Source organism: Bradysia coprophila, assembly GCF_014529535.1.
Source record: "Bradysia coprophila strain Holo2 chromosome X unlocalized genomic scaffold, BU_Bcop_v1 contig_128, whole genome shotgun sequence".
NCBI classification, from domain to species: Eukaryota; Metazoa; Arthropoda; class Insecta; order Diptera; family Sciaridae; genus Bradysia; species Bradysia coprophila.
The window spans coordinates 4,151,601-4,273,973 of NW_023503295.1; the positions used below are offsets into that span (position 1 = coordinate 4,151,601).

At 35.0% G+C, this 122,373-nt stretch overlaps 6 protein-coding genes across 7 annotated transcripts in view; 3 read left to right on the forward strand and 3 right to left on the reverse strand.

Moving 5' to 3' along the window:
* LOC119067770 (60S ribosomal protein L35) overlaps nt 1–127 on the forward strand; it is a 755-nt gene extending 628 nt beyond the window's left edge. The window contains exon 3 of the mRNA XM_037170914.1: nt 1–127. This exon is cut by the window's left edge and continues 164 nt beyond it. Within this exon, the coding sequence (XP_037026809.1) occupies nt 1–68 (68 nt within the window). The 3' untranslated portion in view covers nt 69–127.
* Nucleotides 128–4,145: 4,018 nt separating this feature from the next.
* Nucleotides 4,146–5,942, reverse strand: LOC119067763 (RNA-binding protein NOB1). The gene is made up of 5 exons (XM_037170895.1): nt 5,745–5,942; nt 5,038–5,680; nt 4,644–4,975; nt 4,393–4,573; nt 4,146–4,334 (listed from the first exon to the last, which is right to left on the reverse strand). The coding sequence occupies exons 1-5, from the start codon at nt 5,808–5,810 to the stop codon at nt 4,201–4,203; spliced, it is 1,356 nt and encodes a 451-aa protein (XP_037026790.1). The 5' UTR covers nt 5,811–5,942; the 3' UTR covers nt 4,146–4,200.
* Nucleotides 5,943–14,995: 9,053 nt separating this feature from the next.
* Nucleotides 14,996–17,744, forward strand: LOC119067759 (ADP-ribosylation factor-binding protein GGA3). The gene is made up of 8 exons (XM_037170892.1): nt 14,996–15,159; nt 15,286–15,446; nt 15,524–15,895; nt 15,971–16,187; nt 16,252–16,563; nt 16,624–16,744; nt 16,804–17,317; nt 17,391–17,744. Exons 1-8 carry the CDS (start codon nt 15,114–15,116, stop codon nt 17,598–17,600), a joined length of 1,953 nt encoding a protein of 650 aa, XP_037026787.1. The 5' UTR covers nt 14,996–15,113; the 3' UTR covers nt 17,601–17,744.
* Nucleotides 17,734–22,192, reverse strand: LOC119067767 (protein LST8 homolog). The gene is made up of 4 exons (XM_037170911.1): nt 21,931–22,192; nt 21,315–21,871; nt 21,101–21,249; nt 17,734–17,865 (listed from the first exon to the last, which is right to left on the reverse strand). Exons 1-4 carry the CDS (start codon nt 22,051–22,053, stop codon nt 17,759–17,761), a joined length of 936 nt encoding a protein of 311 aa, XP_037026806.1. The 5' UTR covers nt 22,054–22,192; the 3' UTR covers nt 17,734–17,758.
* Nucleotides 22,193–27,414: 5,222 nt separating this feature from the next.
* LOC119067764 (mucin-5AC-like) lies at nt 27,415–28,924 on the reverse strand. Its single transcript, XM_037170896.1, has 2 exons — nt 28,839–28,924; nt 27,415–28,780 (listed from the first exon to the last, which is right to left on the reverse strand). The coding sequence occupies exons 1-2, from the start codon at nt 28,872–28,874 to the stop codon at nt 27,704–27,706; spliced, it is 1,113 nt and encodes a 370-aa protein (XP_037026791.1). The 5' UTR covers nt 28,875–28,924; the 3' UTR covers nt 27,415–27,703.
* A 2,358-nt stretch (nt 28,925–31,282) lies between these two features.
* On the forward strand, nt 31,283–109,046 carry LOC119067757 (dorsal-ventral patterning protein Sog). Of its 2 annotated transcripts, none has more exons than XM_037170889.1 (8): nt 31,283–32,817; nt 83,345–83,448; nt 88,944–89,076; nt 102,856–102,921; nt 103,184–104,998; nt 105,058–105,311; nt 105,368–105,568; nt 107,287–109,046. In XM_037170889.1, exons 1-8 carry the CDS (start codon nt 32,676–32,678, stop codon nt 107,494–107,496), a joined length of 2,925 nt encoding a protein of 974 aa, XP_037026784.1. In that variant the 5' UTR covers nt 31,283–32,675; the 3' UTR covers nt 107,497–109,046. The 2 variants fall into 2 exon arrangements, with proteins under 2 accessions (XP_037026784.1, XP_037026785.1); XM_037170890.1 differs by lacking the exon at nt 31,283–32,817 and adding an exon at nt 47,343–47,877.
* The last annotated feature ends 13,327 nt before the right edge of the window (nt 109,047–122,373 follow it).

The window sequence follows — 122,373 nt, forward strand, 5'->3', positions numbered from 1 at the left end:
GAAAAACATTGAAAGAACTTCGTAAACGATCCATCTATCCAGTTCGAAAGTTCGCGTTGAAAGCCTAAGTTTGACCAAAATGGAAGTTTTCCTTGCGACAAAATAAAATTGGTAAAAACAATGAAAATATTGGGCGTTTCAACCAAAGTTAGTGCATTTAAGTTTTACCGTTCCGGAGTGTCCTTGTTGCCTGTTGTGCATTGCTGCAGAGCTAGTACTCGTGTGTTAAAATTTACTGAACAATTTCCCGGCCTAATATGTGGCCGCTGTTCAATGTGTTGACGTTTTATATGAATTGTCTCGGCTTATAAGTGAAATTGCAGTCCGCGGCATGTTTTGTCCTCAGATTGTATTCTTCAGGCTGGATATAATTGCCTTACTTTTGCTATCAAACAATGTGTCTGACTGTGAAAGCACAGCCAACCATACAACGGCTGTGTACAGGGAAGTACATGTTTAGTGTAATTTTCCATGAAACAAGAACCACAACAAAAATCCACGAAACTGTTCAAAAGAAAAGTCCATTGACTCGCCTTAATAGCGTGGATGGACACGTTCCATTAAAATTTTAATAAATCGAACAATTTCGCTGCGAAAGCATAAGAACTCGCGTCGTGTTACTGTCTACATAACTACTGTCTGCCGAATTGAATCAAACATAATTAAGTCCAAACGCATGGCGAATTATGGTTGTGGTTGTACACTATACACACAAAGTGACATTAGAAGCATAAGAAAGAAGATGTTCAAATTACATCCATCTGAACCGTCACACCTGCGTAATTTATGAAGGATTCCGCTCACATAACTAATGACCTAGCGGTAAAACTAATCCCATGAGTACAGAATAGAAGAATGAAGTAGGGAGATAAAATGTGGTTCAATGGTACATTGTATCGTTGGAGTTCGAACGTCCATGTTCTGATTGGTGCATGTACCAGTCGTTAGATATATCAAACCAAGGCAAGAGTAAGTATTGTAATAATCCGGTAACGGTAACTGAGTCAAAATTTCGCAGTAACCAAAGCCGTAAAACTGTCTTCCCGTTCTATACATCTCCCGGTAGTTCACAAAGTATTGATTTCCTGGTAACCAAATTTTTGTCAAAAATATTTGCGAGTTACCAGTAGTGAGTGGGTGAGGCCAGCTACAGCACCCCATACTCAGTTTCGTGGAACATCGAAGCTGCAGAGAAGGCGGACTCTCCGAATATTCACTACATTTTTAGTCGCAACTCTCGTGGATCTACTCGCACCAAGCGGTGCGTATACTCTACCTGTAGGTCTTTCCAAGGCCGACATTCGTACAACATTACAACAATTTAAAATCATTTTTTCTTGAGTTATTGTCGAAAAACTGTTTTCGGTACCCTCTGACATGTCTTCACTTTTGAGCGCTTTTCACAGAAAACAAATTTTTTTAAAGAAAAAGTGAAAGACACGTGTTTCCTAGAATTGAAAGACGAATCCAACGAGCTATCACTCATTTAAATCGAAGACCGCTTGTTTCCCAATCACCTGAAGATTTGGCGATATCACTCTTAAGAGTAAGTAAAGCTTGAAACGAATATCATCTGGACATCACTTTTAACATGAAACTTTCAAACTATAATTGATAAAACTTTTGATGCTGTCCATAAAAATCGGCAGCAACTTCACGAGGTATTTATCGCCATTCACACTAACTCTTAAATTCAACGAAAAGCATCACCTTCCATCAAGATAATATCTCCCGGTCGAAACACTCATTCAATTACCAACAATCAGAACATTCAAAATCATGTCCGGAGCGATAGCGGAGGACTTGACGCAGTCTAACTTCCAAAAAAAGAACGAAGAAATTTTTTTGAGACGCGGCAACTATATAGGCGAGAATTTAGGTTTCTTTCCTTTGGCCTGTATCACCACAAATCCTATTCTATCTTATTCGCGCTTCAAATACGAGCAAAACGAGCTATCACTCGACTATGTAACTTTAAAATTGCCGGAGATACATCGTTTTGAAGTTGGTCATTTTGATAGAAAATGCACCAAATTAACGTTTTCCAAACAATCAAAATCTTTCAACTTACTCTGTATGTTTCTATCTATCTGTCTATCTATCGACGGTCGATCTCGGAAACTAGTCAGCCAATCTCCATGAAATTTTGCAGGAGCCTCGGGGTGGGCATAAAAATGAAAATGTGATACGCCATTACCCCAGGAAAAACCAGAATTTTGTTTTATTGGCCTCGAAGTGGTTTCTGAGTGTGGTTTTCGAGGGTGGGGAACGCGTTTTCGGCTGTAGCTTAGCTGTATTGAAACCTACAGAGGCGTGCGACCCATCAAATGAAAGGTATTCGTAACACGATTCGAACAAAAAAATAATTAAAAAAATCGGGGCAGATTCGTTTGAGCTAGAGTGATTAGAGTGACCAAATTTTGAGCTACTCGAGCGTAGGATGAAAGGACTAATATTTTTTTGGGTTATGAGAGATAGAGAGTTACTTTCTTCGGCAAAGTCTCAGAGTTTTACGAGTAGAACAGAGAGGCATATGTGAAAAATGTCGAAAGTTGGAAATGGGTGGGTCAATTATGTTTTTAGAGGTATTTCTTGAATGGTGGCAAATAGAGAGTTACTTTCTTCGGCAAAGTCTCAGAGTTTTACGAGTAGAAAAGAAGGGCATTTGTGAAAAATGTCGAAAGTTGGAAATGGGTGGGTTTTAGAGATATTTCTTGAATGGTGGCAGATAGAGAATTACTTTCTTCGTCAAATTTTCGATTTTCGTCAAATTTTCGAATTTCGTCAAATTTTAGAATTTCGTCGAATTTCGTCAAATTTTCGATTTTCGTCAAATTTTCAATTTTCGTCAAATTTTTGATTTTCGTCAAATTTTCGAATTTCGTCAAATTTTTTATTTTCGTCAAATTTTTGATTTTCGTCAAATTTTCGAATTTCGTCAAATTTTCGAATTTCGTCAAATTTTCGATTTTCGTCAAATTTTTGATTTTCGTCAAATTTCGTCAAATTTTCAAATTTCGCCAAATTTCCTAATTTCTGTTATAAACTGTTATAAAAAGCAGTGTTCTAAAACTTCTAAAACGACTGAAATCCCAACAAAAATCTCTTCGAGAAAAGTGTGACGCAGCCTTTGAAGTACAATTTCTAAAATGAATGATATCGCTAGAGTTGACGCTTTCAGCTTCGTTACGCAAAAATTAAATTTTACACCCAATTTTAGTTCAAACAAGCTGGATTAGTTTTTCTCATCATCTGCCAAATAATTTTTACCAAAAAAATTGGCTGGAAACAACCAAAATTTTACCAAAAAAATCTGCGTCGCAAAGTGGCAAATGTTCAGGAACAGACCAGCAAGAAAATTTATCTGCCACATGCGACGCAGATTTTTTTTGGTAAAATTTTGGTTGTTTCCAGTCACATTTTTTTTGGTAAAAATTATTTGGCAGATGATGAGAAAAACTAAGCCAGCTTGTTTGAACTAAAATTGGGTGTAAAATTTAATTTTTGCGTAACGAAGCTGAAAGCGTCAACTCTAGCGATATCATTCATTTTAGAAATTGTACTTCAAAGACTGCGTCACACTTTTCTCGAAGAGATTTTTGTTGGGATATTGAATATTCGGAAGACCTGAGTCTGTCTTTGGTTAATTTAAATAATTGCCGATCTGATAGTAAAGCATCACGTTCAGTTTGCGTGAAGGCAGGATCGCTGATATATCTGATGCAGTGATTTGTTGAGCCACACACGTTCCAATTATTTTGGGAGATGATGGCCTCTAAACTTCAGAAATGTTTGTTGATTTCTTAACACGAATTGACAAAGGTATCGAGTTGTCTAGTTGGTATAAAAGGTAATTTGTTCTTCTGAATGTTATCGACATAGCTTCCTTACACCGTAGGTGTAGCCTAGATCAGACGTTTCTGATTTTAATCAGCTTCTGAACAGAACAGCAATGGATTTGGGTAGTCGGTTGAAACATAACGGTGCAGATTACAGATGAAGAAAGCCAGGGAAAATTTTTGGTACTGTTGAGAATGGGATGGCATGTTGAATACGATAAAATGGTATACTCGAATTCTGCGCTCAGAGCTCTCTATTTTGTTGTACAGGTTTGACTTCCCACTATCTCAAGATAAAAGCGACAAGAAAAATGTTCAAAAAAAGGTTTTATTTGGAAAATCTGCCAATCTGAACACGCAACTACTTCTTCTGCTTTCGCTTTGTGTTTTGGAAATCATAATTTCTCATCCACTGTCGCATACTACTTCCGCCAGCTTTAGCTCTCAGCAATGCTGACTTTGAATCAACGTCTCGTCGCACGAATGGTGAAAAACCTGAAAAGCATCCAACGTTAGTCCCGAAATTTCAAATTATCAAACAAGAAACCCTTACCGGCATCGTAGTCTTCATCCAATGCATTTGTTTTCGTACGAGCTACCCTCGACGGCATTTGCTTTGGAATCGGTTGATCTTCGAATAAAATTGGATTTGACGAATGTTTTCCACCTTGTGGACGCGGTATGCTCGTATTTTTCCCTTTACCTGTTAATGGCCGGCGAGTATTGATGTGAATCTGAAGAATGAATGATCGTTTTAAAGGGTCTCCTTTCCGACATAATGAGAAAATAATTGTTAAAACGTACCACTTGTTGACCGTTCTCATCCAGACTGACTGCAACTCGCTTTAACGTTTTGTTACCGCATTTCGGACAGAATATCTTTGTCATGATACTTGTCGTCTTGTAACATGCATAGCACCGTAAGATGTAGGTAAGCATCTGTTTAATGATCTTTCCGTCCAATGCAGCAATGTTAAGGTTGATTTGTTTCAAGACATTTTGGATGGCATAATCGGTGGACATGCATGCTACTCGAACTGATTCAGAGGTAGCCGATTCTTTGCCATATGAACTTTTCACTGCCAAGAGATTATTAGGAGTTATCCAGCTGTCGGGGTCATCGTCTTCAGAGGATTCTGAATGGGAAATTATGAAAATTAGCGTTTGCGGTAAGAGCTGAATGCATTTCTCGGCATACCTTCCGACTCGGAATCTTCACTCTCTTCCTCAGTTTCTTTTGCACTTTCAACCTGCACCAGTACATTGTTCACATCATCAGATTTTTCCGATTTCATGTCGATGTGAAGATTCTCAATTTGTTGTTTCAATTCCAGGTCAATGTCGCCGGAATTATCATCAACATTTTGTGGGCCTGTGTTGTCATCGACATTTTGTAGTTCCGTGTTGTCATCAACAATTTGTTCTTTATCCTTTCCCGCTTCTTTCAATTCTATGAGTTCTTCGTTCAGTTTCTCCTTCAAATCCAATTGCTGTTTATCGGGTGGCATATAGAAACCGGCCAGCGGTTTGCTATCAATCAATTCTGCCGGTTTGTCTCGGGATGCTATTAACTTGGCGACAACCGGTTCCGTTCTCAAGTGTGTCCCACCGACGAGTTCCTTTTCCAATTGGTATGTTAGCGCTATAACTTTGATATCCGCAGACGACAGACTCAAATAATCGCCAGTTTTCTTGGCAAATTCAATAACATGACGAACGCTTTCAGGTGATGGTTCGTCAATCACCAAATCGTACGGAAGAACGCAAAGCCGTTTCAATTGTCTTTTGTTCTTTATCTCGCTGACAACCTCTGGAACGGTTATCACATAGTCGGCATACTCCTGTTTTTTGATTACGTTGAGTCTCATTAAGACAATCAGATCGAAAAAAAATTGATATTCATACCTGAAGCGACACATTTTCAATGAACGCTGTTGTGTCCGCAATCAAACAGTGAAATTTCTTTTCCATTTTTCTTAGGCCGAGTTTTTAAATTAAATTAAATTTCGTGAATCTTTCTATATAGCGCACGTGTTTACCAAATACCAAAGGAAGGAAAAGAGACATTCGGAGACGTTCCAAAATTGGTTTTATGTCAACATTGTGCCGATGTAAAGAAATGAATAAGTTTGAGGGTGTTTCTTTGAGTGGGTTTATAATATTATAGGAATTTGGCGGCGTATGTTCTGAACTAGGTCCCACCTTTTGGGCGGGACAGGTCCCTTGACTAACACTTTTCTAAATGTATTTTTGACTATTCATGAAAACTTGTCACATTTAATACATAATATATTTACTATATTACTATATTACTACTTACCACGCAAATGACAGTAAAATTTGAAAAAAAAAAGGAAACCATCGAGGGTAAGGTGGAGTTATTTTTGACCACTTTTTGAGCTCTCAATTTTCTTAAAAATTTTCAACTTTCAAGATTTTCAATCAACCTCAAATCATAAATAAAATATGACTCATGTAGATTACGACCCTCGCTTCGCTCTGGCCGTAAACTCCCCACTCGTATGAGCTGTCTATTATTCTGTTTGATTCCATTTTTGTTACATCAGAGTAGATGCGAAGTTTGTTTTGTGAATGTGGAACGAGGACTTTTTCACAAAATAAAAAAGTGCGATAGATGTTCTTCTCTTACAATTTTGCGTAAAAAAAGGAAGTTCCCCGGTACTTAATATACCTTTACATGGTGACATGGTAATAAATGAACTTAATTAGTTTTTGGTTCATCGTTGAAAATAACTCAGTTTACCAATATTTTCGGTAAATTGGTACCAATTTCGACTCTATAATGGTAAATGGATTAAAAATATTTGTAAAAGGAGAAATTTATTGGTACACCGAGAAAAAATATTCCCTCGATTTCCCATTCACAAAACCTTCAATCATGAATAAAATGTCACGACTCGTGTGAATTACGGCCCTCGCTTCGCTCTGGCCGCAAACTTCACACTCATAAAATTTTTACAATATTCTCTTCGATTTAAAAAAAATCATCAAAAATTAGTTGAGATAATTCATCTCAAAAATTTAACTATTTTTTTAAATTTCTAACACTTTTTAATCAAAGTGTGCTAATTTGATAACAAGCATTTTGCTGGCGTAAGATGTGGTTGTAAAGGGAGTAAAAAACTACCTACTTGATAGTTGACTATCAAATTTGATAATCAACTATCAAATTTGATAGTCAACTATGAAATTTGATAGTCAACTATCAAGTTATTAGGAAGATATGTTTACACGTTAGAAGATGGGCATCGAATGATGAAATTATTCTTCCTACTAGTTCTCCTACACGTCGAAAACAAACTTATATGATTTACCCACACTACCAAACAAAATCAAATTTCATCAAAGTAATCTTTTATAATTGAGGCTGTGATCAACAGTGTAAAATCCCGTTTTTCTCGGATAGCTTCCAGATCCTTAGTCCTACATAGCCCATCTTCGAACTTAGCCTCGGGATTTTATTTCCACGTATTTAAAAGAAAGAATCATCCAAATTGGTTAAAAATTACTCAAGTTATCGTGCCCTCAACGATTTTTTGTTACCCACATTTAACGTTTTTCATAGCATTTCATACATTTGCAATCAAAGTGAACCTTTTTGTTACCCACATTTTTCGGTATTTTCTGGTGTAAGACCCTGACTTTCAGTCAAGGGAATTAAGTTTTGGACATAATGAACGGTTGTCAAAGTTGTAATTCTCAAGGTTCTGAAAGAACAGGTTAAGACACTTACGAAGGCGGGTGAAACACAATTCTTGACAATTCAGACATGTATATTGTTTGAAAAGTCAATTTTTTTTTTGTTACGTTGAAATCGTCACATAAAATTTTCCAAACATAGGAAAATTTTGATCACAACGCTTTCGTGACTCGAAAGTGTCTTAACCTGGTCTTTCAGAACGTTGGTAATTCTCAATGAATGTACATGGCAAGTATGGCCGATTCTTCAAAATCTGTCGATTTATCTTGAACGCACTCATTATTTTGTCAAAATAATACGAAAATGGGTTCGTTAGAAACCGTTTTTAAAATCGTAATTTCCTCTGTGGTGTGGTGCAATGAAAGTACAGAACAAGTATGGCCGATCAGCAAATTCACCTTAAACGCATTCATAAATTATGTCAAAATAATATGTAAATGAGTGCGTTTGAGTGTGTAAATCAAATTTTTATGTCCTCTGGGCGAACGATCGACCATACCTGCTCTACACTTTCATTGGTGTGGTGACATTAGACCATGTCTGCAAGTTTATAATTATTGGTAATTCCAATGAATGTACATACCAGGTACGGCCGATTCTTTAAAATCAATGAAAGTAGATAAGTAGGTATGGCCAGTCCATACAAGTCGGAGCACATACGGATTTGTATGGCGCCACCTCAAACGAACTCATTTCTAGTGGAAATTTGCACAAGAAATGAGTTCGTTTGAGGTGGCGCCATGCAAATCCGTATGTGCTCCGGCTAGAACAAATTTGAACGTTTGGCCATACCTATCGATTTACTTTCATTGTTTAAAATCGGTCAATTTATCTTAACCGCATGCATTACTGTTGTCGACGCAGTCTAACTTCCAAAAAAAGAACGAAGAAAATTTTTTGAGACGCGGCAACTATGTATAGGCGAGAATTCTATTTTCGCCAAAATGTCCAATATCGTAACCAATTTATTTTTGAAGTATTCTCACTTGAAATACAAAGAAAATGAGCTATCACACGCCTACCAAAGTGCTCTCGAACTGGAGATATTGCGTTTTCCAAGTCGTCATTTTCAGTACAAATCCATGAAAAATGGCATTCTCCAAACAATCAAAATCTTTCAACTTACCTTAGTTAGGCCATTAGAACTTAAGTTTCATTCTGCTGATTTTCGTCAAATTTTCGAATTTCGTCAAATTTTTTAATTTCGTCAAATTTTTTAATTTCGTCAAATTTTTTAATTTCGTCAAATTTTTTAATTTCGTCAAATTTTTTAATTAGAACAGTTCTAGAAAGCAGTGTTGACTTCACTTCTAAAACGACTGATATACCAACAAAAATCTCTTTGAGAAAAGTGTGACGCAGTTTTTGAGGTCCAATTTCTAAAATGAATGATATCGCTAGAGTCGACTGGAAACAACCAAAGCTAAATAAATACAAAAAATGTCACTTTGGAATCTGTTGACAATGAAAATATTATGAAAAGAAATTGACATATGTCATGTACCAAGGATGCGGATCACAAAACGGTCGAGGTACAGCCGATCGTCATTTTGGTAGACGTGTATTGGTTACACAACCTCTTATGATTAGTATTTTGTCTAATTTAAACTCAACAAATTTTAGATGACGAATAAGTTCTGAAAGAACAGTTTAAGACACTCATAAAAGCAGCTGGCATTAAAATATGATGAGTGCAGTCAGTGCTTCTATAGCTTCAATACAAACATTTTAGTAGACAAAAAATCTCTTCTAAATTGGTTTCGTGATCAAGTCAGATGTGAGCTAGCCTGTTTTTTAGAATTTTGATTGACGCTACCTAGTGCTTGGACACGCAAAGTAGTTAATGAGAACTTAAAATATGTACGTCAACGATGCCGATCGACAAAATAAAAAATGAAACTGAATCTGTATTTAGGTGAATTCTTCGCAGCGGTCACTTATTTTTTCGCGTTAATGCCACAGCGAAGAGTTCAACTAATTTGAAAAACAACAGCTACACAGTAGAAACCAGTTTATTTTTTATTTAATGCAACCACGAAAAAAGGCTGTTGTCCCAACCTCCTAATAATATACAACCTTGGCAACCACAGCGGATCATACTGATACAAAGTGTGAACTGTGTGGAATGTGTGGAATTCATTGAAAACGTGGAAATCATAAGATGTGAGACAATTGAGATGTCGTGGACTGTAAAATATGTCCTTATAGAGTGTTTAAGTGAGAGAGATGGCGAAATAACATCCTAGTGTTCCATCTCGGGTCTCGAAATTATTTTTATGATGCTGAAAAAGATTGTTCACAGTTGAGCGCACTTGGGAACTGCCAAATGATTGCTAACCCGAAAGAAATTCAAAATTAATGCGAACTATATACTACAACGTACACCGGCGGCAATGAGTGGTAAAACAAGACACATTCGCTACACATGTATGTGCTATGCAAATGGATCAAGTAAGGACACCTATCTTACCAGTGGAAAGTTCACATTAGATTCGAATTTCTTTGCAAAATTAGCTGATGGGTGACAATTTCCCTAACGTGATGTCCTATCTATATCTACCTTATTCATAACTAACTAAGCCCTACTAATACCCTACTCTACCCCTCTGCGTTTTCACGGGCTTGGGACCGTTAAATAGAATGTGAAGCTAGCTATTTAGCCGCATTAGTGGATATTGCCGTCATTTAAGCGACCGACATTAAAAACTTCAGCGCATTGTAAGTATGCACACAACCAAACATACCACACAGTTCAAAAATTCTTTTGTGTTAATATTCGTTTCAGAAACAACACCCCTATTATTATTATTAGCAAAAACTAATTATTAAAAAATTATTAACAAAAATAGTAGTACTTGATTTGCAGATATGTTTACTCTTTGACACCTGATTACAGATGCACTTGATTTTTCAGAGATGTTTACCCATCGACAGCTGAACTCCGACTAAGCTACACAGAGAAAAAAGTCGGATTAAATGTTTAATCTACGGAAAGATTACGAATATTTTAAATATTTTGAAAGATTTCGTTTCAATCTTTTTTCAAAGATTACAAAAATTAAATCTTTCGATAGATTGCGTTTCGGGTTAAAATGGCTAAAATTGATAGTAGCAATAATATTTTCCATACGCTTATGATACTTTTCAATAGTTTTGCCAGGCTCAACTTCCTTATCGTTGCTCATACAGATTTATGATAATAGTTAATTAAATAATTGGAAAAATGAAAAAAAAAATGTTGCTTTCGATTAGGATTTGAACTCGTTTACTATGATGGTTACCTCAGTTGGTACAAAGGTTTCGTTCAGAAGATTATTTTTTAATCTTTGAAGGAGTAAAATCTCCGCAACAACGGTTCGAAAATAATCTTGCTAAGATTAAGAACCCAATAGCTCAGTGGTACAGGACTGGAGATACGGAGATACCGAGGTGAACGAGTTCAAATCCTGATCATAGTAAGTAAAAAAAAACATTTAATTTCAATTAAACAAATAAAATTTCCAATTTCAGAATAAATAAAACAAATAAGTCTGACTCCAATATTCAAATAAATTTTGGAAAAAAATTTTTAATTTCAAAATAAAGAAAATTGAAATCCGAAAAAGATTTAAATCTAATCCAGGATTTTTGTCTGTGTACATATGTGTTTATTTTGGCAGAGATGTTTACTCTTTGACAGCCAATCATCGACTGAAATATACACTTCTTTTGGCAGAGATGTTTTTACTCTTTGATAGCCCATCACAGACTAAAGTATTTCCTTATTTTGGCAGAGATGTTTACTCTTTGACAGCCAATCGCCGACTAAAGTAGGTCCTTATTTTGGCAGAGATGTTTACTCTTTGACAGCCAATCATCGACGAAAGTATACATTTATTTCGGCAGAGATGTTTACTCTTTGACAGCCAATCGCCGACTGAAGTATACCCTTGTTTTGCAGAGATGTTTACTCTTTAACAGCCAATCATCGACTGAAGTATACCCTTGTTTTGCAGAGATGTTTACTTTTTGACAGCCAATAATCGACTGAAGTATACCCTTGTTTTGGCAGAGATGTTTACTCTTTGACAGCCAATAATCGACTGAAGTATACCCTTGTTTTGGCAGAGATGTTTACTATTTGACAGTCAATCATCGACTGAAGTATACCCTTATTTCGGCAGAGATGTTTACTCTTTGACAGCCAATCGCCGACTGAAATATACCCTTGTTTTGGCAGAGATGTTTATTCTTTGACAGCCAATCACCGACTAAAGTAGGTCCTTATTTTGTCATAGATGTTTACTTTTTGACAGCTAATCATCGACTGAAGTATACCCTTATTTCGGCAGAGATGTTTACTCTTTGACAGCCAATCGCCGACTAAAGTAGGTCCTTATTTTGTCATAGATGTTTACTTTTTGACAGCCAATAATCGACTGAAGTATACCCTTGTTTTGGCAGAGATGTTTACTCTTTGACAGCCAATAATCGACTGAAGTATACCCTTGTTTTGGCAGAGATGTTTACTATTTGACAGTCAATCATCGACTGAAGTATACCCTTGTTTTGGCAGAGATGTTTACTATTTGACAGTCAATCATCGACTGAAGTATACCCTTATTTCGGCAGAGATGTTTACTCTTTGACAGCCAATCGCCGACTGAAATATACCCTTGTTTTGGCAGAGATGTTTATTCTTTGACAGCCAATCACCGACTAAAGTAGGTCCTTATTTTGTCATAGATGTTTACTTTTTGACAGCTAATCATCGACTGAAGTATACCCTTATTTCGGCAGAGATGTTTACTCTTTGACAGCCAATCACCGACTAAAGTAGGTCCTTATTTTGTCATAGATGTTTACTTTTTGACAGCCAATCAACGACTGAAGTATACCCTTATTTCGGCAGAGATGTTTATTTTTTGACAGCCAATCGCCGACTGAAGTATACCCTTGTTTTGGCAGAGATGTTTACTCTTTGACAGCCAATCATCGACTGAAGTCAGTACCGGACTGGCTCGAAAAAGCCCATCGGGGGCTCCATGCAACTCAATTTAAAAAGGCCCACAAATTAAAAATTCTCATACAAAAATCCAAAAGGCCCATCGGGAATTACCCGAATTCACCATATGGCCAGTCCGGGCCTGACTGAAGTATACCCTTGTTTTGCAGAGATGTTTACTCTTTGACAGCCAATAATCGACTGAAGTATACCATTGTTTTGGCAGAGATGTTTACTCTTTGACAGCCAATCACCGACTAAAGCATACCCTTGTTTTGGCAGAGATGTTTACTCTTTGACATCCAATAATCGACTGAAGTATACCTTTGTTTTGGCAGAGATGTTTACTCTTTAACAGCCAATCATCGACTGAAAAATACACTTCTTTTGGCAGAGATGTTTTTACTCTTTGATAGCCCATCACAGACTAAAGTATTTCCTTATTTTGGCAAGGATTTTTACTCTTTGACAGCTCATCACCAACCGAAGTATGTCCTTTCTTTGGAAGAGATGCTTAGGTGTACTCTTCGACAGCTGAAGTTAGTTTAGCATATGAAAAAATAAATTAGAATAAGATGTAAGTTGGCACGTGCTATTGGCACTTGGGTGCGAATAGTCTATAAGAAGGCTATTGGCACTTGGGTGCGAATAGTCTATATGAATGCTATTGGCACTTGGGTGCCAATAGTTTATACGAAGGCTATTGGCACTTGGGTGCCAATAGTCTATACGAAGGCTGTTGGCACTGGAGTGGAATTAGTTTATACGAATGCTATTGGAAGATGATTTGTGTAATTCATGTCGAAATAAGATTTTGCGCCGCGCATCTTATGTCGACATGAATTACACAAATCATCTTCCAATAGCATTCGTATAAACTAATTCCACTCCAGTTCCAACAGTCTTCGTATAGACTATTGATAATTTTGTTACTAAATTAAAAATTAAATATTTTTTTAAAGTTTACGTTCTTATTCGTAGAAGAATAATTTCCCTAGGGTCGAACGAACACCCATACGTTCTTATTCGTAAAAGGATAAATTCACTAGGGTCGAACGAACATTCAGACGTTTTTATTCGTAAAAGGATAAATTTTATTAGGCTGCAGCAGAACACCTCTATGTTCCTCTTCGTAAAAGGATAAATTGTTTATTGAAGTAGGTCTATTATTTTTGATTTTTTGTTTCATTTTGTCAAATCATCTAATGTAATATAAAGAGAAAATCACATCGAATTTGTGATCATAGGAACTTTAGTCCAAATTGTGTGTTTGTCGTGTTCTGGTTCATTAAACTTTTCTTTACATAAATCGTTATTTCACTGGAACTTATGTCCCAGATTCCTGCCGATTCCAACATGAACAGAACATCTCTACGCTCCTATTAGTAAAAGGAGAAATTCTGTTAGCGTCGATCAAAACACATCTACCTTACTCTTCGTAAAATGATAAATTTCCTAGGGTCGAACGAACACCCATAAGCTCTTATTCGTAAAAGGATAATTTCTATTAGGGTAGAGCAGAACACATCTACGTTCCTCTTAGTAAAAAGATGAATTCACCAGGGTTGAACAGACCACCTTTCGTTCCTATTCGTAAAAGTAGAAATTCTGTAGTTTCTAGTAGATCACCTCTACGTCCCTTTTCGTAGAAGCATAAATTCGGAAAGATAAATCGAACACCCATACGTTCTTATTCGTAAAAGGATAAATTCACTAGGGTCGAACCAATACCCAGACGTTCTTAATCGTAACAGGATAAATTTTATTAGGCTACAGCAGAACACCTCTAGACGGAAAATATAAGAACGCCAGGCGACAGTTTCAATGTTTTTTTTTTTGAAAATTGAAGGCATACGGAATACAGAAAACAGTTTGGGGTTGTTACATGGCGCTTCTTAACTTCCTGCAGATTCGATTTCAGTTGACAAATTTCATAAAATGCCTCTCAATTTTAGAAATTGTTAATTATTTAGGCGTTCCTACGCTTCATAAAGACGAACTTCTGATTATGTCATTAACTGTCATTTAAACAATAACAAACATAAACAACATTTTATGTTAATAGCCTTCACCCAAGTGCCAATAGTCTTCATATAGACTAATCGCACTCAAGTGCCAATAGCATTCATATAGACTATTGGCACCCAAGTGCCAATAGTCTTCTTATACACTATTCGCACCCAAGTGCCAATAGTCACTTCGATGTAAATTTGTGTATCGGTGACAGTGATTTAAGATGTTTTGGAAGTTTAAGAATGAAAAATAGGCTGATCCAAAATTACAGAGGTTTTGTAAATACGAAATTTTTACTGAGCCGTTCCAGAACCTAGATTATCCCGCTCATCATTTCAAAAATAAACAAAAACAGGATTTAATGAAAGACGCACCATCGAAATTTTTGTGTCAGTGATTTGACAGTGCTACCGCTGTAAACCCAGTGTTGTCAGTTGTTTGTCATTACTTTTGCAAGTAGAGGTATAATATTGATATCGGATTGGATATTAGTATTTGCATGTCAACTCTTTTTTTTCTGTTTCTAATTAGCTAAAATTTAAATTAATTATAATCCATGGGCGATATGGCACAACAAATAAACGAACTGGAGCTGATGTTTGGTTAGTGACTGTTTAAGTTAATCTTTACCGCTTTTTCCTCAATATCATTAATATTACGTGTTCGCATTGCCAACAATGGAAAAATTACACAAATTTGCAAAGTAAATAGACGTTCGTTTCCCACAGAAAGAGCAACATCGCCGTCAAATTTAGAACCAGATCTGCTGGCCATAGATACGATCGTGAAAATAATTCAAACCGATAAGCATTTATCGTCGTTCGCCGCTCAGAAGATTAAAGACAAAGTCAATTCCACCAATCCGAAAGTGGTTCTACTGTCATTAGACGTAATGTCAACCCGTTCTTATGTTTCCCGAAAATCAAAATAATTTTTTGAATTTTTTTTTGTCTTTGTGGATTTTAGATTTTAGACGAATGCATGACCAAGTGCACCAATGTGCACGGCGAAGTTGGCAAATTTAAGTTTCTCAACGAACTGATCAAACTAGTGTCACCAAAGTATAAGGGCGATGAAACATCCAAGGACATTCAGTGTAAAATTTTGGACTTGCTGCTGATCTGGACGATTCAATATCCACAAGAGCATAAAATCAAAGAGGCCTACGATATGTTAATTAAACAAGGCGTTGTCCATGAACCGCCGAAGAGTACTCGAACTGAAAAAACAAAACCCCTTCCGTCGGACTTCGATTCCATTCCACAGAAACTACTGCTGAGCACGAATCCTCGGGATATACAGGTTGCGAATCTGATGATCAAGTCAATGATGGAAAATGTAAGTTTTACCGGTGCAGCGCGTGTGCTAATCCAGCGGCAATATCACATTTCCCTCTTTCCCTCGTCATGTTAGAAAAGCCGCAGTGCTGAAATCAAATTAAGGCGTGGCCTCGAATTGAAAAAAGCTATGGACAATGCTTCCCTGCTGAACGACATGCTGAACAACTTTAAACTTAATGAAACTACAGAGGACGAATTGGTCACAATTAGGGAGTTGTATACGTCGTGTAACAATTTACTTCCGACAATATCTAGGCTGGCCGAGGATGTTCATAATAACGAACTGTTAGGTAAGCTGATCAAATTGTTCGTCCTTTCGCGGCAAATTTATCCTTTAAATCGATTCACTCAAAGGTGAGGCGCTTAAAGTCAACGACTGCTTATTGGATATAACAAAACGTTACAACGATGTTGTCAACAATACAGGACCAAAGTGGCCAAAGTGGCTCGGTACCTCGACCACTCCACAAAGCTCAAATCCATCAAGCGCTGATCTGCTAACAAATAACAAATTCCCAAAAACATCGACGTCAACACAAGCAGCCACTACCCTAGATGAACTGAATGAAATTTTTTCTAGTCATTCCACACCAACACCGCTACCGTTCGACGTAACAGACGTGTTGAAACCAATTTCGGTTCAAGCTGGTGTTCCTGCGCAGTCAGGCAAGACATTGGGCACTTAGTTATGATTATCGTTTCGTGGAATTCGAATTTTATTTCCAGAATCAATTAGCAGCATCTTTGAACCGCTGAAACCGAAACCTCTGCAGCTGATAGATGACATCAGTGAAGATCTGTTCAAGGAAGTGTTGAGCACTGACGAACGACAAGGATCGTTTAACAAGTGAGGAACATTTCTGTGCGCCAGACCAATGCAATTTACACTTCTTTTCAACTCAACAGGGCAGCCGATAAGACGCCACTAAATGCACTAGTAAATGCGAAACAGTCACCAATAAGGAATTTTGCCGATCTGGATTCGATAGTAAGCAACCTAAAAACAAATTTAACATGTGGCAGTGAAAGCAATCACTCCAAGCCTTGTGATGACGACGAAATGATTGAAATTGCACCATCCGACGATAACCTACTGTTGACCGCTACTGTGTCCGATGTGATAGATGCACAACAGTTGTTAACTGCATCGAGAGATACCGACACTGCACTGCAACAAGACTTAAAAATCGGCGGCGAACTAGCGGATCGTCCATTATCCAATTTTAATATTGAAATTGATTCAATTACGCCGGGCGACAGTCCTCCCCGGGTCATAATGAAGGAAACAGCTGGACTAGAGATTACGTTATATTTTACTAAAGATCGTCCCCGCGATGATATTTCTGTGATAGTTATAACGACAACCAATCATAATTCGATTTCTGTGAAGGACTATCAATTCGATGCCAGTGTTTCGAAGGTTTGTTCAATGTTTTGCATTTCTCCACAAAAAAAAAAGGTTTCAATTTATTAACACAACAAAATACGTCTAGCCATGCAAGTTACGGCTCCAACCAGCGTCCGACACAAATCTTCCAGGAATTCTACCGTTTCGTCCGCCAACGAAAGAAATCACGCAGATAATGCTGCTATCAAACAAGACCGGTGTCTCGCCGAAAATTACTTGCATAGTTAGCTACTGTCTGGAAAACGATCCGGATCCAGTGAAAGAGTCTATCACCATCACCGATCTACCGAATTGAAATGAGAGAAAGTACTTGGAAACAATGGAAACTAAAATTCCGGGCATTTTAAGATGAAAGTATTGTAACTGTAGCATACATGTTGCGCATGTTGTCAAACAATTAACAAACAAACAAACAAAAACTAAGAAAATTTAAAACAAATCAATTGCTGCAATTTATTCACGAAAAGCTAAAGCAGTCACTGCTTTTTGATGACCATAATATTCCCGTTCCACCTTCTTTTCGGCTATTTTCCATAGTGTGGCTTTCCCGACTGATGATGCTGTGGAAGGGAATAGAAAAAGGCAATGAATTGATGGCACATGACGGAAAAAAAGAAGAAAGAAAACAGTAATGAGTGTGAAAGGGCTGTTCTCTCGCCCTTCAACAGTTAATGTGAACGTGTCCAATACGCATCACAAGCATCGGAAACTCTATTGGTAATTTACTGTGTGGTGAGTCAACATTTAATTTACTTTTGAACGTTAGTGAGTCGACGACTCGCCGTAGTTAGATTCTTAAGAGTCATATCGCCAAGACTTCAGGTGATTGGGGAACAAGCCGACTCCGATTTTAATGAGTGATAGCTCGTTGGATTCGTCTTTCAATTCTAGGAAACACGTATCTTTCACTTTTTCTAAAAAAAAATTGTTTTCTGTGAAAAGTGTTCAAAAGTGATCACATGTCAGAGAGTACCGAAAACAGTTTTTCGGCAATAACTCAAGAAAAAATTATTTTAAATTGTTGTAATGTGGTACGATTGTCGGCCTTGGAAAGACCTACAGATAGAGTATACGCACTGCTTGGTGCTAGTTGATCCACGAGAGCTATGACTTAAAATATAGTGAATGTTTGGAGAGTACTGCTTCTCTGCAGCTTCGTTGTTCCACGGAACTAAGTATGGGGTGTTGTAGCTGGCCTCACCCACTATCGTTCTACACATAAATGAGTCCAGTACTTTTGTGCTGCAAGCCTACAGAAGTCTTGAAAAAAAAGTTGGTGCCAAAATGCAGATTTTTTTCTTCTTTCTGAGGGCTCTACAGCTGGAACAGCATCTGGAACGGTACTATGGCAGTCATTCTTCATCGTCTTTATCGAAAAACGCTTCGATATGTCACGAATATATCAGATCCAATGTTAGTAATATCAAGAGAAAAATTATCAAATTTTTCTCGGAGGATTTTAGTCAAATAAAGTGTTTGCGTATAGCAAATGACCTCAGGACTCCGGAACAGTAGTTAGTTTTTCAATCGGACCAATATTTGCTACGTGACAGGAGTTTGGCAAACCGTTTGCTCCCACTTGATCATATCGTTTTTCCAAACTTCTGTCGCTTAGCAAATATTGGTCCAATTGAAAAACTAACTACTGTTCCGGAGTCCTGAGGTCATTTGCTATACGCTAACACTTTATTTGACTAAAATCCTCCGAGAAAAATTTGATAATTTTTCACAAGAATTACTAACGCTGGATATGTTGTAACGACCTATATTCGAGTCAAAGTGAAGCGTATACGGTAAGGGAATAGTAGACGATAAAGAATGACTGCCATAGTACCGTTCCAGATGCTGTTCCAGCTGTAGAGCCCTCAGAAAGAAGAAAGAAATCTGCATTTTGGCACCAACTTTTTTTCTAACACTTCTGTAGGCTTGCAGCACAAAAGTACTGGGCTCATTTATGTGTGGAACGATAGTGGGTGAGGCCAGCTACAACACCCCATACTTAGTTCCGTGGAACAACGAAGCTGCAGAGAAGCAGTACTCTCCGAACATTCACTATATTTTAAGTCATAGCTCTCGTGGATCAACTAGCACCAAGCAGTGCGTATACTCTATCTGTAGGTCTTTCCAAGGCCGACAATCGTACAACATTACAACAATTTAAAATAATTTTTTCTTGAGTTATTGCCGAAAAACTGTTTTCGGTACTCTCTGACATGTGATCACTTTTGAACACTTTTCACAGAAAACAAATTTTTTTAGAAAAAGTGAAAGATACGTGTTTTCTAGAATTGAAAGACGAATCCAACGAGCTATCACTCATTAAAATCGGAGTCGGCTTGTTCCCCAATCACCTGAAGTCTTGGCGATATGACTCTTAAGAACCACAATCTTTTGCTGACGATATACTTGATAAATTGACAATATCCTCCACACTTATACTAACGACGACCGTATGCGACATTACGTTTAAATAGGCGAAGAGCTCAAAGTCTTATGACATCTTTCTGGCACAGTGATACTCTTGGCTTATGAAGTAATTGTCTTTCCCTGAACCGTAATCGATTTGCAAGATCATTTTTATACTGGCTGCGCCATTGTGAACAGTCCTTTTTTCGCTTTCAATGATTAGCTCACATTTTGAATTAATTGATTTTCCCCCGATTACACCCACTGGAGTGAAGAACCGAAACGGAAATGACATGACATCAAAATGACGTAATCGGTATACGAGCGGTTCAGGTCAAATGTCGGCTGTTAGGCGGTTGGAACGAACAGAAAACAGGACAATAGAGGTCTCGTATTGGCAGTTTTACCATAATATGTTCTTGTCGAAACTTAGGACTACTTGGTAGGGCGTATCGAATTTTGAGAATTTTAAGGGTCGCGATAGCCTGTGTGCGGAAAACGTAGATCATTGAAAACTAAGTCCAGGCATATGGTTGATGGATCCGAAGGGGCCCGGGAAGAAGTCCCACCGGACGACTTTAACTTTCAAATGGTCATAACTCGGAAAGTTGAGAGTATTTCTGAAAACAATGTTCTAGCAGGATGTAGAGCGTTAAAAACTCTACAAAACTGCCAAAGAAACCGATGGTCCAAAAGGTGTGTCTGTCGAGGTTTTCTAACATCGAAAGTTCGACATTTTGGTTTTTGACTTTTATTTCCTGAGAGACAAATTATTGACTTTAGCTAGAGTTCAGCTACTGTTATGGAATATTATGTGCACTTACTGGCCAAGGTTACCTCGACTCAGCAACACCGGTTACAGTGTCTGCACTGGCTTCGTGGGCGACGTGGGTACACTTAAAAAGTTCATTCATTAATGTTGAAAAAGTGGTTTCGGATGGATCGCCGACCGGGACAATGCCTAGTGTACTGGTAGTACTCGACCTCCTCTACAACCTCATGCCAAAAGCTAAACTTAATAATTTGTCTCTCAGGAAATAAAAGTCAAAAACGAAAATGTCGAACTTTCGATGTTAGAAAACCTCGACAGACACACCTTTTGGACCATCGGTTTCTTTGGCAGTTTTGTAGAGTTTTTAACGCTCTACATCCTGCTAGAACATTGTTTTCAGAAATACTCTCAACTTTCCGAGTTATGACCATTTGAAAGTTAAAGTCGTCCGGGGGGACTTCTTCCCGGGCACCTTCGGATCCATCAACCATATGCCTGGACTTAGTTTTCAATGATCTACGTTTTCCGCACACAGGCTATCGCGGCCCTTAAAATTCTAAAAATTCGATACGCCCTACTACTTGGGAAACTTAGGACTAATTGTCTACTTTACGAACCTGTGAACAGATACTTTGAATCTGCACTGAACGCGGTATCCCAAATCCAATATCTCGCATTTTCAGCATCCTTTAATTCACATACCAACTTGAAGTCAGATGTCCTCCACACTTTGGCTGTAGAGTCTCCAGCTGTTGTCACCAAATATCTGCAACAAAATTTTTCTACTTGACAACCCCCCAATCTAACCAGCAAAGCATAACCGAAACTTACTGAGAGTCCGGACTAAATTTACATCGTAGCGCATATCGTTTGTGCGCTTCGATTTTCAATTTCGGTTGCAAATTACTCAGTCGTCCATCTTTCGTCGACGATAGGCTCCAAATGTAACAATTTCCCTTATTGTTGACCGACGCCAAGTACATTCCGTCCGGACTGATAGCAATATCTTGAATGGAAGCATCGTTTTCTGGAAACAATTGCTCGTGCAAGTCTGAATTGATGTCCCACAAATAAATGCAACCGTTCTGCGAACCGATAGCCATTTCCACTTCGTTGGGATGAAGTACAACGGCATTCACTGGCGTTTGGCAATCGAATACTCGTTTACAATTTTGTGAATTCATTTCCCATAAACGAACCCGACAATCTTCACCGCCCGTATACATCCACTTGCCGTCTTCTTGAAATCCTACTCGATTCACATTTTTTGACACTCGTTCGAAATTCACTAGCGGCATATTTGTTGTCAAATCGTACAGTCGAATATGTTGGTAGCCGCATGAAGCGAGTATCTTCTTATCGGATGTTATATCCAATGCGTTGATTTGCTAGAGAAGTGGTGAATGTTGAGTTAAATTGATTGGTTCGTTTTAGCACTTCAACTTACTGAATCCGAGTGAGAAATTGTTCGCACACATTTCCCGGTGTCTGCTAACCAGATTTTAATTGTATGGTCGTATCCTCCGGTTGCCAAAAGTAGTTGATCCTTTTCTTCATGTGGATAGGACATTATGCACTTTAAGAAAATTTGACGCTCCTTTTTTACAATTTTTCGTATTTCTTTGGTATTTTCGTCTAAAGTTTTATGTTTTGCAATCACTTTTTTACTGATCTGCAAATCTGTCTTTCAAAATATTTCAAACCATGACATTACATGTCAAATTTACTTTATTCTTCGTACTTTGTACTTTACGTACTTTTCTGTTGCTTCAGCTGCTTTTATTGTATGGCGGTTGGGGAACATTTTTTCAGTAAGGTCTGGTGAAAATCAGGTATTTTGAAGTAACATACATTCATTCAGGTATGATGTGATTTCATTTTCTTACGGTATTTCCTCGGCATTTGCTGCCAGGCGTGTAAGAATAGGCAAAGATTCACAATCACATAACCTTCACAGCAATTTGAATTTATTCAACCAGAATCAAATCATAAACCAACCAATCAACTCAGAGAATAACCAAAATTCAATCATGTATCAGTCCGAAACAGAAGAACAAGAAGATTTTTGGGTCTGTCATAACTATTCACTACACAAATTGGAAACAATTCACTTGGGGATGTTGTCCCCTGAACTTCTTGTTCAACCATCTTTTTATTAATCCTATCTTCTTCTTCTATCGTCTTACAACAGTCTCCTTAGATTCAATTCATTCTAAAAGCCTTCTTGATCATTGTCAGATTCCTAACATACTCCCACCTTGACCTTAAATAATGTCATCATTATTAAGGTCAACCAATAATGCCACCAGCGTGTGCGACTGAGCCAATATGATTTGCTTTTGCTTTAACAGTCTACACGTCACGTTGTACGTTCTTTAACTGGATGTCTTCGCCAGATGACCATTGACTAAACCAATCTTGATGAATCATTTTCCTGTCATCATTGGATGCTGTCAGATTGCCACTGACCAAATCAATCTTGATGAACCATTTTCTTGTCATCATTGGATGCTGTCAGATTGCTACTGACCAAACCAATCTTGATGAACTATTTTCTTGTCATCATTGGATGCTGCCAGATTGCCACTGACCAAACCAATCTTGATGAACCATTTTCACAGACATTTCTGCACTTGAACTATTTTCTTGTCATCATTGGATGCTGCCAGATTGCCACTGACCAAACCAATCTTGATGAACTATTTTCTTGTCATCATTGGATGCTGCCAGATTGCCACTGACCAAACCAATCTTGATGAACTATTTTCACAGACATTTCTGCACTTGAACTATTTTCTTGTCATCATTGGATGCTGCCAGATTACCACTGACCAACCCAATCTTGATGAACTATTTTCTTGTCATCATTGGATGCTGCCAGATTGCCACTGAGCAAACCAATCTTGATGAACCATTTTCACAGACATTTCTGCACTTTCTTCTTCTTCGAATGTTAGATCTTTTGATGAACTGTCTGGCTTCAGCGAAACACTGAATTGTGGGTGAATCTAATTTGTGTCTACTGCACAACCAACGGACCAACGATGTGTGACTACTGCACAACCAACGGAACAACGATTTGTGACTACTGCACAACCAACGGGACAACGATTTGAAAGTTTTCTTAGACCGAATCAATTTGACAAATTTCAAGGTTTCTTGAAAGATAAATACTGCCTGTGTCCAATCCACACTCGGGTGAGCTGACTCCGGACACATCCCCAGTAAATATCTTACCTCTACTCTTTATCTCCATCGAAAATGGATACTGATGGTTCTATATCCAACGGCCACATTTGTCAACTAACTGATGTCTTAACCAACCAATAATTATACTTCATTCACAGGAACTGAACGCTTTGGATTTTTACACAACAAACTAACTTTACTTTGTCAACAGACAAACCCTTTTCTTTATGAAGTAGTTGTAGCGTTTCCTCGTGTTGTTGAACCTTGCATTCGAATGTATCTTTCCAACCGATTGCATCATACCGTTTCCACAACCAACTTAAGTATACCTTGGTTCACCTCCAACTGAAGTTCACAACCGACTGGACCATAACCTTGTCCATGACAAACTGTACTACGTTTTGTTTTCCACGAATTTATGTTGATTCTTGTATGGCGGTGTGAAGTACCTGGGGCAACTATGAAGGCATTTGTCTTTTTTCTTATCCTTCAAGCAACTTCAGCATTTTTTTTTCTTTTTTCTCTCTTAGTAACTTCAGCAGTTCAATTTAGCCTTCAACTAATATAACTTCAGCTTCTTATTACGCCTAAAACAACTTTCGCCCTTCTTTTTTTCCTGTATTTAACTAACTTCAGCTCCTTTAACTAACTTCGTCCTCAAAAAGCTTCAGCTCTTACATTTTGCCTTCCGCTAACTTCCTCAACTTCGTCTAGAATCAAACGACCCCCAATATAACCCATAGCTACACCACTCCCGAATCATGTTTAAAATAAAATTATTCACGCCAATAAACCACAAGTTTACATAAGCTAATATAAACTTGTGAAAAATCGTAATGAAAAATTGTATTTGTGACAATTATCACTGCATTTATCACTAATCGCCATTTCGAACAAAAAACTAGTTAACCTAAATACCAGTCCCTAGCTTTCTTACCCAGACCTTCCCATCAACGACACCATTACTCACCACCCAATTCGTCTTGACTCGGACCACCTATGCTTTTGCTTGTCTGAACGTTCAACGTAGCATACAACGATTTTGACTTTCTCAGCGATTGTAACCCGCATTTCGTACTATTCGTACTGCAAACCATTGTCAAGCCAACCAAATGTCCATCTAGCCGACCACACGTATGTCGAGCCAACCAAATGTTTCGTTTATTTTGATCACTAAACCACTATATGAGACCAAGAACTGGAGCTACAATCTCTATTGAGATTGTTTTTACCAACTGCGCCACTTGTCACAACTATTCACTACACAAATTGGAAACAATTCACTTGGGGATGTTGTCCCCTGAACTTCTCGTTCAACCATCTTTTTATTAATCCTATCTTCTTCTTCTATCGTCTTACAACAGTCTCCTTAGATTCAATTCATTCTAAAAGCCTTCTTGATCATTGTCAGATTCCTAACAGGGTCCCTTTGCCATACCAAACATTTCTAACAAAGCAGGAGGTTTCCTAAGGAGCAGATTAAAATGGAAAGTCACATTCACACCAGGCGTTAAAGTTCAAAATATGTTGAATGGAGTGAAAGATAAAGAAAACAAAGAACCTGCGGGAATTTATAATGTTCCTTGCAATTCATGTGACGAAATATACATCGGCGAATCAAAAAGAGTATCAAACAGGATAGAAGCTCACAAAGACAATGTCCGACGTTACGAATACAATAAATCAGCCATAGCTAGACACAAAGAGTTGAAAATCTTGTCTGTAGCAGGTAACTTTGTCTACAAGTAATCTACAATAGCTGCCACTGGCTGGTCTCTGTACCGTCTGAATGGTATGCCAGTCGGAAGTATACCGTAGCCGTTTGGAAAATCCACAGTTCGAACATGAAACCCATTTGCTGAACTGCGACTCTCTTCCGGTCGATTTCTGCGTCTTGCATGTAGCCGTACCAGCTTTTCACCTCGTACACCACATTACCAACCTGTGCGTCCGGCAAATATCTTCGACTGGAACCTTCGTAGTCTTTATACTCGAACGATGGTACAGCCACTGTTTCGATATTCCCTTCCGCCATCGTTTCCAGCAACACATTGTAGAGTCAGTTCTCGTAGCCTTGGAACGTCGTTTTCTTTCCAGACGGCCACACAAACTGTTTGTGAGCGAAACTGGATCGAATACATTTGGCTCGAATTTCCGGATTTTGTATTGCGTTATAGTGTTTCATGCTTTTGGCCTCAAACAACTGTAGCTTTCTGCCGTCACATCAACAGTTACTCTACCATTGAAAAGTATTCGATCATTGAGTGTTTTCAGTGTAAATTGACAAACTTTGAGAGGGCGCCAAAAATCGAAATGGTACCGGATTTTCACGAAAGATGGCGCATTCGATAGCTTGATCCTTAATCTTTAAACGAAAAATATAAAAAATATGTTCACCAAATATGAAAATTTGGAGAATTTTCAATTTTCCCGGAAGGTCTGCATGGCCTGGTAACAACTTTGCAGAGCAGACCTTTGCAAAAATTAGGATCAGGTGCTTAATTGATATCTCGCCAAAATTTAGGCTAGATGCACTCAAATTCATCGTATTGGGGTACGTCATACAAATCATTCCAGTATTCTTATCGTTGCAGTCTTTAGGACTTTACCAATGCGATATTCTTCTTCTTCTTTTTCAGCCTGTTTGTATACACTGCTAGATGTAAGTCTCCCATTTTCTTTCCATTTCGAACGGTCCATTGCGTCTTGTTGCCGTTTAGAATGATGGTTTTGGTCCACTTTAAAGATGCGACTTTTGTCTGTTGTCGTATCCATTGGTTTGTCTTTCTGTCTCTGACCGTAAAGCCAAGCATACTTCTTTCCGTGGCTCTTTGTGCTACTCTCAGTTTATTTTCAGATGATTTTGTTAAAGTCAAAGTCTCCGCTCCATACGTTAGCACTGGAAGGACACACAAATTGAATACTTTCCGTTTTAGATTTTATTATTCATTTTGCTTTTGAAAATTAGTTTGAGTTTCCCGAAAACAGCCCATCCAAGGCCTATCCTACGCCTGATTTCAGCAGTCTGGTTTGCAAGACCTAATTTCAGTTTTATGACCAAGGTAGCTTGGCGAAAAATTTTCGAACGATAATATCGTTTTTTGAACTACATTATCGTCTAAAAATAGTATATTTCGTACCTCGCCTTCGGCTCTGTCTGGAAAGCTCTCACACGCTAAAAAAGACTTTTAGTCCGTAGTACGAATAATATTTTTCACATCCGACGGAGAAAAAACGTGACGAAGTCCTAGGTATGAAATAGTAAATTTTGTTACGAGTGATGAAAAGTTGAATTTTTCGGTACTAGTCGTAAGCTTGTCCTAACGAGGCGGAGCTTTCATCACGAGTCACAAACGACGATTTTTGTGCTTGAAAACTGAAATGATACGAAACCATAACACCATTAACATAGAAATCACTCTACAGCCATTTCAACAACAAAACATGCACACTTGATCGCGGCCGGAATAGTTATTTATGTAACGTGATGTATATGTGTGAGTGTTTTCTCGCACGCGATGTTCGTTTGTCTTACGAGCAACGCGAGTAAGACAAGAACATCAAAGTGCGAGAAAACACTCACACATATATACATCCAGTTACATACAACGTTTTATGCATGCGATGTTTCTCGTTTCAGTGCGAGAAAAGTTTTCTCGCACGCGATGAGAAACATCGTGTTGCATAAAAATATATATGAAAATTAATTTTTGGCAGGAGAGAGCGGTCGAGAAAGTACTTTTTGCAACTAAATGACGGAAATCAACTCTTTCTAGCGTAGTAGTCGATAGCATAAGAGTCCACTTTTTTTAACAATGCGACAGATGTGCGAGAAAAGAGTTTGTCGTCCGACAGGTGTGCGAGAAATTTTTTTTCTCGCACTGTTTTTGTGAACATTGATCAATGGAACAAGGCAATAAGAGTAGTCGACAAGTCAGTTTCAATATTCATTCATTTAATGAAATTCCAGTATTGCATTATAATATCTCGAATATTACAAAATTAACAGGCGAAAGTTAAGTAAATGATCCTTAAAAAGGCTTGCCGTGAAACGTACGATAAAAATTGAATGTACAATTGTTGAATTCAGATTTTGTAAAATTTGGAAGGACAGGCGTTTCAGGAGCATCCGAAGAATCTGCACCAGCAGATGCGCCCTCAATTATTGTAATTGATTGTGACATTGTACGGCTGGTATTGCCGGTCGTATCGGAATCGGATGCAGTTCCGATCATCCGAATTTGTTTTGAAGCGAAACTAGCACCATGTGCATCCTCTCGATCAATATTTTCGATGAGCGCAGCAGAAATACCGTCACTTAAACCGGTGATGTTGAGATTAATTTCTTTGGGAGCTGAATCACCCAAATTAGCGACAACGTCATGAGAAGTGGTACTTGTAGATGGAAAAACGGTGTTGCTTGCAGATGGAATAGCGGTGGTGCTTGTAGATGGAAAAACGGTGTTGCTTGCAGATGGAATAGCGGTGGTGCTTGTAGATGGAATAGCGGTGTTGCTTGTAGATGGAATAGCGGTGTTGCTTGTAGATGGAATAGCACTCATCGCATTGCTCGACGAAGAACGTTGAAAAGGTACACCTCCGAAAATTTGTGCAGAAATTTTGCGTTTGCTTGTTGCAGATGACTGCACATATCCGGCTGCAACTTTGCCCGATCGCCAACCAAACTGTCGTTTAATGACATAAAGATCCGCACCAGCATCAGCCAACAATGTAGCTGAACTCCGTCGAAAACAATGTCCTGTGTACAAAGCTGGTGCATCCAAACCGCAAAACGTAGCAATTCGTTTGGGTATCGCCCCAACGGTATTGATGCCAACTGCCTGAGTTGTACACTGCCCATTCCGGTAACACACAAAGAATCGATCATGAGGCGTATGTGACTTTCGTAACAACATGTATTTTCGCACGATGCCCAATAAATTGTATCTCAAACCGCCTTCTGTGATAGCGAAATCTCTTGGATCGTAGTTTTTTGTGTCCCCGATGTAAACATGCAAGTAGTCACCGCGATCAACAACATCTTTCACCGACATTTTTGCCAATTCAGCCCGACGACATCCTCCACCGATACCGATAATTAATGCCGCCTGTGATATAAACACCAATAAGCTGTCGTTCATTAATCGAAAAACATTAAAATTTTACCTTCATCATTAAAAATTTATTGTCATCTGCCTCCATGATGAACTTGTTGAAATCGTCGCCCGTCAAAATGCTCGAAATGCAATGAGTCCATGAAATTTGCTGATATCGACGCGTCGTTCCTTGTATATCATGCATTTCAGCTTCGAATACTCGCTCCAAACAGTTGAAGACTTCATAATCTTCGATTTTTTGTTGAAATAACACAACATCACGTTTTCTGAAATGACTTTCACTCTTTTTTCTTCACACCAACCACAAAACTTTTTGTACACCTTTTCATAATTCAATTTGGATTTTTTCGGCAAAGTTTTTTCAATAGCCTCTGCGGCCGACCGCTCAATATCTGAGCATTCCGATTCATCGCTGAATGCAATATCTGCATCAATTATTATTTGATTATTTTCGCTGTTGCTGTCCGCCATGACTCACACCTCGCGTCGTTTGATTTACACTGAAATAAAACGACGTTGTCGCAGCTACAACGCCGTCAGCATAAAATAAAGGATTGCTGCGATCGGAATAGTGTAAAATGATTATATCACATTATGGTCGAGTTGTGGTTCAAGTGAAAATTATTATAAAACGACAAAATGTTCCAAATAAATTAATCATTTCGCTTAGAAAGAGTTGATTTCCGTCATCTGTTGCAAAAAACGTTGTTCCTAACACGGTAGATATGCCGGTATTTTCTCGCACACGATGTCTTCTCGACCTCGGCTTCGCCTCGGGTCGAGAATCAACATCTAGTGCGAGAAAATACCTTCATATCTACCTTGTTAGGAAAATAACTATTCTTGGCCGCAAATACCTCTCTCTGAGAAGTACAGAAAAATTGAACTTTTCGATCGTAGAATGCGTGTCGAAATCCGTCTAATTTCAGTCTTCAAGCAGAAAAACTATATTATTGGTCACAAAATGAAATTATTCGTCATAAATAGTTATTTATGTATCTGTTTTGGACGATTGTTTTTAGGCAATTTCGCTTGTTGTAGCCCGAACGAAGTGAGGGCTACATGCGAAAGTGCCTAAAATCAAGCGTCCAAAACAGATACTCAAAAAATTTTTCATGTAAGGGGTCGAAAACCTGAGAAAAATATCGAAACTCCCTCATTTTCGGCCCCGACACATGAAAACGATATTATCGTTCCTGACGATATCGACCGTGTTGTAAAAGTACTTCCTAGTGTAGTTCTCAAAAGCCTAAACTGAAAGATCATTCTTTTCGTTCCCACACGTAAAATCTGTGAAAGGTCGAAATTGTATTCTTTAATTGTTACGTTAATAAGAAATAAGATTAACACGAAATTCGAATCGTCTTTTGAGTTCTAATCGAATTGTGACGATGAAACGATCAAATTGCTCAATTCCAATTTAGTTACATAACAAAAGCTCTGTTCGCTGCATGAATTATCTAAGTGGACTTCATCCCACTAACGAAAACCAAATGCATTTAACTGTCATATACCATAAGCTTTACACTTTATGTTCCAGGTTATTCGACCAAATTGTTTTCAAATTAAAATACGAATGAAGACAAAAAAATCTCTTCTTTTTTTGCCATATTATACCGATTTCACTATTATATTTTCTCCATCAAATTTAACAAGATACAGTAGGTGTAAAGGTGTTAAAGTAACATTTAATGGTAATAAACAATGTGAAATATCTAAAGAAAAACGTACACCAACGTATCCAGGCGTTTTTAATGCTGCACTTTATTAATGCATTTTCTACTACTCTAATACCCTCACTCATAATAATCTTTGTGTATATTATATATTCACACATATTTAAATATATTAATATATTTATGTACGTTGATCAAGCGAAGTTAATGAAATGAAATGAAAAAAAAAAACAGTTTCCTCTTCTAAAAGCGCGCAACAAAATTATCAAATATAATCAAACTGCAATGTAATTACTCTTGTCCATCTTCACGTAAATATAATGAGCGTATAACATTTCATATATATACACACGTTATTGCTTATATATATACTAGGTGGTGATACTATCCATTCTTATAAATTTGTTTAAAAATGTATTCACAATTATTTTGTGGATTTATCATACAATTATAATAATTCGCATCATATACCCCTTGTACACAAGGTATCAATAACTATGTTACACATTTTTTTTAAACATACGAAAAAAAATACCGACTTACTCTCTGCAAATGCAATATATTCATTAATGTAATAAATAAAATTTTTGATTTCAAGTCATTTCTCGATATATACGAAAAAGAAAAAAAACAACACCACACTGAATCCTACATATACACAAATATGTCATAATAAAAACGTACCGACATATACATTTAAATGTTATTTAACACATGGGGTATAGTACACTTCGTTGAAATAAAATATAATCTTTTTTGTGTAAGAGTATGGTGAATGAGATCTGCTTTTGTGATGTGATATTTCAGTTCAGACTTGTATTCAGTTTAGACTTGTATTCAGTCAAATAAGGACTGTTAAACGAACATAAGGTGTTAGTATCTCGCAAAATATAAAAAAATTATAGAAAAAAAAAGTTTTTTTTAACTTTAAACGGCAACTGTTTTATTTAAATTTTTTTAAGAAAAGAAAAGAATTTTAAAATAAAATTTATTTGTTCTTTCAACAACAACAACAAAAAATTGTATCTCAAAAAAAAAAAAATTGGTGGCTTTCTAAATGGAATCGATTGGTCAAGATTAATAAATAATTGTTTTTCGTATACGTGATTTATATGTTGTCATTTTGGTATAAATGACTTATTTTGCTAAACGAATAAAAGTCGTTCTATTTTCAACTGCGCTGCTAGATCGCTAATTTTATATTTTAGCAGCGCACGCGCCTTCGGTGTTAGTCATAAAAATTATTACTTAACAATAATTTATTCATTTTATATTTGATGTCAAAGAAAATAGTGTTGAAAATTTTAATTTAAAATAAAATTTCAGAAAAAAAAACGAGAATATCTACAGAGAAGTAATATTATAGATAATTTGAAAATATTTAAATAAATAAACAAGCAGCAGCAGCAGCCAGCACACATACTCAATATAATATCATTTAATACACAAGTAAATAATCAAGTTTAATTGACCAAATTATTATATAAACTTTGTAATTGTGCTTCGATTCTAATGTGCAACTTTTAAAATACATGAATGACTTTTACTGTTTAAAATAAAAAGGAAAAGAATCAAAATAAATAAATAAAATTTCAACTATTTTATATATCTAGATAGATAGACGTACATTATATACAATTAAAGTGTCATCATCTTTAAAATAAATTTATTTGAAAGAAACGAAACGAAAATTATAAAATGAAAAAAATAAAAGCGAACAGTATGTCACAAAATGTTAAAAGATTTGATATAATAATTATTAAATAAGTGAAAATGATAAAAAATCTAAGTTGAGAACTCGAAAAATTTTCGGAAAATATTCGAATTTCTGTGGAAAAATCATCTTGTCAATTTGAAAATTCAACCAGTATTAGGGCAGGTCACGTCATATTTTAAAAGAAATCTTTATAAAATACAATTTAATTGAAATACAAAAAAACGACTCTCATACCAGTACATGTTTGTCATCATCATACTACCTTCATAATAAACAGTAAAAAAAGATTTAAATTGAAAAACGTGATTTATAAAATTATTCTCATAAGAAAATATTGTTTTTTCTTTACTTATAAAGACTGTTGTGTGTTCCTGTTTTGCTATACTATTGTTTTGTTGGTTGCACAAATTTTTTTATTTAATTTGTGTCAAAGTGTTCTGATTTTATTATTTAAATAAAAAAAAGAGTACCGAAGAAGAAGAAATAAAAAAAAATGGCAAATTTCAATGAATTCAGCCGTAATATAATGCAGTTTTTAATATTATTATTTGTATTGTCGTGTGTGCGTGCCAACCAAAGAAGATTCTCACCATTATTGGTGGAAGATGATGGATCCAGAAATAATCGACCAGCTGGTATGTTTTATTTAAAAACAAAAAAAAAACAATTATACTTTAAGACATTAAAAAAACATAGCTAACGCCGACCCGTACGAAACACCTATTCGTATCAAAAGCCTTTAATGTTGAACTCTTTATTTCTCTTACTTCATTCTCTACTGAAAAGCTATTCGCCCTTTAGAATCACTTACATTATCTTTCTTTGCCTTGTTAGCATATACAAGTAAATTGCCGGAGGCAATATAGACAGCCCCGTACGAAGTCAACTTTCTTAAATTCCTATTTAAACAGCTATATACCGCTATATTTACCTATATTTCACTATAAATAAACATTTCATAGATGAATATGATATTATACAGCTCTATATGCCTGTATATAGCTCAATATAGGTGAATATAGATATATATAGATGTCCATATATGAAATGCCTGAAACATCCCACACACTTAACCAATTACTTATATGTTAACAAAAACTTTATAAGTACCATTTTTCACAATTAATAAAATCCAATATGGCCGCCGGCAGCTATTTTGTTAGGAGACCGGAAATAGTGCCGACGCTTTACATTCGTTAATAGATCTCTTCGTTTGGTGAAACTGATGACGGAAACGTGAGGAATGGTGGGGAAAATTGTGCAAACTAATCGAAACCAACTTCACAATTTCACATAGTAGTGAATAAGTGAGTGCGTCCAATTCTTTGAAATGAATGCAAATGAACTAAATACGGGGAATTCCCTTAGAAGCAAAGTTGGTTGTCATTAGTCTGCACACAAAACCGAACCGTCGATCGTCACGCCAGCGGTCATTTTAGTGATCTTTACATTTCAAACAAAAAAAAAAATCATGAAATTCGGTCGAGATATTGACAAAATACTCCACATTCACTATACGCCCGAGTAGCCAGATAAGAGCTCACTCCAAGAGACCCAGCTCACGCTCCGGTGAACATAATTTCATAAATTTTTTTCCCTGATTGGTACGGTCAATACCTAACTAATAAAGTGAAAACAGACGAAATATGTTCAAATTTGGCCGACCTACAAGCAGAAACTGCTTGCCGCCCTGTGCCTGGTTCACAACAAGGGGTCTAACTCACGAGTCGGTCATCCGATTTCCATAAACTTTTTTTTTTGTCGATCGGTATTGTAAATACCTTTTGTGCCACCGAGAATTGAAATACGACTCTTTTCAGCACTCATTTTAGTGTTGTAAAGTGACTTATTTCAGCACCCGTTTGATGTGATATTACAACACTCAAAGCAGTGTTGATATGGAATTTGTATGAGTTGTTACAGCATTCGTTTGCGAAAATGCAAAGCAATGTGATCGATCAAATTTGAAGAGTGATTGTTTACAATGAAAATTATGATTTTTTGTGCTCTTGTCTATTTCAATTCTCGGTTGGCACAAAGCATGATGTGTTACACGTATTGTAATATGATTTTTTCAGCACACGACCCAATTTTCCTTACTCGCTCCGCTCGTAAGGAAAACTTGGGTCTAGTGCTGAAAAAATCAACATTACAATACTTGTAACACAACATACTATTTCGCAATTCCGGTCCATAATCATCACCTTTCCATGCATCCATTTAATGTCGTTTTGAAGGTATTTATTTCAAAGTGCGTTTTTGATTATTTTTTCGCACTTGGGCTTTTTCACATTTTTTTCGCACGCTACATAGCTCAGTACCTTTAAGAAAGACTAAATTTTATAAATAAAAACTTTGCACAGACCAGGATTTGAACATCCAACACCAAAATTCTTCCAAAAACCAAGCAACGACCATAGCCATTCGGCTACAGAGTCACACAATTATACAGAACGTATTGTTGAAGCGTACATACTAAGCATTGACTACTCGATTTCATTCAACGCGTCTCTTTACATCACATTGCAATGTGTATTATAATGCAGCCTTCTTGATCGTTCAAATGAATTCATGTTTGCATGTGAATGTTTGGTAGGAATTTTGGTAATATTTTGCATTGGAAAGGTGATTATGGCCCGAAATTGCGAAAAACGTTGTATCTACCACGGTAGGTATGCCGGTATTTTTTCGCACACGACGTCTTGTCGACCTCGGATCGACAATCGACATCTAGTGCGAAAAAATACCTTCATACCTACCTTGGTAGATAAATAACTATTTTTGGCAAGTGTAGTGCTTAAATGTTTGGAGATATCGTCGAAAAACACTAAGGCACTTATTGGGCCCCAGCTCCGGAGAGGTCGATCCGAAATCACCCATCTTCGAACATAGCCTGTCTTTTGACATTACCAAAATAATTTCAAAATCGTATGCGTTTTACTCAAGTTTGAGAACCCACAGACAGACAGACGGAGGGACATTTTTTTTTCTCGCGGATTTGGCATCTCTATACAACCACAATTGGTTTCCTCTTACTCAGGGTATCCAATTCGACGTGTTACAAACGTATGCGTAAACCTATAAGACCCCAGTACTTCGTACGGGTCTAAAAATCAGTTTTTATTTGGGCCAATACCATCTAAGAAGAGATTATTTTACACGTTCGACATTCATTTTTATTTTTGCGTGCTTAATTCGGAAAACATGCAAACTTCAATATACACATCTCTTGTACCAGTATATAACAATAATAAGAATGCATGTTTTATTGCGGCAAAAAATTATGAACTCATCATCCCCTCCGTTTAGAGAGATTTTTTGCTGTTGTTGTTGTTGGTTTAAGAAGAATTTCAATCGTTACTCAATTTAATTGTTTTCATTTGTTTCGTTAAGAACATCAAAAGCACTTTGTTTAATTGTCTCTGTTGTGGCCTTTTATTTTTTTATTTTCTTTTTAAACAAAACAGATAGATGAAACGAAATTTAGTTCAGCACTGTGTACGGAGTTACTTTGGTACACGCAGTAGTGAAGTAATATCATAATTTAAGAGAACAAAAAAAAAATAATAATGAAGAACACACATTTTTCCACTCTGTTAGCATTCTTATACAAACAATGCATAAAACAAAATTCGTTCTTGTAAGACACAGGGAGCCTACAATTGAATATGGAAAAAATTTGACAACATTTTTCACTGCTATCAAATAACATTTGAATTAATTTACATCTAGCTATAAACTGATATGGGAACATTCACGTAAAACGTTTGCCTTCCAATCCAATTGGAACGTTTAGGGAACACTCATGTAAGATGTTTGCCTTCTAATCCAATTGGAAAGTTTAGGGACCATTCATGTAAGACTTCTGCCTTCTAATCCAATTGGAACGTTCATGTCGAACCGTTGTCATCGGTACTTTACTTACATTAACAAGCACAGTGTTTCCGCCAATCTTTCACAGACGACAAGCAAATGACCAAGTCGTCGGTGCAAAGATATTTAGGATTTTAGAGAATTTTTCATGATCATTTTGATGAGTGTTACTTCAAACACTTAAAATCCTTCAAAACGAGCCGTCAGAACAGTCGGAGCGTTTGCTGCGACTGAGCCCCGTACAAACCCGTACATCTATTGCGTACGTGACCCTAGTTCGTCCGTCGCCCTACTCTTACCGTAAGCCTACTGCGCCCGTAAACGTCGGTAAAGTAAAATTCTTATGAAATGTGTACGTTTTAAAAATTGCGCATAGCGCAATTACGAAGCCCCGTACGACGTTCCTTTCAAATGTAACACAAATTTCGAATTGACCTAAAATTAAGTAAGTATCATTTTCACCGATTTACATTGATTTTACAAAAATCCAAAATGGCGGCCGACGGCCATTTTGTTAGGAGGTGGAAAGTAGTACGGCTGCTTTACATTCGTTAGTACCTTTCAAACAAAAAAAAATTGAAATTCGGTCAAAATTTACTCGAGATCTTAACAAAAAAACACCACCTTCACTGTACGGCCGAGTAGCCACATATAAGCTCACTCCAAGAGACCTAGCTCACGCTCCGGTGAATCGAATTTCATAAACTTTTTTTCCCTGATTGGTACGGTCAATACCTATCTAATAAAGCAAAATCCATCTAAATACGTTCAAATTTGGCCAACCTACAAGCCTTTCATTTGACGTATCACTTACAAGTGTAGTGCTTAAATGTCTGAAGATATCTTCGGAAAACGTTAAATCACTTATTGGGCCCCAGCTCCGGAAGGGTCGACCCAAAATCGCCCATCTTCGAACTTAGCCTCACTATTCTGACTATCTTTCAGGGAAAAAAAAATTTTTTGAAATCGGATTTGATTTACTCAAGATATCGACGTGACAGACGGACGGACAGACGGATATCTATGAACATAGGCAAACACTTTGCCCTTACCGTCTGCTTCGAATTCCATCAATTACACACGGCATCGTAGTCCTATAAGCCCCTTCGTACTTCGTACGGGGCTAAAAATATCTAAAAATCCGAAAAATTCCTTGATTTATTCAGGATACTGCATCATTACATTATCACAATTACTAAAAACATACCGCACTTCACCAACGAAAGTTTAACTATGAAACAAATAGGAGGCGATGATTCCCAAGGCATTTGGGCGGAGGTAATGGCATTCAGACGCCCGACATAGCACGTTAGTTCGATGCTAACTACGACTTACTTGTGTTTCACAAAATGTTTTGTCTATCACCCAGGTTTCAATGCATTTCTGTGCTTTTAATGAAGTAAAGAGATGGCGTTTGCACCGAACTTTCGTGCCACCGCATTTCCGATTCGGTTATATATGACGCCCCTAACGATTCCATTAATGATCTCATATTTGCAAAGACGAAAAACGACTTCGGTCAAAAGGTTGTGAAATTCAATTCGAGTGTAGCCCGAACGAAATGAGGGCGACAAGCGAAAGTGCCTAAAATAAACCGTCTACAACAGATACGCATACAACTTTTCATGCCGAGGTCCTAAGTTACTAGATTTTTTTTTAAATGAATGCCCAATTGGCGAAACAATCTGATGGCACTGTGTTACTTTTTAGAATAAAACTTTCTTGTCATCCTTCTCTATTCATAATCTGCTATTCCCTTAACTTAGGAGCTCGTTCAGAAACGATTTTTTCTTCACTGAGTTTCGTTCAGTTAACGATGACAGGTGTAACTGTGAGGTTAGATTTCTCACAATGTATTTTGGTCGTGAAATGTTACCCAAATGTCATGAAACTTCGGTGAATGGATGTGTTATGGTCTGCGGATATAAATCATTTCGATTTCTGTGGACCATTTGATGAATCGATATGCCAGCGTCGACAGTTCAAGAACAGAGAGTTTCCGATGTCAAATCGATCTGACACCGACCTAACAGAACATTTTCTGACTTTTCATTGCGTCGAATGAATTCTGAATAATGGATGAGTGATGTTCGTCATGGTCAAATAAATTTCTAAGAAACAAAATAGTTCTGTTGTCAGTTGTTTGTGGCACCTCCTTCCTCTTCATTTCGTATATAAGTTCCGTTCCCCTCCACTTTCGGTCTAGTAAGTTTGTCCGTTAAGGTAAGTTAAGGACGCAAGTGAGTATCACTGTAAAGTTGAGGTCCTCCACATTCATAATAAATAATAATTTAATCAAATAATTGCATTAGTGAGTTGGAGGTCACAGCCCTCGTCAAAGTTCTCCTATGTTCCATCGATTCGGAGAAACTTTTGTCGATTACCACCAGCCAGGTATGGAAGATCAAAAAAATGTTAGACTTATTTTGGGGCCTAGGCACCAAGGCCTAACTAGGCATATATAAAGAAGTCCCGAAAAAAAATAGCGCCGATTTCGGTCAGTCGAAATTCAAAAGAATCCCTCTGTGGGAATGTAAACATAAACAGAAAATTAACTCGTAACTTTCACTAACGTATCTGAACGGCAAACGTCAGACAACTGTTAGTGTAAAATTAAACGAATCGTCAAATCTTCACTGAGTGAAGAAAAAATCGTTCCTGAACGAGCTCTAGATATTACTATGAATGATGGCAACTGCTAGAAATGTCCAATTGTTTATTACACGCGACAATTTACGTTGTGAAGTCTAGCTGTAGTAGATACAGTGACACAATGAGAAGCTGCCATTGTTTGTTCCATAGTGTATTTAATTCAAAAGTAATTTAATCTCCATCATTCATCTCTTTTTCTGGCATAAAATGTTCGTATCGCTGAAATTTGCCTCAAGTAATTATATGGAACGTATCAAATCAACACATTAATAACATTAACAAACAAACGGATAATCTACTATATTTCTAATGTCTGTTGCTTAACAGGAAAGCTTTATAACCTTCTCATTTGCAACAAGGAACGTGTACAGAGATCATGCTCGTTGGCACGTAAGAGCTCTCAAATGTAATTAATGAGGAAAAGCTTAGAATGACAGAACTTTCTCAATTGCATTATGCCATATATTCGCTAAATAGAACCATTTCCATGAAATTTTCGTACATTCCATTAAAATTAGCACTGTGTACAGGATAAAACTCAGAAGAATTGGTTGAACTTTTTGATGCAATGAGCTTGATTTTAAATTGATTGAGATTTTCAATACAAAAAAGTTTTAATTTACAGCTGAGCTTATACTTAACGCTTATTCAGTTTATCCTGGCCACAACGTGAAAATCAACTCATTCAAAAGTATTATGAATGTGGTTGAAAAAGCTGCTTATATAAGCTTTATATTTGTGCATATTTGTTCACGTAAAAGTTCATATTTTCAATTCATTTCCTGAAATTTGGATTTAAAGTTCAACGAATTAATCTTTGGATTTGACAATAATCCAAAGCAATATTCCTTTACAGTGATAAACTCTCTAAATGACCGTCTTTTTCTAAATTTCTTACTTCTCTCATTTCTCTACATATTCGTTATGGAGAAATGAGAGAGTTTATCGAGAAATTGAATTGTAAAACGGAACAATTTAAAACGATCATTCTGAAATGAGAAATTACCGCAGGAGAGGGATTACGGCGTCAGTTCTCTTTTCTCTATTCAATCAAAACTCTACTGATAGAGAACGATTCACTCTTTCACTGAAAGATGTCGCTGCGACAAAACCATTGTCAAAAGAAAAATAATTAATTTTTTACTCGACGGATTTCAGTCAAATAAAATGCCATCGTATTGCACAATGCACATGATCTCAGGTCTCCGGAACAGTAATCAGTTTTTCAATCGACCCTATATCGGCTTGGCGATAAGGATTTGAAAAAAAGTTTTCTGTCATTGCATCATATTCTTTGTTTAAACTTTAATCGCTAAGCCGGTATAGAGCCGATTGAAAAACTGATTGCTGTTCCGGAGTCCTAAGATCATGTGCTGTACGATGGCATTTTATTTGACTGAAATCCGTCGAGTAAAAAATTAATTATTTTTCTGTTGACAATGGTTTTGTTGCAGCGACATCTTTCAGTGAAAGAGTGAATCGTTCTCTATCAGAAGAGTTTTGATTGAATAGACAAAAAAGAACTGACGCCGTAATTCCTCTCCAGAAAATGAACAATTGATCGCTAGAATATACAAGAAGTGATCGCAATTTTTCCTTTAACAAAATCACGGTGGGGCTGAACCACATTATTTTGAGACTTCCGTGAACATGGGGATATTGGCTTGGAAATGATTGGAGAATGTTTTTCGAGTGATTTGACCGCAAAGTCAAAATCGTTTGGGTGGGAATGCTCGCAAAAGCTATATTTGTTGCTCAAAATGTAATCGATGGAATCGATGGGTATCGTTAGAAAGGTATGACCTCTGACTATAAGATACAAATTAACTTCGATCAAAATATGTAAACTCAGTGCACTTTTGTGACAAAATGGTTTCGAAGGGGTGCATGAAATTTCATGAAATGAAAAATTTTGTATAGGGAAGGAGCTGGTCCGATTTTACTGAATGCTGTTCTGAGCTCCCAAAAGGTCCCTGAATCGATGTGCGTTTTTAGTTTTTGGGTACATTTCGGAAAAACTTCTTTCTTGTTGAGGAGGGGCGTGGGGGACACTAAATATCTTAAAATTAAGTTTTTATCGTCTAATTACCTGTGAAATGGGTTTCAGTTGAATGGTAGAGACTTATTTGAGTCATACAAATCATTTTACAACCTTAAAACTTTATTCTAAAACATTCTGATTCGCGGCTTAATCAGGAGTGTTCCATCGATTACATTTTGAGCAACAAATATAGCTTTTGCGAGCATTCCCACCCAAACGATTTTGATTTTGCGGTCAAATCACTCAAAAAACATTCTCCAATCATTTCCAAACCAATATCCCCATGTTCACGGAAGTCTCAAAATAATGTGGTTCAGCCCCACCGTGAAATGTTTCATTACATGTCATTGTAAAATAGCGATGTGGCGATTCACGCCAAGTGTGACGAGCCATATTGTAGGTATTGAAAAAGTCGGTGGGCCACAATTAAATTTCTCAATCGTATGAACGTCATTTCTGGATGGCGCGTCAGCCAATTAGGTTTATAGAAGCCAGAACCTTAAGGATTCTGAGTTTGTAGCATCGATGTCATGACGACTGATTTCGAAAATACATTTTTTTTTTGTTCTAAGCAGATTTTTATGAGATTCTTGCGGTAGTTAGGCATGGGCGATAATGAAAATGATTATCGATAATTATCAATTATCGATAATCGATAATTATCGACTTTTTTATCGAAAATTATCAAAAAAATATCGATAATCGATAATTATTGATATTTTGATAATTATCAAGACATCGATAATTCGATATATCGATATTTCGGTCCGAAAATCCGATATTTATCGATATATTCCGATATATCGGTATATTATCATAAATTTTCAGATAAATATCAAAATATCGACATTTTGATAATTATCGAATTTCGATATTTTGATAATTATCGATAATTATTAAATTATCGATAACGATATGATTAATCGATTATCGATAATTTCTTTCGATTGATATTATCGATAATTTTGAACGCCTCCCATCCCTAGCGGTAGTGCCATGGCTGAAATAAAATATTTCTCCCTACATTAAATAAAAATGCAAAAAGATGCAAAATTTCACGCAAATCGAGTTTTCAACACTTGTAATATGCAATCTATAATTACTACCGGCAAAAATGTGATGTTGATCTACCTTAACTACTACATCTACCGTCTTTATCTATTAATCTTTCTGTTTTCATTTTTCCACAATATAATTGTTCATTAAAGCCATTCCTTACTCTCCTTTCATTTCATTGTGACATCCGTATAACATAAATGTCTTAAACTCAGACGTCCACAGTCTACAGAGGCAGAAACAGAGCCGGATTAACCCATGGGCAAAGTGGGCCCGGTCCAGGGCGCTGGGAAAATAGGGGCGCTTAGAAATTAAATTTTCTCGACAGTGTAATCATTTCACGTTCAACATAAGTCATGCACAAATCAACGTCGATTAAAAAAAATTCGCGCTCGCTTCGCTTGCGTCTGTACATTACATTCTTGGGGTAAATGTGAGCTACAAGAAATGCATATATACATCTAACTTGATATTTTTGAATAATACACGCACATCGACTAACCCAAGGCTGTTCGTATTTGGTTATTTAAAGCGTTTTTATGATGGTCCTGCTTTAGAAAAGTTGAACTTTGAGGCTTCTGGCTGAAGACACTATAAATAATTTTCAATAACCATTCCATTGCTTCATTTTCGTCAGCCGCCGGTGACAGTCGGATAATGGAAAGCTTTTAGCTCATGAGGAATTTTCGAAAATTTTGTAAATTCCTCATGAGCTGAAACCTGCTCATGATCGCCGGACAACGGGAGTTTGGAACAAATAAAGCAGCTGGAAAAGCTGCAGAACAAATCCGTTTCCGCCCATTGAAAATTGTTCATGGCATATATTCGCGATTTTTTTTGTCGAAATCCAAGGCCAATTACCTAAATTTCAAGATCTAACACTTTCAGGGTGAAGACAAGGGATCATTCTAGAGTGCCCTAAACTTCAATACTTTTGGGATCCCGAGTCCTAGATCCTTGAAATTGCTTCAACGCAAGTCGTTTTTTCCGAATCATGACCTTACCCAACGTACTGCTCCTAGCATGAACATAAGAAATATTTGGAGGCTGATGAAGTCACAGTAGGCACTGCGTTTCTTTCGTGAAGATAGGTGACTTGTTTTAGTTGTGTGAGTTCAAACACACAATACAATCAATCTTAAGCGGTAGCTCTCATCACAAAAGTCTCCAAATTCGACGTTTGTCAAAGTAGTGTTCATGCTAGGAGCAGTATCACAAATATTGTGTCAAAAATTCACGTTTTTTTCTTGGTTTTTCCTCACAACGCGTTCATGTTCTAACGATCTTCCAAGGGAAGTGAAAAGTGAGAATAATGAGAGGACATTCGAGTGTAAATTGAAAGAACACCTGAATGAAACTATAGAATTGTGATGTAAATTTGAATTGTAGTGTTCATTTTTCAATGTCTGTGATTATGGAACTTTGTATTTGAAAATAGTTATTTGCTAAATAAATTTGTTTGATTTGATTTGTTCTTCAAGACGAATTTCAAGAAAAAATTGTTTCGGATTCATTCTACAAACTTCAAACTTAAAATCCCGAAAAATACGAGCGAAACCTTTTTATAACTTTACTTGATTTTTGTTTGTGGGAAAGTTTTGCGAATTAATCACGAAAACTCTGGTTATATCATATATCTCTCATTCATATATGGTAATATGTTATCATAAGCTTGCCACCTCGCCTCGCTCGCCGTTTCTAACTACACATTACTTAGAAAATAATATTCTTGAGGAAATGTTGAAAACATTTTATTTGATTTGGTTGACAATGTAGGAAACAATTTCTTTAATAAATTTTTCATGCGGTGCTGCAAGGCTCGTTGCCCAGGGCGCTGTAAATGCTAATCCGGCCCTGGGCAGAAAACAGTTCGTCGTTTCGATTCCAAATATTTCACAAAATAATTTATGATTTTATGCACCTCGACTAAATGGATAAAACATTTCCGAAAAGTTTTCCCATGATTGCAGCAGGTCTTACCAATTATAAAGTTTGTGTACTTCTACTATTCCATTATGGAATTTCCATATTCACACGTCATACCTAAATATATTCTCTTTTTTTTCTTTGTAGTTCGGTCTATACATTTCATAAGCATTTATGCAGATCTAAGATTTGATATTATCAAAATAAGCGAACTATAGTTGGATGAATGACGTCAGCTTGTATTTGTATATCAAATCCACTGTTATCGAGACTGTTATACATATCTTAAGAGTTTAATCCTTTCTCATGCTGCCATTCTCATTTAGTTTGTACTCACGTTGCAATGTGTTTAATCTAAATGTCAACATAAATAACTATATTACGATGGCGATAGTTGAATAGTGGTTTATAGTGTAAGAAACATTTGTGCGGTTATTCAAAACTTATATTATGGAATGGAAATGTTATGTTCGTTCGAGTTTTTCCCTTAATTAGACGAATAAACGAACCATTTTATTGTGAAATTAATTCGATAAAAGTTGGTTCAATGGCTAACAGTTTTTGTGTTTTCCTAATTTATATCGGAAAGTTAGATTATTGAAGAAATCTGTTTTTCGTCCAAATTTAATACAATAGCATGGTTCAGTATGATTGTTCGAATTATTGGAATATTGCGCGACTATATCTAAATTAAGACCAGGTTAAAGCGGTTGACTATCGCAATGTTTACAGGCGATGTAAGACACTTTAACCTGGCCTTAATTCTATGCCGTTCAATAAAAACGAGTTCAATCTTAAACTTCTACATTCATTTGTGTTTATTAAAGTTTGAAGTATTTACCAAATTCGGATTTTTTAGACCCACCACATTCACCTAAATCTTGTAGATACTTCGAGAGTAAATTATTAGTAGAACAGTATTTGTGGGTTAAGTTAAAGAATCATCGAATCAGAAAAGTTTTGTAAATTTTTCAAGCAACAATTATGTTGTGTCACTATTTTAATGAGTGATATCGCCAAGACTTCAGGCGATTGGGGAACAAGCGGTCTACTATTTTAATGAGTGATAGCTCGTTGGATTCGTCTTTCAATTCTAGGAAACACGTATCTTTCACCTTTTCTTTAAAAAATTTACTTTCTGTGAAAAGTGTTCAAAAGTGAAGACATGTCAGAGGGTACCGAAAACAGTTTTTCGACAATAACTCAAGAAAAAATTATTTTAAATTGTTGTAATGTTTTACAAATGTCGGCCTTGGAAAGACCTACAGGTAGAGTATACGCACCGCTTGGTGCGAGTAGATCCACGAGAGTTATGACTAAAAATGTAGTGAATGTTCGGAGAGTCCGCCTTCTCTGCAGCTTCGATGTTCCACGAAATTGAGTATGAGGTGTTGTAGCTGGCCTCACCCACTATCGTTCCACATATAAATGAACCTTGTACGAACGTCGGCCTTGGAAAAACCTACAGGTAGAGTATACGCACCGCTTGGTGCGAGTAGATCCACGAGAGTTATGACTAAAAATGTAGTGAATGTTCGGAGAGTCCGCCTTCTCTGCAGCTTCGATGTTCCACGAAATTGAGTATGAGGTGTTGTAGCTGGCCTCACCCACTATCGTTCCACATATAAATGAACCCAGTACTTTTGTGCTGCAAGCCCACATAAGTCTTAGAAAAAAAGTTGGTGCCAAAATGCAAATTTTTCCCTACTTTCTGAGGGCCTAACTGCTGGAACAGAGTCTGGAACAGTTTTACGGGAGTAATTTTGTATCGTCTCTTATTCTTTTACCGTATACGCTGCGCTATGACTCGAATATAGGTCGTCAGAACATATCCAGCGTGTTATTCGAGTGAAAAATTATCAAATTTTTCTAAGTGGATTTTAGTAAAATAAAGTGCTACCGTATAGCGCATGATCTCAGGACTCCGAAACAGTAATTAGTTTTTCAACCGGACCAATATTTGCTACGGGATGGGAGTTTGAAACACCGTTCGCTTTCACTTGATCATATCGTTTTCCAAACTCCTGTCGCGTATCAAATATTGGTCCGATTGAAAAACTAATTACTGTTCCGGAGTCCTGAGGTCATTTGCTCTACGCTAACACTTTATCTGACTAAAATCCTCCGAGAAAAATTTAATAATTTTTCACTCGAATTACTAACACTGGATATGTTGTAACGATCTATATTCGAGTCATAGCCAAGCGTATACGGTAAAAGAATAGTAGATACAAAACTACACCCGTAAAACTGTTCCAGACTCTGTTACGGCAGTTGGACCCTCAGAAAGAAGGAAAAAATTGGTATTTCGCCACCAACTTAGACTTATTCAGGCTTGCAGCACATAAGTACCAGGTTCATTTATATGTGAAACGATAGTGGGTGAGGCCAGCAACAACACCCTATACTCAGTTCCGCTGAACATCGAAGCTGCAGGGAAGGCGGACTCTCCGAACATTCACTACATTTTTAGTCGTAACTCTCGTGGATCTACTCGCACCAAGCGGTGCGTATACTTTACCTGTAGGTCTTTCCGACATTCGTACAACATCACAACAATTTAAAATATTTTTTTTTGAGTTATTGTCGAAAAACTGTTTTCGGTACCCTCGGACATGTGCTCCCTTTTGAACACTTGTCACAGAAAGTAATTTTTTTTTCGAAAAAGTGAAGGATACGTGTTTCCTAGAATTGAAAGACGAATCCAACGAACTATCACTCATTAAAATCGGAGACCGCTTGTTCCCCAATCACCTGACGATTTGGCGATATCACTCTCAAAGTATCATTCTACTACTTTTCGTCATAAATTTACTAAATAGAGGACGTGTACTTTAAGCGCGTACTTTATGAATGAACCCTATAACGTTGTTTTCTGATTTTTATTTGTCAATCAGCAGAAACGTTTGTTGACAGTAACAACTTGATTCGCAGTATAGTTTTTAACAGTTCCAGTGTTTTATCTATTCTCAACTGCCTCAAAATATTTGTATAGCTTATTCCGCTTATTCAGTACCTTGCTTTTTGATGACGGAAGCACATTTTTGGTTTCTGATATAAATTTCTCTCAATGTTTTGAACACTTTTAGTTAACTTAAAAATGGAAATCATACTTTTTGACACGCAACCGATTTTCCTTTCTCGCTCAGAACAATTCTTTTGCCATCACATCTTTTAAAAGTAACAAATCATTGTATTGATCAATTAAGAGATTAATTGTCTGACACTTCCATAATGCATATATTGCATTGATTCAAACCAATTTTTTTCGTTACGTGACTGCTGCAACTAATAAAATGTTGATTCAGATATCAGTATAATATTATAACGAAAAATACATAAAAGACATTCCCACCGTAAAGCAAAAGAAAATCCCCCACTTAAGCCGAAATTCGCACCCCATAAGCGAACGTTTAAAACTTTTAGCCATGGTGTAAAATGGCTTAGCCCCTCCATGACTTACTACTGTTGATCAATACATATACACATCGATGAAAAATGCACCACCATGTTATGCATTTTTCGTATTGGTGTATAGGTAAGAGACATAGAGGTAAATCAGATCTCTGTTTGTCTGATGTGACATTTCATTTAACACTTTACGTTCAGTTCACATTTGATGTTAGTCGAGTAAGGGTTGGGAACGACTCGCTTGAAATATACACGAAACATAAGTTAAAGATTAATTATTTTTTTATGAGTTTTTAGTCAGTTGAAGTGAAGTTTTTTGTTTATTGAAGTATAGAGTGAAGTGTTCAGTGATTTTTTAACGAATTTAAATCAAAGCTATGTGCTTAGTTTTCTTACCTTTCTAATCGACTTATATTGAATCGGCAATAAAATTAACATTGCAATTTTACCGTTTTTGCAATTTTATTATGCATTCAAAGGCTGTCTAGCCAAAAACGATATTTTATTCCGGAGACGATGACAATGATCGAACAAATTGTGTAACGAAATTGAATAAACAATCTCGACAAAAAAAAGGCGATAAATCAACTGAATTAATACCTAATGTTATCGCTTAAAATGCAGTTAATAATTTTTTTGGTTTTATTGTCGTGTGTACATGCTACGCAAAGACGATACGCTCCTTTTCTGATAGAGGATGCCAGTGGAACAACAAGAAAACATAATCGTGCAGCTGGTATGTTTTGTATTTACTTATCAATTTTCTTTCTTTTTTATATTCGTTTGAAAACGGTTTTATTGTTAAACCAATAATAATTAGCTAATAAAACTATTATCACCACATTCGATTGAATCGCAAGCGAGGGTATTATACTTCTTGAACCAATTGAGTTACAAACAAATTTTTTTTTTATTTTTTATCGATGGAGAACCTAATTATAAGACACTTGGTCTCGTATCATATGCCAAAAAAAAGTTAAAACTTTTTTTATAAATCATTTTGAAAGTCACTGAAAACACGAAAATTCGAATCGAAATACAAAAATTTTTGATGACATACTGTATTTCTATTCGAATTTTCGTGTTTTTAGTGACTTTCAAAATGATTTATAAAAAAAAGTTTTAACTTTTTTTGGCATATGATACGAGACAAAGTGTCTTATAATTAGGTTCTCCATCGATAAAAAATTTAAAAAAAAAATTGTTTGTAACTCAATTGCAGACGTTCGGTATCGCCTATTTTCTAGTAAAGTTGTTGGAAATGCTAATATTTTTTTTGTGGGCTAAAAATTGCGGTTTTCGACTTTATTTGAATGAAATATAAAGTTCGAGCCTTTGGGCTCATAAACATCTAAAGAGAGTTTTATACTAGTTACCTAGTTACGTAAAGAACTATTTTGCATATTTTATTGGCTGTCAGTGTAGTAAAGATTCTAAGTGAGTTATAGTCTCATACTTTACAATGAGGTAATTTAACTTCGCCAAGTTAACATTTTATTTCGACAATATTCCAAGTCCTCAGGTCGTATAAGTTGTTGTTGCTTTGTGCCGAAATAAAAAAAAAAAATTCTGAACAAAACGAAAAATGCGACAACATGAAAGTAAATTGAATAAAAAAAAATAGATTTTGCTACGAATGTTTTCGTTGAAAATTTGATGAGTTTCGCAGTATTATCCTACGTTTAAAAAAGAAAAATCTTTGAAAAGATTCATATTTATACCGAAATAAATCTGGACAGATTATCTGAAGCACAATTGCATGTAATAAAAAAAAAATGGAATTCAATGAATCGTTGAACTTACCGAATACCGAGGTATCGTGCGAAAATATTTGACTCGATGTTAACACAGATTTTATATAATATCTTTGATCGTATCTCATTCCGAACATTGTCTTTTTCTTTGGAAAATATATTTTATTACTTCAACCAAAATTGAATGACTTTGTAACCGCTCTGGATCAGAACAATGTTGAAGGATCTCGAAGATTGTATTGCATAATAATACAATGTGGCATTGCTGTTGACCAGCATTTTAATTTCAACTTAATAGCAAAATATACACGCCGCTAACACAAAATCAACGCGTACAAATTATCAATCGAATCCTCGTTTCATTCACAAATAGTGCATGTAACACACACAGGGTGAAAAATGTATAAAGGGAATGTAACAGATGTAGGCCATAAAAATTGAATTTTTTTTTTTGTTGGTATTTCCCCAAGGACCACTAATGATTTGTCTACGCATGTTTTTCGGTTTGTTGTTGTAACATAGGTAATATACTGATTTTAAAAAAGGAAAAAAGAAGAAAAAAAAAGGTTTGAATACCAATTAGTACTGTTCCTTCAAATATTATGGTTTAATGCTGCCAGCTGCACACTCATGTGCCAAAAATATGTTTTGTTGCGGGCTTTCCTTGGAAATTCCCTTGCCATTTAGTCTCCTAACTTTTTGAATTTTTAACTTCGTTTTTATGGCACAGATTTAGTGTTTTTCACAATCGTTAGCACCGTAATTTGCTTTCGTAAGTCAGAACATCAATTGGTTTCTATGATGAGGGATGATGTTTCTGAAGTCGCTGCGACACGGCATTTACATTTTTTCAATTTCCGCATTAGCCAAATTTGCTTTGTCTGCACTTTTTTGTTTGTTTGTAAAATTTATATTTTCGTCGTACGAATAATAAGATACGGTTTTACTTCATTACAATAATTCTTAAAAAAAAACATCCGGAAAATTCTGTCCAATTCTGTAATCCGCTAATCAGTAGTATTACTTGGTCAATACTCTCATAACGTCACCTGTTGTTTTACAAGCTTAAAAGATACTGCACCCTTAAACATTAACTTCAAATTGTTGGGAAACTCCAGATATCTAGGCAAGACAAGCGCCATGGTTATTATCAGGTAAATTGTTAAATGGATTATTACTCGGTAATATTCACACTTTCTTCTTCGTCAAATTTGTTGCTGTTTTTTTGGGAGATTTTGTCAGACTCTTTCGAGGCATATAATTTGCACTATGGACATTCCCACTAATTGATTGTTTAATTTTGTTGAGTGATTTATTCTCACTAGAATATTTTATTACGACGCATGACATTACACTGATTCGGATTTTTTTTTTTTCATTCATTAGCGCCAGATTAGAAGGTCTTTTTTTCTGTTAAAATGATAAACACACTATATTCATAGACGGGTTTTTTTTTGTTTCTACGCTAAGCTTATTATTGTTTATCAATTTAATAATTACATACGCAAATAGTCGTTTAACCTAATCGATATAGGCTGAGATTAATTCGTTTATTTCAAAGAAGTTATAACGAAAATGTGTTTGCGACACACGTTTCGTTGAACTGCCAATAGGCGGGGGACACTGACACGTTCCTAATCGAAACTTTACTCGATAGAGGGATTCTTTTGAAAAACAGCCTACCGAAATCGGACGCATTTTTATGGGAATTTCTTATATGTGCCTAGAAAGGTATTCGACCCTAGAAGCCAAAACCACTTTCAACAAAATTCTGCGAAGTTTGTGTGGCTGGTGAAAGGTGATCAAAAACCGAAAACTTGCAATTTTCTTACAAAAAATGCTCCAGTTACACGAGCCGTACAGGGTCGTGTGGGGTGTCATTAGAAAGATAATCACATGTACTATTGAGCCAAATAGGGTCTTTTTGGGTTTAAAATTCATCCACACTGAAATTTGTGCAGTTGAAGTTTTCAACCGAAGACTTACACTGTTCTTACTGAAATTTCTCGATGTACACAAAACGTACATGGTCGTGTGGGGTATCATTTGAAAGGTAATTTAATGTGCTTTTGGGCCAAATAGGGTCTTATGAAATTGAGATGCATCTACGATGAAAATCAGCACTTTAACATTTCAACTTCTATTTCATCGTAGATGCATCCAAACCACAAAAAACCCTAATTGTACCAAAAGCACATTAAATTACCTTTCAAATGATATCTCACACGACCATGTACGTTTTGTGTACCTCGAGAAATTTCTGTAAGAACCGTTTAAGTCTTCGGTTGAAAACTTCAACTGCACACATTTCAGTGTCGATGAATTTTAAAACCATCAAGTCTCTATTCGGCTCAATAGTACATGTGATTACCTTTCTAATGACACCCCACACGACCCTGTACGGCTCGTGTAACTGGAGCATTTTTTGTAAGAAAATTGCAATTTTTCGGTTTTTGGTCACCTTTCACCAGCCACACAAGCTTCGAAGAATTTTTTCTGAAAGTGGTTTTGGCTTCTAGGGTCGCAGTCCTTTCTAGGAATATATAACAAATTCCAATATAAAATGCGTCCGATTTCGGTAGGTTGTTTTTCAAAAGAATCCCTCATATAGAGCCCACTGAATGTTTAACTTCCGAGTATATTCCGTCCGTTGAAGCTTCTTGAATCTCCAATAAAGTGAAATTGCTTACAAAATATGCATCATCTGCAATTCATTTAAAATTGACACCTTTTCCGTATCGTATGGTATGAGAATACAGTCTTTTCACGACTGTACTAAAGTCTGTGCATACAAATTTTTCCAATATATTCTCCATCGTAAAATGAAAAATAAAAAAATGAGAGAAAAAAAAAACTATCGTGTAGCAAAACACAATGCTTTTTAAAGATCGTTGTCCGTTCAGTTAAAAAACATAAAATTGTTCAATTCTGTCCACATCACAATAAACACTGTTGCATGCATACAGAGTATTTTAACCACAAAGAACATTTTTATATTCTTATCCATTTCATTCTCAATCCACACAGAGTTTTTTTTTATATATTATTTTCGTTTTAAGCTTGTTCATATATACTATTCATATTCATCATCAAAAAAATGACATCATCACACTATACGGTAACAAAATGACAGCGTGTGAACATAGGTCTTGATTGTGTTATTATGATGAATTTAATATACTACAATTACATTTATAATACAATAATTGCCTAAAACTACGGACAAACGTTTAGTGTAGAGGAGGTGAATAAAAAAAAGTATCGTAGCTGGTTTGCTTCGGTGATTTTTTTTTTTTCTTTCTTCTTCTCCTCAGTATTATGCAGAGATATTTTTCTACAGGCAGCACACTTCCTCACATTTTTATTATTAAGTCGTATAAATTAAATTTGCATTAACACTGAAAACAAAGTTTCTTCGCATAAAAATGTTTGTCTTATTATTATTATTATTTTCTGATAAATTCGACAGCCAGCAAATCTAACTTTATTAGCAAAAATGCCGAAGAAGTTGATATCCACTGCAAATTAGTATGTAGAACTTGTCTTTTTGTGTTGTGCAAAAAAAAAACAAACCGTCAGAACAGTCGGAGCGTTTGCTGCGACTGAGCCCCGTACGACCCGTAAACCTATTACGTACGTGACCCTAGTGCGTCCATAGCCCTAATTCGTCTGTGATCCTATTTTTTCCGAAGCTTTAATACGTCCGTAATGCCTTAAACACCCCACACACATAATCAATTACTTATCTGTTAACAGAAACTCTCTAAGTACCATTTTTGCCAAGATACATCATTTTTACTAAAATCCAATATGGCCGCCGGTAGCCATTTTGTTAGTAGACCGGAAGTAGTTCTGACGATTTATATTCGTTAATACCTTTCAAACAAAAAAAAAATCATGAAATTCGGTCAAAATTTACTCGAGATATTGACAAAATACACCACGTTGACTGTACTTCCGAGTAGCCGGATATCAGCTCACTCCAAGGGACCTAACTCACGATCCGGTGAACCAAATTTCATAAACTTTTATTTTCAATACCTATCTAATAAAGCAAAAACAGTCGAGATCCGTTCAAATTTAACCGACCTACAAGCAAAAACTGCTTCGCGACCTGTACCTGGTTCACATCAAGGGCTGTAACTCACGAGTCGGTCATCCGATTTCTAAAAACTTTTTTTTTGTCGATTGGTATTGTAAATACCTTTCATTTTACATATCACTTACAAGTGTAGTGTTTAAAATGCCGTAGATATCTTCGAAAAACCCTAAAACACTTATTGGGCCCCAGCTCAGGATTGGTCGACCCGAATATGCACATTGACATTTTTTTTATTGTGGATTCGTCATCTATAATCAAAGACAAATGCTTTGCCCTTACCGTCTGCTTCGAATTCCACATGTTACAAACGGCATGGTGTTCATATAAGCCCCCAGTATTTCGTACGGGGCTAAAAATATATAAAAGAAATAGTTGAACACTTTTGTCCTTGTTAGCTACATTTTTTTTTAAACTTTAAATGTGTAAGATAATTTGCATATCTGTTAAAGTGTATGTTTGGTGCTGCTGTAGTGTTGAATCAAAATATTTATATTTTTTCTCTCTCTGTATTTTTCGCTTCCAGTAGAATTATTTATGCCATAACTTATATGTAAATAATAATTGATTTAGTACACGCCACACACCATACGTATCGTTTAATTTTAATCGACACATCCTTATCAGTCTTTTTTTTAAAGCAATATTTGATAATAATCATCCCTTTTCGCCCGTATAATTATATTTAGCGTGTCTCAGTTTACATTTTACAATCATCCTTCAGCCAGCTACACAAATTCCATATCAGACCATGTTTTTTTCTCTTCTTCTTTATTTAAACTAATATTTACGTTAAGTAAACTTAAACTGACTCTTTTTTTTTCTAGAGTGGCACGAGGAGAGACATTTTATTTCAAATATTATATTTCGATGGTATCAATGCTTAATAAAAGATATAATTTATTTTCTAACTTATCGAACTCGCCACTTTATTTGTGTCGCTTGATAGGTGTGTAATGTTATATACATATTTCTACCATTCATTATAAATACAAGTATTAATATATTTCTCGCGCAAAACTGTATAGAAAATACATAAATATGTGTGTAATTTATTGCATAAATTTGTTGAATGATTTATATATTTTTTATAGACATTCTAGCTGACTTTAGAGGTGTATATCATAATGTTTATTAAGAAAGAAAAAAAGAGTTTTGCATCAAACCCGTAACACGATGATCTTTGATGATCACAAATCGAGAATACGAAAAAATTTTGTATCTAGAAAAACGCACAATTATATGAAGCAAAGAAAAAAGCTATTCAATTACCCGTCCAATAACTCCACTTTCTTTAACCATATTTTGTTCTGACTGATTGTATCGATTCGTGAATTCAAATAATTTTTATTAAAAGCAACCATCGATACAAGTGATGAAATTTGCTTGTTTTAAACACAATGGATGTGAGATTGCCATTGCAGCTGTACACTAGTTTCGTTATATGTATCGAATAACATTTTTTGTAACTTTGTTACGAACATAAAATGGCCATTTGATTTGCCGATTCCTTCATTTTATTTTGCCTTTAGTATCTCGTCAGAACTAATGTCTTTTCACCACTATAGTGTCTTTTCAACACTATAGTGTCTTTTCGGAAATAGTGAATTTACAGCACCAATGTGAAACGATGCCACATTACGATATTACTATGACCTTTCATTCACCAAATTACAATAAAAAATAACGGAACTCAACGGATGTGATCTTTTCCATTGAAATTGGATTGTGATCCATCATCAAACAGGGCTTACTTTAGAGAATTTTAATTCTGAATATTCCGAAAATTCTGAAAAAATTCCGAAAAAGTTCTGAAAAATTCGGAAAATTCGGAAAAATTCCGAAAATGTATTTCAGAATTTTTCGGAACTTTTTCGGAATTTTTTCAGAATTTTCGGAATTTTCAGAATTAAAATTCTCTAAAGTAAGCCCTGTCATCAAACCATCATCATATGAAATGTTATAAACGAGGACGGAGAGAATTTACGTCCTAAAGGGGATTTTATTGAATATGAAACCGAAGTCAATAATAACCACGAAAACGTGACTTTTCATTCGCCTCGCAAGTTACGTACAAAGTTTTACACGCTGACAGTTCCAAAGTGCCTGACCGATGAAAGGAACGATTTTCGACAAATAATGTATATTTAAGAGCGCTCACCCCTTGACAATTTTCTAGCCTACATTTGTGCGCAAAAATATTCGTTTTTTGATGATTTCTCTGAATCAAAATCTTATTTTGAAAAAGTAAAAAAGTAAAACCATTAAAGCATGCAAAAATGTGTTACTTTTAAGGGAAAAATTGATTTGTGGTCGAGAACTCAACCAACTTGGAGAAACCTTTGCAAATGTGTAAATTTATGTGTTTTGCAAAGGTTTCTCCAAGTGGGTTAAGTTATTGACCACAATCCAATTTTTCCCTTAAAAGTAACACATTTTTGCATGCTTTAATGGTTTTACTTTTTTTTTTTAAAAAGATTTTGATTCAGAGAAATCATTAAAAAACGAATATTTTTGCGCACAAATTTAGGCTAGAAAATTGCCAAGGGGTGAGCGCTCTTAAATGCTCAACGGACATTCTTCCATTGTTTTCAATTGTTTGCGACTAATCAGACGTTGCATTTCTAATTGCAAAAAACGCGTAACCATTACCATAACATTAATTCATATCACCATAACATATACATTTAGCTAGTTGCTGGCTTGACTCATGCAATTAGAATTCGACAAATTACTTTTTATACACTTATGAGCTGTGTTCCAATAAATTTTGAAGCTATTTGCTGATGCTAGCTATTTTTGTGTGTATAGTTTTGTATTGATATCAGTCATTTCTAGAGTATGTATTCAATGGGTTGAGACGGTATTTGGAAAAAGGCCATAGCTTTTGGTAATATATTGTGGTGAGATAGCAAAATGATTCTTGAAACAATTGTTTGGATGTTAATTTCACTTAGGATAAATGTTGTTGTGTAACTTTCCTAAAAATTTCTAGAAGCCGAAAAAAAAAATCGTCAAATAAGCTTTCCTACAGATTTTTATTCTCAAATTATTTATACTCTCGCACATCCTCCATCCCATAACATATTTATGCTCACAGCGATTGATTTTTGTTTATTCAAATATACACAGTGATGAAATGAATTTGAAATAAAAATAAATAAATAAATTTATAAAATATACAACATTCAAGTGAACACGATGAAATGAATTGATTTTTTTCCCGTCCGTCGTTGTTGTATAGTTTTTTATTATTTTTATTTTTTAAATATATATTTTCTTCTTCTTAAATCGTCTTCGTGCTGATTTGTGTGGATGTGCAATTTATATGTTACAGTGAAATTCTTTTGCATAAAATAATAATAATAATAATACTGATGAATGCAGCGAAAAGGAGCGCGCGGACGGTTTGTTTTTTTTCTTCTTTTCTTTTTAATACTTCTTTTAATTCTCTCATTCATTTCGGTATAAAGTAAAATAAAAATAAACAATGAAATGAAAGGGATAGTGGGAGTGCTCGGGCTCATTAACATACCGAAAATGTGTGTGTATATATATGCATACCATCTATTTTTATTGTCATTTTCATTCATTGCACTCCATTTAATATATATATATATATGGCTAAAATGTCCGTGGTATGCTTATATTATTCCCTTGACTGACTGAAAGTCATGGGTCTTACGAATGATAAACACTCTAAAATGTTTGTCACACAATGTTCACTACTATGATTGAAAATAGATGGAATGTATGACCAAAAACCTTAAATACAGAAAATGTTTGACGCATTTTGTTCATTCCTTGTTACCACGATAACTTCAGTAATTCTAAACGGATTTCCAAAAACTTTTTTTTTTTAATCGACGAGGAATTAAATTCCTCAGGTTAAGTTCGAAGATGGGCTATGAAGAACCGATGATCTTACAGATATTCTCAAAAGAATTTTTGTCTCGTCGCTTGATGCCACGATAACTCGAGTAGTTATCGACGGATTTCCAAAAACTTTTTTTTAATCGACGAGGAAATCCTTTAGGTTAAGTTTGAAGATGGACTATAACAGACGGGTGGGGCAAAAATGCAGTATAGGTGAACAGGGTGGATCGGCGATTTATTGATTGGGAATAGTAGAGAAATGTCACCTGACACCATTTCAGGCAAAATTGGGGCGCGGAAAGCAATTTTAATTTTGTCACTTTGTATAAGGAAAATTAATTTGAGTCAAAGAAAAATATTGTTTGTACAAGGAAAATGAAAAAATTAAAATGTCTTTCCGCGCCCTAATTTCGCCTGAAATGGTGTCAGGGGACATTTCTCTACCATTCACAGTCAAAAAATCGCCGATCCACCCTGTTCACCTATATTGCATTTTAGCCACGGGTGGTATTAGGGATATTCTCAAAAGAATTTTTGTTTTGTCGCTTTATTCCACGATAACTTGAGTAGTTCTCGACAGATTTCCATTTTTTTTTTAATTCGACGAGGAAATAAATCCGTCAGGTTAAGTTTAAGATGGTCTATAACAGACGGGCGATCTTAGAGATATTCTTAAAAGAATTTTTGAGTTATCGCTTGATAACATGATAACTCAAGTAATTCTTAACGGATTTCAAAAAAAAAATTACTTGAAGGGGAATTAAATTTTTGAGGTTAATTTTGAAGATGGACTATAACGGACAGATGATCCCAAAAGAATTTTTCATGCTTCGGGGCCGAAAATGAGGGCGATTTTTCAAATTTTCTCGGGTTTCCGGCCCTCTGCATGAAAACTCACATGTGCACCTGTTTAGGACGGTTGATTTAAGGCACTTTCGCTTGTAGACCTCACTTCGTTCGGCCTACAATCCGCGAAATTGCCTCAAATCAATCGTCCAAAACAGGTACACAAATGACTATTTGTCGCGTCGCTTAATAGCACGATGGCTTGAGTAATCCTCAACTGATTTAAAAAAATTATTCGACTAAGAATGAAATTCGTGAGGGTAACCAGATCATCATCTGTCTATATATAGTCTACTTATCATACGGAGTAATTTTCGACAGCTTTCCAAAAACGTTTGTACTGAAATTACTCGGGCTAAGTTCGTTAATCGAAATACTGGAGAAATAATCTGCGATTTATTCCGAAAAAACTTGCTGTCTATGCTAGAAAAAAAAAACAAGTGTGAACTTTGCGGCCAGAGCGATGCGAGGGCCGTAATCACACGAGTTGCATACCTTATTCATAAGCAAATAGGGCCAATTTTCAGTAGAACATCGAAAATATTTGACTTTTCATTTGAAACATTCAGCTACGCTGATTCGATTGACAACTTTGTCGAACGAAAATATTCCCTTATTTGCTAAAAAAAGTCCTACAATCTAGAAAATTTCAACGAGTGTGAACTTTGCGGCCAGAGCGAAGCGAGGGCCGTATTCACACGAGTTTAAATTTTTTCAAGAGTTTAGCAAGAAATACGTCCTCATTACAGCGTCTTTTTGCAGACACAGTAATATCGAAGCATTTTTTGTTTGAAAATGTAGAAATAAGCAAGGTTCACAACCTTGAAAATAAGTTCCCTTTGTTTATTCTGAAATTTGATTTTCAATCAATTAAAAGGAGCGAACAATTTATGACAAAACAAGACAGAGAGCACTTTGATCAAGATCAATCTATGATATTTTTGTAACAATTACCAAAATCTATTGAGAAAATATCAGTCAGTCGTTCAATGGACCTGACCCACCCATAAGGTGGGGCCTAGTTGTTACAAATATAATATAATTTTTGTTCGGCGTAATTCCGTTGACTTAAATAAACTACGGATTCCAATGAATTTTCTCTCAATTGTGCGTTGTTCACACACGGGCGAGAAAGAAACGATTAATAAGCTGTTGTTGTTGTTTTTTTTTACCACATATAATCCCCCGTTTCGAATTCGAATTGAAGGACTATAAAATATTTGATGCATTCGACATATATATAAATGTGTATAAAATTCCATATTGTATTTTAAATCCCAGAAAATTCTCTGGCATTTAAATTATTATTTACATTGAAATGAAAATACCATGTTTTCAAAATATATCAATTATTTTCAATCATATAATTTAACGATTTGGACAAACCTGAATGTGTGTATATGCTTATAGTTATAATTTAATTCTTTCGAATGTGTATACAACACAATAGAGGATATAATATGGAAACGTAATATAACAACAGAAGAATATGAAAAAAAAGAGAATCGTTTCGTTTGTTGTTATACTTTTTTTTATATCTCTCTCTTTTTCTTAAACCATTTCAATGTGCAATTTAAATATTTGCTACAATTCCAAAACAAGAATAACTTATTATTATTGCCATTTATGTATAAAATACTTATATTGAACATATATAGAGAGATACACACTCAGCGCGTTAATGATTGGAAGGTGTGCTGCTTTTCACACCAATATTGTCTGCATTCAATTAAAATTTCTGAATGTTATTATATTGGCCAAACGAAATACACCCAGATTCAGTGGTCAATGCACTTGGAGTGTATTACACATTTATTCGTATAATTTACTTCATATCATTTTCGAGAAATAACAAGATACTTTATAATATAAATGAGTATCGAGGCGATTAATCGCTTTTATTTTAGCTTGCGATTTTTCTTTTTTAACTCGGTGGTCCATAATGATTACTATACCATCTCGCGTATCTGCGATCAGATTATACCATACACCGTTATCGGAAATAGTCAATGCAACATTTGTCCAGTCATACTTGCTTTTAGTAGACCACACTAAAATTGCTAGTACACTCCACTTTTTTACGATAAATAAAATCATTATACTTTTGCTTTGAAGACTTGATGTTATACCATTCAACATTGAACAATTTCTAATGTCCAATCTACAGAGTTCCCACTCCTCCTAAAATTCATAAAATTCCTAAAATGGACCAAATCCTCCTAAAATCTCCTAAAATCTTCTAAAACTCCTAAAATTCCTAAAAATAGCTCACACTATCAAAGAATTTTTTTTAATAAAACTGAAAAACAAGTAATTTTTTTAATTACGCTGCAATGAATTTGAAAACAGTCCTTTCTTTGAGTCATGCAAACAGCGATCCTGAACGTGGATTTAGCGAAAACAAATATATTCTCGAGGATCTCAGCTTGTTAGTAGATGCGACTATCGTCGAACTTCGACCAAAATTATGGTGAATCTTGTTAACTTGAAAGAAGGGTCCAGTCGACAAGAAACAACTGATAAATACCAAGTTGCTGGTCTTAACTGGCGTCAAAAAAGTGTAAACCATAAAAGTTTCAATTATTGAACTACATAAGGAAAACGATGCTTTGATAAAAAAAAAAACTTTTTGTCAATTAGGGGTGTACGATGGAGAAAGGATCGAGACTGGCATAAATTTTAAAAATTCATTTACAACTTGAGACAAATCATAGAAGCTAAATTTTTTAGTTTTCGGTCTTCCACCTACTTCGACTTCTACCAAAAACCTTCTTTGAGATCTTTGTTAGCTGCATTAGTCTTATTCTACTAATTGGAGTCCAGTGCTACAAGAAAAAATTAAATCCAGGCGAAGTTTGTCGAGACGGTATTTTTGGTGAGTCGTCAAAGTTTGCCGACTATGAAAAATTGAGTGGATTTTAAACTTGAAAATTCGGAAATTCTATCAAGAAAATTATTCGATCGTTCCTCAAGTGGGCTTAAATTCTTGCGAATGTTGTAGGCTATCCAGAACAAAAAAGTTTTTGAAAATCATGTGAGAAATGCTTGTTTCGTGAGTGTTTGTTTGGTCTAAAATTGAGGCAAAATGGCTCAATTGAGAAAATCGAGTTTTTGACATCTAGGGATGATAACAATTTTTTTGTGAACTATGCCTGTCTCGATCCTATATCCATCGCACACCCCTAATTGAACATATTAATTTTCTGAAACATTTTTATTATTTTACGAAGTGTATGAGAAACAGAAAGATCTTGAGGCTGAAAAAATTCCTCCGGAAATTACTTATAAAACTTTTATCAAATCTCCTAAAATACTCCTAAAATTACTTGCAAAATCTCCTAAAATTCTCCTAAAATTACCGTTAAAATTTCCTAAAATTCCTAATTTTAGGAGCCTTCCTAAGTCGTGGGAACTCATTTACCGTTAAAATTTCCTAAAATTCCTAATTTTGGGAGCCTTCCTAAGTCGTGGGAACTGATTTACCGTTGAAATTTCCTAAAATTCCTAATTTTAGGAGCCTTCCTAAGTCGTGGGAACTCATTTACCGTTAAAATTTCCTAAAATTCCTAATTTTAGGAGCCTTCCTAAGTCGTGGGAACTCATTTACCGTTAAAATTTCCTAAAATTCCTAATTTTAGGAGCCTTCCTAAGTCGTGAGAACTCATTTACCGTTGAAATTTCCTAAAATTCCTAATTTTAGGAGCCTTCCTAAGTCGTGGGAACTCATTTACCGTTAAAATTTCCTAAAATTCCTAATTTTAGGAGCCTTCCTAAGTCGTGGGAACTCATTTACCGTTAAAAATTCCTAAAATTCCTAATTTTAGGAGCCTTCCTAAGTCGTGGGAACTCATTTACCGTTAAAATTTCCTAAAATTCCTAATTTTAGGAGCCTTCCTAAATCGTGGGAACTCATTTACCGTTAAAATTTCCTAAAATTCCTAATTTTAGGAGCCTTCCTAAGTCGTGGGAACTCTGAATCTATATGGTCCACGTGTAGAAGAAAAGATCATCATTTCATTCAATCGCCGTATATATGTGGAAAAATCCAATGAATCAATGTGGCTATGCATTGTTTCGATTATTGGATAATGACATAAAAGTCAGCAATAATCAAGCTAACATTGAACAATTATTCGAATCATTCAGGATAGATTGAAAAAGAAATGTTCAATCAAAAGTCTATTGATGCTATTGATATATTATAACTCACTTACCTTAGGTTTAACAATTATATTACATTTTTATAATGTTAATAATACACTTCGAAGCGTACACACGATACACACCATATAAACGCGATTACGATTTTGATATATATAAGTATGACTACGTTTCGTACTAAACAATTTTTTTTTTTTTTTTAAATTAGCATAAAAAAAAGATCAATTTCAGATATGTACATTATGCCGTCAGAAATTCTAAGGAATTATTATTTATAAATGAAATTGGCATTATCTCGGCAATTGAAATGCAGAATTTCTTTTCTTTAAAGTCGTATGTATTCATTCATTATATGGTTATGACGTTTATGAAATGAATAAAAATAATAAACTGACATTTTACATTACCAAGCAATTCAAATTGGACATAATCCCTTAATATAATTAATCTTCGATGCGTTTTTTTTTTATCATCATCATGGTCTCTTCTTTCGTTCTCTCTCAAATGCAAGCATCGATGTGTGATCATGCACTCAATTTGTATAAAAATGGATGTTCGGTTGAAAGATTTACATTTTTTATTATTTATTTAGCTAGCAGGATTTTAATCGAAATTTCCTGGATATTAGGGATGGCCGAGTCGAATAGACATTTGGAATTATTTTTTTTTTTTTTCAAATTACCGCAATTTCATAGAATTCGAGTCAACCAGTTATAATAATAGCAATAATGATCCTCGAAATTCTTGAAATTTTAATAATGGAACAGATAAAACAGTTAGCAGATAATTAAAGAGATAATTTCTAATTTAGCAAAAATTTATTAAATATTTCTGCGACATATTTAGAGTGGGTTAGCGTAATAATAACGTCAGTGTGGTAGCCTAGATTTTAATATTCATTAACTGTTAAAAGTCAATATAGCTTTACACGAAAAAAAAAATCACCGAGCATTAATACCGAGAGCAAAACAAACGTCCTTCAATTAGATATAAGTTTCACTGAAAATCTTTTTCTTATAAAAAATAAATAAATTAAAATTGCGTTCAAGTATGAAAAACATTTTTACGTTATGACATTTGCCGATGTTGGTAATTAGTTACAACAAGACATACTATTCATATTTGAAATTGTTAGAGAGATTTTTAATATTATGTCAATTTTGTGTTACAGTGAACGACATCTCAAATGTCTCACTGTCAAATTTTTCTGAGAATTTTATTGTGTCATTGCAAATTCACAATGACATTCTCTGAAAAAAATGACAGTGAGACATTTGAGATGTCGTTCACTGTATTTGGTGTTTGCTTTTTAAAAACGTAACAACATAGAAGAAGAAGAAAAAAAATCATAATTTGGAATTTATATTAAATGTCTGATACAATTTGTGTGTGTTTAAACGGTAGGCCTTTATGACAAATGCTCTTCCGTAGGTGTAAAGAGTATTATTGATTTATATTTAAGACATGATTAATTACACTACTTAACGTAAACTAAACAGATTTAAGTGTTGAGTGGATGAACAGAGGATGATTCCGATCGAAACATGAAACATTACTCAGCCAACTACACTATAAACCATTGGTTTTTTTCGTCTTTCTTTCTCTTCAAATTTTCTCGTACCAATGTGGGTAGTGTGTGCATTTGGATATCATTATCATTACCAAAAATACTGAGTATTGTTTCAATTTGAGTTTTTTTTTTAGATTTCTCTTTAAATTTTCTGAAGACTTTTAAGAAACTGTCTTCTTGAGACAAATAATTATTTTTTTCGTGGTACAGTAAATTTAGCCGTTGATATTAAATTGAATTTATCTTCCTATCCCACTCACTCCCACTGACAATAGTTGTACCTAAATTATAATACCCTTTTTTTTCTACGAATCATTCCACGGCTTGTAAATATAATTAATGCTATACTTGTGGGAAGCTTGTGCATAGACGAATAAACATAAACATAAAAGTTTCCAGATGGTTGGGTTCATCATCACTTATATTAGTGCCGAATTTGGTAACTTCAACCGAAATATCAATGGATCAACATTTTGACATTCCTATGTAGAACGAAATGAATCAATTTTCAATTTGATTGTAGGGGCACCGGACAAACGATAAAGGGGCATTTTTCAATGCGAATTTGGAATTCCTTACATAAACATATAAACATGCTTCTGTAGCATGACTTATATTCCTAAGATGATGAAACAGTAATGATAGGTTTAAATAGTCTCGGGTGGAGACAAACCAGCGACGGAAACTCGTTCCTATTTTCGAAAGAAAAACCTTATCACTGCATTAAATACAGCAGTTGTTCGTAGCAACAGTATATTTGTCTATTTGGCTGCCAAGCGAGACAAGTTTATCTCCCAATTACAGTTTTACTGTTTTCCAAAACAAAAAAAAAAAACAAAAATTTTGAATCAATTCAAACAAAAAACAAGGCATCAGAACAGTCGGAGCGTTTGCTGCGACTCAGCCCCGTACGACCCGTAATCCTATTTCGTCCGTAAAACCATAATACGTCAGTATCCGTAATACGCCCGGAACCCTAATACGTCTACAACCCTCTAATGCGTCTGTTACCAAAATGCAAGTCAAGTTGGGCATGGTCAAATTTACTGAAAGTGTTCATTTTTAAAATTGCGCATAGCGCAATTACGAAAGCCCGTACGAAGTACCTCTCAAATAAAACCAACAATTTACGACATTATTTTAGAAACCCATACTTTTTTGCCAACTTTCCATTGGGTATTCAATTATCTCTCAAATGAAACAAAAACTAGCAAAATCGGATGAGATTTACTCGATTTATGTGCAAAAAACACTTAGGGCCGAGTAGCGGCCTTAGTCCAAGGGCCCATATTTAAAACTTTTTTTGCCACCATTCTATTCGGCATTCAATTATCTCTCAAATGAAACAAAATCTAGCAAAATCGGATGAGATTTACTCGATTTATGTGCAAAAAACACTTAGGGCCGAGTAGCGGCCTTAGTCCAAGTGCCTAAATTTAAAACTTTTTTCGACACGTTCTTTTCGGTATTCAATTACCTTCCATAAAAAACTAAATCTAGCAAAATCGGATGAGATTTACTCGATTTATGTGCAAAAAACACTTAGGGCCGCGTAGCGGCCTTAGTCCAAGGGCCCAAATTTGAAACTTTTTTCGACACGTTCTTTTCGGTATTCAATTACCTTCCATAAAAAACTAAATCTAGCAAAATCGGATGAGATTTACTCGATTTATGTGCAAAAAACACTTAGGGCCGAGTAACGACCTTTGAGCCCTCCCAACGAGCCCGCGTTGCATCTTACCCAAAAACAATGTTCAGCAACTTTGTTCTACTCGTCAATACCTTTCTTTTGATATATCACAAGCAGCTATTGCGTGCGTATTTCGGTAGATATCGTCGAAAGACTGAAAAACACCTATAGGGACCTAGCTCTGGAAGGGCCGACCCTACCATGCCCATTTTCGAACTTGACCTTACTTTTGTCGATACCAATCGGGGAAAAAAAGAATTTTGAAAAAAGGTTGTAATTTACTCAAGCTAGAGGGGTCACGGACAGACGGACAGACGGACATTTTTTTTATTGCGGATTCGTTATCTATTAACATAGACAAATGCTTTGCCCTTACCGTCTGCTTCCAATTCAACATGTTACAAACGGCATATTAATCTTATAAGCCCCCAGTACTTCGTACGGGCTAAAAAGTTTACGCGACCATTATTTTCACTTGACAAATATTACAACTCTGTGCAAATACATAATTGTAAATCAACAATTCGTCAAACAAACAAATCTATACATTAAGTGCGTTCGTAATACATATTCGCAACACAGAAATCAATTAAACTGTTTAGTTCCAGTTAAGAACGAAAAAAAGGTGATAAGCGAATTTGTTTAATTAAATTAAGCAAAAAACCGATTACAAACTAAGTGCTACAAAATAAAATTATAAAATTATTATCGCTTGCTCTGTGTATGATCGGCACGAGAAAAATTATAGGCGCCACTCGACAAAAATTTTTTGTTTGTACAATTTTAATTTTATTTTTTTCAAAGGAAGCATGTTTTCATCGGTAAACAATTTTCAATATATAATGCCATATTCCGAATATATATGTATACGTACGCGCTCATGTGATATAGATATATTTTTGTTAAACGTTTTCTTGTCTTAATAAACATTGCAGACGTTTCATACACTTTATATATATACGAAATAATGTACCGTACATACATATATGTATGTAGAATTTGTGGATGGATTGGATAAACGAATTTAAGTAGATAATTTTGCATATACTCGTTTTTGAATTGCCTGAGTTTTGCGAATACACTTCCTGTATCTCTGTGCTAATTATAAAATGTACGGCTTCAATAGCAGATGATCGCCGTACATACCGAACGCATTTCAGAAATATTTCGTCTTAGAGAGGTTATTTGCCAGGTTATTTCGAAACATAATGATAGTGAAATATGAAAACAAACGTGTGAGAAACACTAATTTTTTTATCAATTACCGATCGCACTTAACGAATATATTTTTGTGGATTTGTTAAAAATAATACTGAAGTTATGGATGTTTTAACGGTTGGCGAAGAGGATGCAACTTTTTTTTTGCAAAATGTAGGCAATCAAGCTTTTTATTTGCTTCGCACTGATGGATATTACCCATGGAAAACGTAGAACCCAATGACGCATTATCTTCAGGTCATTCAACGTTTTTCTAGTAGCTATATGATAAGATACATCAGTCTGAAGTCCTAGATTTATCAGCTTGATATGGTCCGTTTCCAGACCATGAGACAAAGGTATTGTGAACCTTTGTTTCTATGGCTGATGTACCCGATAACCTTTTAATTGTTGGAAGTTGAGGATTCGCGAAGCAGGATGAAAAAAATAGTTTTAAAATGAAGCCAAAATTGACTTTATTGACGAGGAAATAATTTAGATGTTTAGTCCTGAAGAAATAGTAACAGAATGAAAAGTTACTAAGTTAAAACTGAATTAATAGTATATTACTTCCGAGGTTCCAAGTTTCGTATTTGATAAGTGGGGTGTTACAGCCCGACCCGAAGGGGAGGGCTGTATTCCCCACTTGTCAAATGAGTCCGTTGGGATCAAAAGTAGGTCTATTTCATCTGTCAAAGTGACGTTTTAAACGTCAAACATTAGAAACTCTGTAAAACGGTCGGTAATTTCGTTAATTCTTCCTTATTTTAAAAAAAATCCAATTAGTGAAAAACAATTTAAGAAAAATCAACGAAATTACTGACTACTTAAAAGATTTCTTATGTTTGACGTTTAAAACGTCACTTTGACAGATGGAATAGACCTCCTTTTGATCCCAACGGACTCAAATAACAACTTGGAACCTCGTAAGTACAATGCTTTACGTGATTAGGCAATGTAAATGAAAATGAAACATGCCGTAACATGTAAAATGAATTAACAAGATTTCTTTGGTATTTCCAACATTAACAACAGCAATCGTATCGGGATATATTCATAATTTACTTCCTTTGTTTTAAGTATTTGGTTGTTCGAGGTACGTCATTTGCTTAAAATTTTATTTTACTCTATACAAAAGCTCTAGTTAAGAGATCCGTTGGCCGTTTTTAAAAGACAAAAACCTAGAGTTACAGCTAACACATCGAAAAAATCTTGCGGTCTTTTCGAAGGAAATTGCAAACGAATTTAAATGTTATTTTGTTTAGCAGTCAGACTCATTCAAATCGCTCCGAATATACCTAATCTACGTGAATACGTAAACCAAACTGAAATCTATTAATTTTACTTAGAATCGGGTGTAAATGATCACCCATGACGTTTTACTCACTTTATATCATGAGTTTTTTTGGAATTAAATGTAGTTAACACATTTCTGTTGTACTGCCATGATCCAACCACAGTTTAATTTAAATATTTTTTTTTTTATATTTTCGAACCATTTAAGCCAGTTGGTGGCAATGACGTTAACAAACTCAAATTGATACAAATCGAAAAATTCTGATTAAACAAAAAGTAAAAGAAGAAAAAGAAAAAAATAAAATCTGAAGTCCGATTCATTCTTAGTATAATAGAGACTGATCACACTGACTAACATTAAATGTTGTAATTTTTGTTTTTATTTCATTTTTGTTCTTTAACAGTTGACACAGACGAACACATGTCTTTCATTTTAATTTCTCATTTACTTAACGTTGTCTGTGATTAAAGAACTATAAATATGCAATTCATGTTATGTGCACTCACATAGTGTTTTAATCTAAAAATTGATGTACAATGTACATGTATATAAGTTGTGAAGTCTCATGACATGACAAAGGTCAATTACAATTCATTTTACATATTTGCATATTTATATTTATAACCGCAACATAGTTGGATCAAATCACATTACGATACTGCCGAATAAAGGGTATTATTCGAACAGATAATTGTAATTCGAATGTGTTATGCATCGGTATTCTCTGCCCGCTCTGCACACAGAATACCCTACTGTCTTATCACTAAACTATATAAAATAAATATACAAAAAAAATTGCCCTTTCAGTTTTGCGAGATCAGATCTCTGTGGAATCGTTAACTGCATATCGTGTGTAGGTTATATCGAAAATGTATTTTCCAAAAATATTTTAAAGAAAGTCAGTTGTTATGTCGTGCGCAAGGTGCGTGTAAATGTGCTGTTCACCGACCGAGTGCTGCACACACACCGTATGTGTGGTATTATATACATGTATTTGAATGAAAATTCACGTAGTGTCATTTTTATTTATCTGCCACATCAGAGAGAAAGTATTCTTCTTTATACTGCGCCGAAACAAATCGCTTTTTTATTTTGTCATAAGATCCCAATGAATTATTTTCGAAACTCTAAATATAGCAGCACCGACGATAAATAAAACAAAAAATAATTTAATTGTGCTAGACTCGTTGGCTCGACGATTTGAATGATTTAATTAAATAATTTCTTTCTTTCATTTCATTTTTTTTTCGCTTCTTCTTCATGTGTAATGTTTACCTCTATCTCCTCCAAAAGAAACATTTATATCTCCGTTTGAACAAAGGAATTTTTGCCAATTTATGCAGTTTATTTTTATTATAATGTGTGAAATACCTACAATGTCTTATGACTTGCGTTGAAAGATTGTATCATAAATAGACGTGAGGTAATCGTAATTCTAATGAATCGACCAATTTTTTTTTATTTGCATTGATTAACATTGATGTCTCATAGAGTTTTCTCGTGTATTTTCTATAAATACATAGGATTAGGCCAGCCACCTTGTTCTCCTTGTTGTATCGAAAACGTTTTTTTGGTTGCACCTTGCGCTCGATATTCTTACGAATTGACTAGTTAACTGCACAGATGAGGCTTTTCGTTTCAATTGCTGATATAGCGATGCACCTAGAAGACTATTCGTTCACACACCTATCGAGAGTAGAAACTGAAGTTAAACTGAAGCATTGGACTTTTTTTTTTAACTGTTTAAATATGCAAACAATTCGAATAAGACATGCGAAAATTAGTAATTTTTTAGCCTTCAATTGGTAGTTCGAGAAGACAATTCTTGATAACGTTGATATTATTCAATTCAGATTGAATGCGTGACTTTCTCTGCTCGAGAATATGTAATTATTATTTCTCCTCTCAGAAGGAAGCTCATTTCCGTACAGGGCCTATTTTTGGGAAATTGAATTTTCCAATTTGCCAAAATTTGCTATAATTTTCCAACATTTGCCAAAATTTGCTAGAATTTGCTATCAAAAAATTTGGCAAATTCTGGAAAATTTTGGAAAATATTAGCAAATTTTGGCAAATTTGAGGAAATTTGGAAAATTCAATTTCCCAAAAATAGGCCCTGTTTCCGTATGCTAGAACTCTTACTTTATTGCTCACATTTTGACCAGTGACTGTAGTTGTATGACCCACCTTGTTTAACTTGAAGACAAGCAAAGACTCACTGCACAAAATAAGTTTTTAACGCGTTCACAATCTGCCAATATCCGGATTTGTAGCGAACAGTAACTAACAATAATTATGATTGAACTCAAATCGGCAGTGTTTCAATTCTACATTTATTCGGACTAAAATGACAACAGAGAACAAGAGTTTCTGAACCGCATTGATGAATAACAGCAACGGTTCACCTTGTTCCGTTTGTCGCATTTCTTTTTAATACGAATAACTAAAGTAGCTACTTCAGTGAATGATAAAAATATCGAATTTGTTTTCATTTTCGACGGTTTGTTTACAATTTCCAACACACAAAAAAATGCCTTAAATTAAAATGCTATCATCTATTACCCATCATCGCTATCAACAATGTTTAATCAATTTTTCTGTTATCTTGATTTGAAAATTTCATAATTTGAAAAACACGCGGCACTCACCCAATATGACGGAAATAAAAAAAAAAATATTTTGAGTTGAATAAGCACCGATGTCGAATTTTGAGTTGAAAAAGCACCGATGTCGAATCAATCATTTTTATTTGACAATATAACGATTTGGTAAAGCCAATTAGCATTAACCAATAGTTATATTATTGTGATAACATGACAAACGCTAATAAGATGCCGGCTAATAAGATCTTAGTGCCTATGTAGAAAATATAAAATTTCTAAAAATTTAATACTTTTCTCTGTCTGTGTAACTCCTGTAACTCTTACGGCCCATTAGATTCAAGAAGACTCATAGACTTGTTCCAACCGTTTTGAATTTCATTCCGGTTTTCAGTTTTGTATATGGCGAATTCTATATACCAATCGACAAAATGTAACGTGGTAACGGCAATAACACTCCAATGGTTTTCCTTCGCCCAATATTCGCAATTTCAATAAGGCTTTATTAATTTAACTTGAATTCAATTAATTTTTTCTGCAAAATAAATTAATTTACTTTATCCAAAAAAATGATCTGACAATTTTTCGATGGGTGGTGTCCAGCCGAAATTAAAATTCAAAATAAATAAAGCGATTCGAACTGAACCGATTATAGCGTCTGGTAACATGGTTCACAATAGAATTACCGATATCAGTTACAGATACGTTATATTATATTCGTATAATGTGCCATGGCGCTAAGCTTATTGATCTTAATTGGTGATATGCTTTGCTTACTCTTTTATTTATAAACTTTCGAAAACCTACAAGTAAGGTAAACAATTCAAATGATATATTGTACATACCATGTAGAATATTGTGTACACCTAAGTAATATTGACCATAAAATATAAGTTGACAATTCTATAAATAGTGGTTTTATTGATAAATGCGATTGAATGATAGAAACATTTTTTGATATTTTATTATACCTATTGCTTGGGTATATAATATTTGCCGAATGTAAACGAAAACACAGACTGATAAGATTTTTAGTAATTTTTTTCTCTCTATTTCTCTCTCTCTCTCTCTCTCTCTCGTGTGTTCGTTCAACACTAGGTTCAATATATCAGGAACTTTTGGGAAAGAAATGTTTATTGCATCGATTTCAATAAAACATCAGAATTTTACCCTTTTCGAAGACTTCTGAGGGGATACCAAAAATTGCAAATTTCAGCTGGGCTGCAAAGCTGAGGTCTTTAATTATTTTAAACGGGTATATTCAGATTCAGGAAGAATTCTTTATGCAAAATTGTAAATTGTAATTGTAATTGGCTAATATATGGATCAAGGATTCAATCTAACAAATGACCGTACTTTTTTAGAACTTTAATTTTTTTAAATAAATTTTCTTTTACATAATTCCCTTGACTGAAAGTCAGGGTCTTATGAAAGAAAATACCCTTAAATGTCCGTAACGCTAAGTTCACTATGATATTTTGAAAATGTTCTACATTGGCAAAAAACGTTAAATACAGAAAACGTCCGTACACTTGTTCCCTCGATAACTCGAGTAATTCTTAACCGATTTGCAAAATTTTGGTTTTAATCGACGGAGAATGAAAATCATGAGGTCAAGTTCGTAGATGGGCAATATTGGGGTAATGAGATGGGAGTAATTCTAAAGAGAATTTTATTTCTTGTTACCGCGATAACTTCCCTAATTCTTATCAGATTTTCAAATTTTTTGTGTTATTCGACGAAGATTGAAATTCTTGAGGTTAAGTTTGCAGATGGATAATGTTAGAACAACGAGATGGGAGAAATTCTACACAGACGCTTTTCCTTGTGGACTCGATAGCTCGAGTAATTCTTTACCGATTTGCAAAATTTTGGTTTTAATCGACGGAGAATGAAAATCATGAGGTTAAGTTCGTAGATTGGCAATATTGGAGTAAAGAGATGGGAGTAATTCTCAAGAGATTTTTTTACTTGTTACCGCGATAACTTCCATAATTCTTATCCGATTTTCAAAGATTTTGTCTTAATCGACGAAGATTGAAACTCTTGAGGCTGAGTTTGCAGATGGATAATGTTCGAACAACGAGATGGGAGAAATTCTACACAGACGCTTTCTCTTGTTACCGCGCGATAACTTGAGTAATTTTTACCCGATTTTCAAATTTTTTGTTTTAATTGACAGATAATGATATTGGAGTAGTGAGTTTGGAGTAATTGTAAACATAACTTGTTTACCACGACATTTTTGCAACGGATTTCCAGAAAATTTTCTTATTTGACGAGTAGTGAAATTCTGGATTTCTGGTCTAACAATTAAGAAGTACTTCCCAAAAGAGTTTTGGCTTGCTTGAGAAACCGATAGCTCGAGTAATTCTCAGAAGCTTCAAAAATCAATTTCGACCAGTAGCGTAATTCATGTGGTTAAACTCGAACATTGGAATTTAATTGGACTAGTAATCTGGGATATACGACAATTTTTGCGTGAAATCCGTATTCTTAAAAGAATTTTTTTCGTTCCTAAAATGTTTGAACGAGTGTGAACTTTGTGGCCAGAGCGAAGCGAGGGCCGTAATTCACACGAGTTATATTTTTTCAAGAGGTAGGCAGGAAATACGCCAAATTATACTCAGACGCTTTTCCTTGTTATCGTGATCACTTAAGTAATTTTTACCCGATTTTAAGTTCGTAGATGGATAATATTGGAGTAGTGAGGTTGGAGTATAATTGTAAACACAACTTGTTACCGCGACATTTTTGCAACGGATTTCCAGAAAAAAAAATTGTTCGACGAGTAAGTGAATCTGGATTTCTGGTCGAACAATCTAGAAGTCTAGAACAATCTTGCTTGCTTGATAACACGATAACTCGAGTAATTCTCAGAGGCTTCGAAAATCGCAGATTTGAAAATATTAAGTGTTTTCGACCAGTATCGTAATTCATGTGGTTAAATTCGAACATTGGACTTTATTGGACTATATACGACAATTTTTGCGTGAAATCGCGTTCTTAAAAGAAATTTTGTGTTTGCACGAGTGTGAATTTTGCCAGAGTGAAGCGAGGGCCGTAATTCACATGAGTTTTTTTTAAAGAGGTAGGCAAGAAATGCGCCACCTGTTCAGCGCTTTTAGTAGACTATATAGGAGACTCATATTAGGAGTAAGACATCGCTCGCTGGACCTTCAACTCATAGCTCTTTTTGTTTCTTCAGGAAATTAAATAAATATGAGTAAAATGAAGCATGTGATGACTGCTGTTTTCTGAATAAAAGAGACATCACCTTTTCATGTGACTTTAAATTTGTGATCTCAAAAACACCACTTCATTTAAAAATGGTTAGAAAACTAAGGCTGGAATTATAGGAAAAAAAAGCCAGTCAAGGGACCTGACCCACCCAAGAGGTGGGGCCTAGTTCATTCAATGGAATGAAATGAAACCTCGTTTAACTACAATAATTTTTTTTATTAAAAGTAGGTATTTATAATGATTACTAGCTCCATGGGTAATATTCTAATAAGTTGATTTTTTAACCCGGTGAAAAACGGTGAATATAGTGAGTTTATCAAGGAAATTTAATTAAAAAAGTTTATTCTTTCTTTCCGTAAAAAAAGTCTTTCTCTGTTATACAATAGGTCATCAACAATATTTACATAGTGTGCTGCACAGTGTGCATTCCTTCATCCAAAAATTATGAAGAGTTTTTAAAATAAAAGAAAACTTTAAATTAACGAAATTATTTCTCGGGCGCGTTCAATTGTATATATGAACTGTGTGGTACTTTATAACTTTAATTACGATAGTTCGTTGTGCGAATGACAACAGCATTATAATCTGCAATTAAAATAATCTGATGGAGAGAAACTTTCGGGACTAAATTTATTTCAATAGCTGCTATGGGGGAATCATGAACAAACTTTATTCGGTGGAAGTTTTTTTTTTCTCTTCTTCTTTTCGATGTTATGTGTTCCGAAAAAAAAACGGAGATAAAACTGTTCAACGTGCCATCCTTTACGGATATACTATAATTATTCTAGAGTGTATGGCAAAGTTTGCCATTAATGGGACTTTTTAAACGACTAAATCGCTTAACAAAATGTGAAATAAAATGGAAATTATTAATGATCACACTCAATTAACTGCAGAAAAAAACACAACTGAAATGAAACGAAGAAACGAGTGCGAAACGAGGAGAAGCCAACATGAAGAATTTCGGTATTTATTTTTCGGAAATCTCCTGCGATTAATAACAACAAACGGTTATAATAATATTTTTCTGCGGTAATCAACTTGGATTCAACTCGCATTTTATTTTTTTATTAAAATAATTGAAATTTAAAAGGAGAAAAAAAAAGAAAAGAAAGAAAAACGAAGTGAAAAAAATGTATTTCACTCTTTCACTCTGAAATATTATTGTAAAATTATTTGTTTTTGTGTGTGTATGTGTGTGTGTATGTGTGTGTGTTATTTATGATATTGAGTTATATATATATATATATATATATATATATACAAAATGTTTATAAGCTTTGGATGGCGCCAATCGAACATAATTGCTCTGATTGGGATTGGCGACTTAATAATATACATTTTTCTCTCTCAATATTTACATTGTTTCATGTTCCATACAAAATAAAATTTTATTGGGCTTAATACTTGCAATAAAAATTTAAATTTAACAACCATAAAGAATGAATCGTTTTTTAACAATAAAAACAATATTGTTACTAAAAACAATTTTTTTTTCTTCTTCTTCTTCTTCTTATTTTATCTATATTCACATAAATAATTTTCGTCTGCAAAAGTCAATCAAATAATAATTTAATTTCATTTATCAATAAAGACACAAGCATCTAAATATAAATTGACTGCATAAGTTTATTAAAGCGAGCAAGCGTAGCGCGCGCGTGTATGCTTGCTTATATTATATGAATATTAGGGCGTATCGAATTTTGCAAATTTTAAGTACCGCGATAGCCTGTGTGCGGAAAACGTATATCATCGAAAACTGTGTCCGGGCATGTGGTTGATGAATCCGATGGAGCCATGGAAGAAGTCCCCCCGGGCGGCTTTAAGTTTCCGATGGTCATAATTCGGAAAGTTGAGAGTATTTTGGAAAACAATGTTCTAGCGGAATGTAGAGCTTTGAAAACTCTACAAATCTAACGAAGAAACCGATGGTCCAAAAGGTGCCATTGCCAAGATTGTCTAACATCGAAAATGTGACCATTTGGTTTTTGACTTATATTTCCTGAGAGACAAATGATTTTGTTTAGCCTGTGGTATGAGATGGTAGAGGAGGTCGAGCACTACCAGTACACTAGGCATGTCCCGATCGGATATACTCTTGGAATCACTTTTATAACATTTGTGAATGGAATTTTTAAGAGTGGCCACGTCGCCCACGAAGCAAGTGCAGACACTGCAACCGGTACTGGTGAGTCGAGGACACCTTGGCCAGTAAGTATGCATAATATTCCATGACAGTAGCTGAACTCTTTCACAAAATATTTGTTATTTCGATTGGTTGCAGTGTCTGCACTTGCTTCGTGGGCGACGTGGCCACTCTTAAAAATTCCAATTAAAAAGGTTAAAAAAGTGATTTCAAGTGTATAATGGATCGGGACATGCCTAGTGTACTGGAAGTGCTCGACCTCCTCTACCACCTCATACCACAGGCTACAAAAAAATCATTTGTCTCTCAGGAAATATAAGTCAAAAACCAAAAGGTCACATTTTCGATGTTAGGCAATCTTGGCAATGGCACCTTTTGGACCATCGGTTTCTTCGGTAGATTTGTAGAGTTTTCAAAGCTCTACATCCCGCTAGAACATTGTTTTCAAAAATACTCTCAACTTTCCGAATTATGACCATCGGAAACTTAAAGCCACCCGGGGGGACTTCTTCCATGGCTCCATCGGATTCATCAACCACATGCCCGGACACAGTTTTCGATGATCTACGTTTTCCGCACACAGGCTATCGCGGTCCTTAAAATTTGCAAAATTCGATACGCCCTAATGAATATGTTATTTTGTTTTGTTTTTTTTAACTTTAAGTCCATCAAAACTACTCAAATATTTATGGTTTGACGAGATAAGTTCATGTAAGCATCCAGTTTAATAATTAACAAGCCGTTGAGATCTGCAAATTTTTCTCTCTTTTGATGCATTGTGTTCTTTAAACTGTTCCCATTTTGTGAATAGAATTTTGGTGAGACAGAAGCATTATAATTTTAGATGTAAACTAACAGCTGTGTCATTCATCATCAGAACACCAGATCGAATTCTTCGATTATAAACTCTAAATTATCTTTTTCTCGTTTTATTCTGGAATAGATAGCGTTCGAATGAACATTTATGCCAATGAAAATGCAATTCTTCAAAGTTATTTAGCCAAATTCATTTTGACTATAATCGGTGACTATAATTCTTGCAATCATCATTGGATTTATTCTTCTTCGCTTGTCAGGAAGATAGATTTTTTTTTTTAAATTGGAACATAGGTCAAATCAATTTCCGCATTTTAAATCAAATCAATTTCGTCTCAAAGTCATGACGACACGAACGTTTGTGTTGAGTTTCGTAATGTCATAGAGTTGGAACATTTAAATTTCAATTAATTCAATTAATTGCTAACTCTCCGCAATCTAATATTCAATACTTTGTCTCTTTGGTATATCTGTGCGATAAACTGATTGTCTTTGTATATGGTATTTGTTGATCCTAAAATCAAAGGTCAGGCGAATATAATCACAAGAAGCATTTTCCATCCATTGTGCGATAGAGAAATTAATTTGGTTGAGACAACGTTATATCAAAAAAGATTTCGCAATTTGACGAAAGCATATTATAATACACAAATTGACGATTAGTTTTCTTCTCTCGAGACGAGAATCCACATTCGTACTCTGCAAAAACCGAAATTCTATTTAGATCAGACTCAATAAATGACCTTGATTAAGTAGAAAAGCAACAACAACAACAACAACGACAACGACAACATGAAGAAGAAGCAACGAAAAAACGAACTGATCTAAATAATGCCATACACTATTTTATTTGTAAAACAAAATTCATAAACACATAAAAATACAACTTTGTTGAATTGGAAATGATATGAAATGTTTTTTTTCCCACAAGTCGTTAAAAATCTTTTAAATAAATAAATAAATATGTTGGCACTTACTCCAAAAATCATCGTGCGTCGTGACACAATCACACGATATAATTATCACTAATAAATATGTATGTAAAATCATCCAAGGAAATATTTTTTTTTTCCTCTTTTTCATTTTGCTTAATGTTAATACTGTCTGTGACTCAAAGCTTTCTTACATGTAGGTAGGTTTAATTTTTTTTGTCTACAACTGTCTGAGAAAATCTATTTCAAATGTTACATAAAATGTTTTATAACTCGCGTACCATATATTACGTAGATCAGAGACTCTCGTGCAATATATTATTATCCAAAGGCCATACAACATCGGCAGCAGCGGCAGCAATAACAACAACAACAACAACAACATCATCTCAAAACTGAAGAGACATACACGAAAAAAAAAAACTTTTTCTTGAATTTTCATTCCGTTTTTCAGTTTGAAGATTTTATAAATGTAAATGTTAAACAATCTGAAACGATGCGTACATTTCAGATATTTATTTGAAAGAAAGAAAAAAAAAATTGTTAAGAAGGAGACGCAGAAAGATTATATTTCATTGATCTGATCGATTGGGTTTCGGCATCGATCAGACGCGAGAACATCGAAACAAACAATATGATTTTACTGTAACGTTGGTGTTCAAGGAATTATTATTATGTGTTACAGAGATTTTAATCAAAATGGATTTACAATAACAAATTTGAAGATGGGAGAACCAAAAAAAAAAAACTTCTTTTTTTGGTTCGTTGAATTACATTTTTCACAATATATGTGTGTGAGCTGTGTATATATATCTTGATCGGCATTTAAGTAGGTGAACATAATAATATGACACCTATTATGCACCTTTATTGATTAGATTTAGATTTTTGGAATGTACCTTTTCCCATCCACCCTAATGGGTTTCTGATAATCAAAGTGGGTTATATATGGACGATAGTATTGATGTACAAATGTAACACATCAACATGGTGCATACAAGAAAGGACCGAATCGGTGCAACGTGTTGATTACATTTATTAACGCAAAAAAACACCCAGTTCATACCAGAGACTATTTTTGAGAAATTTTTTGAGGAATTTTGAGAATTTTAAGAAATTTTTGAGAAATTTGAGAAATTTGGAAAATTTAAGAAATCCTTGAGAAATTTGAGAAATTTTTGAGAAATTTGAGAAATTGATTACTGTTTGTAGTTTGTATTCTTTTAATGGCGTAAAATAAGGAAGCCACAGATTATCACTGAATTTAATACTAACATTGACCGTAAGGTATAGGTCTTACAAAAGAAAATGTAACTCAATCACTTTGATTGAGAATGTATGGAAATGTGATCAAAAACGTTAAATGCGTGTTTGTAATATTTCCTGGGAGTTGCGGGAGATGGCGAATGTGTTTCACGAAAACACGGAAAAAACGATCCTGAGATTTACTTAAAAATATTCCGCCCAAGAAAATCAAAAAGTTTTCCTTGCCTTGAGTACTCGGTTAACAAATGCGTTAAATTCATAACGATCTGTTGCCACATTCTTTCGTATAAGATGTCATTTTTCTTCCAGTTTTTGTGGATCGGATGGAAATTTCATCGCTGGTTCTGATTTATTTCCATGCACATTAAAATCAGCATCTTTCATTCAATATATTTACTAAAATTTTACTTAAAAATCGGACAAAATAGACTGCGCTTTTAAATGTAAAATTATGTGGTCAAATGTGAAACACGCATATTTGACGCATTTGTTAACCGAGTACTCAAGGCAAGGAAAACTTATTGCTTTTCTTCGACGGAATATTTTTGAGTAAACCTCAGGATCGTTTTTTCCGTGTTTTCGTGAAACACATTCGCCATCTCCCGCAACTCCCCAATAATTTGAGTAAATCGCAACCAATTTCCAAAAATATTTTTCAGCACAGAATTAAATTCCTCAGTATTATATTCAAAAAGATTTCCATCAAGGACCTAATGTAAGAGTTAAAGTCTCTGTATTGTTCATTTGTATTTGTATTTATGGCTTCAAGCATTGTAGCATCAGACGGCCAACTGTACTTCTTCCCGTGGGGGGCAAACATTTTCGCCACATAAATTCTTGCGTGTGTTTTAAGGGTTTTACGGACGCGAAATGTTTGAAATTTGATTGTGAAACGTATTTACAAAAGAATACAGAACTTTCACTGTTTTTTGATTTGTTGACGTTCCAATTTTCAACGAATATCAGAAGAATAAAATGCATGAAAGTATTTACTTTACCAAAAATGTCTGATTTTCGTCAAGGGTATAGCAAGGTTGGCGCTCATCTTTCAAAATGAGAGTATGAGCGCGATCGCCACTCGAACTTTTCAGGAGCGGTGCCAGCCTTGGGTATTGGCTCTCAACGAACTAGTTCGTCAGAAATGTAACCGTTGTTAAAGTTATTCGCTAATGAAAATGTAGCGGCCGCGGTATCCTAACAGCGGTAGCTAATGTTTCGCTAAATTAAGATTCGATGACAACTGCTTTGCATGTTTGTAAACTTTTGGATCAGAAAATACAGAGTAATCAAGTAACCCTTGAAAGGTCCGTACATGTTGAAGGTTTAAATGATCTTTTTCTTTAGTCTGCCAAATTTGTTCAATTCTTGTAGATCAGAGAAAAGTTCTATTTTTCATTAGCAAAATGATTCGCGATCGGCGAAAACTGTTTCTTTAATGACATTCTAGTGAGCGCTAACGCTAGTAGCGACAGATTTTCAAGTTTAGTGGCGCAAATGCGCTAAATGTTTATAACGGGACTTGGTTATGTTCAGACAATCTCAGAGATTGAATCTCTTCGCATTCCGATTTTCCGTTTTGCTTTCTCTAATAAATGATGATGATTTTCAATTTAAGAGATTCTATGCATAATTAATTCGCATATCTTACAATCTTACTCTTAATATTCTACATGTTTCGCTCTATAGCGTAGAACCTTGATTGGTTAGAATATTCCGCGTTTTTTTGGGTTGGATTGAGTTTTTAATTCTCTTTAAGATTATTAAGATATTTGAGAAAATTTTGAGAAATTTTTGAGAAATTTGAGAAATTTAAGAAATCTTTGAGAAATTTGAGAAATTTGAAAAATTTAAGAAATTTTTGAGAAATTTGAGAATTGTGAGAAATTTTTGAGAAATAAATTTCTCAAAATAGTCTCTGGTTCATACTTCAATTATCTTGTCGAATATTGTTAATTTTCTGATGTGTTTTTCTTTCACAGAAATAAATTTAACAAAAATGGAAAAAAAAAATAAATTGTTGCTCAGAAAAGTAGTTAGACTTGACAACTTATTACGAGATTTATATCAAATTACTAAACAGCAATAAATTACAACTTCATAATAATACATCATAGAAAGTTTAACATGCGATGCCGATATAAAACTTAGATTGATATACATGTGCATTTTGCGAACGAAGTATTACCTTACAAATCAACTCGTCGTTCGTTGATATGAACACACAGACGCATTTTAATATACCGCAGGGTACTTAACAATCGGTATATCAATTTAAATATACCTTGGCTGTGTTGTTTTATTTCAATTTTGTTCTTCTTCTTCTCCTTTTTTTTTGTTAAATAAAATTTATTTAAAGTATGCAGACACATTTTTACAAAGAAAACTATCCGCTTATTGTCACACTTCGTTTTGTAATGTGGTACATGTCGATGTCGCGCCGGTTCTTTAAAATTTCTTAGAATCATTTCCATTTCACAGTTTTGTTCTGAATATAACATATCGGTTTTTTGGGATATGGTATTAAAGGAAGCGTTAAATAAGATTTCTCTTTCATTCGGGGTTTTTTTTAACTCCTCTGATTATATTTGAAATGGCGCGTGAGAATTGCCCAGTTAACAATTTGTCCCATTTTGTAACTAAATGTACATAAATTGCCATCGGAAAATGGGCCCATCGCACCGAATGTGCTTTGACTTTCGAACGTTTAAGGGCTAATTTTTTTCACACTAGCAGGACGTTTTTCACAATTTTTCGGTGCAAATTCGTCACACTAAATGTACACCGAATGTACATTAAATGTTCAATAGATGTGATTCAGTAATCTACACCTTAACTGGTCCTGAAACTGATCCACACTTATTGTACATTAAGAGTACAATAAGTGTACATTAAATGGATACTAAATGTACATTTAATAAACAACGATAAATCAACTAAATTCTTAAAAATAATTTTTCTTCTAATTTCTTTCTTATTTCTTGCCAACTTTTGTACATTTTTTGTGATGGAGTGAGTTTTCTTAGTTTTCCTGAGTTTCCACTATTTTCACCAAGTTTTTCGAAGTGCTTGTGTGTGTGTGTGCTGAAATTAGAGAACTAGAACCATTAATTTTTTTAAAGAAAAATTTACCTTGACACGAGACCGGGGTTTGAACCACGAACCTCTGGGTTATGACCCAAACGCGTGACGAACTAGACCACTGAGACTTGTATAAAAGATGGTCATAGTGTGAATATAAGTCTATATCTGGAGAAGCATCATTTGAACATTTTTTATGCACATTTTATGTACTTTTCGGCATATATTGTTAGAACTCTTGAACAGGTCTTGTAAAAAGAAACCAGAAACCATTCAAATATTCTTCTATGAGGAAGGTACATAAAATGTACAAATTAAATAGCCTCAATACAAACAACACACACTCTACGGATAATAGCGGCAGAGTCGAAATTTTGCTTGATTTTTGCAAGTGGTTCCAGGTGGTTCCTGTGGTCCAATCGAAAAGTGATGTATGGAAGGTGCCTCTTATTTTTGATAATGAACAAGTCGTAAACTTCGAATTTAGCCGATATAATTTTGGGTCATTTTGACTCTGCCGCTATTATCCGTAGAGTGTGTGTTGTTTGTATTGAGGCTATTTAGTACAAATAATGCTCAGCTATTTCTAATTAAAGCGATTCTACATACAACTCTCCGTGGCAGAGTTGATAACGCTTTTGGCTCATCAACCAGAGGTTGGCGGTTCAAATCTCGGACGGGTCAAAGATTTTTTTATTTAAAAAGAACCTAACATTCAGTTGAATACTTAAAAACTAGAAGAAAATCGTGGAAAGTCGTAGTCGACAATTTGTGCGTTAGATGTACACCTACCGTAGCACAAATATTGTACCTGGTAATTTGTACATAATATGTACACCCACCGAAGCACAGACATAGCCTCGAACATAACATTTACACATATCGAAGCACATACGTGGCAATCGGTAATTTGTACATAAGATGTACACATTCCACAGTACAATCAATGTGATCCGTAATTTGTACATAAGATGTACACATACCGAAGGACATACTTGGCAATCGGTAATTTGTACATTAGATGTACAACCAAATCACATCAAACGTTTTACAAATTCTAATATAAATTAAGTCCTCATTTAACACGTAGGGGATAATGCTCAAGCAGGCACTTTAGGCACACCGAAAAGTGCTAAGGGAGTCGAGGAATACCTCCAAATAAATGTATAAAAATCAAGTCAAATTTTTGATTTTTTGAAATTTATTTGGAGATATTCCTCGACTCCCTTAGCACTTTCCGGTGTGCCTATAGTTGACAAGTCACAATAACCGGCAACGTGTTAATGTCCAAAAAATAGAGCGCTAAGTTTTACGTACATAAAATGTACATTACTAGGGAGCATCACATTTAAAAAATGGACTGATGTTAACTGGGTTGGTTACTGTAGTTCACGTGAAAATATTTTTATCAAAAAATTTATATTTATTTAGAGTAAACAATTTTTGTTTTTTTTTTTTGGTGGGAAGAGATGTATTACACGCTATTTCAGATAACGTTGGATAACGTTTCTTATTCATTCAATTAAATTAAATTTTATCGATAGATCTGTGAATTGATAATCGATATTTTTTGTTGCGTAGCTCTCTGATCACACAAAATTTAACAGAAAAATTCTCTTCTTCTTGTTTCAGAATGTCAATTTGGAAAGACCCTGAAAGAACTGGGTTCAACATGGTTCGCCGACTTAGGACCACCATTCGGTGTAATGTACTGTCTGAAGTGCGAATGCGTACCTGTAAGTATAGACTCATAGCTTATAATACACCTAAGAAGAGAGAGAGAGAGAGAGAGAGAAAAAATTCTTTAGCAAAAATTTTCCGATAGCAAAAAAAAATATTTAAATACAACGCAAAAAGTGATTCATAATTAAAATGAATTATTAGATTTGAGCAGACGAGAAAAATGAATAAAATGTGTGTCTTATGCAACACGTGTTATGATTTTCGTATGTTACAGTGAGCTTCACCTTTTGCAAAATTTTAATTTTGCAAAAAAAAAATGTTTGCTAATCCTTGGATATTTTTTTCTTTCTCCGTAAAATTTAATGTTGGCATCTTTGCCAAGTAAATAAAAAATGAGATCGACGTCACACATACTAAAAACATCTAATAAATAGATTATAAGTTAGAGAACGGTTGACTAGAGAAAATGGACTTTAGAAAACGACGACAAATCATATATTATCTGTTCACGACCATCTGTCATAATATTTAATAAAAAAAATCGCAATAAATAAGCCACTTAATAGTTTTATTAAAAAGAATCTGTGAAATATTAGCTCTATTTTCCGATAGACATGAAAGTTTCGACCAGAAAAAAAAAAACGCCTTTCCAATCTAATAAAAAATAAAATTCCATTCCACATTCTTACGCTTTGGCTTAAAAAACACTCTCCTGCTCCGAATGTCATACTCAAATATAATTTTTTTTTTAAGTTCATTCTGCCTTCAAACGAAAATTTTGGAGAAAAAAAGTTGAATTCGTTGGTAAAAGAATTGAATTTCATGTATTCTTCGTAAGATGAAAAAAAAAAGTTGAGTATTTTTATACACCACAAAACAAGAAGACAGAACTAATGTTTGTGTCACGTCCATCTACACTATTTTACGCGATATATTCTTAACATTTTGAAATCAATACGCATTAAGCGGCTACAAGAATACAAAATTGTTTTCTTTTTTCGGTGTAAAGTTTTAAACATGGAATTTTAAACGTACACGAAACATTTTTCTGATTTTGGAACAATTTAACAATCATTGAATCTTCGACTTTTGATGGAAAAATCTTTTTGTTTGTTTTTTTTTTCTTCTTCTTCATATTATACACAGAAGCTTTTTAACGCAAGGAACATTATTACAGTGTTCGATTAGATATGTAATTCGACTCCACACTCCTTTCGATTGTGTGTCGTACAGAAGATCAAAAAGATTTCCCTTTACATCGGGATTAATTTGTTAACAGAACGTATAGTGTCTTGGTGGTACGGTATCATGTTTCATCATTTTTCTTGGATGATTTTTTTTTTCGTTTTTTTTCCGTCTTTATTCATTTTAAAAGTTCTCAAATCCTTTTGTCCTGTTTGTCGTTGTCAATTAAGAGTCAATTCGCCAATTTCTCAGCCACTTGGTAAACAAGCTCGCGCCGATATTATTGAGTTATAGCTCATTCGATTCGTCGTTCAACTCTAGCGAGGGGTTGTCTGCCGTTTTTTCTCGAAAAAATCCAGTTTTGGTGTAATGTGTCTACATGTGATGTGATGTCAGAGGGTGGTCAGAACCCTTTTTTAGCAATAACTTGAGGAAGGAGTAACACAAAAAGTTGAAACTTTGTAGGATTGCTGGTCTATCTACGGCCGACCGTTTGCAGCTATGAGCAAAATGTATGAAAATGGATATTTTTCGAAAAGAGTTACTCGGAATCGATCGGCTATGGGCCCTGTCCCCCAGACACGTTACTAATAAAAAAAACCATTTTGGACATAAATTTTGTTCAAATTTACTCTTTTATTCCAGCCGTAAAGGTCAACTTTTTTTCAAATGGTCCGCAAATCCTGCAACACAAAACTTCTGTGGTAAATTTTTGATATGTGATAGAGGCTGAAGCCAGCTACCATAATATGTAGTTCACCTATCAGAACAATGATGTTGCAGAAGTACAGTACTATTTGAAAGTTGACCATACTTTGATTGATGGATGGCCATGGGTGGCGCGTGCGGAAGTCAGAGTGGGCTCAAACGGTTGGCCGTGGATAGGCCAACAATCCTACAAAGTTTCAACTTTTTGTGTTACTCCTTCCTCAAGTTATTGCTAAAAAAGTGTTCTGAACACCCTCTGACATCACATCACATGTAGACACATTACACCAAAACTGGATTTTTTTGAGAAAAAATGGCAGACAACCCCTCGCTAGAATTGAACGACGAATCGAATGAGCTATAACTCAATAATATCGGCGCGAGCTTGTTTCAGAAATTCAAAATTTGGCTGAAGAATTAGCGAATTGACTCTTAAGTGTGCTTTTTTATTGATCACTTTCATTTGCGAAAAAAAAAACTTTGTTGCAGCAAGAATATAACGAAAGTCATGTTATATATCGGACCCATATCACAAACTTACGAAACGCGCCGATTCCTAACAACCGTATACGCGATACTTTCTTCATTTAACTTTTTAACAATGTTTTACAAATTGAAGGCGCCAATAATTTTCTTTTGTTATTGGCGGCTATCCCACGAACATAATTCTATAAAACATGTCATATAAAATATTTTTTTTGAACGAAAAAAAAAATCGATCGAATTGCTTGAACTAAGGAAGAAAAAAAAATGAATAAAAAGTTTTTTTTTAGCGATACCACTGCCACAGTCATTTTTCGCTAATTCATTTTTATATGTTTAACATTAAGTTTTGTTATTTTGTTATATTTTTATATTCGCTCGAATTAATGTGTGTTTTAGAAGGTATTTCGATTTCTGTGCAACAAAATTGTTGGACGTACACGCGCTCACATTAATTGTAAAAATAAAAAATTTATTTCATTCGAAACATTTATTACAGTCTGCCAAAACATAATTTGCATTGCATATTATCAAACGGTTAAACGGTCTAAACGTCCGATCAATTCGATTCATTGTCACCAATCAACTGATGATTCAGTAACAGAACTTTAATTTATTTGTAAAACATACCGAATCATGTGAAACCAATAATTTAATTAATTTGTTTATTATGTTCCTGTGCAAAAAGACAGATTATACTGAATAACATCAATCGTGAGCCGGTGTTTGTTAGGGTATCCGACTATTGGTGTGGTGAATCGGTTTTTTTTTATTCTTCTCTCAAGTCTGTTTCTTCACTCTGGTTATATTAAATTGCGATAAAAGAGGCGCCTTGGGATATTGTTTTGTTATTGTTATAAATAGGCGTCAGTAACTTAATGCTATCTTAATTAAAATTTATGCATTTGCAGATATAAAAAAAAAACGTAATTATATTACATGTAAGCATGGTTCAACGAAATATTTGCGCGCTGTTTCTGTTATCAAAGTTTTTTTTTTGGTGTGTGAACATACGTTATTATTATAACGACCATATTGAGCTTGCGATTTTGTTTTATGGTTTTACAGTTAATTACATAAAGGGGCCGACAATATATTATTGACACCGGTTGATAAGCGTTCCTTATTATTAACTTAACTTATAATTTATAAATAATTGATTTTTAAAAGCGAAAGTCATGTCGAGAGATTGGATTTAAGTAGATTGTATAGAATGTCGCACGCGTCTTTTTTCCGTAAAAGCTTTAAAATGAACATTTTGTGCACCTATAAAATGTTAGCGAAGTAAAGTCCATGGGTATTTAAATGACCATAAAAAATAATCTAATTCTATTTCGGGATGGAATAACTTACTTACTTACTTACTTAGGCGGGCACCACCCCTCGTTCACTCTTAATACTTTTAGATCAGACTCAATTGCATCTTTCCATCTAAGGCTTCAAAGGTATCAGATAGATTGTTCCGAATTGAGTTACAAACAAATTTTTTTTTTTTTTTAATCTATGGAGAACCTAATTATAAGCCACTTTGTCTCGTATCATATGCCAAAAAAAGTTAAAACTTTTTTATAAATCATTTTGAAAGTCACTGAAAACACGAAAATTCGAATCGAAATACAAACATTTTTGATGACATACTGTATTTCTATTCGAATTTTCGTGTTTTTAGTGACTTTCAAAATGATTTATAAAAAAAGTTTTAACTTTTTTTGGCATATGATGCGAGACAAAGTGTCTTATAATTAGGTTCTCCATCGATAAAAAATAAAAAAAAAATTTGTTTGTAACTCAATTCTGACCTTGGCTCTCACATGTGACAGGTTTTTTGGGGTAGCCAAGTTCCACCATCGCATTCCATAGTTTCCTCCGAAAAAACCCTGTCATATGCCGTTACAAAATCAACAAACAAATGGTGTAGAGCAACATTGAACTCTCTGTATTTCTCAGGGCCGTAGCCAGACTTCAAAATCTGAGTGCGCTAGGGGGGGGGCGCAAGGTCCAAAAAAATTATTTTGTATGTGAAAAATTAAAAAAAAAATGAAAAAATGACTTCGCTAGGAGGGGCGTCGCCCCCCCCTGCGCCCCATCTAGATACGGCCCTGGCATTTCTCCATGATCTGCCTGATGCTCAACAACCGGTCTGTTGTTGAGCGATCGTTGCGGAATCCACCCTGGTATTATCCAGTTGTTGGTTCCGAATACGCCATGAGACGCTGCCGTAAAATATCCGCAAATGTTTTGTACGCTGTGTTCAATAGATTAATTCCTCTGTAGTTGCTACATTCCAATTTGTCACACTTCTTATACACTGGACAAATGATTCCGAGTTCCCATTCTTCTGTTGTTACTGTTTGACTCGGGATGGAATAAAGTGAGGATTCAGGCCCGGACTGGCCATATGGTGAATTCGGGGAATTCCCGATGGGCCTTTTGGATTTTTGTATGGGAATTTTTAATTTGTGGGCCTTTTTAAATTGAGTTGCATGGAGCCCCCGATGGGCTTTTTCGAGCCAGTCCGGTACTGTGAGGATTAAAACTCAATCGATAAATTTGAATCATCGAACTGCATTTTTTTTTGTAGATTACTATGACTATAAAAGCACCGGTAAAAGAATGTCCTACAAATTATCGTAGTAGATATTCGGAAAGAAAAAACTTCGTAGAAATGCAGAATATTTCGAAAAGACTTCAACGAACGTTAGGTACGAAACGGTCTCGTAGAGACGTTTTATTAATGTTCTAATCATTTAACGGCTAGCTGGTTCTACGAAACCAACCAAATTTCTTTAGATTGAGTCACAGAGCTGAATATAGGAAACTTTTTTTTTTAAACTAATATATAAAAAGATTTCATTACTTCTAAGAAATTTTTCGGTTAAGACAATCGTGGGACTAGTATACACATTTAAAACATTTTTATTGCACTCTCGTACATTGTTGTTCACCGGTTTATTTAATTTAATTTTTTCTCACCTAGTCAGTAATATTTATTAAAAGCGACACCGTTCACACATATATCCTATGAAATAACATGATACTCACAGAGATAGAGAGAGGCAGAGAGAGACAGAGAGAGAATAAGAGCTTCAATTAATTTTTTCAGCATTTATTTGAATTTGTGGAAGTGTCTGAAATTCACAATAATAATTTTTTAAATTAATTTCTGTTACAGGTAACCAAACGAAGAAGAATTGTTGCCCGAGTACAATGTCGAAACATAAAAAGTGAATGCCCAAAGGCTACATGCGACGAACCTGTACAGCTGCCGGGAAGATGTTGCAAAGTGTGTCCGGGAGACTTATACAGTAAGTAAATAAAATGATACACATTTTTGTGGTATTTTTTAGAATGTCGAGTTTAACCATTCTTCGAATTGCATATTATCATGAAGCCTTGCAGAAACGGCTAAAGCTAAAATCGAAGTGGTCAATGATACTATTTGTAGCAAACTGCAAACAGTTGAAACAGTCCTTTAATAGATGAAACGATTATACCGTGATACGCTTTGTAAAAGGTTAATTGAAAACACTTATGACTCAGCCGGGCACGTTCGGATATACAACATTATTAAAATGTGAAAAGAGAAAATCTGTGTTAATTCACTCTACATTTTTCATTTAAAATAGAAGAAAAATCAACAAAAATTTATGTATTTAACAACAGAAATACAACACGCTTTTCAGAATATTGCTCGTCTCTCAGATAATTTTAATTATTATAGACAACATAGCCTACATTTTCATTCAATTTATATGGCTGTAATTATATGTTTTTATTAATTAAATTTCTGTTGGCCACAATATGTCAAATTACCACCGAAGACCTCTATTATAACAAAATGTACGCACTAACTGTATGCATTATACATTATACTATACAATAATGTCATGTGTATACTATTCATACATGAATCGGTTATAAATGCTGACTTATAGGGTGGCTATACGGGAAATAAAATGTGAGACGATTCGGTTCATTTGCATTGACTAAATTTTCAAATAAACGCAGGTCGCACAATAATTTTCTCAATTTCGCTAGTTGATTGCAACAATAGGTTGAATTTTCTGTTTTTGCATCTCTTTTTTTTTCTATCATTCTTTGTAGCCACTATTGTTACGTTTTGATTGTGATGCCATGTATGATCGATTTTCATTCCAAATTTAGTCACACGTTCAAACATTTTCCTACTTTCTGATGTGTGAATAATAAGGCTCGGAACAGGTCAGGTTTACCTGAACCTGACCTGAAAATACCTGAAACCTGATCAGACCTGAACCTGATTTGATAAATTTTGGAATGACCTGAAACCTGAAAAGCCTGAATCTCAAAAACCTGGCCTGACCTGACCTGACCTGATATTTTACTTCTCTCATACAGGTGTTCCAAATATAGTGTACAGCCCCCAGGTATTTCAAGAGATGATGGTAAAGAGCTGACAGTATGACTTTGATACCATGGTTGGAGATCACTCCTGTCCCGTGACTAACACAGTTTAAACCAAAATATCTCGAAATCCATTGATCGTTTCTTAGAGCATGTTTGGTTCATTCGAAAGCGGTTCACTAGTATATCATATAAAGTTCCATGTATGTTGCTCTAAGAAAAGTCCTACCGATAGCGAGCTACTTCAAGACCTTATTTCGTTCTTCACTAGATAGATCATGGAATTAGCCATATGTGTCTTGAGTCATGGATAATTTTGTGAAAATTATAAGTCGTTACCAATTACATATCTGAGGCAACGCACGTTGCACATTGAAGAAACCATCGTCGACAAAGTAAAAAAATTAGAGAAACGACTGGTTCGCTGAAGTCCATTCTCGCGATGAAAACAATATGGCGAGACAAGTCCTGTCGATAGGCGGGGCTGACACAAGAAATAAAATGTGTGACCCTTAACATGATCAGCGGAAATGCATCTCGTCAGTAATGGTTTAAATTAAACATTTAACGCTGGCTCTGAAAGTCACAATGACCAAAAAAGCAGGAAAGATTTTGCAGACAATAGTCGTATGCAAAAGTAAAGTGAAGAAGAAGTCGTTACCAAAATTATTCCATGAAACCCAATTTTAGATTTATTAGGTTGGGACGATCCGTGGAGGATCTCAAAACACCGATCTGTCGATCCTTTGTTTCCTTTACCAGTCATCACGTAAATCATTGTGGCTTTCCTATTGCCGCTAGGAAGAAGGCTGTCTATAACGTTAGGTCCTATTGCGGCAATTTCTGAAGGAGCTACCTCATAGTCTCCAAGTATCCTGTGACTTAGTTGAACAAATTTGGGATAACCGGATGTTATATGTGCAACCGTTTCGTCTTCTAGATCGCAGGAACTTGTTCATGTGCCGAATCACCCTGCAATGTCCGGTGTAACCCAATTACTCTGCTTTTAAGCTTCTATTACAAAACTTAAGGATATTTCTTCAGTGTCGTAGAAACAGATCAAACGGGTCGAACAGGTAAGGTCAGGTAAAATCAGGTTTGATAAAATCAGGGTCAGGTCAGGTTTGTTTTTTTTACTTGACCTGACCTGACCTGATATTTCAGGTTAACCTTATTTCTGACCGAGGACGACCTATTCCTAGCCTTAAATACTTTCATTCCGTTTTAACGGAGTTTTGCAATGCAAATTGAAACAAATTTTCGATTAACAATTGTTAATTGATTCAAATTCGAATTTCTTTTATCATCTGAAGATCAGTGTCCAAATCCTTATCTCTTATCTGCAATGTAGTAGAATTATATGATCAATCAATCATTTTTCAACGGGAATTTCAATCGATGCTCTTTTTGCATTTTTAATCATAAGGTCGCTTAAATGTTCATCTGTTCCTATTTTAGTCCTGATTCGGAAAGTTGATGGTTTATTAATTATCCTTAGCAGTAATTTTTGATTGACATGCAACGGTAGACAAAGTTTTTCAATTTTTTTTTTCTGTCTCACTCTTTTCTTTTTCGTGCAAATGCAATTTGTGGACACCCTAATAATAGTGACTACAAAATTGTATGTGAACAAAGTGTGTTATGAAAAAGAGCAAATTATAAACTGGCTGTTTTCCAAAATTTACACTTCCTGCGTGAAACAGAAAATGTCTCGGAAAATATTAAAACACATTAACTGAATCGTTTTGGTGTGTTGAGGAGATATATTCTCCCGTCTTTTAACAAAGCCAAACTGAAAATAGATGTGCTAAAATTGTATATAAAAAAAATACACATAAACACATATACTTGCATGATAAATGAAAATCTTTTTTAATAAATAAAACAGAAAAACACGAACGAAAAAAAAGTGTGAAAACACATTTTTTATACACACAATATTGTTGGTTGTATATACTTTTTCTTGTTGTATCACATATACAACACACTATATATATTAATGGTTGTTGTTACATTCAACTATCTACGTAGGATATAATATACTTTGGGAACATAAAAAATATGTGATGATATTTTAAGTAAACACCATTAATAATTGTTTAATTTGTTTGATGAAATAATAGTTGAAAGGATCCTTATTACTAATTCTAGTTCGGTTCGGCGTACCGCTATATACTATACATTTTTTTCGTCGTTGTCTTCTTCTTCTTCTTTCTCTTGTCACGGTGACAATTCTTTTCGGTGGTAGGGCCCCCCGATTTAACAACAAAGCTTTAACAAAAAGAAGAAGAGAAAAAAATAATCCTATCGTGTCGGAGTGACTTCAAAACGATATCTAGTCAGTTGTCACACATACAGGACAGTGGTGTGACTTAGAACAATTTTTGTTATCGCTGTTGAGAATTTTACATCGTCTCTTATCTTTGATTGCCGGTTGGCCGATGTTGTTTGTAGCAACATTGGTTCCCTGTACATGCAGTTCCAGTAACCGCTGTCTTAGACTACCGTTGAGACATAAACACATTGCTTAGGGCTGTCGCCCGTTTAACGTTCCAGTTTATTCTGATCTAATTGTTCGTACAGCAGCTCTATTTAAGAGTGATATCGCCAAAACTTGAACCAATTTGAAAACAATGGTTCGGCGATCCAGGCAAGCTATAGCTCGTTTGAATCGTCTTTCAATTCTAAGAAATAGGGATCTTTTAGTTTTTCTGTTAGTTTCCCATTTTCGGAGTGAACACGTGAAAAGTCATAGCATGTCAAGGGGTGGTGAAAACAGTTTTTTTGTGATAGCTCAAGATAGACTTGTTTCTAAAAGTTGAAAATTTGTAGGAATTACAGTCAATAAATGGTCACTCAAGATGTAATTTGTGCTTCACAAGAGGTCACACAATATGGAAATGTGTGTAAAATAACGTTTTTTATATGTAAACGAACGCTGCGCATCTCTGCTTTACAATAAACCTATATTCGTAGCAAGCAATTGAGTTTCTGTTCATTTTGCGAAGTAAAAGAAATTCTACGAAGAAGGAGGAAAGCAACATTTTCAAGACCAATGATCGCGCGGTTCAGGACAATTTCGAGCTGAACATGTAATTTTGAGTTAGTTTATTTCATTCCCATCGCTCCAGCCTGTTTGAAGACCAAAAACAAGTTGAAAACACTGAAAAATATGGGTCTCCTGGAGCGACATTTTACTTCAACTAACTTTATGGCTTGCAACAGAACTTATCTGGGGTTTTTTATACGTGGAATGAAAGAGGGTAAGTCCAGCTACAACACCCTTTAGTCAGTTCCGCGGATAAATTCTGTTGCAAGCCAGTAGCACTGACCAAACATTGACCATATTTTGAGTCATAAGTCTAGAACGGGTGGCGGCCCATACCGATGATTATACTCTTTATGAAGGTCTGTCAAAGGCCTATATTCCTACAAATTTTCTACTTTTAGAAACATGTCTATCTTGAGCTATCACAAAAAAACTGTTTTCACCACCCCTTGACATGCTATGACTTTTCAAGAGTTCACTCCGAAAATGGGAAACTAACAGAAAAACTAAAAGATCCCTATTTCTTAGAATTGAAAGACGATTCTAACGAGCTATAGCTTGCCTGGATCGCCGAACCATTGTATTTATGTTCACCAAAATTGGTTCAAGTTTTGGCGATATCACTCTTAAACAACTTTCTGAGCCTACTCGATCGACTTTAATTTAATTGACTTCTTTGATGTTTCATTTCTGTAATACGATTTCTACGATTTTCTGTAATAACTTTTAATTTTGACTTCGGCAATTGCCTAAAATCGATGGTATTTCTACGGTATTTTACGACCATTTTTATGGTAAAGTGGTACACCCGTGTTACATATCACCCATATAATACACGGGTGTACCACTTTACCATGAAAATTGTCGTAAAATACTATCGATTTCAGGCAATTACCGAAGACAATTAAAAGTTACTTTAACAGAAAATCGTTGTTGCCGAAAACTAAAAACATTCAGACAATTAAAAAACGAGTCGATGTTTTTGAACGACATTCACACAAAAATCTAAAATGTTCTAAGGCAGCGACAATAAAAATTGTTCTAAGGTTACACACCCCTGTGATATAATATGATCAATGAACCAAGATGCAATTTTCGAGTTTTCTTGCTCAATGTATAATGCACCTACTGCACTATCGGATCGTTGCAGCTTATGTACATATGCATATGCATATAAAAAGTGTATTTTTGCACACAAACTCTGTGTTTTACATACATAGTCTGTCCGATAGGTATGTTACATTAACTGTACAGTGTACACACATTTTTCGTCTGTACTTTCATATTATTAGTATGTATTGTACATGCAACGTATGTAATGCAAGTATGTGCGAATTTATTATGAGTTCAATGAAAAATTAATTGAAGTTGATTAAATTTCTATGAGTTCACGTTGTACAGAATTTTCGTCGTTGATTGTGCGAAGTAGTGGAATATTTTATTTTAGTTGGACGACAGTTTGTTATGTAATGTATGTAATGCACGCCGAATATGGACAGCAGACGTGGGGCATGGCGGTTCTTTTTTGTCGATCCATTTTTTTGGGTGTTTCTTATTCTTAGACTTTAGACAATTTCTAATTTCGAATTTGAGTATAAATTTCAACGGAGGAGATAATGGAATTGAGTGATTACAATTCCGAGATAACGAATTTTATCGCCGCGTTAAGTCCATTAAACAATAGCATATCCATTCGAAAGTTATAAGTAAACTTGAAGTAGCGAAATTAAGATTACTGCGGAATTTATTGCTAAATGCATTCTACAGTTCTTTACTCGTTGATTGATTATGGCCGCCAAATGTTGTTTGATGGGTTAAATGAAGTGAATATTAAATTTGTAATGTGGAACGAAGAAGTAGTAGAAAAAAGGTCGCCGGTAAATCGTTGCTGATTAGATTATTAAATGAAAATAGTCGAAGATAGATTACATTATAGACTGTCAAACCCACTTTTTTTTCACGTAATTAAAATTTTACTTCTCAGTGTTTTATTTGACTATGATGTGGTCAATGTATAATAAATCATAATTTCAGCGCGATTTCAGTGTAGGCGCACATTGACGATATGGAAAATAATTATCGACACGATGTGTGTGCTGATTTTAAATTTTATTTATTTTTTCTTTATTTATTTTTTTCGATCGTTTATTCGCGATTAAATTACCAACGATGGCACTTCTAAACCGGACACATTTTAATTTAGTGTCAACAGTTGTAAATATTAATTCATTCATTGCATACACACACACACACGCACTCTCTATACATTTGCATACATTTTCCGAACTATAAATCATATAAGATGAAACATGCAATATGCGAAAGTGTCTCTATTTATAATTGGACCGACCATCTATCGGTCGGGACCATATACAAATAAATGTTTTGAGAATTTATCGATGACACATGTTTTTCCATAAAATAATCATTTCGGAGACATTGGGAAACAATTGATTAAATCCAACATTCAATAATTGTTTTATTTTCTAACTACAGCCGCGATTAGACAGTAAATTCACAAGTGGTAAACACTTATTTTCAAGTAAATTGTAAATATCGATCAACAATAATATTGGCGACAAAATTCGCGGTTCATTTCTATTTTAACTGTTTGTATATTTATATACTTAACAGGCAAGCCTTACCCAATGTATGTGTATGGGTTATAACATACGATGATATTCCAGTACTTTTAATCAAAATTGATAGAATGTATGTTATAACAAAACATAGTTCGATTTCAATCAAACAATTTCCTTATTACACAAAACGGCGCAGTATATCTAAAACTCTATATAGTCTGTAAACTATACAGAGAGACAGAGGAAAAAAAGTCATCAAAACAATTTTTCAAAAAAATGTAAACAATTTTTTTTATCAATATCAGCTTTATATATGTATACGAATGTCTTGGGATATAGATACATATATACCTATTATTTCAAACCAGATAACCCATTTATCGTTGGCACACTATTTTCTGTATTTTGTTTTTCTTCATTTTATTTCATTTTCAAATATAAGCAAAAAAAAAAATGAATTAAAAAGCAGTAAGTATTATCTTAAAAATATAATAAAACCGCGTGCGTCGATCTATGCGCAACATCTCTTACTTTTTTGTTTACTATTCATAAGCGTCAGGGCGACATGACTAATATTAGTTTATATTGTAGTCGCGACAGCGAAATAAATTCAAATTCAAAGTGGGCTTGCCATATATATACATATAACTGTGTGGATATACTGAATTTAATAAGCTTTCACATATTTATACACTTTTATAATATATTTGCTCACATCACTTCCATATTATCTCTCATAGTCTGTATATCTGTATATCTGGACGTACGTTCATATATGCATATAATATAATATTTATACGTACGTAACGTACGTATACATTAGACAGTACATGCGTTACCTATCGATGTAATTTTACATGTGTGATAGATTAGTGATGCAAAGATAAAAATAATATTATTTATTATTTCATATGCTGAAGCATATATATTTTCTATAATCAATATGGCTTATGAGAGAGAAAAAAAGAATTTTTAAATAATCATTTTTTTTACCTTGGATCAGTTCATTGTCAGACAGATTAGGGGGGCGTATGGAAAGTGGGTATGACTAATAATTTGGAAAAACGAAAGAAGAACCAACCAACGAAAAAAAAAAACAAATATCTATCTTAACATTGACCACAACGAAAAATAAATCTAAAAACGTACAACGATTGAATGGTGAGATATTGGTAAATGTTTTTTTTTTTGGATTAATTGCTGATCCAATCAATGAGCAACATTTTTGGCATACACATTATTTGAGGTTTCATACTACACTAAGGACTGAGGCGACAGCGCGACGATATGTCAAAATGTTCTCTGATAACTCTCGCCTGTTCCAGTTGCGTTGTATCTGAGTGTCGTCATTACGATAACGAATTAATTCCATTAAAAATTGTCTCTCAAAATCCGAGTTTTGACAATTTTAACCAAACAATAATTATCTCACACGGTCGAGAGATTGATGAGGTATCTTTCCAATCAAAGATAATGATCCCTAAATACATGTTAAGAGTGATATCGCCAAATCTTCAGGTGATTGGAGAACAAGCGGTTTATTTATATGTGCAACGATAGTGAGTGAGGCCAGCTACAACACCCCATACTAAGTTCCGTGGAACATCGAAGCTGCAGAGAAGGCGGACTCTCCGAACATTCACTATATTTTTAGTCGTAACTCTCGTGGATCTACTAGCACCAAGTGGTGCGTAAACTCTACCTGTAGGTCTTTCCAAGGCCGATATTCGTACAACATTACAACAATTTAAAACAATTCTTTCTTGAGTTATTTCCGAAAATCTGTTTTCGGTACCCTCTGACATGTCTTCACTTTTGAAGGCTTTTCACAGAAAACTAATTTTTTCTAGAAAAAGTGAAAGATACGTGTTTCTTAGAATTGAACGACGAATCCAACGAGCTATCACTCATTAAAATCGGAGACTGCTTGTTCCCAGAGTTACCTGAAGATTTGGCGATATCACTCTTAAGAGGATCTTTACGCGAATTACTGGCAAACTTTGATATGATGATCAAAGGCTAATCAGATGCTAAGTCAAATTTGCGCCTTTTTTTACTAACATCTGCTATGATGATAAATCTTGACTTACACTGAGCTGAGAAAAATGGAACGGGTTGTATAAAATTGAATGGCACAGGATGGATGGATGGATAGGTTGACTATCATGATCTTGTTTTGGTTGATATTTTGACTGTCCTCTTGATTGTTTCTTTAAACAAAAGTCGAACATTGATTTCGTTAGGCGCAGCTTTTTTCCACAATCATCCCGCTTTTATTGCATAACCGTAAAGTACAAAATGTTTTTTTTTTTCGAAAAATGTCAATGAGGGTACAATTAAATTCAGTTTGAACAGGGCCAATAAACACTTTCCAAAGAATTTTCGAAATAACAAAAATAATAATAAAAATAAGAAAAATATAAACACATTCCGAGAACCTATCTTTCATTAGTTTTGTTGTTATTATACGATCTTCACACTTTTACACAATAACCTAGGGACTCTCCTACCTTAAAAAAATAAAGAAGAGAAGAAAAAAACCATCCTAATGTTTGACTTTAACAAAGCATTTTTGATGAATTACAATAAAAGATTTATTTTCATTATTTTGTTTATGAAAAACGAATATTATTCTTCATTCATACGTTTTTCGGTCTTTTTTTGTGCATTAATTTGAGAAAGAATTTTTGAAATTCTTTTCGAATGCAACATATATGTTTGTATAAATGCAATACATATCTTTGAGATTGGAATAACACACGTCTGGTGTGGCGGCGTTGTTTGTACAATACACAAAAAACGCACCTTTTTTGTCAAAGAATGAAAAAAAAAGAAGATTAAAACAGGAAATAGCAAGGAAACGTTGTCTAAGAAGGAAACTCATTCAAATTTTTTTTTTGTGGTGAGCAAGGTGTGAAACTAATTCGTATTAGAGAAACAGGTAAATTTCGGACAAAATAGGCTAATTCGCTGAATTTTTACGAATTTTTAAGAAGCATAAACACTAGGAATTCACAATTAGATTAGGTAAACCAGCTTTCCGGAGTTATTCCGACATGATTAGCTACGTTTATATTACCATAAATTTTTCTCAGTTTCGGTGTTCAATCTTTGACAGTGTGGGAATTGTAACTGGAATTGTGATTTGAGAAATTTAAATTTGCAAAAAGGGTTACCGAGTCAGGATGTTGAACAAAATATTGTTGAGTTGCTGTTTTGTATAAGCTGTCTGTAAAAGTGCATGCTATGTACCATTTTTGCCAAGATACATCACGTTTACTAAAATCCAATATGGCCGCCGGTAGCCATTTTGTTAGGAGACCGGAAGTAGTTGTGACGATTTACATTCGTTAATACCTTTTTATAACACAAAAAAATTCATGAAATTCGGTCAAAATTTACTCGAGATATTGACAAAATACACCACGTTCACTGTACTGCCGAGTAGCCGGATATGAGCTCACTCCAAGGGACCTAGCTCACGCTCTGGTCAACCAAATTTCATAATTTTTTTCCCTGATTGGTACGTTCAATACCTATCTAATAAAGCAAAAACAGTCGAGATCCGTTCAAATTTGGCCGACCTACAAGCAAAAACTGCTTCGCGCCCTGTACCTGGTTCACATCAAGGGCTCGAACTCACGAGTCGGTCATCCAATTTCCATAGACTTTTTTTTTGTCGATTGGTATTGTAAATACCTCTCATTTGACATATCACTTACAAGTGTAGCGTTTAAAATGCCGTAGATATCTTCGAAAAACCCTAAAACACTTATTGGGCCCCAGCTCAGGAGTGGTCGACCGGAATATGCCCATTTTCATATAGGGTCTTGCCTTTGTCTTGTCTTTACTCAAGTTATCGTGTACACAGACATTTTTTTTATTGTGGATTCGTCATCTATAATCATAGACCCTTACCTTTGCCCTTACCGTCTGCTTCGAATTCCACATGTTACAAACGGCATGGTGTTCTTATAAGCCCCCAGTACTTTGTACGGGGCTAAAAATTTCACTGTACAGAGCCTATTTCAAATACCATTTCGCATTTGTCAGAGTTTTCATACGAAGCTAAAAATTGAAACAAAATTCAAGACAACGTTTTAGGAAAATATTTTTTGGAACAGATGCCCTGAACATTATTGAATTACCAATCGAAATTGATGAATTGATCTGAACAATCTCATATTTCTTCTATTGTTAGTTTGTCAATAATGAGTAAACGAATTCAATGAAATTCTTGTCTTTTTCCAACGAGAAACTACCAAAATTCCTCTACCATTCCACTGAAACATTCATACTGTCGGACGTTGTTGCGTTCAATTGGCTTGAATATACGGGTGTATGAGAAGTTACAATATATATATATATACCAAATATGACACTATATTACTGCTGTAATTCACGTGGACTATGTTACGATATTATATTCCTTATAACCCTGTGCTTCTTTAATACACAACCAACCATAAATGTCCATACAAAATGTAAATCACATCTTCGTGGAATAATTCTCATTTCACTAATAAAATTCATTTCAAATGGCATACAAAACGGAGAGGTTTAACAGAAAATAAAACCATATCGACATTATGCACAAAACTTAGTTATTCCATTATTTGTGTTGTTTGCAACAAATATACCGCTTTGTGCATAAAATGCTTTGGAACAAGTATTTAAGCATTATTGCCATAAACCAGACTCGTCAGACAGTTCGATATCTATTCCTGGGACCTTGTTTTATCCAAATCTGTTCATCGCGCCCTTGAATGCTACTTTTAGCTTATACATTGGCAGCCATATAATATTGCTTTATGGAATATGCCACTATTGATACATAATGTTTTGTTTTCTCTTAGAGTCTATGCTTAAAACAATGCCAAATATGTATTTATTCATTTTCATTGCTTTGTGGTGTGCGCGAGAGAAGTTTCATATATTGTATTTAACATGAAATGCAATCGATTTTAAGATGTGATTTAAATTCTTTATACCCGCATCACGTGTTAACCGAACGAATGTTATCAAGATTTTGGAACAGTTTTTGTGGCTCTTGTGCAGTGAGCAAGAGGTGCAGAAAGTTGTCTTTTGTTGTTCTCGTTTCTATTTCTTTTCCTTTTTTCATTTTGTTTTTTTTTTTACGGTTTTCAGAATCGATTCAGTCCGATGATACTTATGATTTTAGGTTGCTGTTGAAAGTGCGATATATTTATGAGCACATTGAATAGCGGTTTAGTGGGGGCGTCCATAGGAAGAATGGAAATTTGTCGGTATTTTCCAGTAAAGTAATACATCACAATTGAGTCCGTTGGGATCAAAAGTAGGTCTATTTCATCTGTCAAAGTGACGTTTTAAACGTCAAACATTAGAAACTCTGTAAAACGGTCGGTAATTTCGTTAATTCTTCCTTATTTTTTAAAAAATCCAATTAGTGAAAAACAATTTAAGAAAAATCAACGAAATTACTAACAACTTAAAAGATTTCTTATGTTTGACGTTTAAAACGTCACTTTGACAGATGGAATAGACCTCCTTTTGATCCCAACGGACTCAATTCACTTCACGTTCGAGCGATTTTCGAGCGATTGGAAATTGTTGAGTATGATGAAATTCGAGGTTAATCACACTCTCATTTCGACAACTTCCTATGCGATAAGATCGGATATCTAGCAGCTCTACTCGAAACTGAGGATAATACTGTTGTTGTCGAAAATTTTAGATGCTTTCGATTCTTCTTCGGTGCGACTACGAATAACTTTGAAAATAAACACAAATATTTAGGGCATCCAGCCCGTTTCACTGTTGTATTTATTCTGATTTTTAAGAACCTCGGCCCACTCCGTCTACTTTCATTTTAAAGAGAATACTCGATCACCCGTAGAATTCACAACAGTTGTATTCATGCAAATAGTGTATACGTGAGAGTATCGCCATCAAATCATTACTTCTTCACCAATCGCATATGTTTATCAGTTTAATTTACTCAACGGCTGAGGAGCTTTACCTCACGTTGTTGTCAAAGAAACAAAAATGATTGAAATGGTGCTAATTGTATTTGCTGACTTCAGTTTCGGCTCGGATGTACAACTTTTTTTTGCAGACTAATTGTGTGTTATCCGAGGATCGAAATTTGTGAGTTGAATAATTTTGTCATACGAATAGTTAAATGCAGAACGGGGACGTGTCAATTTAGTGATTTATAAGAAAAATGAAATAAAATGTTTTTGATGCTTCTGGCACAGATAGATCTCTTTCCTCTTTTCGATTGATAATCCCAAAAATGTACTACTTACATTGTGAGATACACACACGATGGTGTCGATTTTTTCACATTTGTCAGAGATTGTAAAATCTAAATTTACATCAATTTTTTTTTTAAATCAACAAAATAATCATTCATGGAATTTATTGTCAAAAATCTGGTATATGACTGAATGCCCGAGCATTTTTTTCTTCGTCATATTAAAAAAGAAAAAAATGGCAATAACGTTTTCGAATTGAAAATAATTGTTGAAAATTCCATCTCAGTAAATCTGTATCTCAGACAAAACACATTATATGAACTAAATACAACCAGAAAAAAAACGAGACTTTATTTTTAACGACACAATATAAAAATTAAATAAAATTTCATTTAAGAAGAAGCAAAAAAAAATCAAAAGGTTAAAAGTTTCCATCAAATAAATTATCCAATTACATTGCGCGTCGGTTTGGTTATCAAATTGTTGTTGTTTAATCACATTAAATACAAAATAATCATTTAAAAATAAATTTTCGATCGTAAAACAAAAAGTGTTAGAATGAAAATGTCTTCGAAAATATTCATTAATTTTATTTAAAAATCTATAAAAATTAACGAACGACATTTAATTTATTGCTGAAAACGCGTGCGTTTTAATTTTATACGTTTTTTATTATATGAAAATACTCTTTCAATATTGTTTGAATGATAAACTAATTCGTTGGTCCTCTTTTTAAATTTTTGTCTTTTTTTTTCGAGAAAAAAAAAAGTTTTGAGCAGAAGAAAAATATTCAGAAAATTATGTAACATTTTCCATTAAAAATATTTTCAGACCCAGACATCATTCAAGACATCCCATCTCCAGTTACTCAAGAAGAGGAAGAACGAAACATGAAACGTAAGTCAAAATGATGTTCATAATAAAAACTTTATACGAATTCCATTTACCATACACGGACATCTTTTATACACGTTGTACACTGGTTTTTTGTTGAATATAACATCAACTGACGATTTTCACTTCCGAATTTGAGAAGAAAAAATGCAAAAAAAATCTGCAATGTCTCATGTACTGTTCTGTATGGTAATGGTATTTTCGCCAGGAAAAGAGTTAAGTTTTAATTTAAATGTTTCATTTTTATTTTACTCAATATCAACAGATTTTGGCGCACTCCTAACTGGTCGAACATCATACTTCCTGAAACGTGAAGAAGTAAAATCCGTTTATTCCACCAATAATCCGTTGAACATCGTCGCAACCGGACGATTCACGTTCCACAAAAAGAACCTGTACTATTCATTCTACACGTCCGATAAGATTATGCGACCGCGTATGATTCAATTTATGGATGAAACCGGTCACATTTTGGAAGAGCACAGTCTGGTTATACCGCAGAGTGGTCCGTTCAGTGTCTATCAGAATTCGACTGGTAAAATATGTGGCGTTTGGCGACGCGTTCCAAGGGATTACCGAAAACTATTGAAGGATGAACTCCTAAATGTTGTACTGTTGTGGGGTGGAGATTATCAAGCTGAGCTTGCACTTGCCGGCAAAATTTCAAAGTATCCAGCCCTATCAACCGAACTGTTTAGTTCTTTATTGGAGCCGGCATCCGACACAAGTCCGCAGCAGATGTCTGGCAGTGGAGGTACAGCAATTGTTTCAACCAGCAGCGGATCGACATCATCTATTCACATGACATTGGTGGTGAATGGCCTGTTCGGACACGATGAAATTGCTGACGTACCGCTGAACATTCGGTTGGAATCCGTGGAAAAGAAACAAGTTATTCTCGAGGATGTTGTTAAAGTGAAGAAACCCGCACATGATTACAACATCATCGAATTCTCATCACCAGTGTCCACTCATGATCTGCGATTGTTGACTCGTGGTAAATTAGTACTGACGATTGAATCTCGAAAAAATCCGTCGTTGAAAGTTCAAGGAAATATCGTGACGAGAGTGTCGTGTGAATTGTTTCAGACATTACTCGCTCCCCATAACATTGAATCGAAAACAAGAAGCAGTGGCTTAGCCTGGCTGTATCTAAACAAAGACGGTTCATTGGTTTACAACATACACACGGACGATTTGAATTTGCAGGAAAGTCCTCTGATTACACTGCTCGATGATCGAGTAAAACGTAAAACTGAACTAGAAGATCTGACTTCATCATTGAGCTTTGACAACGCGGTTGGTATCATTGATCGATTAGGACCACGTGTCTTAGAGCCACTGTACTCCGAAAATTTAGCTATCAACGTAGCTACACGAAACGACGAGAGTCTCATTAGAGGTCGACTTATTTCGCGACCAGTCGCCGATGCAAGAGATTCAGTCGAACCAATTCTACTCAAACGTATTGATCCAAACACTCCGGCCCATTTAATCGGAATGGCTTGGTTAGCTGTTGACAATCAGTGTTCGTTGCACTACGAAATTACGTTGAATGGATTCCTAAGCCACCAACAGAAATTCCAATTGCTATTGGAAGAAATTCCAATCGAAGCACCAGGAGCACCGATTTCGCGGAAAATTTTAGAAGATTTTTCGGGCCACTACTCCGAAGGATTCGTTCTTGGAATGACATCGTATGAATTAGCCAAACTAGAAACCAGCGTTTGTTATCTGGAAATCCGATCGCAAGATCGTGGCGAAGTGCTACTGAGAGGAAAGCTTAAAGCTACGAAAATACCCAGTCAATGCTTCCCCATATACACGGACAACAATGTGCAAAGCGTATTCAGTCCGAACGATCACAACGACAATCATCTACCGGCCATCGACACAAAATGTTATCACTCCAATCGATTCTATGATGAGGGTGAACAATGGAAGAGCGGTTTGGAGGAATGCACCATGTGCTCTTGCGTTCACGGCCGAGTCAAGTGTGAAGCATTCAAATGTCCGCCATTGAATTGTAAAGCAGAAGATCAGAGAACACGAACAGGCGAGTGCTGTCCATCGTGTTTGAGTAAGTTACAACGAAAGCAATCTGTTCTATTAGCATACTAAATAAACTTACTTTTGCAGGCTCAAATGCTATTACGGAATTAACTAACACATCGTCAAGCCGCGGTTGTCACCTGGGCGATCAATTCCACTCGGCCGGTTCATCGTGGCATCCGTATTTACCACCAAATGGCTACGACACATGCGCTGTTTGCACTTGTGATCCGATGACACTAGAAATTCAATGTGACCGAGTGCAATGTCCGTCGCTCAATTGTTCCGAGAAAGTCGCATTTAGACCAGACAAAAAAGCTTGTTGCAAGAAATGCCCTAATGTAAGTGCAAACCCGTTGCTGTAAGACGCTTTTTCTCTACAATGTTTTTTTTTCAGGTCAAGCAGTCCGATACTGACAAAACGCCTTCCGATATGCTTCGTGATCAGGGATCGAAAAAGGGGACACTCAAATCAACCGAAGAAATTATGGCAAATGGAGGATGCAATGTGGCTCAAACGATATACGAAAATGGTCAGGAATGGCATCCCGTTTTACCGTCACATGGCGAACAGAAGTGTATTAAGTGTCGCTGCAAAGTAAGTCAATTTTCAGTTTTTCTTTAGTTTTTTACTTGCCATATTTGGAGTAATTCGGTGAGGCGACATAACTACACGGTCAATATCGTCAGGAACGATATTATCGTTTTTTAGACGATAGTATCGTCTAAAAAACGATAGTATCGTTTTTTGGACGATAGTATCGTTTTTTAGACGATAGTATCGTTTTTTAGACGATAGTATCGTTTTTTAGACGATACTATCGTCTAAAAAACGATAATATCGTCTAAAAAAATTTCATCCAAGACGATAATATCGTCTAAAATTATAAATTTTAAAATATTTTCAGGACGATATTATCGTTTTCTTGACGATATTATCGTTTAAAAAAACGATAATATCGTTTTTAAACGATAATATCGTTTTTTTGGACGATACTATCGTTTTTTTGATGATACTATCGTCTAAAAAACGATATTATCGTTCAAAAAACGATAATATCGTTTTTTTGACGATAATATCGTCCTGGATGAAAATATCCGCTGGACGATATTATCGTTATTTTCTTTTTCTGAACAAATTTATCGTTATTTTGGACGATATTATCGTCCTGGTCGATAATTTTTGGGACGATAATATCGTTTTTAATTTATTAATTTTTTTAAATTTGAGACGATAATATCGTCCAGGATGATAATATCGTTTTTAATTTATTTAAAATAAAAATTCTAGACGATAATATCGTCCTGGGCGATATTATCGTTCTGGATGGTTGTTGAAGACGAAACACAAAATCTTGTAGATAAACACCTTTTTATAGACGGCAAATATATATTAAAAATTGGTTCATTTGGTTCCGTAAATTTAAATTTTATAATAGAAAAATTACACAGACTAATTATGAGACGATGCGAGAAAAAAAAATTAACTCCTAAGTTCCGACACCGTTCCGGCGCCCGGCTCGCATTGCGGCCCTCCGCTTCGCTCCGGGGCAACGGGCCGGCTCGCTCGGCGTGTTAAAACGCTTTTTATGTACAATCTAAGTTGGTATTCATTTCGTAAAAAGATGAATTATTTAGGGACGAACTAAACGCCTTTTTTAAACACTGATGTGCAGGTGATTTCCTCTGACAATTGTTTTTCGATATTTTGGAAGAGAATTCGGTTCTTGCTGCACCTCTGAGTAAAATTAAGTCCTGGACAATATTACCACCCAAAACTAAACGATAATATCGTCCTGGGCGATATTATCGTTTTTTTAAACGATAGTATCGTGCTGGACGATATTATCATTTAAGAAAACGATAATATCGCCCAGGACGATATTATCGTTTTGGACGATATTATCGTACAGAAAACGAAAATATCCATTAGATTTTCTAGAACGGTAATATCGTCCAGAAAACGATAGTATCGTTTTCTGAACGATAATATCGTCCAGAAAACGATACTATCGTTCAGACAATATTTTAGAATTTTCCAATTTAGACGATATTATCGTCCTGGATGAAAATTTTTTGGACGATAATATCGTTTTTTTGGACGATACTATCGTCTAAAAACGATATTATCGTTTTTTAGACGATAATATCGTTTTTTAGATGATAGTATAGTCCAAAAAAACGATAATATCGTTCCTAACGATATTGACGGTGTCGAAATGTCCCGCCACCAGTAATTCGGGAGAGTGTTGTTGTGTGGCTTGTACGCAGTGATAGCCAATAGACTAACGCATTTTGTTTTTCCTTTGTTTCCAGGATACAAACATAACATGTGACCGAAAACGCTGTACCCGATCGATTTGCAACAATCGCGTTTCGGGTAAACGGCGCGGTAATACCAATGCCCAGAATCACGAAATCGACGAATGTTGCTCCAGTCAATGCCGACGATCACGAAGACATCAAAACCAGAAACGATTTCACAGAGAATATAGCGAAAGACAATCGAATCCGAACAAGAGCTGAACATTTTCACCGTATTTTTATTAATTAAATAATTATTTTTTTCTTTCTGTTCAATAGAAGCCACGCTGAATAAGATATAAGATTTTTAAACTTAAAAGAAACAAAAACAAAATTAACAAAAGAAAATTAATAAAAAAAAAAGAGAAATCAATCGATTAACGTGAGTGAGGGACGAAAGTAAGAGAGGGAGAGAGAGAGAGAGGCGAATGAAATGTAGAACATTTTTGTTGTTGTCGCAAGGACTATTCTACTTGTGAGAAATATAATGAAAATAATAAATCAACAATAAAATTTGAAGGAAAAAACAAATTGTTTTTAAGAAATCAAAAGTCGGTGCTTTTAAAGTGGAACAGTCTGACATTTCTCCGTGTCTATTCCTTTGTCAAATGTCAGACTGTACAATTTTGAAAACGCACGATTTTACCGAGGTTCAGAAAGAACATGAAGACAGTGGAGGCAGTGGCACTTAAATTTTCTAGTGGCGTCCCCACGAACTTAAAAGAACACTAAATGGAAAATGTCCACAACCGTTCAAAGAGCCACTAATTAATTTAAAAAAATGGGACCTAATATCATTGTTTTACCTTAAAGCCATGATGACTCATTTCTGTTCAAATGCAAAAAAAAATGTAGAAGTTGAGCCATCCTGGCTTTATAGTAAGAATGTCCCGGACAAAAACACCTAGTTCTATCAGCTTCTTTGGGTGCCAATTACCTTCGTAGATGTCCTAAAGGGTTTTTTTTTAGAACCTTGACTTTCACAGTGAAAAGAAATTTAAAATGAAAAATTAATCAACGGAATATGATTAAAGCACAGGGCTAAACAGAGTCATTTATACATAGCTTTAAATCTATTAATTTAGTGTAAAACGTTTCATCGTGTACTTTAATTGTGTGTGCTTTTTATCAAGAAGTTTGTGGCAAAAAAGAATTGAAAGAAGAAAAAACCATGAAGGATTTTCAGTAAAGTTTATGAAATGGAAGAGAAACAAAATCATTATTTATTCAGAGCGAAACGATTTAGCGAAGTTGTTGGAAAACGAAGAAGGAAAAATAGAAAATGTAGGCGGAGAAAGAGAGAGTATAATGAATGTAAATAGCAACAAATATCTGATGTAAGATGTATACAGAAATGCTAACAAAGTTTTTTTATTATTATTCATTAAGGATAATTATACTGATTGAAAAGGATAGAGGAAAATAACACACACACACACACACAAACACACAAAATTGTTAAATCAAAATATGAACGCAGTGTAAAACATAAAAACATAAGAAATAAAATTAGAGACAAGAAAAATGAAGTTACATGTCAACAAGCTTTAAATTAACGAACAATAATTTGATGTAAAAGCAAAGTTCAATTAAAAACAAAAACAAAACAAGAAAAACCAAAACCGAAAATTAAACAAAAGTTTAAGTGGAAATTCGATTTATTCTCAGTGTTCGGTTTAATCCAATTTGTCACCGACTCGACTCAATAAATTCAACATTTTCTATATTTAAAACACAATCCTTGTCCTGTGTGCTCCCTCAGTAAAAGGAATAAAAAAAAAATCATTCTGTGGTCTGGATGCCTGTTACACAGAATAGGGTGGAAGTCGTCGAACACGGTGACGTTTTTTTTTATTTTGTTAAAAAAAGAAAATTAGAAAGGTGAAAACTGCGATTTGATTTTCACGTGGAAAATTTCGATTTTCATTCAAAGAAAATGTGTCAAGTTTTCTACGACAAAACCAAAACGAATCATCGATTCACCACTTACAGCACTATAGTTACATTTATATTTTCTTGGAAATTAAACTGTATAATATTACGGGGGAGATATACCTGCACGCGAACATATTGCATTATTTTGTTAGACTGAACGGAAAAATTGATAGACTTGACAAGTAAAATTAAAAATGTATCGGGAGGCCAAGGATGAATTTCTTTCTTTCTTTTTTTAAATTAAATCTCACATTTACTACCCCCGAGTTGTTGTTGTTATTGTGGTCGTTGCAATAGATATTATGATAACCGTTCGATGAGAAACAAAAAAATAAAAAATAAATTTAAATGTTGAACTTAATGTATTGTAAACTCTCATTGGCTTATGAGTTTGTATACCGAACTCATTACAACACAATTTAACCTGTCACAGACATGCTTGCCGTCTAACAGTTTTACTATCTGATCTATTACTTCATTTGATCGAATATTTTCAAAGATTGATTTTAGAAATGAGTCCGTTGGGATCAAAAGTAGGTCTATTTCATCTGTCAAAGTGACGTTTTAAACGTCAAACATTAGAAACTCTGTAAAACGGTCGGTAATTTCGTTAATTCTTCCTTATTTTTTTAAAAATTCAGTTATTGTGAAAAACAATTAAAGAAAAATCAACGAAATTACTGACTACTTAAAAGATTTCTTATGTTTGACGTTTAAAACGTCACTTTGACAGATGGAATCAGGGGCTATTTAGTCGAATTAATTTGCCTAAATTCGCCAAAATTCGTCGAAATTCGTCGAAATTCGCCAAAATTCTCCCAAATTAAAAAATTTAAATTTTGAAAATTTTCTTACAAATTTATGTTTTTTGGAATATTTTGCTAGTTTTGTGATATAGCATAACCAAACTATGCAAGAATCTACCAAATTCACAAATATATGTAAAATTCACAAAACTAGGACATTTGTCATCGTTTGGCCAAAAAACAACCATCATGGCTTCCCGGTTAAAAATAGATATTTAGAATGTCTTGGCCAAAAATATGTAACTAAGTTTTACGATTCTTTGAAATTTCTTAAAATCATGTATAAATTCACAAAAAATCGCCAAAATTCGTCAAAATTCGTCAAATTCGCCAAATTCGTCAAAATTCGCCAAATTCGCCAAAATTCGCTAAAAATTCAACTAAATAGCCCCTGGATGGAATAGACCTCCTTTTGATCCCAACGGACTCAAATATTTGACTTCATTTGTTTTGAACACGCTTTTTGCTTTATAAGACCTCATTAGTTGAAGCTTGCCGTTTATTATTGCTGTCGTGTCGATAGCAGATGACAGCCGTCTGGGACAGGTTAATAAAATGATGAGATAAAAAATTATTAAAATTAAAAATTGGTATTGAGTTGAGTGATAAAGTTGTGGAAACAAAAATTGTATCGAAAGAAAAGCAGGAAATTCGATATAAATTTGGATGAAAAAAAGAAAAGGAAAAATAATGGAAAAAATTAAACGAAAGATTAAATGTACTATCACACAATGTTTAAATGTTTAATTTAGCGCATTATAGAATATTAGATATATTGATGTGCCATCTTAATTATATTATATTCTTTACTTAAAAATAATGAATCTAAACAATAAAAAAATAATAAACAACAAAAAAATAAAATTATTATTCTGATTAACATAATTCATATATTTTGTATTTATGTTTTGTATTTATTTAGGAAAAAAGAAATTTAAAAGAAAATACACAAAAAAAAAATTATTTTATTTATTCATAAAAACAATAAATTATGTCAAGGTGAATCACAGCTGCTGCCCGATTTTGAAAACAATTGACCGACCAAATTAATGAAAATTATCGGTAAAACGATTAACTGATTCGATACTATTCGATATATTTGATCCTTCAAATTGTTATAAGCTACTTCATATAAGTCTATATAATAAACCAGTAGACCAGTTGGAACGAGTCCAAATAGACTCACAGATTACAGTGAGTAAATCTCTAAAATGTTTGATTTCAGTATATTTAGCTAATCCTTCTGTCACATCTTTTGACAGCTTTTTACGTTTTAGTACGTTTTCTCTCCCAGTAGCAAAAACCCAATCCCAGCAAAAAAAGAAACTATATCGAATGCCGCAAAAGCATTTGAAAACGAACATTCGGTGAAATACTTTTTTATCACACCAAATGTTTATCATTTTATACAAATATGTTCATCTTTATAATAACATCGGTGAAAAAATTGACAAAATTGCCGACCACAAAAATATGTCATCGATTCTCATGCATTTTTTATGCATAGCAAAAGAAGACAGGATGCAACTTTTTCTAAATGCAAAAAGAATCGAATACAGACGATTCATGGATTACTTCGGGGGAAGAAACAATTTTGAGATCTCGAAAACAAAAGTAAAATTGACAAATTTATCAACCTCAAAAATATGTCGTCGATTCTCATGCATTTTTTATGCATGGCAAAAGAAGACAGGAACAAGCAACGTAATATTTGTCTTACAAGAAAGTTGAACTTTTATGTGAGACAAAATATTACGTTGCTTGATTCTGTCTTCTTTTGCTATGCATAAAAAATGCATGAGAATCGACGACATATTTTTGTGGTCGGCAATTTTGTCAATTTTTATCTATATTTTTGCATGACAAAATTAGGTTTTTTTTCACCGATGTTATTATAAAGATGAACATATTTGTATAAAATGATAAACATTTGGTGTGATAAAAAAGTATTTCACCGAATGTTCGTTTTCAAATGCATTTGCGGCATTCGATATAGTTTCTTTTTTGCTGGGATTGGGTTTTTGCTACTGGGAGAGAAAACGTACTAAAACGTAAAAAGCTGTCAAAAGATGTGACAGAAGGATTAGCTAAATATACTGAAATCAAACATTTTAGAGATTTACTCACTGTAGATCAGTGTGAGATAACTTACGATTTGCTAGAGATCCACGGGGATTTTTTTCTGTAACAACGGTTCGAAATAAACTCTAGTGGGATTAAGAGCGATATCGCCAAATCAACAGCTTTGGGACAAGGGGTCACAGATATTATTGACTTATAGCTCATTCGATTCGTTGAACTTTTGCGAGTAAAACGTAGTACTACGTTTGGTGAAATTTATTTTGTTGTCGACGCTCGAGGTCATGAAGTAAGTATCTGCCAGAAGTGGCTAAAACTCGTTTTTTTGCAATTACTAGAGTGAAACAATTTTGGGGAAAAAAACTTTTTTAGCTAGCCTTGTAGGCCTTGAAGAGACACACCACCAGGTCCATGTTGACCTGTTTGTGATATCAATCATTTTAGGTGAAAAAATGGGTGATTTTCCCAAGTCCTTGACCGGCTGCAGTGACATAAGTTAGAGACATGGTATGTATGGTGAGAGAGCCTAGCCTCTGTAGTACCACAACATGTTTGGATAAGTTTCACTGCAAAGGGTTGGGGTGACTTTAGTGGAAGTCCACCCCAAGTCGACGAAATTTTATCCCTTTATTTCGTTTGTTTTCGCTTTTTTGAGGTTTTTTGTGCGGCTCTTCATTATTTATTGCTGATAAGAGTGAGATCAACTAAAATAAAGAATTTTTCGATGTATTCACGTGGTTCTTATACTCTTGGAACCCAAATTTCGATCTGTTTGGACTATTTTCTATATAAAAGTGGGATATGAAGCATTTTTGGAGTTTTTTTTTGTGGCTATCTGGCTAATCAATATTTATTTTCAAACCTCAAAAAAGCGAAAAACAAATGATATAAAGAGATAAAATTATGGTACTACAGAGGCTAGGCTCTCTCACCATACATACCATGTCTCGGACTTGTGTCACTGCAGCCGCTCAGATACTTCGGAAAATCACCTATTTTTTCATCTAGTCATTAATATCACCGTCAGGTGAACATGGACCTGGTGGTAAGTTTACTCAATTTTTGCGTCTGTTCAAGACCTTCATACGTAGCTAAAAAAGTTTTTTCCCGAAATTGTTTCACTCGAGTAATTGCAAAAAAAAAACGATTTTTAGTCCCTTTTGGCAGACTTTTACTTCACTACCTCGATCGTCGACAACAAAATAAATTTCACCAAACGTAGTACTACGTTTTACTCGCATGAGTTCAACGAATCGAATGAGCTATAACCGAGGCTATAACTCAATAAAATTCGTGAAACCTTGTCCCAAAATGTCTGATTTTGTTCGATGTTTTGGCGATAACACTCTTAACAACGCTATGGCTCAAAGTGAATATTCTCAGCTGGTGGGCTATGACGAGGGTTCACATCTCCTCGGGTACATAAACATTTTCCTACACAACAATCACACGTCTCCTATGCCTAGTAAACACGTCTTAGGTCCCATTTCCGCCAATGATAAGGATACATTGTATACTATTCCGCATTGCAGTTGATAAGTAGAAGACGTCCTTGTTTGCACAAATTTATTTTGACGTGTAAGAAGTTTGTCTCGACTAGATTGATCGTTCAAAGAGCCGAAACTCATTTAGGAACTGGTTAGTTCGATAAAAGCCAAAAATAGCAATGAATGTACAAACCAGGTATGGTCTGTTCATACAAACCGGAGGACATAGCGATTTCAAATAAACAAACTCACCTCTCATGAGAGGTTTCGACCATACCTTGTGTTGACGTTCATTGAAAAATAGTAAAATTTCTTTGAAAACTTTATTTGTAAAGGTTAGGTCATTCAAGGTTTTTTATAGATTGTGTCAATATGAGGTGAGGACTCCATAGACAAAATGAAAAAAATGTTGCTTCTCACATATTGATCCGTAAAAAATGTATAGACTCAAATCAGAGAAAGATAAATTTTGAAATAGCACCAAAATTGACCCATTTTTGTGCTTTTTTAAGCCGTTTAAGCGAATCAATCAAACTCTCTCCCTCTCTCTGTTCTTCGTATAGCAATCTCCATTATTTTTTATTTAAACTGGAAATTCAAGACAATTCTCACAAATGAAATGAGTCTTTATTGCGATAGAAGATTTTTCTGTGGCACATTATTGATTGTGTCGCAATTGTAACAATTTCAAGGATAAAATTTATTCGAAATGCGAATCGACACTGATTCACCAAAACAACTAAGACTTGAATCGATTATGAACGATGAAAGAAAATGTCAGATTCTTGATAAAGTGTAATGGATCAGCGTAATAAAAAAATTCGACCTAATAATGGAATTGTAAAAATTGCTTCGCTTATCATTTTCTTATTACAATTTAATATATTTGATCGTAAAGTATGTAAAATTGAATCGTCTTTTAGTCTTTCCACTCTCGTAATGCGGTTTTTAAGTTTATATAGTTGCGTAAGTACACCTTACCTTCTGCTTTGAGTTTGAATTTTCCAATCTGTGTGAACTTTAGACAGGTCTGGATTGGTACTGATGACGCTTAATGTGAACCTAACATGCTAGTTGTAACATACATTGTCTAAGCTTTCCGTTGATACCTCATTTGTAGTGCTGGTGATTGCTGACATAACAGAACTTTATGTTAGTACAACCGCTACTCGTAAAACTCGCCAGCAATCACCAGCATTGCAAATGAGGTATCAATGAAAAGCTTAGACAATGTATGTTACGACTAGCATCTTAGGTTCACATTAAGCGTCATCAGTACCAGCCCAGACCTGTCTAAAGTTCACACAGATTTTGAAAAAAATTTCTTGCATTTTTTGCAAACATATATCAATGAATCTAATCAAACTAGGCATGACCCGAAAGTACTTGAGCTAAGCTTTCCAACGAGCCCACTCTCACCCGGAACGATCATTTATAACGGCCAAAAAATTCGGATAAAAAACACTATTTTTCCAACTTCGGAGATCTTCCACCAGCAACCAGGTGTGGCTCGAGACTGTGTGAGTCCTGTTTTGAGGTCTACTGGCAGAGACCTTTCAAACCATGTATATATCCATCCCAGACGAAATGGGTCCGATTTTGATAGGTGGATTTTCAAAAGAATCCCTCAAGTTGTTTTGTGCAACAGTTTATCCTGGAAGCAATGGAATCCCGAAATTTTAAAATGCGCCAAAAGAGTAGATCAGCAGTTTAAGTGTTATTAATGCACAGACAATGTCTGTGTACTCGTACTGCACCATTTCTCAATTTAGTTAACCCGCCAGATCTAAACGAGCAAACCCGTTGATTAGACGATGAGTGTATTGTTTCCACATAAAATTTCATCAAATTTTATGGAAGTGAACTAGTGAGTTTTGAGATCAGCAAGTAAAAACAGCGTCTCTATGCACTCTAGGGAATGACGTGACTGGACACATTTTCTTTTTTTTGCCAGGAATTTGAAGCATGTTCTCAAGACAAAAGTCGATGATACCCACGTAGTTGCAGGTAATTTTCAGGATCAGATGGTTTCTTGTTTGCATTTTCGAAGATGTTTTTTGTAAGACGTTGATTGAAAGTCAACTATCGGTCTAAAGGATCTCCCAGAAATTTTAGACAATGGGTTTCAACCATTTTCTATTGAAGGTCACTTTCAAGTCGGCGTCAGCCAATCTGTTATTTAAATGGAAGCATCATGCAATTTCCCTTAACATACTGTGGAGAAGTGGAGCTACAGTAAATTCAATTCAATGCAATCTCCAATGTTCACAACGGCGATTGGTCGAATTACTCCACTTTTTTTTTCAAAAGTGCAGTAAATCTTTTTCATACAATTGCTAAAAGTTTCTCATATGCAGAATGAGCACCAGCTGGTGTACAAACAAAAACACTTTGTATTGTATACAATTCAAAGACAACCTACACACAGTGCATTTCTACGTTAACGTCATCAACGCGCACATAACACTTATGAATGAAGTAAACACATTGTTAAGAATGTGTTTTGATTGTTTATCATACAATAAGTGTGTGTTAGCAGATCCAGCTGGTGATATTCAGCTGGTGCTCATTCTGCATATGAAAAATATTTACAGGCTGTACCTAGGACCCGAAAAGTGCAACTTCTTCGCACTTTTTCTCCGTCCAATATGAAAAATACTACTCGTACCACGGACTAAAAGTCTTTTTTAGCGATTCGATTCCAGACCTCGCCTTCGGCTCTGCCTGGAAACCTCTCACACGCTAAAAAAGACTTTTGGTCCTAGGTACGAAATGTACTATTAAATGCTGCGGTCGCAGGCCATCGACTCCACCGGCTGAACCATTTTTGTTCGAAATTTTAGAAGTCGGTCGGCTCAGCTTTTCTAATAACAGAATTTTAGCCACTGGAAGGGATATTCTCCCCGCACTGCCTCGCCTCAGTGCCAGAAAGCTAAATTCTTTCTACTGAGAATTAAACAAGTCATTTTGGGCTCTTGCCCGTTTAACGTTCATGTTTATTCTGAATCTATTTCACACAAGCACCTCGTATTTAAGGCAACATCTATGTCTACGTTGACCATTTTCAATTCAAGAGGTTGCTAGATTCATTTCAGTTTGAACAGTGGAAAAACTCGTTGAAATCCTAACACTCCCATCTGTGGTTTTCGATCAAAGAGAGGAAACCACACTAGCCAATTCTACTGCCTTTGTTTCTCATATCATTTTAATTTTCGTCTTGCCAATGCCGATTGCAAATCCCCAGTTATACATTGATTATAATATTGAACCAATTCTTCTCACGGAATGAACGAAACCCTCTGTCGATTGTGCTAACATCTAAGTTCGTTGATCCGAATCTTCGTAGTCAATCGTCACTGAGTGCATCAATTTTTTAGGAATGACACCATTAGTCCAAATCTCACATTACCTCAGCGCAACTGAACCGGTCCTGTCACGGTCGCCATGTTTCGACTTTTTGGATCAGGTAGGATTAGGAAAACGGGAATTTACAAAATGAAAATGATTTTTATTTTAGAGATTTCAATGCGTTAGCATGGCTACGGCAATAAACCGCAATTCCAACTAGCTACAGCTAGGATCATACCAACGCCTACTTTTGAGAAAAAACACTGTATATTGGGCATATTGGGCTTGTTGTCCGTTCAACGTTCATGTTTATTCTGATTTATTTCTCACAAGCACCTCGTATTTAAGCTAAAATCTAGGGCCACTTAGACCACAATCAATTCAAGAGGCTACTTGATTTAATTCATTTCGTTCAGTGGAAACAATCGTGGAATTTGGCACACTCCCATCTGTGGTTTTCGAGTGAAGAGAGGATACCGCACACAACAATTCCACGTTCGTTGATCTTCCTCCCATCTTGTCCATGCCAGATGCAATTCCCCGGTTATACATTGACTGTTTTCTTATATTGAACACATTCTTTAACGAATGACCATCCACTTTCTCTCAGTTGACGAAGTCTTCTCAATGGAGACTTCTTCTTAACGGAATGACCAACCAAACGTTTAGATTTGAACAAATCTTCTTCTTGTGAACATAACTGAATCGGTCCTGTCACGGTAGCCATTTTCGAAATTTTAGATGAAGCTTCGATACTTCTTTCAGGCAGGCCCAGCTGGATTTGCTAATGGAATTGTAGCTACTCCGAAGAGATATTCTCCCCTCATTTCATTAGTGCCAGAAGACTAGGGTGAGCAGAAACGACAGGCCGTTCGACAATCAGGTAAATGAAAGTAGGTTCGATTTTGTGTGTGTGTTTTTCTTTCTTTTAATTTTATTTATAATGTTTCCAATACGTAGTGAATCATGTCCGGAGCGTTAGCGGAGGACTTGACGCAGTCTAACTTCCAAAAAAAGAACGAAGAAATTTTTTTGAGACGCGGCAACTATATATAGGCGAGAATTTAAGTGTCTTTCCTTTGGCCTGTATCCTATTCTATCTTATTCGCGCTTCAAATACGAGCAAAACGAGCTATCACTCGACTATGTAACTTTAAAATTGCCGGAGATACATCGTTTTGAAGTTGGTCATTTTGATAGAAAATGCACCAAATTAACGTTTTCCAAACAATCAAAATCTTTCAACTTACTCTGTATGTTTCTATCTATCTGTCTGTCTGTCTATCTGTCTATCTATCGACGGTCGATCTCGGAAACTAGTCAGCCAATCTCCATGAAATTTTGCAGGAACCTCGGGGTGGGCATAAAAATGAAAATGTGATACGCCATTACCCCAGGAAAAACCAGAATTTTGTTTTATTGACCTCGAAGTGGTTTCTGAGTGTGGTTTTCGAGGGTCGGGAACGCGTTTTCGGCTGTAGCTTAGCTGTATTGAAACCTACAGAGGCGTGCGACCCATCAAATGAAAGGTATTCGTAACACGATTCGAACAAAAAAATAATTAAAAAAATCGGGTCAGATTCGTTTGAGCTAGAGTGATTAGAGTGACCAAATTTTGAGCTACTCGAGCGTAGGATGAAAGGACTAATATTTTTTTGGGTTATGAGAGATAGAGAATTACTTTCATCGGCAAAGTCTCAGAGTTTTACGAGTAGAACAGAGGGGCATATGTGAAAAATGTCGAAAGTTGGAAATGGGTGGGTCAATTATGTTTTTAGAGGATACGGTAGATCCAATAAGACTTGAGCGTAAACTATTACGTGTCGGATTGTCAGCACATGCCGCTAAGCTCATTTTCAGCTACTTACACAACCGTAGCACGGCTGCAGTCATTGGTGAGAATTCCAGCATATTCCGACGAATCCTGGTTGGTGTCGCTCAAGGATCTGTTATGGGACCTCTGCACTTCATCATCTACATGAACGACATACTTCGACTGTCATTTCTAGGCAAGATCCTACTGTACGCTGACGACACTGTCTTGTATTATGCTGCTGACTCTGCTGAAGAACTCCAACGGATTATGCAACACGACATTACGTTGCTATATAAGTGGCTATGCCAGAACGTATTGACAATGAATACAGGTAAAACGTGTTACATGACATTCGGACGAGCAAGTAACCTCCCAGACTTCAGCATTGTTGTCGACAACGATGAAATTAAACGAGTGCGGTCGTACAAATATCTTGGTCTGGTTCTAGACGAAAATCTGACTTTCGACAAGCATATCGACCACGTTAAGAAGATGATTCGGCCATTTATCCCGCTTATGTGGAGGAAAAGCAAGTTCATTCCGGCTGACAAACGTAAACAACTGTACTTCTCCTATGTCCAAAGCCACTTGTCTTACATGCTGCCAATATACAGTCTTGGCAACCAAACTAAGCTCAATGAACTGCAAATTCTTCAGAACGGCTGCATCAAGGCGCTATTTCGACTACCCAGGAGAACCTCCACGACCTATCTCTACAGCACCAGCATACTTCCGCTCGGGCAGCTAGCTGTTGTTGATCGAGTCACGCATCTCCACAAAATGATTAAAATGATGACAAAGCATAGCTTCGACATTAGGCTCAACCGTACTGTTTATCAACGCTCGTCGAGGAGAATGAGTCAAATCTATAATTCACAACTTCATCCCACTCTCCGACAGTCAATCAACGAGTATAATAGACTTAGCTCCGAGCTACGACAGTGCAACAACATTAATTTTTTTCGGACAAAGATGAAGCTTAAAGTGATGGTTGAGAGTGATGAGTTTGGACCGGTGTCACGTTTTTATTTTATAAACTGAGAACGGTGTCTTAATCAGTGATATTTAACTGTGATATGACTAACCACAATGCTTCTTTCTTTCTTTTATGTTTTTGTTAAACTATATTAATCCTATATGACCTGTGATATCATCATCAAATGAGCGTATTCTATTATTTGTAAAACCTTTATTTTTATTTATCTTGACGTAATGTAATCTTTCTATTGTAAGAAAAATTTGCTATATGAGCCCTATTTTGTGGATGTATGAATTAATTAGGAAGACAAAAATCAGGAATCCAATAATCAGTAGACAAAAATCAGGAAACATTATTCAGGAAACACAAATCAGGAAAAATTAATCAGGAACTCCACTTATTAGGAAGCATTAAGCATTAAGAAAACCATGAATCAGAAATTGTAATGAGTTTCGGGACAAAATAAATTTCGGACAAAATATCCACATCAAAGTTTATAAGGACGTGCAAGGGGGGATACTCGACCCCGCTTTTTTATTTTTTTAAATTCTTCACGGCCTGCGGCGCTACATCATCTGTAAAAAACATGATATTACTGGCGTGCGCAATATTGTACTTATGTATATGAAGTGAATTCCAGTACAATCGAGTCATAATTTATTTGTCTTCCAATTACAATCGAACTGAACTTACTCGATATATTCTCATATGCTCAATGAGCATTGGTCATATGCTCGACTATTCCCGGATATAGTCGATGTACTCGAATAAAGCAGACGACGTCCTCTAATATAGTCGATGTCCTCAAATATAGTCGATGTTCTCGAATATAGTCGATGTCACGTAATATAGTCGACATCCTCGAATGTAGTCGATGTCCTATAATATAGTCGATATCCTCGAATATAATCAGTGTCCTCGGATTTAGTCGACATCCTCGAATATAGTCGACTTCATTGAATATAGAAGATGTTCTCGAATATTGTCGATGTCCTCGAATATAGTCGATGTCACGTAATATAGTCGACATCCTCGAATGTAGTAGAAGTCCTCTAATATAGTCAACTTCTTTGAATATAGTAGATGTCATCTACTATAGTCGATATCCTCGAATATAGTCGATGTCACGTTATATAGTCGACATCCTCGAACGTAGTCGATGTCCTCGAATATAGTCGATGTCATCTACTATAGTCGATGTTCTCGAATATAGTCGATGTCCTCGAATATAGTCGATGTCCTCGAATATAGTCGATGTCCTCGAATATAGTCGATGTCCTCGAATATAGTCGATGTCCTTGAATATAGTCGACATTCTCGAATATAGTCGACTTCATTGAATATAGAAGATGTTCTCGAAGATAGTCGATGTCCTCAAATATAGTCAATATATTTGTAGATGTCATCTAATATTGTCGATGTACTCGAATATAGTCGATGTCTTCTAATAAAGACGATGTACTCGAATGTAGTCGACATCCTCGAATATAGTCGACATCATCGAATGGCGAGTTATTGGTGAGAGTCTATGCAACTCTCATGGAAAAAAAAACTAATTTTTCTTCCAACTTTTCATATTTTTCGTGTTACTTGTTTTATGTTTTCCCAATTTCACATTTTCCCAATATTTGGTTTCCTAATTTACGTTTCCTAAAAATTTTTCCTGATTTTTGGTATTCTGAATTAAAGTTTTCCTGATTAATGAGTAATACCCTATTTTGTACTTCACACTAGTGTAAAAAGAAGTGATAATAAAAACTATGTTAAAAAAAAATTTCTTGATTGGTGGCAGATAGAGAGTTACTTTCTTCGGCAAAGTCTCAGAGTTTTACGAGTAGAAAAGAAGGGCATTTGTGAAAAATGTCGAAAGTTGGAAATGGGTGGGTCAATTGGGGTTTTAGAGATATTTCTTGAATGGTGGCAGATAGAGAATTACTTTCTTAGTCAAATTTTCAATTTTCGTCAAATTTCGAATTTTGTCAAATTTTCGAATTTCGTCAAATTTTCGAATTTCGTCGAATTTCGTCAAATTTTCGAATTTCGTCAAATTTTCGAATTTCGTCGATTTCGAATTTCGTCAAATTTTCGATTTTCGTCAAATTTTCGAATTTCGTCAAATTTTCGAATTTCGTCAAATTTTCGATTTTCGTCAAATTTTCGAATTTCGTCAAATTTTCAAATTTCGTCAAATTTTCGATTTTCGTCAAATTTTCGAATTTCGTCAAATTTTCGATTTTCGTCAAATTTTCGATTTTCGTCAAATTTTCTAATTTCCTCAAATTTTCTAATTTCGTCAAATTTTCGATTTTCGTCAAATTTTGGAATTTCGTCAAATTTTCGATTTTCGTCAAATTTCCGATTTTCGTCAAATTTTCGATTTTCGTAAAATTTTTGAATTAAAACTGTTCGACAATAAGGTAAATGAAAGAAGTTCGATTTTGTGTGTGTGTTTTTCTTTCTTTTAATTTTATTTATAATGTTTCCAATACGTAGTGAAATATGTTTTACAGAAATTAAGTCCTAGACGGTTAATTTTTAATGTCTAAAAAAAAGTACAATTATGTCCCAAAATTTTCACAACATAATCAATTCTGAATTGAAAAATATTTTCTTTTTCTCGTTAATTAGATTTTTCACTTGAATTTGAAG

Coding starts and splice junctions, on each gene's coding strand:
- LOC119067763 (XM_037170895.1), bottom strand. CDS start 5,810: ATGGAAAAGAAATTTCACTGTTTGATTGCGGACACAACAGCGTTCATT. Junction 5,681..5,744: donor TTGAAAATGTGTCGCTTCAG/GTATGAATATCA, acceptor ATCAAAAAACAG/GAGTATGCCGACTATGTGAT. Junction 4,335..4,392: donor GGATGAAGACTACGATGCCG/GTAAGGGTTTCT, acceptor GATGCTTTTCAG/GTTTTTCACCATTCGTGCGA.
- LOC119067757 (XM_037170889.1), top strand. CDS start 32,676: ATGGCAAATTTCAATGAATTCAGCCGTAATATAATGCAGTTTTTAATA. Junction 32,818..83,344: donor CAGAAATAATCGACCAGCTG/GTATGTTTTATT, acceptor TTCTTGTTTCAG/AATGTCAATTTGGAAAGACC. Junction 105,569..107,286: donor GTATTAAGTGTCGCTGCAAA/GTAAGTCAATTT, acceptor CTTTGTTTCCAG/GATACAAACATAACATGTGA.
- LOC119067767 (XM_037170911.1), bottom strand. CDS start 22,053: ATGTCCTATCCACATGAAGAAAAGGATCAACTACTTTTGGCAACCGGA. Junction 21,250..21,314: donor AAATTTAGTCCGGACTCTCA/GTAAGTTTCGGT, acceptor ATTTTGTTGCAG/ATATTTGGTGACAACAGCTG. Junction 17,866..21,100: donor TTCAAAGTATCTGTTCACAG/GTTCGTAAAGTA, acceptor TCCCTTCCACAG/CATCATCAGTCGGGAAAGCC.
- LOC119067759 (XM_037170892.1), top strand. CDS start 15,114: ATGGGCGATATGGCACAACAAATAAACGAACTGGAGCTGATGTTTG. Junction 15,896..15,970: donor TCAAGTCAATGATGGAAAAT/GTAAGTTTTACC, acceptor TCGTCATGTTAG/AAAAGCCGCAGTGCTGAAAT. Junction 17,318..17,390: donor TCGATGCCAGTGTTTCGAAG/GTTTGTTCAATG, acceptor AAATACGTCTAG/CCATGCAAGTTACGGCTCCA.
- LOC119067764 (XM_037170896.1), bottom strand. CDS start 28,874: ATGGAGGCAGATGACAATAAATTTTTAATGATGAAG. Junction 28,781..28,838: donor ATAAATTTTTAATGATGAAG/GTAAAATTTTAA, acceptor TTTATATCACAG/GCGGCATTAATTATCGGTAT.